This window comes from Schistocerca gregaria, chromosome X, assembly GCF_023897955.1.
Source record: "Schistocerca gregaria isolate iqSchGreg1 chromosome X, iqSchGreg1.2, whole genome shotgun sequence".
Taxonomy (NCBI): Eukaryota; Metazoa; Arthropoda; class Insecta; order Orthoptera; family Acrididae; genus Schistocerca; species Schistocerca gregaria.
Window position 1 is genome coordinate 284,394,399 of NC_064931.1, and position 144,179 is coordinate 284,538,577.

Consider the following 144,179-nt stretch of genomic DNA (forward strand, 5'->3'; position numbering starts at 1 on the left):
CACAGACTTATTCATTTTCCCACTAATCCCTAGGAAAAGGTGGTGGTCTGGTGACTTAGGTTAGTGGAAATGACCTTTCTTATAGGTCATTTTCTTAGGTTAGTAGACACAGCCCAGGTGGCCTTTCTTTACCTCCAACATTCGAATTTCCAGCCGATCCATAGGACAATGTGGCGGTCAGGTGACTTACATTAGTTGAGGTAGCCCAAGTGCCCATTCTTTCCCACCAATTTCTTAGTTTAGTAGAGATAGCCCGAGTGACCTTTCTTTACCACCAAATATAAACTTTCCACGAATCCCTAGGTGGAGGTGGCGGTCATGTTACTTATGTTAGTGGAAGTGACTTTTCTTTTCCGCCATTTCCTTATGTTGGTAGAAATACCCCTATTGATCTATCTTGACCCCAAAATTCAAATTTACCAGCAATCCCTAGGATGAGGTGGCGGTTGGATGACCTAGGTTAGTGGAGTTAGCTCAAGTGACCTATCTTCCCACCAAAATTCAAACTTCCAACCAAAACCCATCTTCGATTACGTAATGCACTTTTGCCAAGTCTACACGCCGCCATCTTGGATTACGTCATCGCCGCCATCTTGGATAAATCTGGCAACAATGCAGAGTAGGCCAGAACACCCCCTTGCCCCAATACTTATGTGGCACTATTATATATGTACACCTACACGTTCACGAATGCTATGGAGACCTTGGATCCACTATGACATTTTAGCATCTGCTCGAGGTCTTGTAATATCCATCATATGCACAGATGACGTCATCAATGACCCTGAATGCATGATACTTTCAAGATGACAGATGCTAGGAAATTTATAATATCGAAGATTGTGGTCGACACGAAATTTAAAAATATGCAGGATACACCCACTTTGATCTTCAAGCATCTGCTTTTTTAAGCGGCACTCCCCGTGTACAGAAGTCAGCATTGTGAATTTTTAATTCAATCCCGATGCAATTGCTGTGTTTCATCGTCAATGTGAAGGTCCAAGGGATACAGCAAACCTGCAGTGGTACATCGGAATCTAATACTGTTCTCCCAGGAAAGGTTCAAAGCACAGACTGTTTGAAGCGACACTCCCCGTGAAAAGAAGTCGACATTGTGCCTTTTGTATTCAATCTCGATGCAAGTTTTGATTTTCATCGTCAGTGTGATGGTCCAAGGGATACAGTAGACCTGTAGTGGTTCATAGGAAACTAATACTGTTCACAAAAAAACGTTTTAGAATACAGTCTGGTTGAAGCGTCACTCACCGTGTACAGAATTCGTCATTGTTCCTTTTGTATTCATTCAGGATGCAATATCTGTGTTTCATCGTCAATGTGAAGGTCCAAGGGACACAATAAATCTGCAGTCGTGCATGGGAATCTAATACTCTTTTCCCAGGAAAGGCTCAAATCACAGACTCTTTGAAGCGTCACCTATGACCTTGAACACATGATGTTTTCGAGACCGTTGATGGGGGTAATGTAAATCATCAAAATATGTGGAAATTTAAATACATGCAAGATGACGATAGTAGGAAATTCAAAAGTATGCAACATGGTGGAAAAGATTTTAGCCAGTCATGGCACTTTAAAAAGACGAAAGACAGCACTTGCAAGAAAAAAAATGTACAGCCAATGACAGCACAGTGTATACACCGGTGTGTCAGACCCACCATACTTGCTCCGGACGCTGCGAGAGGGCTGTACAAGCAATGATCACATGCACGGCACAGCGGACACACCAGGAACCGCGGTGTTGGCCGTCGAATGGCGCTAGCTGCGCAGCATTTGTGCACCGCCGCCGTCAGTGTCAGCCAGTTTGCCGTGGCATACGGAGCTCCATCGCAGCGTGGACGTGAACCGTATGTGCAGTTGACAGACTTTGAGCGAGGGCGTATAGTGGGCATGCGGGAGGCCGGATGGACGTACCGCCGAATTGCTCAACACATGGGGCCTGATGTCTCCACAGTACATCGATGTTGTCGCCAGTGGTCGGCGGAAGGTGCACGTGCCCGGGACCGGACCGCAGCGACGCACGGATGCACGCCAAGACCGTAGGATCCTACGCAGTGCCGTAGGGGACCGCACCGCCACTTCCCAGCAAATTAGGGACACTGTTTCTCCTGGGGTATCGGCGAGGACCATTCGCAACCGTCTCCATGAAGCTGGGCTACGGTCCGCATACCATTAGGCCGTCTTCCGCTCACGCCCCAACATCGTGCAGCCCGCCACCAGTGGTGTCGCGACAGGCGTGAATGGAGGGACGAATGGAGACGTGTCGTCTTCAGCGATGAGAGTCGCTTCTGCCTTGGTGCCAATGATGGTCGTATGCGTGTTTGGCGCCGTGCATGTGAGCGCCACAATCAGGACTGCATACGACCGAGGCACACAGGGCCAACACCCGGCATCATGGTGTGGGGAGCGATCTCCTACACTGGCCGTACACCTCTGGTGATCGTCGAGGGGACACTGAATAGTGCACGGTACATCCAAACCGTCATCGAACCCATCGTTCTACCATTCCTAGACCGGCAAGGGAACTTGCTGTTCCAACAGGACAATGCACGTCCTCATGTATCCCGTGCCACCCAACGTGCTCTAGAAGGTTTAAGTCAACTACCCTGGCCAGCAAGATCTCCGGATCTGTCCCTCATTGAGCATGTTTGGGACTGGATGAAGCGTCGTCTCACGCGGTCTGCACGTCCAGCACGAACGCTGGTCCAACTGAGGCGCCAGGTGGAAATGGTATGGCAAGCCGTTCCACAGGACTACATCCAGCATCTCTACGATCGTCTCCATGGGAGAATAGCAGCCTGCATTGCTGCAAAAGGTGGATATACACTGTACTAGTGCCGACATTGTGCATGCTCTGTTGCCTGTGTCTATGTGCCTGTGGTTCTGTCAGTGTGATCATGTGATGTATCTGACCCCAGGAATGTGTCAATAAAGTTTCCCCTTCCTGGGACAATGAATTCACGGTGTTCTTATTTCAATTTCCAGGAGTGTATTTTTGGCCAAGCCCACAATATTCAAAAGTATTGAACTATGTTATAGTATTTCCACAAACATCTTTGTGATTTCCCTAAATCACTCCAGGCAAATGCCGGGATGATTCCTCTGAAAGGGCATGGCCGACTTCCTTCCCCATCCTTCCCTAATACGATGACACCGATGACCACGCTGTCGGGCCTCCTTCCCCAACCATCCAACCAAAAACATCATCGGGCTCCATATTCAAAAGTACTCGATTATTTATCAAAATATTTAGCCCGCGCGCACAAACACACACACACACACACACACACACACACACACACACACATGCAGCTCCCCTTGCAATACCATACGGGTAGGACATTGTTTATTTCTGCTCCGTCACAAGGCTACAAGTATTGTTAAGTTTGTTATTTACATAACGTTTTGTTCTTTGTGTGTGCCCTACGTCGGCTTCGTCTTTGTGTTCTTTTAAGTGTGCTCTTGGTAGCGGCGTTATCCATGTTTTGTTTCCATGGCGTCCAAGTCTATTACACGTATAGGTACAGTGAGTTATTCTTTAGTTAAGTCGACCCCTCATGTGGAATCCAGTTCTCTGGAAATTCACAGTTGGTTGATAGTAACTTTTGGCCCGACTTCGCATCATGTAGACACAGCGTATTTAGATACCGAAATTTAAGCTTTCTTAGTCAAATTTGTGAATCCGTTCCAGGTCAAAAAACTACTGCTTAAATATAGTTCTCAGGTTCCTTTTCGTTACAGAGTCGACTTTCTTAAATATCTCCTTGCAAACGCTGACATTGAATACACGAATATTCGTGTGTCCAACCCGTCTCCCGAGGCAGGAGTAAAGTTTACCTTAAACACGTTTTGTTTAAGTAAGATGAGGTCAAACACATTCGCCTTGAACGATTGTTTAGCCAGAACACAGTTCAATGTTACAGCGAAGTTCGTTCTGTAGATGAAACAGAATTGCACGTCACATTTACAAGTATGTGGTTGTGGCTGCAATGCTTCTTGAGATGGCGTGAGATTATGAGATTAATTGCAAGTATATCGGCAATTATTAAATTGGCTGTCAGTTTCCTTGTTTCCCTAATGAACAGGCAGTGTTAAACCTGCAGTTGACCCGACCGAGGCTGGCATTAGGCTTCATCATGCCTAGCTGGAGTTACAGTATTTAGTTGATAACAGAAAGAGGCAACAGGGGGAACCGCAGATCAAGGAAAAACAGATATAGTGAAATGCTGCGTGTATTGTGTCGGAAGAACACATTAAATGAGAGGTAACCTGTTACTGCACACAAATTACGCCAAGAAACTGGTGGAACTAATCGTACTGCAGGTCAAGACACAAGAACAATTAAACAGGAAACAAGTTACAGACATTTTGATGAATAGACTGACCCCTGAATTAAGAGAGAGTATGCCAAGAAATATTTGAATACTAATAGTAATGATAGTTGAGAAGACCAGCCCGCGAAGGGTCAGTTTAGATTGCTATTCCGGAAACATGATACGGCCACTGTTCCTACAGAATGGAGCCCGCACTATTGCACTGCGCCAGAATTATTACTGATTAGTACGCGGGAACTGATTGCTGGCCATACTGTAGCGAGTCGTGCGAACAATGTCTGTCATCAGAGTGACAAGCATGCATACTCATGCACAATGGCAGTAGTTCGGTTGCTGACGCTGGTCACGATCCAGCTCCAAACAAGAATGGACTCCCACTGGAGCGTCGATGGCGACACTGTATATGCCCGCCAGCAAGAAGATGAACTCTGTGACCAGTCTAACACGTGCGCCTCTTGCGAATTTGTACTGTCCATTGAAGGCAGTGCCTGCGGCCCATAGGTTAGGAGACCTGGAATAGCGGGCCTTCTACGAAAAGGATGGGTGGATTGTGTCCCTCCGCCGCTGGTGAAGAGGACTGAAATTCAAACTAACGGCTACCTTAGTGTTCCAGAAATACGCCATACTATACAAATCCCATGTTAATTAAACCAGGCATCAGAAAACCATAATCTCTTCATGAACCGGGAGCCCTGTGGTTAGGTAATACTACATAGGTCCTTAATTGCAGGGGAAAATTCATTTGATATGATTTAATTGGCATCTAATTAAATTGACTTTTGAACTATTGTACCAATTAGCTGGTTTGTTTGGGAGAAGAGACCAAACAGCGAGGTCATCGGTCTCATCGGACTAGGGAAGGAAGTCGGCCGTGCCCTCTCAAAGGAACCATCCCGGCATTTGCGTGGAGCGGTTTAGGGAAATCACGGAAAACCTAAATCAGGATGGCCAGACGCGAGATTGAACCGTCGTCCTCCCGAATGCGTGTCCAGTGTGCTAACCACTGCGCCACCTCGCTCGGTACAATACCAATTAGCCTGCGACCTATATCAATCGACTCGTAATTTAAAGACAAATCTGAATCTGTAATCAGATGCATTAATTAATTCTTTTTGCGCTCTCTACCTTTGTCAGAGGGCTGGACTAGCTGCTACCGGGCTTCCACGTGCTTTGTGGCTAGGTAGGTTCCACAATCTTTAAGTGCTACTACACCCCCCCCCCCCCCCCCCCGTCTAGGAGGGTACTGAGGAGATGGCTACACCTCAATAAGTACTTATTATCTCTCAAGCAACAGTAAAAAAACAGTAGTAGCAACAACCATGATCCAATTAAAACAAATTCCTAACTCCGAAAACGTTAATGTGAAGAAACGAAAACAACAACAACAAAAAACATAATAACAAACAGAAAACACAGTACAATACATATAATATCACGAAAATTTCCCCACAGGCCTATCTCAAAACAAAACAAATTAACAAAAAAACTACAAATAATTTAAACAGAATTCAGGGACCAGACTCCCGCAGACTCCGTCTGATGAGGGTCTTCGCGCAGGTAGGTGGATTTATAAAGAAACTTAATGTTCTACAACCAGTTCTTATGATGACTGTCTAATCCTGAAGGGCCCTTAAAAAACAGCAAACACGGCACTGGCATCACTCGAACTGGAGAATGATTTCTTTCTGTTAAATTAAACCTGTTACCACACAGCTTCATGTGCCTTCACGTCAATTACTTAGTTATGGGTCCTGCTCCACAAACTACCCCGTCCACATCGCTTCCTCGCACTTTCTTTAACAGTTCACGAACGAAGGGCAGCAACAGCCTTTAAGCTCGGCAGGGAAGAGAAAGAGTGCGGGTGGTGGGGGGTTGGTCGGATGGCAGGAAAGCCTTCCTAAACAGCTTTCAATGTCCGAGCGAACAGTCTGATGATTACCTATAACCAGAGAAACTCCGCTAGGCAACCAACTATTTTCAGTCTGGGACCAGTGCAGTCAAAGCTAAAAACGACGGCATGGCTTAATATACGTTTTATATAGCAATGTATACTGAAAGTAACCTAAGTAGCAGTCATTCGCGTGGATACCACACCATTGCAGTGGCACCACTACTGTCAGCTGGAGCTCCTTCTCTGCTGACTTTATAATAACGTACATAAATATCAATTGCTTTTGTGTTTCCTTTCCTTTCCACACAATTAATAATAAACAGCTACTCAACAATGTTTTTAAAGCATTCCTTCACTCCGTCGCCAGCATTTCCTGAAGAGTCGCGCTTCTCCACTGCCAGCTTACTAGCGCAGATAACAGACAAAGTGCTTGAAGCTGTCAAGTAGGCTCCTTAGAAATCTGTTTTGTATTGTTCATGCACCGAAAGGTGCTAGTTGCTGAATGACTTGGCGACGAGAACCGGCAGTAACCTTCGGCACATCCGTAGTTGCGTTGTGTTGTGCATTACTGTGTTAAAATGTCTCACTGATCCCTGTGGTCTTTCTTAACTTTAGCTTTCATGTAAAACGATCCCGGTCTCATGCAGCTACTATGGTAGGTGCAGTGTCAGAGTATGAGTATGCGTTCATGTGTGCGCGTGTGTGCGTGTGTCGTCTGACAGCTCACGGAACCTATTTGGAACTTGTCTGATAGGCGAGGTGAGTGAAAGTCACGCGGTCGATACACAGATACGAACCGTCTGCGGCAAGTACTTGTGGGTGGAGTGGCTTCTGGTTTGCAGTTTATGCCGTTGCTCGGCAGGCACTACCCTAGTGTGCCTTGCCACAAGAGGGACATTCTCAAATCTGTCCCTCTCTTGGTAATTACCTCCCCCACGCGGGAATACAAGCCCGTACTACTGGCTTCCTCTCCCCTCTCTGACAGTCAATCACCCTCTACCGAACTCTACAGCTCTTCACTGACAATACTATTGCCATAGCGATTTGTAGACTGCCATTACCAGATCTCGATCAATTTACACATACCAGTAAATAATAAAACACAGATTACACACGAATAAAATGCTCATTAACTTATATCATACACTATACACATACACTCCTGGAAATGGAAAAAAGAACACATTGACACCGGTGTGTCAGACCCACCATACTCGCTCCGGACACTGCGAGAGGGCTGTACAAGCAATGATCACACGCACGGTACAGCGGACACACCAGGAACCGCGGTGTTGGCCGTCGAATGGCGCTAGCTGCGCAGCATTTGTGCACCGCCGCCGTCAGTGTCAGCCAGTTTGCCGTGGCATACGGAGCTCCATCGCAGTCTTTAACACTGGTAGCATGCCGCGACAGCGTGAACGTGAACCGTATGTGCAGTTGACGGACTTTGAGCGAGGGCGTATAGTGGGCATGCGGGAGGCCGGGTGGACGTACCGCCGAATTGCTCAACACGTGGGGCGTGAGGTCTCCACAGTACATCGATGTTGTCGCCAGTGGTCGGCGGAAGGTGCACGTGCCCGGGACCGGACCGCAGCGACGCACGGATGCACGCCAAGACCGTAGGATCCTACGCAGTGCCGTAGGGGACCGCACCGCCACTTCCCAGCAAATTAGGGACACTGTTGCTCCTGGGGTATCGGCGAGGACCATTCGCAGCCGTCTCCATGAAGCTGGGCTACGGTCCCGCACACCGTTAGGCCGTCTTCCGCTCACGCCCCAACATCGTGCAGCCCGCCTCCAGTGGCGTCGCGACAGGCGTGAATGGAGGGACGAATGGAGACGTGTCGTCTTCAGCGATGAGAGTCGCTTCTGCCTTGGTGCCAATGATGGTCGTATGGGTGTTTGGCACCGTCCAGGTGAGCGCCACAATCAGGACGGCATACGACCGAGGCACACAGGGCCAACACCCGGCATCATGGTGTGGGAAGCGATCTCCTACACTGGCCGTACACCTCTGGTGATCGTCGAGGGGACACTGAATAGTGCACGGTACATCCAAACCGTCATCGAACCCATCGTTCTACCATTCCTAGACCGGCAAGGGAACTTGCTGTTCCAACAGGACAATGCACGTCCGCATGTATCCCGTGCCACCCAACGTGCTCTAGAAGGTGTAGGTCAACTATCCTGGCCAGCAAGATCTCCGGATCTGTCCCCCATTGAGCATGTTTGGGACTGGATGAAGCGTCGTCCCACGCGGTCTGCACGTCCAGCACGAACGCTGGTCCAACTGAGGCGCCAGGTGGAAATGGCATGGCAAGCCGTTCCACAGGACTACATCCAGCATCTCTACGATCGTCACCATGGGAGAATAGCAGCCTGCATTGCTGCGAAAGGTGGATATACACTGTACTAGTGCCGACATTGTGCATGCTCTGTTGCCTGTGTCTATGTGCCTGTGGTTCTGTCAGTGTGATCATGTGATGTATCTGACCCCAGGAATGTGTCAATAAAGTTTCCCCTTCCTGGGACAATGAATTCACGGTGTTCTTATTTCAATTTCCCGTAGTGTAGATTCCCCAACACGGAAAAAGCTAAATACGACATTTCCCTGAACTACCCATGAGCTACCTTTCCTCTGGCTCTTAATTAAGCAAGCAAAATATTTAACACCAACAATCTGAAAACAACTTAATGAATAAAGAGCTTAATGATAGCTGTATTTTGAATTTCTTTTCCTGCGTTAGTTTCAAGGTCTACTATGATGTATGAGTGATCACCCCATACTTTCTTCACTTTGAGTGGATACGCATAGAGCAAATAAAACTTTGATATATTCTTATCTACGAAGTCAGATCGCACATGGTTGCGAACCAGAATAAGGTCTCCCTCCTCAATTACTGGAGTCCTGGAAGTGCCGCTATGCCGTTCCCATCTAAGCATCTTCTTCCTCCTGCCTCTGCGCAACGCAGTGGCTACTTTGACTTCCGAATCATTCACCGGAGGAGGCGGTAGTTTTGCTGTACTTCTAACAGGCCTAGCTACTGACTCTCCAGACATCATTTCCGCTGGGGAATAACCAATTATATCGTGGATTAATTTATTAGTTATCTCATCCAACTGAGGTAGGCACTCAATCTATTTAGTGGGTTTTTATGATCAGTGAATCTGAGCAAGTTGTCCCACGTCGAGAACACAACGCTTTACTCGTGAGAATTAGTTTTCCGAACTAAGCTCTGTTACCTCCTGAGGGGTATTCTTCCTCTCTGTTATGGCGAGACGCGCCGACAGTAATTAGATTTGTGTTTCCTCTCCCGCAAGTCTCCACCTGAACTGTTATTTCGCTGATGACGGCTTCCACCTTTGCCGTTCTGACTGTTGTTAGATCGCCAGGAGCGAACTTCATTAGTGCTTCTAGAATTTTGAGCGCTACACCCACGCCGGTTTTGCTCTCTGCAGATGGCAAGACGTCTGTTTCATTCTTCCTGAAACTCGTCCAGCGTAGCCAACGCATCGAACGTTTGCTCCAGGCGCACTATCGGAAAAGTTAGAAGTTGCCTTCTGGCCCACTTGGGCATGCGTTTGTAGATTATGGGTATGAGCTCTTCCGTGTCATGGGCGGGTCCAGGTGACTCCCTGAGTAAACTTCACACAAAAATAATTACCGCAATGTTCCTCCACTCGGACACCCCGCTTATGCTCTCTACTGTCCGGCCCGGTTCTAGTAACGTGCGAGAAACTCGTGGGGCTGTTGCTCAAAATCCGTACAACAGCGCTCTGTAATTATGCTACCACAGGATCGCTTCTGACGTTAAATGTTGTCCGAATATGATCAATAGCTGCTTATGAGTGATGCGCATTGTCTCTGTCCAGTCTCGAAAGTTTTGTAGAAAATCGACCTTGTGTATTCGGAAGTTTATACTGCTGATTTTTTCCCAAGTAGGCAGCGTAACCTGTGGAGAAAGGTACCAGGGGGGATACGTACAAACAGTAGAACATGGTGGGGCATCATCCCCAGAAGGTTGCGGGTTCGATCTCGTAGACAGAGCGAAACAACGCCGGCAGATTCCCTGATCGGTGTTCACTCAATAGGACAGGTTCGCAGGAGAGCTTCAGTAAAGTTTGGAAGGTAGGACACGAGTTACTGGCAGAAGTAAAGCTGTGAGGACGGGGCGTGAGTCGTGCTCGGGTAGCTCAGTTGGTAGAGCACTTGCTCGCGAAAGGCAAAGGTCCCGAGTTCGAGTCTCGGTCCGGCACACAGTTCTAATCTATCGGAAAGTTTCAGGACAGGCCATGCTCACCGATAGCGGGCCGAGACGTCGCACGGGGTAACGCTGGGGCCGTAGGCAGGGAAGAGGAGGGGGGGGGGGGGGGGGGGAACACCCCGGTGAATGGAGTTGCCTCACTGCGTCTGGTGCGCTGCTGGCTGGCGGGAACCCGTGTGTAGCAAGCAATTCTGAAATAGTTGAAGGCTTCGCAGACGTAACCGTGCCGTCCCCTCAGGCCCGCTGGTCCGTCGTGGAACGTAACGTGTCAGTTAAGTTTTGTTGCTTCCTCTAAAACTTAACGTTGTGCGGCAACTCTCTCTCGTATGCCGGTGCTAATTTCTTTGACTCTCTCGCAGCTGAATGAACCCGTGTCTCTGTAGCAGCAGCCATTTCAGTATGTCCCAGGATAACTGTTTGAGTCTCCGTCAGGTGTTCGTTGAGAGTTTCTAAAATGGCTAGCTGACAGTCTACTTTCTGAGCGACTGTAATTATTGGTCCTACTAATTAGGCGAGTTTGCTTACGACCTCACTTAACTGTTAGTCGATTTTAGATAAAGCCGCCTTGTTTTCCTCAAGTGCACCGTTTAGCCTCTCGCAGTGTTCAGTTAATCCGTAGCCTGTGTCTTAAGTTGCAATATAATTTCGTCATGGTGCACCTGTAAAGTTACCGTGAGTGAACCACTAACTGCTTCTAAATTTTCAGTATGATATTCTGACTGGGAATGTAACTCTACCTTCAACTCGAAAATTAGTCTCTCATTTTGAACTCTTAATTCATCCCTTTAACTTGCTTCTGATTCATCCAGTCGTGACAGAACGTACTCATTACGTCGTCTGGGACAACAGCTGCGCGGCTTCACCCGCCGGAGGTTCGAGCCATCCCTATGGCCATCCTTCGCGAAAGTTAATATAAGTTAGATTAAGTAGTGTATCAGCCTAGGGACCGATGACCTCAGCAATTTGGTCCCATAGCTGCTTGCGGTGCGGCACTTGCCTTGTTCCACTACTGGCCATTAAAATTGCTACACCACGAAGATGACGTACTGCAGACGCGAAATAACCGACAGGAAGAAAATGCTGTGATATGCAAATGATTATCTTTTCAGAGCATTCTCACACGGTTGGCGCCGGTGGCGATACCTATAACGTGATTGTTCTTATGCCTCGTATAAGGAGGAGAAATGCGCACCACACGTTTCCGAATTTGATAAAGGTCGGATTTTTGCCTGTCGCGATTGCGGTTGATCGTATCGCCACATTGCTGCTCGCGTTGGTCGAGATCCAATGACTGTAAGCAGAATACGGAATCGGTGGATTCAGGAGAGTAATACGGAACGCCATGCTGGATCCCAACGGCCTCGTATCACTAGCAGTCGAGATGACAGGCATCTTATCCGCATGGCTGTAACGGATCGTGCAGCCACGTCTCGATCCCTGAGTCAACAGATGGGGACGTTTGCAAGACTACAACCATCTGCACGAACAGTTCGACGACGTTTGCAGCAGCATGGACTGTTAGCTCAGAGATCATGGCCGCGGTTACACTTGACGCTACATCACAGACAGGAGCGCTTGCGATGGTGTACTAAACGATGAACCTGGGTGCACAAATGGCAAAACGTCATTTTTCGGATAAATCCAGGTTCTATTTACAGCATCATGATGGTCGCATCCGTGTTTGGCGATATCGCGGTGTACGCACATTGGAAGAGTGTATTCGTCATCGCCATACTGGCGTATCACAGGCGTGATGGTATGGGGTGCCATTGTTAACACGTCTCGGTCAAAAAAATGGCTCAAATGGCTCTGAACACCATGAGACTCAATATCTTAGGTCATAAGTCCCCTAGAACTTAGAACTACTTAAACCTAACTAACCTAAGGACATCACACACACCCATGCCCGAGGCAGGATTCGAACCTGCGACCGTAGCAGCCCCGAAGTTCCGGACTGCAGCGCCAGAACCGCACGGCCACCGCAGCCGGTACGTCTCGGTCACCTCTTGTTCGCATTAACGGCACTTTGAACAGTGGACGTTACATTTCAGATGTGTTACGACCCGTGGCTCTACCCTTCATTCGATCGCTGCGAAACCCTACATTTCAGCAGGATAATGCACGACCGCATGTTGCAGGTCCTGTACGGGCCTTTCTGGATACAGAAAATGTTCCACTGCTGCACTGGCCAGCACATTCTCCAGATCTCTCACCAATTGAAAACGTCTGGTCAATGGTGGCCGAACAACTGGCCCGTCACAATACGCCAGTCACTACTCTTGATGAACTGTGGTACCGTATTGGAGCTGCATGGGCAGCTGTACCTGTACACGCCATCCTAGCTCTGTTTGACTCAATGCCCAGGGGTATCAAGGCCGTTATTACGGCCAGAGGTGGTTGTTCTGGGTACTGATTTCTCACGATCTGTGCACCTAAATTGCGTGAAAATGTAATCACATGTCAGTTCTAGTATGATATATGTGTCCAATGAATACCCGTTTATCATCTCCATTTCTTCTAGTAGTAGCAATTTTAATGGCCAGTAGTGTATTACGGTCAGCGCCCGGCGTAGTTGAGTTTGATGCGTCACCTCCAGACCTGCAGTCGGTGGTGTCCACAGAGGCAGCGGCATCAGTGACGGCGTCAGCTGTGCTGGCGGCTGCGTCGTCCTGGCAGTCGCCCCCCGTCGCTCAGCCTGTTTGAGTTTGCAGTCGCAGGGTCAGCGCTGGGAGAGCCTTCGCTCGTCGCAACAATGGGCCGGGACGATCGGTCCCGTGGCGAGCCCGTAACGGTACCCGCTTCGAGACGGCCTCCTCGCTAGATATGGGCCGAACTGTTTATTTTGGAGTAAGCGTTATCATGGTTATAGCTATTTTTATAATCGTTATTTTTAACGGTTATAAATAACTTTCAGTTATTTTCCACTACCGAATACTCCGGACGGGGTTACAGTTATATTACGAAGTTGATGGAATCCATCAGTTTAGTTATCAGCATAATAATAATTGCGAGTAGTGCTAAGTGGCAGATTGCCGTATGAATCGTGCCATTACCTTAGCTAATTAATTGTCAGGTACATTTCACTTAATGTTTTGACGGTTATTGGTGTTTCATATTATACATATGTAGGTTATCGGTCACTATTAGAAATATTATCCTCGCACCTACAACAGAAAGTACGCGGAACTTGGCCACAGCATTGTTTAGGTGAAATGTTAAAAACATGCTTTTTTTTATTGTGAACTAACATGTAAGCTTAATACTGTAGGTAAAATTCGAAGATAAATTTCTTGTACTGTTCACTTAATAGAATAAGCAACGACCTTGTAATACAACACAAAAATATGCGTAACGTGATAGATTCGTTTACTCTTCTATGAGGTAGTCCATTTGAGGAAAGTGTGAGTACGCTAATCGAAGTTTTATGTGAGATTTGGAAAACTGCTCGACTTCTTCAGCTACCGTGAGGGCCTTGATGTTTTGGTGGGAGAATGACTAATTACCTTTCTTCAAGCCTTCGGTTTATTCAAAAAGATTCATGTGGTATTCACAAGAACTAGTGTATCTCTTACGTTTGGCATTGTTGTGCACAGAATTCCAATGGATGACTGGTTCTGTTACCCTCGTAAGGGTAACAGATTTAAACGCCTCAGACGTCATTACGACACCTTTTTACTCTGTTGATCTACTTCTTCTTCGGGTATTCAGATTGCGAGAGTATGATTTCATAGTAATGACGTGAGGAATACGAATTTGGAGTAAAATTTCAGAAATTTCTCAGTAACAGAATTTCCTGTCCTGAGGAATACTTTACCTGTGGATTCCAAGTTTTGCTTTTTTTCCCTTCTGTCTGAAGTTCAACATATAACAGAACCTCAAATTAGCAATGAGTGCACCTGACAAAGTTTTCAGTGTTGCTTAACATAATACAAAATGAACTGACTTTAACTCTTTGAAAACGAAAGAGCATATTTTATTCAAAAATTTTCATGTAGTATGCACAAGTACTAGTATGCCATAAAATAAGTAAATCTATACTTTTATTTAAATTCTACTGACAAAGGAGCGGTTCTAGGCGCTTCAGTCCAGAACCTCGCTGCTGCTGCTACGGTCGCAGGTTCGAATCCTGCTTCGGGCATGGAGGTGTGTGATGTCCGTAGGTTAGTTAGGTTTACGTAGTTCTAAGTTTAGGGGACTGATGACCTCACATGTTAAGTCCCATAGTACTTAGAGCCATTTGAACCATTTGAACTGACAAAGTATCTGACCTGATAATTGTAAGCATACCTAGTTTCATTCCAAATGTGCCTCCATCAAATGGGTAATTTGCCATTCATGTGTTTCAAGTGTAAATATTCCATTGTACAATTTGCGTGTATAAAACTGATATGCATAATACTATGTAGAAGATGTTTCAAAGTCAATAGCCAAAAACTAATTAAATAAAAAAGCCCATTTGTAATGAATTTGGAGCCATTTTGAATATTTTTCGATCGTGACTGTCTCAAGATATATGTAAAGGTTTTTTCAAAATTACCGCTACCAGTCACAAACTTTTCAACTATTGTATTATTTATTTATTTAGCGACATGTTTCGAGGGTTAAACCTCATCTTCAGGCTAAATGGTATTACAAAAACAACTTTACAATAAGGTAACGCTGATGTTACACAGGCTTTTCGTAAATGCTGTGGTCATCCTGTGGAAGAAGAGAAAACTTATAAACAGGCGATGTCACTTTGGAAGCTGGACTAATGTTTGCACGCAAATGTTTTGTAACAGTCATTCACTTTGTTCTTTTGCAATGGATATGTACAAATTGAGAAAACTCATTTTTGTCTCAGTAAATCCACAAAGCTCAGTTTCACCAAATTACACAAGGTTTTTGTACTCAAGTTGATAAGGTACACTTCAATAAGACTCATCTGCTACATCAACGGCACTCTTTCATCGTAATGATGCCACTAAACATTAGGAATGTGGTATGTTTTGAGAAGATACTCAACTATTTTCCATTTTTAGATCACCTACAATACTCAAATATTTCAGTAAGTGTAAAACCCCGAAAAATATTAATAAGTTGCATACTCTTAACAATATTTCATGCCGTTCCACAATATGTATAAGACTATTGCTAGTACTACTAGCCTGGTAGGACCAACACAAAGAAAAAGAAAAAGAAGAACACGAAACGAAAGTCAGTACCCTCTAACGCAACCAAAGGTCGGAAAGAGAGCGACACATACTGCGGAACTACAAGAAATGTGGAGATTAGAATCCCGTTATTTGTCGAATCTCTGGAACCCTCGATGGCCACCGGTTATTTCCTTATCACTATGAAAATATTTTGTTCACTCTAGTAAGTATCCTCTCTGGAAATATCACCGGGTTCTACGATTCTTAACTCGACTCAGGAACACAGCCTACCAACTTCCAGGTTACCTGTAGTGACAACCCGTTAACAGCCAGAGAACAAGAACTGTGAGCGAATACGATAACTGTCACAGATAAATACCGATCTCTGACAGTTATTTCCATAGTCGTCGGGATTCCTAATGGTAACTATTTGTACTACCGCTCCAAACTGAATTGAGAAACAGAGTCGTTACTCAAGGGAACGATTGTACCTGCGCAATGCCTTCATGGTCCGTCCTATCAGCCATCCCTCTGACATTAACTTCATTTAATTGTTTGTGCTGAAAGTAATGACAGCGCACCAAATAGTACACAGTTTTATCAACAGATGACAGTTATTTCCCAGACCTAAAGAACACCTTCCAGATGGTCTATCACTCTCCATCGTAGCCTGATCTCAGATGAGTTGACGCGAAAGCGTAGTACGATCCTCAGTAAACAGATAGCGAGAGACACTATTGGCAGTTATTGAAATAAATACTAATATCAGATGAGCGCTTATCACAGTTACTGCTACTTCTGAATAATCGGTTATTTCTATCAGTTACATTATTCTTTTGCCACCTCTACTCCTCTCACGCGGTGGAAGCCCGAAGGTCGTCTCCTGGAGCCGCAGCTCATTCAGGTTCCTCTTGCTGACCGCCTGCACCGCTTCTCAGTCCCTCTCTTACGATTAATGTTTTCAGCTGCGCCTAGCAACGACAATCATCCCTCTGTAAGCAATCCGAGTGCCACCTGCAACACCTAAATCGGGAAACACATATTGTTCCTGTCATCGCTAGCGCTCGGCCAGTGGTGGGTTACATAAAGAACGCTGAAGTAGTAATGGCTACACCCGAAACAAATTCGAGAGCGAGACAGTTTCATGAATTCTAAAATCAATTAAATCATACGCGTCCTGATGGGATACCAGTTCGATTTTACACAGAGTACGCGAAGGAACTTGCCCCCTTCTTGCAGCGGTGTACCGTAGGTCTCTAGAAGAGCGAAGCGTTCCAAGGAATTGGAAAAGGGCACAGGTCATCCCCGTTTTCAAGAAGGGACGTCGAACAGATGTGCAGAACTATAGACCTATATCTCTAACGTCGATCAGTTGTAGAATTTTGGAACACGTATTATGTTCGAGTATAATGTCTTTTCTGGAGACTAGAAATCTTCTCTATAGGAATCAGCATGGGTTTCGAAAAAGAAGGTCGTGTGAAACCCAGCTCGCGCTATTCGTCCACAAGACTCAAAGGGCCATAGAGACGGGTTCACAGGAAGATGCAGTGTTTCTTGACTTCCGCAAGGCGTTTCACACAGTTCCCCACAGTCGTTTAATGAACAAAGTAAGAGCATACGGACTATCAGACCGATTGTCTGATTGGATTGAGGAGTTCCTAGATTTCAGAACGCAGCATGTCATTCTCAATGGAGAGAAGTCTTCCGAAGTAAGAGTGATTTCAGGTGTGCCGCAGGGGAGTGTCATAGGACCGTTGCTATTCACAATATACATAAATGACCTTGTGGATGACATCGGAAGTTCACTGAGGCTTTTTGCAGATGATGCTGTGGTGTATCGAGAGGTTGCAACAATGGAAAATTGTACTGAAATGCAGGAGGATCTGCAGCGAATTGACGCATGGTGCACGGAATGGCAATTGAATCTCATTGTAGACAAGTGTAATGTGCTGCGAATACATAGAAAGATAGATCCCTTATCATTTAGCTGCAAAATAGCAGGTCAGCAACTGGAAGCAGTTAATTCCATAAATTATCTGTGCGTACGCATTAGGAGTGATTTAAAATGGAATGATCATATAAAGTTGGTCGTCGGTAAAGCAGATGCCAGACTGAGATTCATTGGAAGAATCCTAAGGAAATGCAATCCGAAAACAAAGGAAGTAGGTTACAGTACGCTTGTTCGCCCACTGCTTGAATACTGCTCAGCAGTGTGGGATCCGCACCAGATAGGGTTGATACAAGAGATAGAGAAGATCCAACGGAGAGCAGCGCGCTTCGTTACAGGATCATGTAGTAATCGCGAAAGCGTTACGGATATGATAGATGAACTCCAGTGGAAGACTCTGCAGGAGAGACGCTCAGTAGCCCTGTACGGGCTTTTGTTAAAGTTTCGAGAACATACCTTCACCGAAGAGTCAAGTAGTATTTTGCTCCCTCCAACATATATCTCGCGAAGAGACCATGAGGATAAAATCAGAGAGATTAAAGCCCATACAGAAGCATACCGACAATCCTTCTTTCCACGAACAATACGAGACTGGAATAGAAGGGAGAACCGATAGAGGTACTCAGGGTACCCTCCGCCACACACCGTCAGGTGGCTTGCGGAGTATGGATGTACATGTAGATACGCGTCTTGCCACTTCTATGGCTGCAGCGCTTCTTGAGATGGTGTGAAATAATGGGATTAATAGCAAGTACACTACTGGCCATTAAAATTGCTAACAGTAATCCTCGTTCAAGTGACAGACACGTGTGAGCGGTCGAGCGCCTGAAACGGCCATCGTTTGTCTCCGAGTGTAGCTTGATTACGAAGTTCGTTTCAGCCAGCGCTGACATACACTATTGACCATTAAAATTGCTACACCACGAAGATGAGGTGCTACAGACGCAAAATTTAACCAGCAGAAAGAAGATGTTGTGATATGCAAATGATTGGCTTTTCAGAGCATTCACACAAGGTTGGCGCCAGTGGCGACACCTACAACGTGCTGACATGAGGAAAGTTTCCAACCGGTTACTCATACACAAACAGCAGTTGACCGGCGTTGCCTTGTGAAACGTTGTTCTGATGCCTCATGTAAGGAGGAGAAATGCCTACCATCCCGTTTCCGACTTTGATAAAGTTCGTATTCTAGCCTATCACAATTGCGGTTTATCGTATCGCGACATTGCTATTCGCGTTGGTCGAGATCCAATGACTGTTGGCAGAATATGGAATCAGTGGTTTCAGGAGGGTAATACCAAACGCCGTGCTGGAACCCAACGGCCTCGTATCACTAGCAGTCGAGATGACAGGCATCTTATCCGCATGGCTGTAACGGATCGTGCAGCCACGTCTCGATCCCTGAGTCAACAGATGGGGACATTTGCAAGACAACAACCATATACACGAAGAGTTCGACGACGTTTGCAGCGGCATGGACTATCAGCTCGGAGACCATGGCTGCAGTTATCCTTGACGCTGCATCACAGACAGGAGCGCTTGCGATGGTGTACTCAACGATGAACCTGGGTGCACGAATGGCAAAACGTCATTTTTTCGGATGAATCCATGTTCTGTTTACAGCATCATGATGGTCACATCCGTGTTTGGCTACCTCGCGGTGAACGCACATTGGAAGCGTGTATTCGTCATCGCCATACTGGCGTATCACCCGGCATGAGGATGTGGGGTGCCATTGGTTACAGGTCTCGGTCACCTCTTGTTCGCATTGACGGCTCTTTGAACAGTGGACGTTACATTTCAGATGTGTTACGACCCGTGGCTCTACCCTTCATTCGATCCCTGCGAAACCCTACAGAAAGATAATGCACGACCGCATGTTGCAGGTCCTATACGGGCCTTTCTGGATACAGAAAATGTTCCACTGCTGCCCTGTCCAGCACATTCTCCAGATCTCTCACCAATTGAAAACGTCTGGTCAATGGTGGCCGAGCAACTGGCCCGTCACAATATGCCAGTCACTACTCTTGATGAACTGTGGTATCGTGTTGAAGCTGCATGGGCAGCTGTACCTGTACACGCCATCCAATCTCTGTTTGACTCAATGCCCAGGCGTATCAAGGCAGCTATTATGGCCAGAGGTGGTTGTTCTGAGTACTTATTTCTCAGGTTTTAATCACCCAAATTGCGTGAAAATGTAATCACATGTCTGTTCTAGTGTAACATTTGTCCAATGAATACCCGTTTATCATCTGCATTTCTTCTTGCTGCAGCAATTTTAATGGCCAGTAGTGTATATTAGCAATGATTAAATTGGCTGTCAGTTTACTCGTTGTTCTAATGAAAAGGCCTTGTTAAATCTCGTCTGCAGTGTTGCTGTTGTCCCTACCAAGGCCAGCATCAGGCTCCATCACATCTAGCTGGAGTTTCGGTATTCAGTTGATAATAAAAGCCGGCCGATGTGGTCGAGTGGTTCTAGGCGCTTCAGTCTGGAACCGTGTGACCGCAACGGTCGCAGGTTCGAATCCTGTCTCGGACATCGAAATGTGTGATGTCCTTAGGTTAGTTAGGTTTTAAGTAGTTATAAGTTCTAGGGGACTGATGACCTCAGATATTAAGTCCCACAGTACTCAGAGCCATTTGATAATAAAAAAAGACAAACAGGAAACAACAGACCAAGGAAAAACAGACACATCTGGTAAAATGTTGCGTATATTTTCTCAGAAGAACACGTTAAATAGAGTTAGCCTGTTACAAATACAGAACGTTTACTGCACACAAATTAAGCTAAGAAATTGGCGAGAACTAGTCTTGCAGCAGGTCAAAACATAAGAAAAATTAAACAGGAAACAATTACAGACGTTGAGTTGCATGGTCTGACTCCTGAATTAAGACAGAGTGTGCCGAGAGACACTTGATTGCTAATGTTCTCATGAGAATTGAGAAGACCAGCCCAAGCAGGGGTAGTTTACGTTGATGGTCCAGAAACGAAATACGATCACTGCTCGTACTATTTGGTGCATGCATAATTGCTTTACGTCGCAATTTTTACCAATCCCCACGTGGAAACTGATTGCTGACCATACTGTAGCGAGTCGCGCTATCAATGGTCGCTGTAGGTACAACAAGCATGCATCCTCGTGCATAATGCCTGTAGTTTTGCTGACAATGATCACGTACCAGCTCCGAACAAGATCTGCCTTTCACTGGAGCGTCGATGGCGGCTCTCGTCACTTTTGTGTACAAGGACCCAACGACACTGTATATGTTCACCAGCAAGAATAGGAGCACTGTGGCGGACCTAACAGGTGCGCCTCTTGCGAATTTGTTCTGGCCGGTGAAGGCAGTGCCAGCAGCAGCCCACAGATCAGGAGATCTCAAATAATGGGTTGGTTGGTTGGTTGGTTGCTTGGTTTGTGGGATTAAAGAGACCAGACTTCTATGGTCATCGGTCCCTTTTTCCAAAAAACTAAAACCACCCACAGAGAAAAAAAAACGAACAACAGAAAAGACGGCAGACGACACAGGACAAGAAATACTCAGACTGAGATCAGACAAAACAAACTAAAGTCACACAGAGTGTGACGGTGGTTGGCTGACCATAGTGGAAAAAGGAAAAGCCAACTACCGAGAAACATATTAAAAACTCAGGCTAAAACTGTAGGCCAGAAGCCAGACTCAATACTACATAAAAATAGACACTTAGAGCAAATGATAAAAGCCCCTGCCCGAATAAAACGCAAAACTAAGCCTGTCATGGCAGTGTCATCATGTAAAAGGGCAGGGAGCGTATCAGGCAGCGCAAATGTCTGCCTGACCACAGCTAAAAGGGGGGCGGGAAAACAAAATGTGGGCCACTGTCAAAGCCGCCCCGCAGCGACATAGAGGATGGTCTTCCCGGCACAGTAAGTAACTGTGCGTCAGCCGGGAGTGGCCAATGCGGAGCCGACATAGGACAACTGAGTCTCTGCGATTGGCTCGCATGGATGACCGCCACACAGTCGTCGTCTCTTTGATGGCATGGACTTTATTGGGTGCGGTCAGATTGCGCCATTTAGCGCCCCATAGCGCAAAAACTTTGCGGCGTAAGAAGGCTCGAAAATCAGTCTCCGGGAGGCCAACGGCCAGATATGGTTTACTGGTGGCCGCTTTTGCCAGGCGGTCAACATTTTCATTGACGGGTATCCCAACATGGGCACAGAGCGGCCGCAACGGGCAAGAGTATGCAGGGACTCCTGGATAGCCATCACCAGACGAGAACGAGGGAAACACTGGTCGACAGCTCGTAAACCGCTCAGGGCATCGCTACAGATAACGAAGGACTCACCTGAGCAGGAGCGGATATGCTATAGGGCAAGAAAGATGGCGACGAGGTCAGCAGTGTAAACGCTGCAGCCAGCCGGCAATGACCGTTGTTCGGAATGGTCCCCTAGAGTTACAGCATAACCGACACGACCAGCAACCATTGAAACGTCAGTGTAAAACACGCCAGAGCCCTGATACGTGGCTAGGATGAAATAAAAGCGTCGGCGAAAGGCCTCCGGAGGGACTGAGTCCTTTGGGCCCTCTGCCAATTCGAGCCGAAAGCAAGGGCGAGGCACACACCACGGGGGTGTGTGCTGAGGTGCCGGGAAAGGAGGTGGAACAGGGAAAACCCCAAGCCCGGAGAGAAGCTCTCGTACGCGGACGGCGATCATGCAACCCGACCGGGACCGACGTTCTGGGAGATGGACGACAGACTGCGGGAACAGGACACAATAATTTGGATGCCTTGGCAAGCTAAAAACATGGGCAGCATAAGCGGCCAGTAAATGTTGGCGCCGTAGCCGCAGTGGAGGGACACCTGCTTCCACAAGTATGCTGTCCACAGGGCTGGTCCGGAAGGCACCAGTGGCAAGTCGTATCCCCCTGTGTAGTATTGGATGCAGCACCGCAACGCAGATGGGGATGCTGAGCCATAAGCCAGACTCCCATAATCCGGACGGGATTGGATAACGCCTGGTAGAGCCGTAAGAGGGTAGATCGGTTGGCGCCCCAGCTTGTGTGGCTCAAGCATCGCAGAGCATTTAGATGCAGCTAACACATCTGTTTAAGCTGCCGAATATGAGGCAGCCAAGTCAACCGGGCATCAAAAACAATTCCCAAAAACCTATGTGTCTCCACCACAGCAAGACGTTCGCCGGTAAGATAAAGCCGCAGCTCAGGGTGGACTGTTCATCGCCGGCAGAAATGCATAACGCAGCTCTTGGCTGCCGAAAACTGAAAGCCATGCGCTACAGCCCAAGATTGCGCCTTGCGGATAGCGCCCTGCAGCTGACGTTTAGCACCTGCAATACCAATGGAGCTATAGTACAGGCAAAACTCGTCAGCATACAGCGAAGCTGAGGCAGATGTTCCCACCGATGCAGCGAGCCCATTTATTGCAATTAAAAAAAGGCAGACACTGAGGACAGATCCCTGTGGCACCCCGTTCTGCTGGACTCGGGAGGAACTATGGGAGGCCTCGAGTCGGCCGCGGTGGTCTCGCGGTTCTAGGCGCGCAGTCCGGAACCGTGCGACTGCTACGGTCGCAGGTTCGAATCCTGCCTCGGGCATGGATGTGTGTGATGTCCTTAGGTTAGTTAGGTTTAAGTAGTTCTAAGTTCTAGGGGACTTATGACCTAAGATGTTGAGTCCCATAGTGCTCAGTGCCATTTGAACCATTTTTTGGAGGCCACGACTTGCACGCGGAAGGTACGATACGACAGAAAATTTCGGATGAAGATCGGCAGTAGAACCCGAAGACCCCAATCATGAAGTGAAGAGAGGATGTGATGGCGCCACATCGTATCGTACGCCTTCCGCATGTCAAAAAAGACAAAGATGAGGTGCTGACAGCGGGCAAAGGCCGTACGGATGGCGGACTCCAGGCTCACCAGATTGTTGGCGACAGAACCACCCTGAGACAGCGCCAGAGGGCCCCGAGACTCCAGTACCCAACTCAATCGCTGGCTCACCATTCGTTCGAGAAACTTGCAAAGAACGTTGGTGAGGCTAATGAGGCGGTAGCTGTCCACCTCCAAAGGGTTCTTGCCAGGTTTCAAAACGGGGGTAGCAATGCTTTCCCACCATTGAGACGGAAACTCACCCTTGACCCAGAGACAGTTGTAAAGGGAAAGGAGGCGTCGCTTGCAGTCCACTGAAAGGTGTTTCAGCATCTGAAAGTGGATGCGATCTGGCCCAGGAGCGGTATCAGGGTAAGCAGCGAGGCCACTGTGAAATTCCCACTCACTGAATGGAACATTGAAGGATTCAGGATGGTGGGTGCGAAATGAAAGGTTCCGACGTTCCATCCGCTCCTTAGTGGAGCGGAAGGCCAGTAAGTAATTCGCAGAAGCGGAACTCAGAACAAAATGCTCTGCCAAGCGGTTGGCAATTACGTCGGAGTCAGTACTAACTGCTCCATTCAGTGAGAGCGCAGGGACGCTGACAGGGGTCCTAAAGCCATAGAGGCGTCTAATCTTGTCCCAGACCTGCGATGGAGAGACATGGAGGCCAATGGTGGACACATACCGCTCCCAGCGCTCCTGCTTACGTTGGCGGATAAGGCGGCGGGCCCGTGCACACAGCCGTTTGAAGGTGATGAGGTGGTCAATGGAGGGATGTCGCTTGTGACGCTGTAGCGCCCGCCGGCGATCTTTAATTGCCTCAGCGATCTCAGGCGACCACCAAGTCACAGTCCTCCGCCGAGGGGACCCAGAAAAACGGGGAATGGAAGATCCTGCGGCAGTAACGATGCCGGTGGTGACCGAGTGAACCACCGCATCAATGGCGTCATTAGAGAGAGGCTCGACAGCGGCAATGGAGAAGAACAAGTCCCAGGCAGCCTCATTCATAGCCCATCTGCTAGGGCGCCCAGAAGAGTGACGCTGTGGCAGTGACAAAAAGATCGGAAAGTGGTCACTACCACACAGTTCGTCATACACTCTCCATTGGACACAAGGTAAGAGGCTAGGGCAGAGTACGTGTCATGCACCACGCTTAAGTGTGTGAAGGCACCATCATTTGAAATGGAAAGATCGAACTGTGCCAATAAATGCTCAATGGTGGCGCCTAGACCTGTTACCACTGACCCACCCCATAGAGGGTTATGGGCGTTAAAGTCGCCCAGTAACAAGAAAGGTGGCAGCAATTGGGCTATCAGCGCAGCCAGGACATGCTGCGTGGCATCACCATCCTGTGGGAGATAAAGACTGCAGACGGTAACAGCCTGTGGGGTCCACACCCGAACAGCGACAGCCTCTAAAGGTGTTTGTAGAGGGACAGACTCGCTGTGAAGAGAGTGAAGGACATAGATGCAGACGCCACCAGACACCCTTTCATAAGCTGCCCGGTTCTTATAATAACCCCAATAGCCACGGAGGCCATGGGTTCACATTGCTGGAAACCAAGTTTCCTGAAGACGAATGCAGAACAAGGGGTGAAGGCTGATAAGTTGACGGAGCTCAGCTAGATGGTGGAAGAAACCGCTGCTTTTCCACTGGAGGATGATATTGTCCATGGCTGAGAAAGGCATGAAGGGACTGGGAAGGCAGATTATGATGCTGGGTCAACTGCTGCCTCCCATTGAGCATCTGTGCCAGTGCTATCCATGGTGTCTGAGGGACCGACGAGATCGAGGTCCTCAGTGGACGCCAGTATCTCCACCTCGTCCTCAGACATAGAGCTGGCAGGAAGCGGTGGGACAGGTGCCACCGCAATGTCGTTATTCTTGGGGACTTTCTTCTTTTTCTGCTTCTCTCGCTGTGCCTTCGGTGGTTCAGGCTTGGAGGACTTCACTGGGTCAGTCTCAGGGACAGACAACGACCATGAGGCCCTACGACCAGGGACTGGTGGTTGTTTCAGCCACTTGCGGCTGTCCGCTTTTCCGCTGGTCGGAACTTTTTGCGAAGCGAGGTCCCCAAGGGACCCCTTCCTGGCGAGAGTAGCCAAAGAAGTCTTACTCTTCTCCGGCTGGGAAGGGGGAACTGATGACCCCGATGGTTGGAGGGTGTTGCTCCTGAAGTATATGGTGCAGGAGCAACAGGGAGGGAAGTGCCCCCCACAACCAAGGGGGCCAGTTGAGTCTGACCGATCTTAGAGCCAACCATACGTGACGATGGAAGAACTGCTGTTGCAGCGGCGGCGTAAGTCGACGTCATTGCGAAAGGATGGAGCCTCTCATATTTCCGTTTAGCCTCAGTGTAGGTCAGGTGGTCCAGGGTCCTATATTCCATTTTCTTTCGTTCTTTCTGGAATATCCCACAGTGTGGTGAGCAGGGGGAATGGTGTTCTCCGCAGTTAACACAGATGGGAGGCGGGGCACATCGAGTATTGGGATGTGATGGGAGTCCGTAATCTCGACATGTGAGGCTGGAAGTGCAGCGGGAAGACATATGGCCAATCTTCCAGCACTTAAAGCACTGCATCGGGGGAGGGATATAGGGCTTGAGATCACATCACTAAGTCATCACCTCGTCCTTTTCGGTTAAGACATCACCCTCGAAGGCCAAAATGAAGGCACTGGTGGCTACCTGATTATCCATCAGACCACGATGGACGCGCCGGACGATGTGAACACTTCGTCGTTCTATGTTGGCGCGTTGTTCATTGTTCGACTGCAGAAGAAGATCCCTGTGGAATATAATACCCTGGACCTGTTTAAACTCTTATGGGGCGTGATGCTAACTGAAACATCCCCTAACTTATCGCAAGCGAGTAACCTCCATAACCGTGCAGAGGATGCTTTCTTGATAAGAACTGACATAGAACGCATTTTGGACAAGCCCTCCACCTCCCCGAACTTGTCCTCTAAATGCTCCACAAAAAACTGAGGCTTGGTTGGCATAAAAGATTCACCATCAACCCTCGTACAGACAAGGTACCAGGGTGAATAATCGCCACTGGTGTCTTTAGCCATGCGTTCCTCTCATGGAGTGGCCAGCGAAGGAAATGATTTCCGATCATAGTTCTTCCCATTGAGGTTAGACCTCGATCGCTTAGAGACTGCTGGTGGAGGCCCATCAGCGAGAGATGATGTACCGCGCTTCATTGCTGGTCATCCACCCTGATGCCCCCCACTCCGACCAGGGGCTCTCCCCATGGGCGCCACCCAGTTGCAGCAAAGACCACCTGGCAGGATGGCCTTTGCCGGGACTCCTCATGCCCCAAAGGGATAGGCATCTACTCCTCGGCATATGTGGGGAGGTAGCAGCTCAGGCATCAGCAGTGCAATCCCTGTGTGAGTCAGGGGGCTACCACCAAGAGGGTACATGACGACCCCACCACAACGGACTGGTTACCGTGCTGGATGTTGGGTGTCGAAATATCCATGTACATCACGAGGGCAAAGATGGAAGTGCACGATGGAGGGAATGTATGCTACCCGGAACACACTGCAGCGGATGTGGCCGGAAGCTCGATGTAAGTCCAACTCCATGACAATATCGGGTGTGCCAGATCTTAGGGCAAGATCTATTGAAGATGCACCACGTAAGGCGTCCTTCCCCAAATGGTACGCACTAACAGGAAATTTGGAAAGGTAGTGGTCAAACCTCTTAGGGGACCATCACATTAAAAGCCGAAACAGTTGAGACTCGTTTTAATCGCCTCTTACTACAAGCAGGAATACCGCGGGCCTATTCTTACCCCTGAACCTGGAGGGGAGCAAATAATGGGTTTTCAGTGAAAAGGGTGTATCCTTCTGGTGAAGAAGGTCTGTAACGCTACCTTGGCCTTCCAGAAATACCCCATACCAACCAAATTCTGTATTAATTACACCATGCCTCAGAAAATCAAAAACACTTCACGAGCCAGGATTCCTGTGGTTAGGCAAGCCTATGGAGGTCCCTAGTTGCTGGGAAAAATTCATTTGATATGATTCAATTGTCATTTAGTTACTCTGATTTTTAAGCTACTGGACCGATTAACCTGTGGTCTGTATCAGTCGTTTCATCATTTAAAGACAAATCTGAATCTCCAGTCAGAAGTATTAATTAAATTTTATTTTGGAACTCTCCCTTTGTCAGAGGTCTGGACTGGCTGCTACCGTAATTCCACGTGCTTTGTGGCTAGGTAGGACATATAGCAGTGCTACATTGTTACTGTCTACACATTCCATACAGTGAGTAGGTGAGAACGTGGTTTTTTTTGTAACGGGAGTGGTCACCTTCGTACCAGTTGTCTGAGATGGGTTTTTTGTTTCGCGATCTGCTCCTGAAAAGTGGTGTTGACGTTGGCTGATCTCGTCCCCATTAGAAATGAATCAGAGGCTGGGCAACCTTCAGCTAATGACACGAACTAGACGGATTCGAATTTGCTGTGGGTGATTCCCCGGCGTTACGACCGAAAATGGGTTCTGGTGCGACTGCCCTCGCACAGATGCTCAAGTGATCCAAAATAAGAGCTGCCCTACAAAGGATGCAAGGGATACTGCTAATGTCGTTCGCCCTGTTCTGACGCCCACCGCACCCCCCCTCCTTCCCCACCCGCTGTCACGTTGTCCACCAAACCACGTGCGCCTGCTGAGTTTCTAGACGGTAGAGATAGACTCGGGACTACTGAGCAGTCGGAACACTTGGTGTCGATTCTCTCGTCGCCTGTTCCGTTCATTCCACCCGTTGAGCCACAGCACTCTCCTGTTCTCTTCTCTAACACTCCCGCAACAGCTCTATTTCCTCGCATACAGAGAAACCGGACTCCGGTGCAGCTTCACATGATTTAGCTCTCGTCACGCCCGGTCTGCCATCCGTCTGTCTTGTTGATGTGAGTCGATCGCTTTCGTCAGGGGTTTCCCCTGTGCAGGCAGCTTCCGATCAGGCCCGTCAGTGATTGTCTTGAACATGGTGAAAGATCGTCCCATCTCAAAGATAGCATAGGATAGCTTGCCACGTGGCAAGCATAAACAGTGCATCTAGCCGGATCGTGCTGTTGCAAAGAAAAAATAGATGCATAAAGGATCGGCAGGATATGGTAATAGCTCTCCTTCCTCAGATTCGTCTATGGATACAGCGATAGATTTGGACGGCCGACGGACAGAATAAGTTTTTTTTTCGTTTTCACCTGTTTCATATTTTAACTGATGGTTCAAGCTTACACTTTTATTGCACTAAATGTTGATAGAACTGAATCACATTTATGTTTGTCTTTGTTATGTAATTTTATTTATGACTCCTGTGCTGATTTTTCGCTTTTACAAGAAGTTTTGCTCTCCCTGGATTCCTGATTGTTTTTAATGCAGCTCCTAAATATGCGACAGGTATCGTCCTCTTCTTTCGTGAAGGTATACCCACTGCTGATATTGAAATACTTGATCCAGGTAGGTTGATACGGTGTAGTCTTTTTGACCTCACCATGGCTGTTTTATACACATTGTCTAGTTCGGGCCATACAGCGGTGCGTTTTCACAAAGAGGAATTGATTTATCTTTTGCACAAGAGTCCCAGTGTCTAATGCTAGATGGCGATTTAACTGTGCTTTACGTCCTAGTGACCAGTCCACACACTATAATTTTTGACGTGAATTAAGTGAATTGGCGCGTTCTATGTGTTTGCGTGGTGTGTGAGAGCATAAGTGTCTTTCTTTGGTTAGATACACGTATTTTTACCACCAGCTTTTGTAGCCATATAGACAGGTTTTACTGATCTGATTGTTTAAGTGATAGGATTTTGTGGTTGACGTTATATCCGTCTCTTTTTCTGACCTCTGTGCAGTGGCGGCTGCCGTAAACCTTGAACAGCAACTTGCGAAACTGTTTCGTCCACAATGGATGCTGGATGTCTCCTCCTCAAGGATAGTGTGCTGGATGATGTGACTAGCCACGTGTGGGAGCATTGTCTCCGCTCCGCTGTGCGATACTCTTCGCTGTCGGAATGGTGGACAGATTTAGTGAAGCCGAAACTTTATCAGTACTTAATATCATACTGTGCTGCTCAAGCGAGGGCCATTAGGAAAACTTACGGATTTTATTATTCTCTTTTGTACTGTATGAATGAGCGTATAACGCCCTTTACGAAACCAAGACGTTCGCCGAATTAAAGCAAAGCTGCTGCAGCTCAAGTGACATCAGATGCAGGGTTTACGGGGCAAATCTGAACCTCGGTCACTTGTTGAAGGGGGCTGACGTCATGTATCACCTGCTTTACCATCAGTCGCGACGTCGTCACTCCTTCATTACGTCTCTCGCAGTTGCTACAGGCCGCCAGATGACTGAGTAAGGTGATGTTGTTATTGCTCTCAACCAATAATACGCAGAACTATATGCAGTGGGTAAAAATGTGAGACCCTTTGCCCATTATACCCTTGGAGCTATAAGTTGGAGGAAGACACCTGCTCAGAATGTTGAATTTTTGGCCGCCTTTCAGGCAGATGAGGTGTGTGGCTCTTGCTGCTGCTTCTCTGTCTCTCGTGAATCATCTGGTTCGAATCGTCTCCCTAAGGAGTTTTATATCGGCTTTTGGCCACTCTTCGGTGCGACGTTTACGCCGATGTTAAATAAGGTTGTGCAGGGGAGAACTCTGCGTAAAAACCTTAGGCTGGGTAAAATACTATTAACACAGAAACAATCTAGCTGTGTCAGTGTGGATCCTTTTCGTCCTCTCACTTTGCTTGATTCTCATTATACAACTGTTGTGATGGCAATTAATAGCAGGTTATCTCCTCTGCTGGCGAACGTAATTGGGGAGCATCACAGTTGCCTTCCTAGATGGGATGAGTCTCATTGCATGCTGGTATAGCCACGCGTGACGTCATTATGTCGTGTACACCCTGTATCGAAGACGACACAGGCAGAGTATCGACTTTTGTAATCTTTCGAGACGCTAAACGGTGTCAGCGATTTTTGCAGACGAATTAAAGGAGCAGCTCGCTATATCCTCAATTGGTAAATTCACTGCAATTTTGGAAGCTGTTCATGTCCTCTTTTTTCTTTGAACATATGAACCTACCAACTTTTGGCAAAAAATAAAATGACACTAGGCCCTGTAAATGACATACTTGGCTGTCAGAGAATCAACGATACAGTTAGTTACTGTAAGTTATGCTGTGACACAGGTCACATGTTCAAATCTACATAGAGTCTATTTCTTTAAAAAAACATGCGGAAATTGCCGCCAAGTAACAGTGTGCACCATGATATGCGGTCCAAGTTAAACTCTATGCAAGTACGGAATTGCCGTCAGAAATGATTCAGCTGTTAAAATTAAAGCCTTAAATGTCTAAAACCAAAGCATATCTTCCATACTGTCGACTAGTTGCACATATCATATCAGTTAAATGCAAACTCTTGTTAACATTACTCATCAAAATCATAAGAGCTAAGGGCATGATTAACGACAAAGCATATAAAAAAAGTAGTCTATCCTGACTCATGAAACATAGATGTAGAAGGGCATAGCATGACAGATTATTTTTACAGATATTTTAATATCTTCATCGCATTGTACTCGACAATAGAATTGGTCAATGAAGTATTCATCATCATTTGGAAACTGCAATGGAAGTACTCCCGCAAATTTTAAAATGTACTGAAGGTAAGTGTCAAATGAGTAATGCTAATAACACTTCGCTTTTTATTGAGATAAAGAACCGTTTGCAAATATTACCAGCTCAGTACAGTTTCTTGAAACTGGTATTTGGGACGAAAGCTCTTAGGTCAACTACTTTCAACAAAAATGGTGTACCTATCATGTGCACAGAAACGAAATGAGAAGTTATATTCAGCATTAGATGTGACTAACGACTTCCCTAATGTCTCACGGCAAAAAAGTCAGCCGCACCAGTCTCTCTCCTTGTTGAGATTGAAAATCTCGAAAGTGTGTTTGGAGGTCAGATTCAATAATCCTTACTAATAAATTAACGACACTGAGGCAACTTCAGACACACTGATATAGTTTTTCTATGATATATGTAACTGGTTGATAATACGGAGGACATACACTTTGGTGTTCGACATTTCAAGCTTCAATTTTAACAACCGAATCATTTCTGAAGATAATACCCTACTAGAGACGAATTTAACGTGGACTCCGTACCAAGCTGCTGCTTGGAGGAAATTTTCTAATTTAAAAAATTAGACTACTGCAGTTTCGAAAATTGGATCTCCGCCACCGTATAACCACTACTAAATAGCTTTATTCCACAGACTGAGCCACTGGGACGTCAAATCTTCAATTCCCAAATTTAGTTTACAAATCATATTTTGAGCTCTTTTTTCCAAAAGTTGATAGGTTCACATCTTCAAAGAAAATAAAGACATCAGTACCTACCCAAATTACAGCGAATATGCCAGTTGAAGATATAACGAGCTGCTCCTTTAATTCGTCTGCAAAAATGGTTATCGGATTTAACGTCTCGAACGATCACGTAAGTCGATATGCGGCCTCTGTCGTCTTCGATACAGCGTGTAACGTCATAATAACGACAGGCACTACCTTAATCATCGTGCGAAAGCCTTACGCCTCTAGTCGTTCGATTCTGGCTCCAATAGCGAAGAACCGGAATGTACGAGGGTAATGCAAAAAGTAAGGTATCTATTTTTTTATAAGTACAGAACTCTGTATGTGTGACAGATGCTCACACTGTTATGAAGAGTGCTTCACGCGCTGTGCGTAAACATGAGCACGCCGTGCCGAGGCGCTCAGTCTAGACTTGGCAGAGAATGGAGCTCCCGTTGGATGTTACCGCAAAGTGCGAATAGAGCGCAGTTATTCGGGTTTTGAACGCAAAGGGCACTGCGCCGACTGAACTCCATCGCCAATTGACGGAAGTGTATGGTGAGTTGTGCATGGATGTCAAAACTGTTCGTAAGTGGTGTAGAGAGTTTGCAGCTGGTCGGATCGAAATTCACGACGAACAAAGGAACGGGAGACCGTCAATTTCTGAGGAGACAGTGTTGAATGTTGAGCAAAGCATGCGTGAAGATCGGCGGATCACCCTGGACGATCTCTGCACGTTGGTTCCTGAGGTTTCCCGAACCACCGCTCACAGAATTTTAACGGAAACATTGAACTACAGGAACGTGTGCGCAAGAGGGGTGCCACGCATGCTGACTGAGGACCACATGTGGCAACGAGTTCGTGCTTCCCGCGCATTTCTTCACCGCCTTGCAGCCGATCAGAACAGCTTTCTGGACTCAATTGTCACGGGTGTCGAAACCTGGGCATACCACTTTACACCTGACACCAAGCAACAATCACGCCAGTGGCGGCAACCTTCTTCACCAAAGCCGCGGAAATTCAAACAAACACAGTCTGCCAGTAAAGTCATGAGAACCGTTTTTTGGGATCGGAAATGGGTATTGTTGGTCGACTTATGTACACTGGGACCACAATTAACGCTGACAGTTACTGTGAAACTCTGAAAAAACTCAAACAGGCAGTTCAGTACCGGAGAAGAGGAATGTTGAACAAGGGCGTACACATTCTCCATGACAACGCTCTCCCACACATCGCTCGGCAAACTGTCGCTCTCCTGCAACAGTTTCAGTGGAACATAATCACCGACCCACCCTATAGTTCTGAATTGGCGCCCCGTGACTATCACCTGTTCCCTATGTTAAAAGAACATTTCGCCGGAAAGCGATTCAACTCCGACGACGAGGTGAAAGAAGAGGTTCATACCTTTCTGAACAGCATGGCGGCGAGCTGGTATGAGATGTGCACACAAAAACTGCCACAGCGTCTACAAAAATGCATCGACAGAAATGGTGACTATGTCGAAAAGTAGCTAAATGTTCAGGCTGTAAACTGATGTAAACCACTGCAGAAACAAACAGGTCTATGTAGTTATAAAAAATAGGAGACCTTACTTTTGGGATTACCCTCGTAATTTCAGTTGCTGCAGTCACTCCTGTTCACTGTGATTTTGCTTTTCGATTTTAAAAAGGCATTTGACCATGTTTCTCATAGTTATTTGGCGTGTGCTCTGAAGATAATTGGTTTTACCTCTGAGGCTCGTATAGTCCTATCCCAAATGATTCAGGGCATCGCGGCGTAGATACTTGTTAATGTCCAGCTGAAGCTGCTGATCGATATTAGTTGGGGTGTGACCCAGAGCAGCACTCTTTCGAGTTGCTGCTTCGTCGTCTCTCACTTCAGTTAACAGGAATGATCTTTTCTGATGCGACCCACACGGCTCGCGTATTTGCCAACGACGTGGTGGTTGTTCTCCCCTGTAGTGAGGAGAATTCTTTGTTAAAGTGGAGTTACGTGATTATTGTCGAGTCTCGGGAGCACGGATAAATGATGGCAAAAATAAAATCCTCACAATTTAGGACTGCGACGATGTTGCTGTTCCGCCGGCCGCGGTGGCCGAGCGGTTCTAGGCGCTTCAGTCTTGAACCACGTGGCTGCTACGGTCGCAGGTTCAAACCCTGCCTCGGGCATGGATATGTGTGATTTCCTTAGGTTAGTTAGGTTTAAGTCGTTCTAAGTCTAGGGGACTAATGACCTCAGACGTTAAGTCGCATAGTGCTTAGAGCCATTTGAACCATTTTTTTGCTGCTGTACCGTTGGCTAATGTTGTAGACCGGCTTACTTCATTGGGAATCATCGTCGATTGTTGCCCTCTTAAAACGGCAGTATTTAACTGGAATACTGTAACAGATATAGTCCTTGGGGCCATACTGGAACACGAGTGGCACCAAATTATGATTCTCCATTTTGGATACATATGTGTTGTGAAAGGCATTTTATATCCCCTAATAAGATACATGACTCTTTTTCTGGAACTCGTCTTAAATGGTCATAATATCATTTTACGGTCATAATATGCTTTTTTTCCCTCTTCAATTTCAGTATTCTTCCGTAAACACGGAAATGAAATCCAAATAATTTGAAAGCCCGCTAAAACGCTCCATTTCAGTCATGCGATGCCTATGACGTCACTGGTTAGCTCGGTGCTTCCTACTGTCGTAAAGCTAACTCACAGTGATGTCTTGTTTTGGAATTTGCGTTTCGGACAAAGATTTTCGAATGTTTTGTAGTAGCACACTAAACAAATACATCCATAAAACTCCTGAAAATTTGTTTTTGAGTGTTCCAAAAAATACGAATTTGCATAAAAAGAGGTTGCACGGTACATGCAGAATGCCATCATGTCGATGCCCAAGTTCCCTTACTTAATTAAAACTGTCTTGGACCCTAAAGTTAAGATTAATTTACATCTGAGATACGCTTTCCCACTGTTTCAAAGGAGGATAGCACCAGTCAACGACTTTATATTCTTAGTAAAAATTATCGTTATATCTGCTTCGTTGCACATAATTTGGTAGCTCGGTCGGTAGAGCGGTGGACTATTGCATATTTCAAGATGATATCCATAATTATAGTGTCGTTTCGAGCGCTGAGCGGGAAGGCTCTGGCTCTGAGCACTATGGGACTTAACATCTGAGACCATGAGTCCCCTAGAACTTAGAACTACATAAACCTAACTAACCTAAGGATATCACACACATCCATGCCCGAAGCAGGATTCCAACCTGCGACCGTAGTGTTCGCGCGGTTCCAGGCTGAAGCACCTAGAACCGCACGGCCACACCAGAGCGGGAAGGTTCCTGTGTATCTCACTTGTCGCAGCGTCGCTTGTGGTAAGTTTTCCTCGTGAGTGCTGTTCTATCTGCCGCGTGAGTCGTAGCGCCTCTGCTCCGCATTACTGTTTGTTTGTGTTCGTGTAGTTGCAGTGGCGTCATCCGTTCCGTTAGGGCTACCATGGTTTCCATGTCTACTCCAGGAAAAGATACTGTGAGCTTTACTTTCGATAAAACAACGTAACACGTGCAGCCTGGTCTCCAGAAATCCACGATTGGCTTGTCGGTAAAATTCATGTGAACTCTGATCCGGTCCAGTTTGACGCAGATCAGTACGCGTGTTACGTGAAGTTTATGGATCGCCTTCACGTTGAAAGATTACTTGTCGCGACATGGTTCTCAAGTCCCGTTCAAGCATCACGATAATTCCGTTAGTACGGTGTCACTCACAAACACTGAAATTGACTATACCAATGTTCGAGTTTCCAACCTCCTATCGGAGGTAAATGAGAGCTTTCTGAAGGACATGTGTACTCCTACTGTAACGTGAGAAACGTTCGTCGTGAACGCTGGTCTGCTCAACACAGATTACAATGTTACATGTTACGTGGAAATATACGTCGAACGCAATTCTCCATCACATTTGAAGGGCTTATTTCAATAGTGATACAAGTCCATTTTTGTTCATTGCGAGATACGGAGTCCTAAAGTTAAATGAGCGCTGAAAAATCTGCAGTTGAGATACCATAAATATTCAAGCATATGACTTCTTGCTTAGAGAGCAACCTTTCTTTCTGTTTGTTTGGATCATTCATTTCAGAAGCATTATAGGCAGAAAAGTGGAGGTAATGGACTTGTACCACTATTGAAATAAGGCCTTCATTTCAAGTGTGTGGTTGCCGCGTTCGTGTCATGTATACTGATCAAGAAGGAATCTGCTTCCTATGCTATGAAAGTGGATACGCTCGGTCTAATTTCCCGCGGAGGGTGTTTGTATCAAAGCCGTCATTAGTGCAGCGTCGCTAACTAACGGTTCCTGATCTTGTCCCTTCTACTCCCGCAGTCGGACGTACCTCTGCTTCAGATCATAACGAACGAAAAGACGATTCTGATAATTGTGAAATCAGTTTACGCCTTTACTTCCGCGACAGGATCCGAATCCAGTTGCCCCTCAGGATAGAACCTGCAACAGTGACAAACAAGTGACGTCGCACTCAAGACGGTGAGGGTGAGGATTTGGCTATGCTTTTTTCCGCCCCAACCTCCTCCTTATCAATTTTGTCCATTGTTGCTCTCGATGATATCATACCCCCCCCCCCCCCTCCCACCTCCGGTCCGTGGTCCGGTGAGTGGCGAAGAAGTTATCTCCAGCATTCCTCCTTCCCGCTACGTGGCTCCTACTGAGCTGCCTGTGTGTGGAGAGGGAGGGGGGTCCTCCGCCCCCTCCCTCACGCCTCCGTCTTTGTGTTCCCCGTTACGGTCTGAGACGTGGCAATGTCCTCCTGTTCCTTCGTCTTCAGCCGCCGACGGTTTCCTGAAATTGCCGCCTGCAGCAACTCCAGAGGCAAATAAAATTAACGAAGAACTATCACCTGTTGCATTAGTGGTTCCAAAGATTACTTCCGCCATGGTGGATGGACCTGCATTACATGTTCCTTGTTTCGAGGGGCAGTAAGCTGTGCCCGGAAGCTCTCAAACACCTCGATATGCAGAAGCCGCTATTCCATGAAGCAGACAGAAACAGCGTATACAACCAGACAGTGCGATGGCACGTGAGAAATGTTTAAAAAAAAAAAAAAGCGGTCAGTTCCGTACATCCCCGTATAGCTGTCGTCAATGAGCGAAGCCTACACGTTCCTTTCCTTAAATGTTAATCCTGTGGAATCAGAATTACGATAGTCTTCGCTGCGTCAGTTCATTTACGATTCATGTGCGGACACAGCATTCTTACAGGCATTTCTCCTTCCCTGGTTTTCAAATGATTTTTAATACAGCACCTGAATGTTCTAAGGGGATAGCCTTATTCTTTCGCAAAGGCATTCCTATTCGTGAAGTGGAAACGTTAGGTTCTGACAGGGGCATATTTTGTCAGCTTTTTAATCTTATCTTGGTTCTTTCATATTCCCCGTCTGGCGTTGGTCGCACAGTGGATCGTTCGCGTTTTTATAAAGAGGAAATTGTTTATCTTTTGCATAAGAGTCCTCCGAATATTCTATTGGTTGGTGATTTTAACTGTGTTTTACGTCCTGCAGATCAATCTCCAAATATTTCTCTTGTGAATTACATGAACTAGTTCGCCTCTTAAGCCTGAATGACGTCTGGGTATGGAAATACCTGACGTTAGGTACAGTTACTCACTATACTGCAACTTCTAGTCGCAGATTAGATAGGGATTACTTATCAGACTACCTGCGTGATAGTATTCTTAATATTGAAGTCATTCCTGCTTTCTTTATGGATCACTGCGCTGCGACTACAGCTCTTAATCTTGAACGGCAACCAACCAGATCGTTTAGCACTCTGTGGATGTCTAATGTCGCTCACCTAGCTGACCCCTCTCTCGATGACGTGATGCGAGCCATGTGGGAGCGTCCTCTACGGTCCACTGGGAAGTACCGTTCCATCCTTGCCTGGTGGACACAAATGTCAAAGCCGAGGCTCGGGCAAGCTTAGATACCTTTTTGTGCTGCCAAATCCCTAGACTTTCGGAGAACTTATGAGTATTACTATTCCATCCCTCGTGAACTTCATGGTGCTGCGGATCACGCTCCTCTGCAAATTGAGGATCTTAGGCGTGTAAAGGCAAAACTGTTGACCTTGAAGAGGATACAGATGGAAGGTTTAAAAATGCGATCCAAGCACATACATTGGTGACGAAAGAACTGACTTCCTTACATTGTTTTTTCTTTAGCATCAAAGCCGTCGCCGGTGCGCTTGTATTCATTCTCTCAAGAGAAATGATGGACGTATCATACTGGCGCAATATGATACAGTGCGTCTCTTACACCAATACTATGCAGACATCTTCGACAATGGTGAGGCCAGTGATACCTTTTACAACTCACTAGTCAACACCTTGGATACGACAGCCAGACCTGAACATGATGAAACGCTCTTAGCTGCCTTTCACCTCCCCAAAAGTCCCCGGGTCTCAATGGACTTCCCAAGGAATTTTACGTGCGCTTTTGGACGCTGTTGTGTGCTACCTTTACGTCCCTTTTGAATGAAGTGTTACAGGACGGAGTAGTGCCGACCTCGTTTAGAGGGGTAAAAATTGTTTTAATCCTGAAATGCCCTGGACCGGCTTCCCCTGATAGCTTTTGCCCAATTGCTCTGAAAACCTTAATTTATAAGACTGTGGCGCGGGCACTTAATAATAGGATGTCTATTCTGATGGAGACGATTGTTGCAAAACATCAAAGCAGCAGACCTGGTCGAACCATCCTTATCCCTTTAGTCGAGTGCCGTGACGTGATTTCGGTCGCTGCTGTGAAGTCTGTCGCATGTGCCCATGCTTTTCTCGACTTTGATAAGGCATTTGACCAGTAAATGGTGACTTTTTGTTTCGGATCCTGGAAACAACTGGCTTTACAGTTGACACACGGCGGGTGCTCTCAGGTCTGCTCACGGGTGTTCCAGCTTCGGTGGTTTTTAATGGCCAACTGACGCCCGCGATAAATATCCGTCGGGGAGTGCCTCAAGGAATCCCGCTGTCAATGATTTTGTTGTCTCTAGAGCCTCTACTTCGGATTCTGGCATCCCAGCTGAAAGGTTGGACGCTTTCCGGTGCGACAATAGTTGTTCGTGCGTGACGTGATTGTTCTACTCCGCGATCCTGCGGAAAATCCTCCACTAAAGGCTGTAATCGATTACTTTTGTCGGAGTACATGTGCACTACTTAATGTAGTTAAATGCAGGCTTCTTAGTTTGCAAGGTTTTGATGACGCGGTTGTTCCTTGGGCTACTACAGTAGATGGGCATACGTCTTTTGTTTATTATTTATTTACACGTCCAGTTCCTTAGGACCAAATCTCCAAGGTCATGTAACGTGTCAGCACATGAAACTACAAACTAAAAATAATAACAGATAAAAATAAAATGTTTATGAACAGAAATAAAGTCAAGCCATAAGTTTAAGAAAATACAATCAACAACATAACATAAGAAACAGCTTAATTTATCAAGAAACACCCCAAAAAAATAGGAGTGACCCATGAGGAAACTCTTCAGTTTCGATTTGAAAGCGCGTAGATTACTGCTACGATTTTTGAATTCTTGTGGTAGCTTATTGAAAATGGATGCAGAAATATACTCCACACCTTTTTGCACAAGAGCTGAGGAAATGCGTTGCAAATGCAGGTTGGATTTCTACCGACTATCAACTGAGTGAAAGCTCACAATTCTTCGGAATAGGCTGATATTGTTAACAAGAAACGACAGTAAAGAATATATATATTGAGAGGCCAATGTCAAAATACCCAGACTAGTTAACATCGGTCGCGAATATAAACCGCTTATTGCCCGAACTGATCGTTTATGAGCCAAAAATATCCTTTTAGAATGGGAAGAGTTGCCCCAAAATAATACCATACGACGTAAGCGAATGGAAATAAACAAAGTAGACAAATTTTGCTGTCTAACTCTCACTTTCTTCAGATACCGTTCGAATAGTAAAAATGGCAGCATTAAGTCTTTGAACAAGATCCTGAACGTGGGCTTCCCACGACAGTTTACTATCTGTCTGAACACCTAGAAATTTGAATTCTTCAGTTTCACTAATCATATGCCCATTCTGTGAAATTAAAATGTCAGGCTTTGTTGAACTGTGTGTTATAAACTGTAAAAACTGAGTCTCACTGTATTTGGCGTCAGTTTATTTTCTAGATGTCATAAACTTATGTCATGAACTGCACTATTTGAAACAGAGCCAATGTTGCACACAGCATCCTTTACTGCCAAGCTAGTGCTATCAACAAACAGAAATATTTTAGAATTACCCGTTATACTAGAGGGCATATCACGTATATAAGTAAAGAGCAGGAGTGGCCCCAACACTGATGCCTGGGGCACCCCCGATTTGACCGTACCCCACTCAGACCCCACATCACAGCCATTCTCAACACTGTGAATAATGACATTTTGCTGTCTGTTGTTAAAGTAAGGGGTGAACCAATTGTGAGTTACTCCCGGTATTCCGCTGTGATCTAACTTCTGGAGCAATTTTTTTTTTTTGTTATCAGCACAATGAAACGCCTTAGTTCAATCAAAAAAAGATGCCTAGCGTTCGAAACATTTTCTTTAATCTATCCAGTACCTCACGGAGAAAAGAGAATACACCATTTTCAGTTGTTAAACGACTTCTAAACCTGAACTGCACATTTGATAGCAAATTATGTGAATATAATGATTAATTGTCCTTACATACACAGCCTTTTCAATAACTTAAGCGGCATAGGAATAGGTCTAAAATTGTGTACATTATCTGTTTCTCCCTTTTTATATAACTGCTTTACTACCGAATACTTTAATCGTTCAGGAAACTGTCCATTCTCAAAGGAAAAATTACAAATATGGCTAAGTACAAGGCTAACATGTGCAGCGCAGTACTTTAATATTCTGCTAGGCACTCCATCAAATCCATGAGAGTGCTTAGTATTGAGTGATTATTGACTCAGCTATAGGTTTCCCTGTAGAAAATAAATTTTTATTTAATTCACCAGAAATGCTCAGAAAATGATGGTTAAATACTTCTTATCAGTAACAGAAACATTTTTACAACTAGCTGACTTTATATAGTCGACTTTGTGCTTCTGACCAGACACTTCCTTCACAACTGACTACACAGTTTTAATTTTATCCTGTGAATTAGCTATTCTATTTGAGTACCATGTACTCCTTGCTTTCCTAATAACATTTTTGAGCACCTTACAATACTATTTGTGATGGACTACAGTAGCTTAATTGTGACTACTTCTAACATTTTAATATTATTCCCGCTGTGTTTGTCTCTCGGTATCATCATTGATCGTTGTCCACTCAGAATGGCGACGCTGAACTGGACGTCTGTCATGGAAAAAATTAGGGGAGCGATACTAGAACATGAAAGACGTTCTCTTACTCTGCTCCAGAAAGTCGGAACACTGGATACATGTAATCAGCTCTTGGTCGTGCGGTAGCGTTCAATCTTCCTGCGCCCGGGTTCCCGCGTTCGATTCCCGGCGGGGTCTGGGATTTTCTCTGCCGCGTGATGACTGGGTGTTGTTTGATGTCCTTACGTTAGTTAAGTATAAGTAGTTCTAAGTTGTAGGGGACTGATGACAGTAGATGTTGAATCCCTTAGTGCTCAGAACCATTTGAACTGGATACATATGTCTTATGCAATGCTTATTATATGGCTCAAGTTTATCCTCTTCCCTCGTTGATGGCGAAGAAATTGCAACAGTTGTCTGGTCGTTTCTTATGGAAGCGACATATCTATCGCTTACGGTATGAGGTTGTGACGAAGTATCGTTCCTTTGGATGGTTGGGCCTGGCTGGTATTCGAAGGAAGACTCTGATGCTACATGGGCAGCATAATTTTTCGATTTTAACTCAGGAAACTCACAAATTCAAGTCTCGGTTATTTGTCTGTGTTCGTCCTGCTAGTCCTGAACCCCTAATTAATGTTGGACGCAAAAATTATAAGTTAAAACACATTCGTGACTTCTATTTTGCCCTTAGAGGTTGACATTTTATGGAGACTTATCCTCACCATGAAATTCCTAAAGACTCGTTGTCAAGGACTCCCTTTCCCAAATCTCGCTGAACGAGAGTCACCGCAAACAACCTGGACGACAGTTTGGTTCAATACCAGTCTTCCGACTTTGCCGATGCACGTAGCTTTGTCGTGGTATGAGGTCGTAAACTGGTTGATTCCAACGAACGAGTGTCTTTTCCGTATTGGGCTTAGCGACACGGATTTGTGCAGTCGTTGTACGTCTACAGAGACGATACGACATCGTTTAACTTGCAGAGAGCATATGGAAAACTGTTTTTGGATCAGGACACAATTGGCCTTCTTTATTCGTTCTTCTGAGACTGTATACACTACAGACATTATATTGCGCCAAGATTCTTCCTTCCTTCCACAGTCGAAAATCCATACAGTAATATGGTTGCTGCGGACCCGCCAGGGTAGCCAAGCGCTAATGCGCTGCTTCCTGGACTCGGGTAGGCTCGCCGGCCACGGATCGAATCTGCTCGGCGGATTAACGACGAGGGCCAGTGTGCTGGCCAGCCTGAATGTGGTTTTTAGGCGGTTTTCCACATCTCGCTAGGTGAATACCGGGCTGGTCCCCACGTTCCGCCTCAGTTACACTCGTCGCAGACATTTGTAACACGTCCGCACTATTTCACGATTTACACTAGATGCAGACAGTTGAGGTACACTGATTCCGTCCAGGGGGCTACGGGGTGGCGGCAGGAAGGGCATCTGGCCATCCCTAACACTAACACTGCCACTGCCAAATCCGTTGTAACCACGCCGATCTTGCGATCGCTGCGGGACAATGGCGTAAGCGAAAGAAATAAAGAAAGAAAGAACATGGTTGCTGCTACACTTCGTTCATTATGTCGTAGAAGGCGACGGGCAAGATCACATGGCCTACAGAGAGTATATAGTCACGGTTTATTGGACATGTTTGCGATTGCCTCGATAGCGAGACCTCTTCACCAACATGTTGAATCTTGTTTCTCGTCAGCAAGATGTTGATAAATGTCATTTTCCTGACGATAGATGTTTCCATTGTTATGTATGTTCCCATCTGTTTTGCTTCGGTCTTTTTTCTCTCCTAGTTTTCCCTGCTCGTTTTATTTTGCGTTCTGCCTCAGTATCGCTCCAGTTCTGTTGTATAATGTGTACAGATGGTTCTGAGCGCTGTGGGACGTAACATCTGAGGTCATCAGTCCCCTAGAACTTAGAACTAATTAAACCTAACTAACCAAAGGACATCACACACACATCCATGCCCGAGCCAGGATTTGAACCTGCGACCGTAGCAGCAGCGCGGTTCCACACTGAAGCGCCTAGAACCGCTCGGCCACACCGGCCGGCATGATGTGTACAGATGAAGTATATGTACACATGACAGTACATAAATCCTTGCAATCAAATTTGAATTTTTCTCTAGACAGAAGGCTTTGTTTGCGATTAGAATATAAATTGGTTTCGTTGTTCTCCTGCTTTTAGATTCTATATAAAAATATTTAAAAAATATATAAAAAATACAAAATAAATAACTTTTTTAAAAAATTTGTACAGTATAGAAAACTAAATAAAAATTGATACATAGCATGAGAGCTTGGTAGTTGTCTGTTGGGTATGTTCTCGTGTTTTTTTCTTTTCTCTTTTTATTCATTATTCTGTTATCATAACTTATTTTCTCTCATTTTCAGCTTTATTTGACTATGGTCTATTGAAGTTTCATGATAGTATCAAGTCAAAAAAAAAAAAGGTCGCTGCTCTGAATCCTATCAGCAAAAATAATTTAACTTATTTTTAAGACAAATCGACAGCCCTTACAAATGAAAACCATATCACAATTACAAAACTTTACCTTACCGATTAGAAACAGAGTATTACTGCGTTTTCTTTGGCGTTTGCATGCACTTACATTTGCAGTTGCTGTCCAAGCACATAACGTTCAACAAGATATATTGTATTTAGTGTGACCACATACTTCTTACTTTTCTTCGAAACAATCTTTTTCGTCATAGCACTGTCCAGCTAGGATCCTTATTGTTTACGCTTTTGAAGTTTCATCATCTTACATAAGACGAAGTTAAACCTGCTTCATACACTAACGTTAGTTTACACTCACAAACAGGGCAGCCCTTACGTTTGCGTTACCTGTTTGACGTACATGATTTATATCTCTCCGGATATAAAACCTCATCGTCCTACACTTTGTTGTACTGTGGGAGTATGGTGATATTTCCACTTCTATTCTTTCCACAAAAGGTATTCACAGTTGCCCATTTCTCATACCAACACTAATGCGAAGCTATAAACAGTCCACCATCGAAACAACTGCTATAATGAGTTATTGCTAACGCTGTTTTCATGTTTAGTGTAAAACTTTTGAAAGTATGACCCTTACAGGATCTGAACCTGTGTTGTTCTTACTTGTAGTCACGTGCGCTATACAGGGTGTTTCCGTAAGGACATGCAAAAATGTAACAGGACATACAGAATGCTCCACTGAACAATTTGAGGTAGGAAACCTGCGATCGGAGAATCCATCTTAAGGAGATATGAAAGTAAACTTGTCTACCGCTTTGTCTAGCATTACTGTTTCCAGATTATTTACAAGTAACGTAAGTACAAGTTTACACGTACTGTGCTGTTTATGCACATGTACATTCTTTATTTCGTACAAGGAAACAAGGACGACTAGCCTGATTTCTAGCAAGTCATGATTAAGGTTTTGTTTACTTTGCTTCGGCATAAGCTGGTTCTGTTGTATCGTATTTACATTGTCCCATGACAGAACGTGCTATGAATGATCGACAGACCTATTCATTACTCTGTGCTGTTCATAGACGTACAGTACATTATGATGTAGCAGTACCCATACAGTTTCGCAGAACTCACTGACATGCACCTTGTTTATGGGGAAGTACGATGCAGTGCTCTAGCTGCTGAAAGGCTGTACACGGAACGATTTCCTAAAAGGCATCATCCGTCATGGCGAGTGTTTATTTCTCTCGATCGACGAATGCGGGAGACTGGTTCATTGGAAAGAAGAAACGACGAACCTGGTAACACGAGGATCACTTGCACACCCGATTTTAAAGAGGAAGTGCTCGAATGTGTTGCAGTGGACCCCTACAAAAAGTAATCGTCGTAATGCACGTGAAATGGGCGTTGCACATACTAGCGTGTGGCGAGTACTCCACGAACAACAGTTACACCCTTATCACCCACGACGAGTCCATGCTGAGCTTGTGACTGACTTTGCACCAAAGGTCGCTTGTGCCAGTGGTTGCTCCAGCAATGGATTGATCCACGAGATCATGCTCTTTACTGACGAGGCCTCATTTGATGGTGATGGTATTTCGGACAGCAGGAAGAGCCATGTGTGGAATGAGGAAGGCCCTCACGCTGTAGTAGAGTCACGCCATCAAGTAGGTTTTGCTGTGAATATATGGCCGGCATTGTAGGCGACAATCTCATTGAGTCATACCTTCCACCCGGCCGACTGAACGGCCACCTGTACTTGAGATTCGTGTAAAGAGTTCACCATGAATTGTTGGAGTACGTACGCTTGGCTGTTCGTGAGAGGATGTGGATACAACATTTCCTATTCCATGGTCTGTGAGTTCACCTGACCTGAATCCCCTTGATTGTTTCCTATGGGGATATCTAAAGTCACTTGTGTATGAGAACCCAATGGATACGGAGATGATGATGATGTTTAGCTTGTGGGGCGCTACACTGCGCAGTCATCAGCGCCCGGATACGGAGATGGAATTAGTTGCCAGAATTGCAGCTGGCTGTAAAGCGATTCGAAACACACCAGTGATATTCGTCAGGGTGCGTCAGAACGTTGTTCGCCAACGTCATACTTGCATTGAGGATAATGGCCGTCTGTTTCAGGACATTTTGTAAGATACAGAACAAGTAGTACGGTACGTTCATTGTGTCAGTGATGGTATTTGCAATTAACTGGAACTAAAGTAAAAAATAATAAAGTACAGAGTAACGTGATTTTATTCCTATTATCTCTTTTAGCTGCCTTCTTCCACCCCAGGTTCCCTACCTCAAATTGCTCAGTGGGGCATCCTCTATGTCCTGTTAAATTTTTGCACACCCTTACAAACACACTATGTATGCTGCGCCACATACAGCCTGTTACAGGCGTCGCATCTGTTGAGTGTCTTGCATAGCGGGAATCAGCTGTAAGGTTTGCCAAGAATAATTTTATTGTGCTTTGCGTTGTAGTTCATGACTGATAGTAAACATCTAGATGATATTCGATAATCTAGATATAAGACACGTACCCACTTACAAAAGTTCTACAATTCCTTAGTTTTAAGCGAGTTTAGTGATGTTGCAGGGAGCAGGGAAAAGAATGTCCGTCCTTGCACATATCGCCGCTGTAAATGCATAAACGCATCAACTTTCGTAAGATTTCCACTATCAGCGTTAACAAAATTTCTTTCTATTGTTACTTGAAAGTTATAAATGCGTTAGCGTTTCCCATCAGTAAATAGCTAAACTATTTGCAGAAAAAGTACGTAAAAAGCTAGTAACTTCGGCTAACACTCTTGTAACAAACATATAATTTCGAATTACTCCTAGTCAGTGACGACGCTAGAGCTTCGGCCTATAACAGAGCGTTTTCGATCAAGTGACCAAAGCTTGATATTTAATGGTTGTTAAGCGCTAATTACATAAAAATAAGAGATATATTTTGAGAATATTGAGCGTAAATGCGAGTTGAATGTCATAACCACTCAGAATAACAACAGACTGAACCATATTTTTAATATAGGTTCAAAGGGCTCTGAGCACTATGGGACTTAACATCTGAGGTCATCAGTCCCCTCGACTTAGAACTACTTAAACCTAACTAACCTAAGGACATTACACACATCGATGCCCGAGACAGGATTCGAGCCTGCGACCGTAGCAGCAGCGCGGTTCCGGACTGTAGCGCCTAGAACCGCTCGGCCACCGCGGCCGGCTTTAATATAGGAAAATAATGTCTTATTCCGCTTCCCTGCAATGATGAAAAAAGTATTGTGGCAATTATTTGAACTTTTTTTTATGGAAACGTTGCATTTTTAGGTTGCGCTGTGTGATTGCAACTTATTATGGGGGGTTTGGGCTTATCTGATATTAAGACTAAGGATGTGCTTTAATTCATTTGGCGCACGGTTTTATTTATTTCCCAGGAGTCACATACTTTCACAGCTCACCTGGTCACACTTGCGTGACCACTGAGTCTTGCTCCACCTTTTGTTAGAGACTTTCATCTTGCCACGACATGTTTGGATTATGATGTTCTGCAGCGGCCGGTGCCTACGACCCCGGCCTTTTGCTCGTTCACTGGGAGCAGTAATCCCCTGGAAGATGGTGTGAAAAAATATTCGTCTCCCAGTTCAATCAATGGCAGTGACCTCTTCTTGGTACAGAGTCACAAACAATTACTGTTTGCATCGGATTACTGTCAATGGCACGGACAGGTGTACTCAGCATGTTGTTATAGACACCACCCAGCATAGATTTACCTGCTGTGGACATTTAGAGAACTAGTATTGGCTCTGGAAACAGGTGGCTTGCGTTACCAGATCTGTTTGCACAGCCGACACAACTGACATTTTTCTACGGCCTGCGACTTCGTTTTTCTGAAAACGAAAAACAACACAACAATGTGGCTGCGTAGTAATTTTATACACTTCGTTGTAGGCGATGGCGGACATGATCACGTGGCGTCTCGCCAGTATATACATTCTGCATACTTGTGCAGCTGGCAGTTGCCCCGCTTTCAGGACTCCTTTGCCAACATGCTCCCCCTTACGTTTTACCGATAGGGCATTAGTTGAGGTCAGATGTGGGTGCCAGAGGCATGTGATGGAATGCTGTGTAGCAAACTGCATCAAAACATACATGTGAGAGACTTAAAGTACTGGCTGATGGGTAGTTGACACTTCTCAGTACAGATGTGTACTGTACAAAAGAAAGTGATAAAGCGGATACCTAAAAACTGACAGGTCCTATAAAGAAAAAGGTGGTAAAGCGCGTCTGTGAACAGAGAGGTTAAAAAAAGTAGTAAAGCACGTGGGGGGCCTGGGTACGACAGACTGAAATTTTGGAACAGAGGTGCACGTTCCGTGAGCGTTGCCGTGAAAAAAAGGGGGTAAAGCGCTCGAATGTGAACCGAAGTGCTATGGGAGCGGGTCTCAGTGCGGTCATTTTTTCGTTTCGCTCTGCCCCTTGAGCTAGCATAAACAAGTGGTAAAACGTGCAGCTAGGAACCGAAAGGTTGTAGGATCTACTCCCAACTGTGTGTCACAATCCTTTTCTCACTCCGTCTTTAACCTAACATTAAAAAAGAGGCGGTAAACTGCTTGCATGGAAACACAGACGTCATGGGATTTAATCGTGGCCAGACTCCGCACATTTCCAGTCTGCTATAATCTTGCCCTTTCCTCTCAACAATGTGAAGAGTCAGTCGCTAGGAACAACGCATGGCCCGGATTCCACGTAAAATTGTATGTCCCCTTTCATGTGTCGGATAGCTGGGTTTGATTAGAGACACACAAGTCGCCAAAGTGGCGTCCATTTGGAAGACCTACACCCGACCATTGAGCAACATGAAATTATTATCATTATTGTCATTATTACTATTATTATTATTATTATTATTATTATTAAGTGATGCAGGATTATATGAGTAGGATTGCTGTGGGGGCCTTTGATCGAGTTTGACCTTCTAGCGTCTGCTCATGGTCTTGATAGGTCCATCACGTACACAAATGACATCACAAATGATCTTGAATGCATGCTGTCATCAAGATGGTTGATGGTGGGAAATATAAAAAATCAAAGACAAAGTTAAGCTGGAAGTTAAAAAGCGCAAGATGATGATAGTGGGAAATTTAAAAATATGCAAGATGGTAGAAAATGTTTTAGCCAGGCTCATCCAAGAATTGCGTCCGGCGGGCGCGCTCGCGCCCTGCGGACGCCAGGCAGCGTGTCGCTAGTGTCGGCATAGGAGCGAGTGAGACCGCACATCACTACTCTGCGGTGGACTATCACGCGATCAGACCCAACGCAAACAAAAGAACAGAGGAAGCGCACCTCTGTAAAAGAGGCCGATGAGCGGTAAAACAAGCAAACAATTTACCGTTTAGGTAACAACTAGAGTTCGTGTGGCAGAATTACTACCTAAAGCTTTAGACAACAATATCCAAAACAAGAATCGTAGAGCATCTTAGTTGTTTCCTGGCCCACAGGTTCATTCTATTAGGACTGCACATGCACACTCGTCATATGTACAATAGGCGTCTTCTGAAAAATATATCAGTTTCTTAAATGAACTAGAGTCATAAATATTCTATTTTATAAATAACATTATGTAAGGGATATAGAGTCTCATTCTTACTGTTAGCAGTTACAAGTAAATATTTTTTGTTATACGTCGGGCTACATCTCTTTCTATCCCTTTTCAGAGTTTAGAAATCGTATCCTTAGTTGGCTGTTTTGGACGTAATAATTTTAACCGACCAAGTTTGAAAACTAATTAAAAAATAGGATTAAGGTTATAAAGCTCTTTAATTCTTACAGTCAACAATGTTAAAGAAGACAATTAACATTTTACACGTTTTTCTTTCTCGTGGAAACGGTTTCGTCAATGTTTGGCACAATATCCCCCTGAGACTGATAACCTCAAAGAATTAGCCAAAATTTAATCGCCAAGTAATGAACGGTTCTTAGTTTTAGCAAGCTTTAAAAGAGAGAAAAAGACCTCATATCGCACTGCAGGTCAATCAGCTCTAATTGAAGCACTTGTGAGACGTGTTATGCCGATGGGAAAACGGGCGAACAAATATATCTAAGGCCAATTGAAGCTCACTTATCTCCAAAAATCTGTTTTCAAACCTTTCTTCTAAATCGCAAATAATTGCAACATAATCTGAAAAATCCACATCTTCTTTAACGCTGTCTAGTGCAGGAAAGTGTCCACCATTCTTTTTTTCCCACAAAATAAGTTTCTTTTTTCTTCGAAATGCTTGAATCGTCTGCACTGAATCAACGACATAGTGATTTCCGCGTTGGAGTCAAATGTTGAAAGTATTTAAATGACCAGTAAGGTCACTCAAAAAAGCCAAATTCGCCATCCACTTATGATCACAAAGTAATTCTTCTGGACGTCCTTTCAATTCCAAAAAGGTGTTTATTTCGCCCCTCAAGGAGAAACACCGATGAAGCACCTTTCCTCTGCTCATCCATCTTACTTCGGTGTGGTAGGGGATGTCCGGGTATTGGGCCTCGATATCAGCCAGAAATTCTTTAAATTGACGATGTGTGAGTCCATGCTAGCGAAGATAATTAACCGTTCGAAGAACTGTGTCCATAACATTTTTTATGTTGACAATCTTCGCACCAAGTGCCTCCTGGTGTATCAGACAATGGACTGATGCTAATAAGGAACAGCCAACTTCAGCCATTTTTGACCTCACGTAACTCAGAAATCCAGTGCGTATCCCTCGTAGCGCAGGGGCTCCATCCCTTGTTACAGTGGTCTGGCGTTCCCGTTTTAAACCCATTGACTCAAACACGTTTTCCACTGCTAGAAAAATATCCAAACCCGTGGTTGTGTCTTTTAACGGTATAAGATAGAGAAATCCTTCGGTGACACGCAGATTGTCGTCGACACCTCGAATGAACATGACGAACTTAGATATGTCCGCAACGTCAGCGGACTTTTCAAGAGCGATAGAAAGTGAAATGAAGTTTGCCGCTCTCTCCATTAATTGCTGCTCCATATCTGAGACCATATCTTAGACTCTGTGAGCAACAGTTTGAGGCGAAAGAGCTATTTTTTCAAATTTTTCCGTGAGGTCTGGTGGACAAATACAAGCCGCCGAGTCGACCAGGCAATCCTTGATGAGATTCCCAGCAGCAAAGGGTTTCCCTGCTTCCCCAATTCTCAGCAACCATTTGTAACCTGCGCACAAACTTTGACACCCTGTTTCCTGCTCGTACCACGCCAAAAAAAAACATACAATTAACTTTGTACAATCCTGTTTTTAAAACACTTTTATCACTTTAACAATTAATTGTTTCATTCAGTGAAACTCAAATAAAAAAACTAACAAAAAACATTGGTTTTAGATGCGTTTTCCCTCGGTTACACTGAAAAGGACAGCGATGTGTGGTCGCAAAATAAATTTTTATCTACTGCAATATTTGCATACAGCGGCATGGCGAGGCTCGGCGGGCGGTCTGCACTGCCAGCTAAGCGACACGGCTCGGCCACTGCGACAACATACGAATTCGCCCGGGGCGCTGGCCGCGGGCGATCGCTGGCACTAGCGCCCCAGGGGCACAGTTTGGACGACCCTGCTTTTAGCCAATCACAGCACTTTAAAACATATAAGATAATAGTAGAGGCAGGATATTTTTTATTATTTATTTATTTATTTATGCAGCCAGTGATAGCGAAGTGTATATTTTATGCTAAACACAAACACAAATTCTGCGGACACCACATTCGACATTAAACGAATATGAATAAATAATTGTTCTCTGTTTTTATACCTAACGGCTCAAATGCCTCTAAGCACTATGGGACTTAACATCCGACGTCATCAGTCGTGGCCTCCAAAAAATGGTTCAAATGGCTCTGAGCACTATGGGACTCAACATCTTAGGTCATAAATCCCCTAGAACTTAGAACTACTTAAACCTAACTAACCTAAGGACATCACACACATCCATGTCCGAGGCAGGATTCGGACCTGCGACTGTAACAGCATCGCGATTCCAGACCAAAGCGCCTAGAACCACTCGGCCACATCGGCTGGCTTACACTTACCTAATATTTAAGTCAAATCTACATCTACTTCTACATATACGTCTACGGCGTTACGCTGCAATTCACAATAAAGTGCCTGGCAGAGGGTTCAATGAACCACGTTCAAGCAGTCTACCGTTCCACTCCCGAACGGCGCGCGGGAAAAACGAGCACTTAGTTTTTTCTGTGCGAGTCGTGATCTTTCGCCGGCCGGTGTGGCCGAGCGGTTCTAGGCGCTTCAGTCCGGAACCGCGCCACTGCTACGGCCGCAGGTTCGAATCCTACCTCGGGCATGGATTTGTGTGATGTCCTTAGGTTAGTTAGGTTTAAGTAGTTCTAAGTTCTAGGGGACTGATGACCTCAGAAGCTAAGTCCCTTAGTGCTCAGAGCCATTTGAACTATTTGAACCTGATTTCTCTTATTTTATAGTGATGATCATTACTCCCTATGTAGGTTGGCGCCAACAGAATGTTTTCGCAATCGGAGGAGAAAAATGGTGATTGAAATTTCTTGAGAAGATCACGTGGCAATGAAAAACGCCTGTGTTATAATGATTGTCACTCCAATTCATGTATTATGTCTGTGGCACTATCTCCCTTATTTCGCCACAATACAAAATGAGCTACATACATACTCCGCAATCCACCAAACGGTGCGTGGCGGAGGGCACCTCGTACCACAACTAACATCTTCTCAACCTGTTCCACTCCCAAACAGATCGAGGGAAAAATGACTGCCAATACGCCTCTGTACGAGCCCTAATCACTCTTATCTTATCTTTGTGGTCTTTCTGCGAAATATAAGTTGGTGGCAGTAAAATTGTACTGCAGTCAGCTTCAAATGCTTGTTTTCTAAATTTGCTCAGTAGCGATTCACGAAAAGAACGCCACCTTTCCTCCAGAGACTCCCACCCGAGTTCTTCAAGCATTTCCGTAACACTCGCGTGATGATCAAACCCACCAGTAACAAATCTAGCAGCCCGCCTCTGAATTGTTTCTATGTCCTCCCTCAATCCGACCTGATAGGGATCCCAAACGCTCGAGCAGTACTCAAGAATAGGTCGTATTAGTGTTTTATAAGCTGTCTCCCTTACAGATAAACTACATCTTCCCAAAATTCTACAAATGAACCGAAGACGACTATCCGCCTTCCCCACAGCTGCCATTACATGCATGCCCCACTTCATATCGCTCTGCAATGTAACGCCCAAACATTTAATCGACGTGACTGTGTCAAGCGTTATACTACTAATGGAGTATTCAAACATTACAGGATTCTTTTTCCTATTCATCTGCATTAATTTACATTTATCTAAATTCAGAGTCACCTGCCATTTTTTGCACGAATCACAAATCCTGTCCAAGTCATCTTGTATCCTCCAACAGTCACTCAAAGACAACACCTTCCCCTACACCACAGCATCATCAGCTAACAGCCGCACATTGCTCTCCACCCTATCCAAAAGATCATTTATGTAGATAGAAAACAACAGCGGACCTACGACACTTCCCTGGGGCACTCCAGATGATACCCTCATCTAAGATGAACACTCACCATCGAGGACAACGTACTAGGTTCTATTACTTAAGAAGTCTTCGAGCCACTCACATACTTGGGAACCAATCCCACATGCTCGTACCTTAGTTCGGAGTCTGCAGTGGGGCACCGAGTCAAACGCTTTCCGGAAGTCAAGGAATATGGCATCCGTCTGATACACTTCATCCATGGTCCGCAATATATCATGTGAAAAAAGGGCGAGTTGCGTTTCGCAGGAGCGATGCTTTCTAAAGCCGTGCTGCTGCATGGACAGCAACTTCTCTGTCTCAAGGAAATTCATTATATTCGAACTGAGAATATGTTCGAGAATCCTGCAACAAACCGATGTTAAAAGGATATTGGTATGTAATTTTGAGGATCCGTCCTTCTACCCTTCTTATTATACAGGCGTCACCTGCGCTTTTCTCCAGTCGCTCGGGACTTTACGTTTGGCAAAAGATTCGCGATAAATGCAAGCTAAGTAAGGAGCAAATGCAGTAGAGTACTCTCTGTAAAACCGAATTGGAATCCCATCAGGACCTGGCGATTTATTTATTTTCAACCCATTCAGCTGCTTCACAACCCCAGGGATGTCTATCACTATGTCCTCCATACGGGAATCTGTACGAGACTCAAACGGCGGTATGTCTGTACGATCCTCCTGCGTGGAAGATTTCTCAAATGCTAAATTTAAAATTTCCGCTTTCCGCTTTCTGTCTTCCATTGCCAGGCCAGACTGATCAGTGAGTGACTGTATGGAAGCCTTCGACCCGCTTACCGATTTTACGTAAGACCAGAATTTCCTTCGGTTCTCAGCAGGATCTTTTGCTAAGGTATGGCGGTGGTAGTGGTTGAATGCTTCCCGCATCGTTCTTTTTACAGCAGCACGAATCTCTACTAAATTTGGCCTGTCCTCATTCTCCCAATCTTTCTTGTACCGCGAATGCAGCTGCCTTTGCTTCGTGGGAATTCTGCGAATTGCGCTTTTAAACCACGGTGGGTCTTTTCCGCCCGTGACCCACTTTTTCGGCACATACTTGTCCAATGCGTGATTTACAATGTGTTTAAAATTTGCCCATAATTCTTCCACGTCCATCGTACAGGAAGAAAATGAAATCGATTAATTTACTAAGTGGGATGCTAACAACTGCTTATCTGCTCTTTCTAGTATGAATACTCTCCCAGCCTTCTTGACCGACTTTTTAACTTTCGTAACCATAGTTGTGATGACATCATGGTCACTAATCCGTGTCTCAACACTGACACCGTCGATGAGGTCTGGTCTGTTCGTGGCTACCAGATCTAAAATGTTTCTATTACTCATTGGCTGTCGATTTAGCTGCTCAAGACAGTTTTCGGATAATGTGTTCAAAAGTAATTCACACGACGACTTGTCTGTACCACCTGTAATGAATCCATAGACATCCCAGTCTATACTAGGTAGATCGAAGTCGCCTCCGACTAATATAGCATGATCCAGGTACTTCAGCGATACGCAATGTAGACTCCCTTTGAATGATTCTAGAACTGTCACGGTGGAACCTGGTGGCCGGTAATAACACCCCACAATTAACTTTATTTCCCCTAGCCCTGTTAAACGTGTCCAGATAACGTCACAATCACACTCCACTTCGACCTCAGTAGACACAATATTTTTGTCAACTGCAATGAAGACACCACCTCCTACGGTGTCTAATCTGTCTTTCCGATACACGTTCCAACCCTCACTAAATATTTCAGAACTTCCTATCTCAGGGTTCAGCCAGGTCTCAGTCCCGAGAATAATTTCCGCCCCACAGGCTTCCTGGAGAGCAGTAAATTCAGGAACTTTATTCCGAACACTCTGAAAATTTACTGCTAATATCTTGATAGCTGAAGTGTCTTTACACTGAGCACATCCTGATTTCCCTGCCTGCATGTCGACTGGTGAGTGTTCTTCAGGACACCTCGCACTTCTGCCTAGCCTAAAAAAAACCATGTGCACGCCACAAGTACTGTGCTATCCGAGTAGCCGCTGCCCTTCTTAATATTTTTTCGATGTCATCCGTCAGTTCCACCTGATGCTGATCCCACACTGCACAGCCATAATATGACGGATAAGCGTGGTGTAAGCAGCCTCTTTAGTAGACCTGTTGCACCTTCTAAGTGTTCTGCCAATGAATCGCGGTCTTTGGTTTGCTATACAAATAACATTATCGGTGTGATCGTTCCAATTTAAATTATTTGTAATTGTTATCCCTAAGTATTCAGTCGAATTTACAGCTTTCATACTTGTGTGACTTATCACGTAATAAAAATTTAGCGGATTTCTTTTAATATTCATGTGAATAACTTCACACGTTTCTTTATTCAGGGCCAATTGTCTCTTTTCGCACCACACAGATAGCTTGTCTAATTCATTTTGCAATTCGTTTTCGTCATCTGATGGCTTTAGAAGACGGCAGATCACAGCATCATCTGCAAACTATCTAAGAGGGCTACGCAGATTGTCTCCTTTGTCGGTAATATGGATCAGTAACAACAGAACGCCGGATCTTTCTTTTGTTCTACTCGATTACTTTCCGTCTATTACTGCGAACTGTGACCTTTCTGACAGGAAATCACGAATCCAGTCGCACAACTGAGGAGATATTCCATAGGCACGCAGTTTGGTTAGAAGACGCGAAGAACGGTGTCGAAAGCCTTCTGGAAATCTAAAAATATGGAATCAATTTGATAACCTCTTTCGATGGCTCTCATTACTTCATGAGTATAAAGAGCTAGTTGTGCTTCGCAAGAACGATATTTTCTGAATCTGTGCTGACTATGTGTCAATAAATCGTATCCTTCAAGGTACTTCATAATATTCAAATACAATATATGTTCCAAAACCCTACAGCAAATCGACGTTAGTGAGATGGGCCTGTAATTCAGCGGATTACTCCTACTTCCCTTTTTGGGTATTGGTGTGCCTTGAGCAATTTTCTAGTCTTTAGGTACGTATCTTTTTGTGAGCGAGCGGTTGTATATAATTTCTATATATGGACCTATTATATCAGCATACTCTGAGAGTAACCTGACCGGTATACAATCTGGACTGGACGTCTTGGCTTTATGAAGTGATTTAAGCTGTTTTATTATACCGATGATATCTACTTCTATGTTTCTCATCTTGGCAGTTGTTCATGATTGGAATTCAGGAATATTTACTTCGTCTGCTGTGGTGAAGGAGTTTCGAAAAACTGTGTTTTAGTAACTGCGCTTTAGTGGCATCAGTATCTTCACCGTTGTTATCGTGCAGTGAAGGTATTGATTGCGTCTTGCCACTAGTGTGCACAATGTATGTATGTCCGGAATCTCTTTGGGTTTTCTGCCCGATTTCGAGACAGAATTTTGTTGTGGAAATTATTTAACACATCTCGCTTTGAGTGCGCGCTATATTTCGAACTTCTGTAAACATTTGCCAATCTTGGGGGTTTGGCATTCTTTTAAATTTGGCATGCTTCGCTGCTTCTGCATCAGCGATCTGACCTGCTTTGTGCACCATGGTGGATCAGTACCATCAGTTATTACTTTATGTGGTATATATCTCTCAATTGCTGTCGATAATATCTCTTTGAAATCATTTCACAACTTTTCTACGCTTACATGATCATACCGGAAGGAGTGTAGGTTGTCTCTTAAAAAGGCGTTAAGAGCATTTTTTATCCGCTTTTTTAAATATATATACTTTGCGTTTCTTTTGATGGTTGTAGGTGTATGTTATAGGTATTCAGCCTGACAACAACTGTGGTCGCTAACCCCTGTATTTCTCATGATATTCAGTATTTATCCAGGATTATTTATTTTGATAAGAGGTCAAGTATGATTTCGCAACCATTTACGCTTTTAGCGGGCTCATGAAGTAATTGTTCAAAATAATTTTCTGAGAAAGCATTCAGTACAATTTCTGATGACGTTTTATGCCTGCCGCCGGCTTTAAACGTATAATTTTTCCAGCATATCGAGGGTAGATTGAAGTCGCCACCGACAATAATTGTATGAGTGGAGTACTTATTTGAAATGAGACTCAACTGTTCAGCAACTACATCTCCTGAGTCGGTGAAACGATCCAACTTTTTTTAATAGTTTAGTCCGATTGTCAGGTATAACCTCTACCCATACTATTTCGCAGGAACTATCTACTTCAATTTCACTACAAGGCAGACTACTTCTTACAGCAATAAATACCCCACGGCCTACTGTATTTATTCTATCCTTTCTGAACACTGTTAGATCGTTTGAAAAAATTTCGGCTGAAGTTATTTTCTGCTTTAATCAGCTTTCTGTACCTGTAACTATGTGAGGTTCAGCGCTTTCTAGTAGGGCTTGCGGCTCTGGTTCTATCCAAACACAGCTACGACAGTTTACAACTACAATACCGAGCGTTTCTACAGCTACCTTACAGTATATTACCTGCCCCCTTTTAGACGGACGCCCTTTCTGTGGTTCCCTGAGACCCACTAACCTAAAAAACCTCCCATTCCCTTCCACACAGCCCCCGCTACCCGTGTAGCCGCCTCCTGTGTGTAGTGGACTCCTGACCTATTAACCCGGTAACCCACCACCCGATGGCACAAGTCAAGGAATCTGCAGCGTACACGGTCACAGAACCACCTTAGCATCTGTTTCAGAGCCGGCAGGAGTGGCCGTGCGGTTCTAGGCGCTGCAGTCTCGAACCTAGCGACCGCTACGGTCGCAGGTTCGAATCCTGCCTCGGGCATGGATGTGTGTGATGCCCTTAGGTTAGTTAGGTTTAATTAGTTCTACGTTCTAGGTGACTGATGACCTCAGAAGTTAAGTCTCATAGTGCTCAGAGCCATTTCATCTGATTCAGACCCTCCACTCGGCTCTGTACCAAAGGACCACAGTCAGTGCTATCGATGCTGCAGATGGTGAGCTCCGCCTTAATCTTGGAAGCAAGACTGGCAGTTTTTCCCATTTACGCTAGCCCCCGCGAAACCAGAGAAACTCTCCTCCGATCCAAAGCGACACACGTCATTGGTACCGACATGAGTCATCACCTGCAGTTGGCTGCACCCTGTAATCTTCATGGCATCCAGAAGTACCCTTTCCACATCCGGAATCACTCCCCCCGGTATGCACACAGAGTGTGCGTAATGGGGTCACTTAGGAACATGGCTGCCAGGGAGGGGAAGGAAGCTGTTGATTTTTGGAACACAACCTATGACCAGCTCAGAGACAGAAGTGATGACACTTTCTGCAAGACCTGACCATCATTTTGCAGGACAATGCACAAGCATGTACAGTGCTGTTACTGATTTGTTTGACTGATGGGTCTGCTAAGTGCTATACCACCTATTGCACTCTCCTGACTTAAGACCTCGTAAGTTCAACTCGATTTCTAAACTGAAGATGTATCTATTTTATAAGAGCTGTAAATAAATAGTTAGCACTATTAAAGTTCCAACCCTCCTATTTTTACGAGCTTCAAACAGGAGTGACTCCAGTAATGGATAGGTACTGTGATTGCTGTGTACAGATGGGAGCTGAGTTGGCGATCCTTCACTCACAGCTCCAGGCTGCATTGGCTTCTATCACACAGCTTGAGGCTGCAGCAAAGTGTATTCACTGTGGGGGGTCGGATGCAGGGATGCGAGGGACGTCGAGCACGTCCCACATGTCCCCCAATCGGTCCACTGCTGTGGCTGCCCCAGGTACTGCCTGCACTGAGGTTGACCCCTCACCCGTGGTGATCATTCCAAAGTCTGGGAGGCAGCGAAAAACTTTACGATGGGCCGATCGTAGGACCTCCTTGGTTCATTTGACAAACAGCTTTCGGGCGTTATCTGTGGCTGACGATGTGTCTCTAAGCCGTATGCAGTCGTCCACCCTGTTCCAAAGGAAGCTTCTCGACCTGCAAGGCCTGGGCATTCAGAGAGGATGGGTTTGCTGGTAGTTGAGAGCTCCAACGTTAGGTACGTAATGGGGCCCCTTAGGAACATGGCTGCCATGGAGTGGAAGGAAGCTGTTCATTTTTGGCACACAACGTGCGACAAGCTTAGAGACAACATCATTTTGCAGGACAATGCTCAAGCACGTACAGTGCCAGCTGTTACTGATTTGTCTGACTGATGGGGCTGCTAAGTGCTATACCACCTACTGCACTCCCCTGACTTAAGCCCTCGTAAGTTCAACTCGATTTCTAAACTGAAGGAAACACTTCACGGCATTCGCTTCAGTACTGCTATAAATTCGTCGGGCAATATAGACCGCACTGCTTGAACTGTCAACACAACAGGCAACGCTAAGAGTATCCTACGAATTCCACATCGCTGGCAACAGGCTATACACAATACTGGTGACTACTTTGAAGGTCAGCAAAACTTTGAAATACGTATCTATTTTGTACGAGCTGTAAATAAATAGTTGCCACTATTAAAGTTCCAACCGACGTATGTAATAAATGAACGGTGTACTCGGCTTATTAATAGCAGGAATTCGAAGTGCTCGCCCACTGGCAGTCTATCCGACACTAACCAAAGCAAACAAAAGCCTGTACAAAACGAGGGTCGATAAAAATGACGGCACTGTACGCTATGCTGTTATTAGAATAAATATGAAAGGTTCTGCCTAGTAAGCATTCAAACAAGCAAGAAACTACAAAAACAGTCTAGTAATCACACAGATATCTATAGACAAGTCGCTCCTCTTGGAAGCTCGTAAAAATATATCGCAAACGAACGGTGAAGTCGCCATATTAGCAGCAGGAACACGAGGTGCACTGTCTCTATCCGACACTAAGCTGTTCTAACCCGCACTGTTTTGCCAGTAAGTTTCATGTCACGTCTGCCTCATCAGTAAGATTCATGTCTCTCTGTTTATATCAAATACTGTACCATCTTACGAGTGAAATTCATTCCCTTCTTTGTAACCTATTACAGAGGGAAAGGGAAAGAAAACCTCAACCATAAACACTGCAGATACAAGGTTTATCATAAGAAAGTTAACATACCAAAGAAAGTCAGATGCACTCTCAGTTAACTGTACGTATTTATATACATCCTATCTAGGACAAGGTATACTCAGAGTTTAAAACGTACAATGTCTTTTTATGCTCAATCCTTTACATGTTCAATTCATACACAATACGTGCTGCAGATATAAAAAAGATTACATTTCAAAGAACTTTAGATGCAGACTTGATTGACTACACACCGTACAAGCTACTCTTAATGAAGCATAGTTAGATACATCATTTAGTGTACCCTATTTCATATACTCTATCTACAATGATGAATATTCGGTATTTCAATTGTAGAACGTCCTCACATTCAATGTTTCTACATTTGTCACATATATACAACAACACTCCCCCCCCCCCCCCCCCCTGAACCATGGACCCGCCGTTGGTGGGGAGGCTTGCGTGCCTCAGCGATACCGATAGCCGTACCGTAGGTGCAACCACAACGGAGGGGTATCTGTTGAGAGGTCAGACAAACGTGTGGTTCCTGAAGAGGTGCAGCAACCTCTTCAGTAGTTGCAAGGGCAACAGTCTGGATGATTGACTGATCTGGTCTTGTAACACTAACCAAAACGGCCTTGCTGTGCTGGTACTGCGAAAGGCTGAAAGCGAGGGAAAACTACGGCCGTAATTTTTCCCGAGGGCATGTAACTTTACTGTATGGTTAAATGATGATGGCGTCCTCTTGGGTAAAATATTCCGGGGGTAAAATAGTCACCCATTCGGATCTCCGGGCGGGGACTACTCAAGAGGAATTTGTTATTGGGAGAAAGAAAACTGGCGTTCTACAGATGGGAGCGTGGGTTTGCGGGTAAGCTACTACAAACAGCATAGTGAACGCATTGTTGTGGCCAAGATAGACACGAAGCCCAGGTCTAATACAGTAGTAGAAGTTTATATGCCAACTAGCTCTGCAGATGATGAAGAAATTGAAGAAATGTATGATGAGATAAAAGAAATTATTCAGTTAGTGAAGGGAGACGAAAATTTAATAGTAATGGGTGACTGGAATTCGAGAGTAGGAAAACGGAGAGAAGGAAACATAGTAGGTGAATATGGACTGGGGCTAAGAAATGAAAGAGGAAGTCGCCTGGTAGAGTTATGCACAGAGCATAACTTAATCATAGCTAACACTTGGCTCAAGAATCATGAACGAAGGTTATATACATGGAAGTATCCTGGAGATACTAGAAGGTATCAAATAGATTATATAATGGTAAGACAGAGATTTAGGAACCAGGTTTTAAATTCTAAGACATTTCCCGGGGCAGATGTGGGCCCTGACCACAAGCTATTGGTTATGACCTGTAGATCAAAACTGAAGAAACTGCAAAAAGGTAGGAATTTTAGGAGATGGGACCTGGATAAACTGAAAGAACCAGAGGTAGTACAGAGTTTCAGGGAGAGCATAAGGGAACAATTGACAGGAATGGAGGAGAGAAATACAGTAGAAGAAGAATGGGTAGCTTTGAGGGATGAAGTAGTGAAGGCAGCAGAGTATCAAGTAGGTAAAAAGACGAGGGCTAGTAGAAATCCTTGAGTAACAGAAGATATATTGAATTTAATTGATGAATGGAGAAAATATAAAAATGCAGTAAATGAAGCAGGCAAAAAGGAATACAAGCGTCTCAAAAATGAGATCGACAGGAAGTGCAAAATGGCTAACCAGGGATGGCTAGAGGACAAATGTAAGGATGTAGAGGCTTATCTCACTAGGGGTAAGATAGATACTGCCTACAGGAAAATTAAACAGACCTTTGGAGATAAGAGAACCACTTGCATGAACATCATGAGCTCAGATGGAAACCCAGTTCTAAGCAAAGAAGGGAAAGCAGAAAGGTGGAAGGAGTATATAGAGGGTCTACACAAGGGCGATGTACTTCAGGACAATATTATGGAAATGGAAGAGGATGTAGATGAAGATGAAATGGGAGATACGATACTGCGTGAAGAGTTTGACAGAGCACTGAAAGACCTGAGTCGAAACAAGGCCCCCGGAGTAGACAACATTCCATTGGAACTACTGACGGCCTTGGGAGAGACAGTCCTGACAAAACTGTACCATCTGGTGAGCAAGATATATGAGACAGGCGAAATACCCTCAGACTTCAAGAAGAATATAATAATTCCAATCCCAAAGAAATCAGGTGTTGACAGATGTGAAAATTACCGAACAATCAGTTTAATAAGCCACAGCTGCAAAATACTAACTCGAATTCTTTACAGACGAATGGAAAAACTTGTAGAAGCCGACCTCGGGGAAGATCAGTTTGGGTTCCGTTGAAATACTGGAACACGTGAGGCAATACTGACCTCACGACTTATATTAAAAGAAAGATTAAGGAAAGACAAACCTACGTTTCTAGCATTTGTAGACTTATAGAAAGCTTTTGACAATGTTGACTGGAATACTCTCTTTCAAATTCTGAAGGTGGCAGGGGTAAAATACAGGGAGCGAAAGGCTATTTACAATTTGTACAGAAACCAGATGGCATTATTAGAATCGAGGGGCATGAAAGGGAAGCTGTGGTTGGGAAGAGAGTGAGACAGTGTTATAGCCTATCCCCAATGTTATTCAATCTGTATATTGAGCAGGCAGTGAAGGAAACAAAAGAAAAATTTGGAGTAGGTATTAAAATCCATGGAGAAGAAATAAAACTTTGAGGTTCGCTGATGAGATTGTAATTCTGTCAGAGACAGCAAAGGACTTGGAAGAGCAGTTGAACGGAATGGATAGTGTCTTGAAAGGAGGATATAAGATGTACATCAATAAAAGCAAAACGACGATAATGGAATGTAGTCGAGTTAAGTCGGGTGATGCTGAGGGAATTAGATTGGGAAATGAGACACTTAAGGTAGTAAAGGAGTTTTGCTATTTGGGGAGCAAAATAACTGATGATGGTCGAAGTAGAGAGGATATAAAATGTAGACTGGCAATGGCAAGGAAAGTATTTCTGAAGAAGAAAAATTTGTTAACATCGAGTATAGATTTAAGTGTCAGGAAGTCATTTCTGGAAGTATTTGTGTGGAGTGTAGCCATGTACGGAAGTGAAACATGGACGATAAATAGTTTTGACAAGAAGAGAATAGAAGCTTTTAAAATGTGGTGCTACAGAAGAATTCTGAAGATTAGATGGGTAGATCAAATAACTAATGAGGAAGTACTGAATAGGATTGGGGAGAAGAGAAGTTTGTGGCACAACTTGACTAGAAGAAGGGATCGGTTGGTAGGACATGTTCTGAGACATCAAGGGATCACCAATTTAGTATTGGAGGACAGCGTGGAGAATAAAAATCGTAGAGGGAGACCAAGAGATGAATATACTAAGCAGTTCAGAAGGTTGTTGGTTGCGGTAGGTACTGGGAGATGAAGAGGCTTGCACAGGATAGAGTAGCATGGAGAGTTGCATCAAACCAGTCTCAGGACTGAAGACCACAACAACAACAACAACAACAAAACCGCATTTTTATTTCATACACTATAAAATCAGTCCTCGTCATGTTTTTACTCTTTCACACAAACACAATAAAAACAGCCACCTTCATAGCCAAACAGTTAGGGACAGTGCAACTGACGCAACGTGATACGCTATGTGACCCGCGGTACTACGCAGAAGCAACCAGCATCGGTGGAGTGCGTAGAAACATAATGGAAACATCTTGATTGGTTCACACTAGGACGACACTAATACAACACCGATATGTATCTCTATCGAATTTCTTTTATATAGATGAAGGAAAACTACATCTGTCTTATTTTCTCAGTAAAACTTTTATATTTCATATAAAAAAATAAAACTCACAGTTTTGGGATTCGCTCGTGTTCCCCGTTATGCAGTCTTTCTCATTCAGTTTTGAGGAAAATATTCGGTAGGAAAACAATTATTGTTTCGCATCTCATAACTACACATCGCCGCTTAATAATGATCTTGTTTCGTTTTCGTTATTGCTGATAGATACTGTGATACTTCAAAGTAGAGTACACCATCGTGCGTATTTTGTAAAGCTTACACTAAAAAATGTAATCGCTGGCCAGTCTATGTTTGGTGCGTTTGACGTCATACCTTGCTGCATACGAATTTTTGAAGGAGAGTCATAGCTCTTTCCATTCTCGTGAAAGTATTAGATATATGTCGGAGATTATAAGCGGTTAGGTTGCTGCCTGCTATGGCTTGCTAAGTAAAGTGCGCAGCTCCTTGTATTTATCCTCTTCGTATGGTGCCCATACAAACTGTAGCTAGAAATGAAAAACTTATTGAAGTGAAAAGATTACGGGATCCAGCTGATGATTCTGATCTTCATATATTTTTCTAGTTGTGCTCCCCGGTTTCAGTAACCTTTGCGACAGGCTTAAGAGAGCTATGAAAGCTAAATTTCTGTTACTTCTTAGTAAGCAGCTGGATGAAGCCGAGAAGAACATGTCGGGATTTTTCTTATCATTAAAGATTCCTTCTGTTTCTTAAAATACATTGTCTACCCTTACGCAGAGTTCACCACCCACTACTACACCGTCGATGGTGACTAATATATCTTCAAATCCACCAACGTTTCTCCTCAGTACTTCTTAAGGTGAATTATACACTACTTTGTGAAACTGAACCGTTGTAGAAATACTACACTAGCTTTAAATTTGTAACAATTATCTATATATGTATCGTATTGAACAGCGTGCCATACTAGGTGGCCTTACTAAAAATAAACTTTTCGTAGTAGCATTTTTAAAGTCACTCAAACTCTTACACCAACTTACCTCTTGTATTGAGTAGTAAGTCTAAAAGTTGTGGCCTGCTTTGTCAGAGTAGCTGATACTGGTTGCTCCAAAAAGTGAAAACTGTCTCCACTCGTTCTGTAGAAATCGTGGAATTCATGTTCGCGTTGGGAGAGATCACGAGAAACCAAAGCTGGACCATGTTTGATATTTATAGCTGTATACAGGTGCAATCTTCCGGGTTCCTTACCACTGCTTTTTCCAAATTACTGCATCCTTCATCACTGACAAGGGGGAGATTGAGTCAATATTTTTATCATTGAAGACTAAGGACTCTGATGAATATGATGGAGTGCCCATCAGAATATTAAAGTACTGTGATGCGCTTGTTAGCCTTGTACTTAGCCTTATTTGTAATTTTTCCTTTAAGAATGGTCAGTTTCCTGAACGATTCAAGCACTCGGTAGTAAAGCCGCTTTGTAAAAAAAGGGAGAAAGATATAATGTAGACAACTTTAGACCTATTTCTATGCCATCAGTGTTTGTTACAGTTACTGAAACGGCTGTGTGTGTAGGGATAATTAACAACTTTCTATCACATAATTTGCTATCAAATGTACAGTTCGGCTTTAAAGGTTGTTCAGCAATTGTAAATGCTATATTATCTTTTCTCTGTGAGGTACTGGATGGATTAAAGAAAAGCTTTCGAAAGATGGGCATCTTTTTTTATTTAACTACGGCGTTTGGTTGTGTTGACATAAAATATTGCTCCAGAAGCTGAACCATTATGGAATAAGAGGAGTAGCTCACAGTTCGTTCACCCCTTACTTTAACAACAGACACTAAAAGGTCATTACTCACAGTGTTGAGAATGGCTGTGATGTGGGGTCTGAGTGGGGCACGGTTAAAATGGTAGTGCCCCAGGCCACTCCAGTTCCTTATTTATATAAATGATATGCCCTCTAGTATTATGGGGGTGATCTTAAAATATTTCTGTTTGTTGATGATACTTGCTTGGTAGTAAAATATGTTGTATGTAAAATTGGCTCTGTTTCAAATAGTGCAGTTCGTGACATAACTTCATGGCATCTAGAAAACAAACTAACGCTAAATCACAGTATAAATTTTTACAGTTTCTAACACACAATTCAACGAAACCCGACGTTTTAATTTCACAGAATGGGCATATGATTAGTGAAACTGAACAGTTCAAATTCCTAGGTGCCCAGATACATAGTAAACTGTCGTGGAAAGCCCATGTTCAGGATTTTGTTCAAAGACTTAACCTGAAGTAAGTGACAGGCAGCAAAAGTAGGCTACTTTGCTTATTTTTATTGGTTTGTCACGTATGGTATTATTTTTTGGGGTAACTCTTCCCATTCTCAAAGGCTATATTTGGCTCAGAAACGGGCAGTTTGGGCAATAAGTCGTGTAAGTTCGCCAACCTCTTGTCGAACCCCGTTCACTAGTCTGAGTACCCTGACATTGGCTTCTTAATATACATATTCTTTACTCACGTTTCAACAATATTTCAACAATATCAGATTATTCCCAAGAATTAGCAGCTACCACAATAATTGAAAAATCTTAGCAGTAATCCACGCACTTTCAAATCGATACTGAAGAGTTTCCTCGTGGGTCACTCCTCCTATTCTGTCGACGAGTTATTTGAAAAGTTAAGCTGGTTCCTTTGTAACACTGTTGATTGTGTTTACTTAAATTTATGGTTTGACTTTTTGGGTTCATAATCATTTTATTTTATCTTTTATTACTTTATGTTGTAATTTCATGTACTGACACGTTCCACGACCTTGAAGATTTTCTCCTCAATTTGTTCCTTGGAACTAGACGTGGTAATAAATATATCACATAATCTTCTGCTCCAGGGCTATCTGTTGTCGAGTATTGTAGAAAATCAGGGAAAATTAGTGGCACTGCATCGCGTTTCAGCCGTAGATAACATCTTACAAATGTCTTTACTTCTCCATCAACTATAAACTGTTTTCACTATGCGCTCTTCACTAAATGCTTTGTGCATATTACAGGCTTCTTTAACTTTGAGAAGTTGGCGGAAATTTTCCTCATTAGTTCATCATCACTCGGTAAAGAAAATGTGCAAACTGATTCATTTTGTTATCTGTAATTACATTTACATTCAGCCTCATCACAACATTAAAATCAGCAAAAAGTACGTCAATATGGCTATTGGAATCCAAATATACTCAATTTTCAGACAAGTTTGTTTTATTTAGTTAATTTATACACTTAATTTATACATAACTTCGAGCAAAATCTGAGAGATCCTTCAAAATACTCAACGACCGTTAAGAAATTACAGTAATAACTTAGTTTAGCAGGTAAGAAATTGTTACCATTATCAGAACATCTGCAGTTTAATAGCGGATAATAATCCACCACTCATTGCTAATGTTAATAATTTCTAAACCACACACTCGAACCAGTTGGTCCATCTACATGCAACCGATGTTCCCACAACCGAGTAAATATGACCGAGGCTCTCCTTTACTTATGCCACAAACAGGATAACTTCCACCTGCCCATGCCAAAACCTTCAGTCGGTCGTAACAGAGGTCTGTGACGGCAAAGTTGCACTCACGTGAGGAGCTTGTAGTGGGGAGGAGTTGGTGCTGTTTGCTTTATTTACTACGAAAGCCTTTAGCTTATGTAATTTCAATCCCTCTTAGTTCCGTTAAAGTTACTTTTGCGCTTTTGAACTTCTGTAGCCTCTTTATACATTCTAGCATAGTAATATGCCCCTGAATGAAAGTCACATTGAGCCACGTTTTATCTTTAAAGGAAATACAGTCTATGGTGCTTGTAAAACTAATAATAATAATAATAATAATAATAATAATAATAATGTAGCTAAAAGAGTTCGGGTATTCATGATACCTAGTGTCTTTTCAAACCATAGCTGAAATACATATTATTAAATGTAATTACTTAGGTACAGAAAATTTGATTTGCCATGTTAGGTTCAGTGGCAGATAGTAATGCAGTAAATTGAAAATCTTATGAGGTAATCCTAATGATGTCATGCAGCCTTGTAGTGGACATCCGGCTGACAGTACTAGAAAATTATTCCTAATTTTTGACACTCTACAAATACAGAAATGAATCTTTAAAAATTGTGTTTGTAAACCTGAGTGAGTGTTGAAATTTCTTAAGTTTGATCATTTCGATTATAGAGTTATCGCAGCTTTTGCGTATTTAGAGTTGATTTTCAAGGGTGAAAAGTGCTCGTAAGTAAAATGCAGTCATTTGATGTCATTTAAGGCCGTATTTAATGCCAATATTTGGAAGCAAGATGTTAATCTAACAGTCAAGGTTACTAATGAAAGAACTCGGCTGCATTAAACGTCTTAGCTTTCAGGAACACAGACTTTTCAGGGTTTGAACATACAGCATCATTCACACAAATAATTTGTAATAGTGGCAAACTGTGAATGTAAGAAGTCGGTGTGAAGGTGTATAAATTTCACCATCAGCACAGGCAACCTATTAGAGTAAATAGTTCCGTACAGTTACAGTTTTTAAGGGAAACGTCACTGCTGTTGAAAAACTGGAGGGAGAGTGTTCCTAGCGCCCAGTTTTTACGCCCTCAGACCTTTCCGTCATTTGTCAGTACCGAAACGCCGTCACTAAATTTTGGGTGTTACCAAATTGAAGCAGCAACATATCAGCCGTGTATGTGGCAAGCAGGCAGGCACATAGGCGTCTGATATATAAATTCACAAACGATCCAGTTTTTACAACGCGAGGCAGTCGGATTAAGCAGCGCAATCATGGTGACATCGCAAAAAGGCTTTGCAACGAAGGACCAGCTTATGGTAACACCGAAGTGTTGATATGCACCTGAGTGGAAGCAGCATAACGGCACAACAAGAGAGCTAGTAATCGCTATAAACACCCTCTGATTCTAGCACAGTTATGCGCAACCATCAGCATCCTACGGGACATCAGGTCCACGTTAGTTTCCTGCACGCAATGGGCCTGCTAGCAGCCAACGCCAGTCTGATCAGCCTGCTGCACCAGACCAGCTCACATTTCTAATTCCATCAGCACGAAACTAGGCTTCAGTGGGGAGTCATCCCTCAGGGGCCACAACAGCAGCGAACTTCTGCCTCGGAGGGCAGCGGTTCGCAGCCAGAATGGTACTGTCGCCATCACTCCACGCCACGGTGAGCTCCTAACCCAGCAGTCGTAGCCGCCTACACGTGAATTCAGCGGACATACGTGTCGCTGGCACTGCTCATCGGGGCTACATTGTGCTAACTCTGACACGTGCTGCTGAGAGGTAAACAGTGTTAGCGAAGCAGGAAGCTGAGATCAATCAGCCATCACACCGCCACTGCTGTCTGACGTCATCGGCATTGCCCGCGGACCACACGACTGCTGAGGGCTTATCCCTGTTCCACAGCCCTCCGACGTTGTAATCCAAGACCAATAAAATATGTTTTTTCTTGAAGCGGTGTTTTCCTATCTACTCACGACCAGCATTTCTGCCACATGCCACCTACGTCTTTTTCTGCTAATGTAAGTTTACATCCTCTCAACGCTTTCTTTAATTTGCGTTATATTTGTTCGTTGGGTCCCGTTCTACACTTTTAATTATTATTTTGTTAGGAAAAGTAAAGTAGTTTTCTGGTTTAATCTTTTTCTGACCTAATTGTTGATGTATTTCCCTTACTTGATATTAGAGTAATGTAATTAGTTTAGTGGGGTTCCTGCCTAGCGGGTAAATTAGCTGATAATTTCATTAACACTCTAGCAGGAAAAATTTTAACAAGTTCACACAAATAACGGCAAAACTCCTTTATTACTATAGATCTGTCGATGACATTTTAATCCTATTCGATTACACAACAGAGGAGAGTAACGACATGCATCCTCAATTCAGCAGAGTACACGAAAAAATTTCCACTGTGGAAAGAGAGAAAAATAAGAGCATAACCTTTTGAATTTAAAAATTTCGAATGAGAAATCTGAACACACATTCGTTATTTTTCGTAAACCAACGAAGACAGACTTAATTATCCGTACCAATCATGCAACTCGAGAGCACACAAGCTCGCATATTTTCATTCTATGATGCACAGACTGATCAACTTACCACTGGGAAAGAAAGAAATTGAAAAAGAACCAATGTTTCCGACAAAATTAGTCGATGTTCAAAGAATACTAAATTATGCACTAGCTACTGGAGCACTAATAATCTACAACGATTATTGAGGCGTAAGCCAGTAAAATCAGAGCTTTTACCGCAATCAGGAATTTACGGAATAAACTGTAAAGAACACGCAACATTTTATATTGGGCAAACATGAAAGAAAGTTAGCACACGATTTAAGGAACACACGACAATAAGCGACGATAGCCCATCCACCTTCGCTGCACATTTAAGACACTTGCCATAAAAAATGTATCACCACAAATATTATGTAAGTTATAGAAAGGTAAAATCATGGAAATGACGAGGAAAAATTGAAATTCGCATCTATCTTAAAGACTAATAAGACAGTTTTAAATGAACAATAAGACCTGCAAAATAGAAATTACCTAGACAACTTTCTTACCACTTCTGCGACGAATCATCACAAAAGCATAGAATGGAAAATTATCGTTATACTCATTAACAAATCTGACAAATAACGAAGAACTGCTTCTAATTTATTTTCTCTCTATCTGTCTCTCTCTCTCTCTCTCTCCCTCTGTGTGTGTGTGTGTGTGTGTGTGTGTGTGGATTCCTGGGACCAAACTGCTGAGGTCATTAGTCCCTAGACTTACACACTACTTAAACTGACTTATGCTAAGAACAACACACACAACTATGCCCGAGGGAGGACTCGAACCTCTGGCGGGAGGGGCCGCGCAATTCGTGACATGGTGCCTCAAACCCCACGGCCACACAGCACGATATTGTATTTATTTTGTGAAAATTACATGCTGTCGTAGGAGCAAGAACTATATGGAATAACAAGACTATACCATTAAAGAATCCTTCACAAAGTAAATTACAATCCATCTAGTATATCTTGAGAAATTACTTGGTCCTATTTTAAAATCGTAAGTGATACTAATGCAGCCAATGTATAATGCTTGAAAATGGCCTAAGGCCGAAGTTGTACAATTATACATTAAAAAAGAGAATGGCAGCTGAAGGCACCACGAAATCATTCAAAAGATTCGTCGCAGCTGCAGACCTTACAGCAATAAAGATTATACAATACAGTAGTTATTTTGGCTCGTGAGACATCATCCCTGCTGTGTGATGATCTAAGAGTTTACATGATGGTATTTAATGGTGCTATAATATTTTGTGGCACATTTTTGCACCGCTACGTGAAACGTTTGTGTAGAATTGTTGCTGCATCCTCTTAATTTCGTCCGAACAGTCTGCGCGTCTTTATTTCAATCTTTTTCCTTATGTTAAGCTTCTGCACACAAATTTTCTATTTCCATGATTAATTTTTATGTTTCGTTTATATAATATACTAAACAAATCTATGATAACACCTCAACCATATACTGCTGTACAAGCCTGTCGGGAAGAGATATCAGCAATGCTCATGGAAAGGATGGATTGACTAATAACCAGAGTATCATATGAACTGAAACAGTTATCTTGCCTTAGCATTACACGGAACAAAAATAAAAGACGAAACACATAATTCACAAATGCCTTTAAGTTTTAGTACATAATGTTATGCAGTAAAATTCTAATGTTTGTGTTTGATTGCGAGAAATCATATCTTCGCTTACGGTATCTACCAAACGTTTTCCATGTGACGTATTAAATACAGTATTTGTATCTTTTGGTGGAACGACTAAGTTTAGTACCTAACACAACAATTGTGTGCCAAATATTTTTGTGCCCAACGTTTTCGAAGTTCACTCAACATCCGTCTGCACGCATTGTGTGTGACGTCGGGCTACCCTGCTAAGGGTAGATGGAGTAATTAACGTGCATCAACAGCACGTTCGAATTTTCTGTGGGAAGGAATCTGTAGAGAGAACGGAGTGATTTTACCGGAGCATGGTTGCAGGGGCCTACAGTTCAGGTATTACGTTATATTTATATCGAAGTTTTAGTTCGTGTCCATACCCACAAATCGTTATTACCGAGAGATCAGTTCAGGAAAATATTGAAAACAATCAGATAGACATTTTCCTATAAAAAGGTTTTTTTTCAAGTCTTCTGATTATTTTGATGTTGCTTGCTACGAATTCCTTTCCTGTGCCAACCTCTCTGTTCGGTGTATTCCAGTCTCTGGCTACCACTGTAGTTGTTAACGTCTACAGCTTCTTCAAGCAGAATGGAAGTTATTCCTTTCTTCTTCACACACGTCCTGTCATCCTCTCTATTCTTATTGTCGATGTTTTCTACATGTTCGTCTCCTCGCTGCTTCTACGGAGAATCTCCTCATTTCTTACTAGTTCACCTAATTTTCAACATTCTTCTAAACTAACACATCTCAAACGCTTCGATTCTCTTCTTTTCCGGTCACCCACAGTCCATGATTCAGTTCAATAGAATTCGATAATCCAAATGCACATTCTCAGAAATTTCTTTCTCAAAGTAGGTCCACGTTCGATACCGATATACTTCTTTTGGCCATGAATGCCCTCCTTGTTTGTGCCTGTCTACTTTTTATGCCCTGTTTGAGTCGTCTGTCACTTTTTTCTTTTTTTTTCTTCCCAGGTAGGAGAATTACTTCAGATCGTCTATTCGTGGTCCCCAAGTTTGATGTAAAGTTTACCACAAGTCTTATTTCAATTACTACTCATTACTTTAGTGTTTCTCTGGTTTATTCTCGATCCATAGTGGTTGCTTATGACGTTCAACAGATCCTGCAACATTTCTACACTTCCACTGAGGATAGAGCTGTCACGAGTGAATCTCATCGTTAATATCGTTTTATTACCCCTTCTGAGCCTTTCACTTACTTCCGTCACTGCGTATTTGATTACAGGGTAAACAGTGCAAGTGGAAGACTACAACTGGATTGTTTCCTGGGTCTCCTGCAACGCCGCCAACCCGCAACGTAGCACCGCTATGCGGACCGTCGCTCCAGCTCCGCAGGCGAACCGCCCGAAGTCAGCCAGACCTGAAAGAAGCAGCTAGTTCAGAGAGCACGCGCAAAAGCAGTAGAGGTTGCCATATCTGCGGACCTCTTGCTGCATCTGCAGCGCCGTTTTCCTCAGCCTTTCTGAGCCCACATCTCTAGACCAGCAGCTGTCTGGTAGTCATCCACCACGCGGGTGTAAGTGCCCTCGCCTGGCGAACAGCAGGCAGTTCCCTAGCCTCCAGTAGGATTAGAAGATCGCCAGCACGACGCCGCCGCCCGAAGTCGACGTCGCCCTCGCCACTGGGACCACAGCGCATCTCGACCCGCTGCTCCGGCCGTGGACTCTGAAGCTAGAGGTGTTTGTACTGTTCGTGAGAACTACATCTAAATGGATACTCTGCAAATTACACTTTAGTTCGTGGAAGAAGATTCATCAAACAACCTTCATAATATTTCAGTATTATTCCAATCTCTAAATGCGCGGGAACTCCTGTATCTTCCCGTGCGGATTATGATTTTCCTTATTTTATGATGATGATTGTTTCTCCCTATCTAGATCGGCGTCAAAAAATAGTGTAGTATTCGGAGGAGAAAACTGGTGATTAAGATTTAATGAGAATATTCCGCCGCATAATGTTTTAATAATGTCAGCTCCAAATCCTGTATCATGTCAGTGACAGTCTCTCCCCTATTTCAGGATAAGACAAAACTTCCTGCTCTCCTTTCAACTTTCTCGATATACTCCGTTAATCCTATCTGATAAGGATCCCAGACCGCGCAGCAGTACTCCGAACGAGGACGGACAAGCGTAGTTAGGCAGTCTCTTTAGTAGATCTGTTTCATTTTCTGAGTGTTATGCCAATAAAACGCAGGCTTTGGTTTGCTTCCCCACAACATTCTCTATGTGTTCTTTCCAATTTAAGGTGTTCGTAATTTAATTCCTAGGTATTTACACTGAAGAATCAAAGAAACTGGTACACCTGCCTAATGTCGTGTAGGGCCCTCACGAGCACGCAGAAGTGCCGCAATACACCGTGGCACGGCCTCGTTTAATGTCTGACACAGTGCTGGACGGAATCGATACCATGAATCCTGCAGAACTGTCCATAAATCGGTGAGAGCACGTGGCGGTGGAGATCTATTATGAGGGCATCACAGGTATCCTCAGTACTGTTCATGTCTGGGAAGTTTGTAGGCCAGCGGATGTGTTTAAACTCAGAAGAGTGTTCCTGGAGTCAATCTGTAGCAATTCTAGACGTGTGGGATGTCCCATTGTCCTGCTGTAATTGCCCAAGTCCGTTGAAAGGCACAACGGGCATGAATGGATGCAGGTGATCAGAGGAGGCTTACGTACGTGTCACCTGTCAGGGTCGCATCTAGAGATATCAGGAGCCCCATATCATTCCAACTGCACATACCCCACGCCATTACAAATCCTGCACCAGCTTGAACAGTCCCTTGCTGAAACGCAGGGTCCATTGATTCATGAGGTTGTCTCCGTACTTGTACACGACCACCCGCTCGAAACAAGTAGAAACGAGACTTGTCGGACCAGGCAACATGTTTCCAGTCATCAACAGTTCAATGTCTCTGTTGACGGACCCAGGCGAGGCGGAAAGCTTTGTGTCATGCAGTCATCAAGGGTACATGAGTGGGCCTTCGGCTCCGAAAGCCCATATCGATTATGTTTCGTTGAATGGTTCGCAGGCTGACACTTGTTGATGACCCAGCATTGAAATCTCCAGCACTCGTGAAATGGTCGCACGGGAAAATCTCCACTTCATCGTTACCTCGGAGATGCTCTGTCCCACCGCTTGTGCGCCGATTGTAGCAGCACGGTCAAACTCACGTAAATCGGTTTCTGCTGAGAAACTGGCAGGTTATGAAGATATAACAACTGCACCAGACACTTCTTGGGTTATATCTGCGTTGTCGACCGTAGCACTGTATTCTGCCTGTTTATATATATCTCTGTATTTGAATTGCATGCATGTACGAGTTTCTTCGGCGCTTCAGTGTAGTTGAACTTACGGCCTTCAGATTTGAGTGATTTATCGTGTAACCGAAGTTTAACGGGTTCCTGTTAGCACTCATGTGGATGACCTCACAGTTTTCGTTATTTAGGGCCAATTGCCACTTTTTTCACCATACAGATATCTTTTCTAAATTGTTTTGCAGTTTGTTTTGATTTTCTGATGACTTCACTAGACGATAAATGACACCATCATCTGCAAACAACCTAAGACGTCTACTCAGATTGTCTCCTAAATTGTTTATATAGATGAGGAACGGCAGTAGGCCTGTAACACTACCTTGGGGAATGCCAGAAATCTCTTCTGTTTTACTCGATGACTTTCCGTTACTACGAAATGTGACAAGAAATTACGAATGCGGTCGCATAACTGAGACGATGTTCCATAAGCACGCAGTTTCACTACAAGCCGCTTGTGTGGTACAGTGTGAAAAGCCTTCAGAAATCGAGAAATTCGTAGTCAGTTTAAAATCCCTTGTCAATAGCATTCACCACTCCGTGTGAATAAAGATCTAGCTGGGTTTCACAAGAAGGATATTTCTAAATTCGTGTTGACTCTGTCAATAGACCGTTCTCTTCGAGGTAATTCGTAATGTTTGAACAGAATATATGTTCCAAAATGCTGCTTCGTATTGACGTTAATGCTATGGGCCTGTAATTCAGTGGACTGCCGCTATTGCCTTTCATGAATATTGGTGTGACCCTCTGCAACTTTCTAATCTTTGGGTACGGATCTTCAGTCTACCTAGCGGTTTTTTATTATTGTTAACTATGGACCTACTGTGTCAGCATACTCTGAAAAGAACCTAATTGGTCTGCATTCTGGACCAGAAGACTTGCTTTTATTAAGTGATTTAAGTTGCTTCACTACTCCGAGGATGTCTGCTTTTAAGTTACTCATGGTGGCAGCTGTTCTTAATTCGAATTCTGGAATATTTACTTCGTCTTCTTTGGTGAAGGAATTTCCTTAGCACACTGTCGTCGATAGTATTTTCATTGCCATCAAGCAGAGAAGGCATAGACTGTGTCTTGCCACTAGCATATTTTACATATGACCAGTCTCTCTTCGGACTTTCTGCCAGGTTGCGAGACGAAGTTTGGTTGTGGAAAATATTATAAGTACATCGCACTGAAGGCCGCGCTAAATTTCGAGCTTCTGTACAAGATCACCAGTCTTGGAGATTTTGCGTTACTTTAAATTCGGCATGTTTTTTTCGTTCTTTCTGCAACAGCGTTCCGACCATTTTGTGTACCAAGGGGGATAAGGTCCGTCGTGTTTTTTATTTATTTGGTATAAATCTCTCAGCTGCTGTCGATACTATTTCCTTGAATTCAAGCCACATCTGGTCTACACCTATATTGTTAATTTGGAAGGAGTAAAGATTGTCTCTAAGGAAGGCGTCAAGTGAGTTTTTATCTGCTTTTTCGTTTATTTTTGGAGAATTTGGGGGTTACAATATTCAGCTCGCTATGAGAACCGTGTGTTCACTAATTCCTGGATCCGTTTTGATGCTCGCTGTTAGCTCAGAATTATTTGTCGGTAAGAGGTAAACCGTTTTCTACTCGCGTGGGCTCATGAACTAATTGCTCGAAAGAATGTTCAGAGAATGCGTTGATGTTTTATGCTTACCTCCGCATTTAAACATGTATTTTCGCCAACATATCGAGGGTAGATTAAAGTCACCACCAACTGTAATTGTATGAGTCGGGTGCGTTTTTGAAATTATACTCAAGTTTTCATTGTGCCTTTCAGCGATTGTATCATCTGAGCTGGGAGGACAGTAACAGGATTAAATTATTATTTTATTCCAGTTGCTAAGTATGACCTCTGCCCATAGAAACTCACAGGAACTACCCTGGTGTCCGAAATTAAAGGAACAAACCGCTACTTCCCCGTCCTCTGTCTAATTCACGACATATTCATGCGAGCTATCAATAGATGTCCGTAGGATCGTGTTCTGCATGGAAGACGGCATTTCGCCAACAGTGATGTCGGGGTACCTATCAAACGGGTTAGTGGTTGCTGGGTAGTCCCACATCCACAATCGCTATGTACACCGTCACAGAGAAGACGCCTACCAGTAACTCTGCTGTGGAGGACAGCGAGAAGAATGGAAGCATGACAATCGCAAACTGATGCGACTCGATGGCTTAAGTGAATCTTTCTGTTGTTTCTAGAATGTTACGACAGTTTATAAAGATCGAAAGTGTATCCCGAATACGATGGTGGTGACGATCACGTGTAACATCAGAGAGAGGGAGGACCGTTATTTGGCTGTAAGGAACGACATAGCGCCTTAGTACTGCACTGCAACTGGCATCTGACCTCGCAGCACCCACTGCACGTGTTGTATCGAGGCAAACGGTGTACAAACGGCTTCGGCAAAGTGGTCTTTACTATCGGAGCCCTGCGGAATGTCTACCTCAGAGGCGTCTTCACAGAAGGGAACGTCTAGAGTGGAGTTGACAACATGCCAACTGGGCGGTAGAACACGCTTTTTACAGATGAGTCCCGGTTTGGTTCTAGACGCATTCGCTTTGCAGGGCATGTGAAACACAAATTCTGGATCCACACATCGTGGAAAAAGACCGATATCGAGGAGGATATCAAATGTTGTGTTCACGGATTGTGTTAACCACTCTAACACCTCTACTTCGGGTGAATCGGCAAGGTTTAACTGCTATCAGGTAACGTAACGAGATCTTGGGACTTCACGTATAGTTGTTGCGAGTTGCTGTGGTCACAGACTTCGTATTCAAGGTCGAAATGCTCGATCTCATAGAGCATGGGTGGTTGATGTTTTCTTATTAAAAAAAGATATTAGACGCCTGGCGTGGCCTGCTCACTTTCCCGATTTGATTTCCATAGAGCATGTCTGAGATGCACGATGGAGACGAGTTGCTTCAAATCACCATCCACCAACTACTCTCTAAGACTTGGGAGCAGCTCTGCAGGGAGAATGGGCTTTATTGCCTCAACTTGAGATTGATGACATCATTCACAGCATGCCCTGTCATTTTCAGGCACGTATTGCTACCAGACGTGGCCACACCCCACACTGAACACATTAATCAGTTGTCAGAATGTGTGTGCAAACCCGTTAAGTTGGAAAAAACATTTTTGTCTGCCGTTATTCTTGTTGTAGCTGTTTATCGTCTGTATTCTACACATTGTTCCTACTTTACCATCACTTGTTTTAGAGTTTTATGGCAAAATAAAGCCAATCTTGCCAAATTTCCGTTTGTTGCTTTATTTTGGACACAAGTATATCTACTTCAATTTCGCTACAAGATAAACTACTTCTAACAGGAACAAACACGCCAGCACCAACTGTGTTTAGCCTATCATTTCTGAACACCGTTAGGTTCTTCGAAAAAATTTCGGCTGAACTTATCTCCCGCTTTAGCCAGCTTTCAATGGCTATAACAATTTGAGCACCAGTGCTTTCATTTAGCGCTTGGAGCTCTGGTACTTTCCCAACACAGCTACGACAGCTTACAACTGTTATACCGATGGTTCCTGGATGTACAGTACGTTATTCCTGTGATCCACCTGCACCCTTTGAGACTGAAGCCCTTCTTGCGTTACCCCGAGACCCACTAACCTAAAAAGCCTCCCAGTCCCTGCCACACAGTCTCTGCTACCCGCGCAACCGCCCCCTGCGTGTAGTTGAATCCTAACCTAATCAGCGGAACCCGAAACCCAACCACCTTGTGGCGCAAGTCGAATCTGCAGCCTACACGGTCGCAGAACCGTCTGATCCTCTGATTCAGTACCTCCATTCGGCTGTGTATCACAGGTCCGCAAGCGGTCGTGTGGACTATGCTGCAAACGGTGAGCCCTGCTTTCAACTCGCAAGCAAGACTGGCAGCCCTTACCCCCTTTGTTAGCCGTTCGAAACCAGAGAGAATCTCTTCCGATCCAAAGCGACACGTCATTGGTAACGACTTGAGCCACCACCTGCAGTTGGCTGCACCCTGGGCTCTTCATGGCATCCAGAAGGATCCGTTCCACGTCTGGAATGACTCTACTTTCAATTTATTTCTACTCTTTATGTCTAAGAAGACAGTCTGTTTCGTGTGTAAGATAACTTTTCAAAAGATAGTCTCACACACAGATTTACTTGTCTTGTTTTCTCCAAGGACTTTAAGTTGTCAAAGAAGTCATTACTTTATTTTCAAGAAGGACTATTTTTTAACTGCTATTGGATCCCAGAACCTATATTTGTGAACATAAACTGATTGTGTCAATAAATTGATTTTTAGTTTAACCAGCTGACTCCCAGTGAAAGAATCCCAAGCATCCCTGCTTTATAGCCCTTCTAATACGAGCAGTTGGTTCTTCGTCTTCTATTCTTATTTTTCCTCCTTTATTCTTTTACACACTGAGTCTGTTCAGAAAACAACAGAACGTTTTGAATTACTTGCCAACACAGATATTTAGCAATATACGGTTGCCAGCAGTGCCTTGTTCATTACCTCCTTTGTAAGCGAGTGTTTTTGGAGTGTTTATATCTCATTTAGTGTTCGTGATATTGTTATTTAAGTGCAATGTGTTTAAGTGTTAGTGGCGATTTTTGAAATGTACCATTTGCTGGAGCAACGATGCAACTTACAATTTTGCGTGAAACTGGGAAAACATTTACAGAAACGGGTCAACTTGTGAAACAAACTTAAGGAGATGATGCTCTAGATCGTACCCAATGTGACAAATGGTTTTCACCGTTTAAAAGTGGTCTTCATTCAGCTGAAGATGATTCTCGACCAGGAAAGCCCTCCACTTCAACTCATGAATCACACGTTCCCAAAATGTGAAAAAGTGAACAATGTCTGCTGGCAAGGCGTTTCGCAACGGTAGCGTGAAAGAATCTGCAAAAAGAGACCAGAGCTGCGGTGAGGCAATTCGTGCTTCTTGCACCACGGCAGTGCGCCCACACACTTAGATTTGTGAATTCTTCTGTTTTGTGCCAAAAGTCAGATGACTGTTATCCTGCAGCCTTCTTACTCGCTACACCTGGCTCCTTGCGTTTTTTTCTTATTTCCTAAATTAAAATCAGTACTGAAAGGAAACCGTTTTCAGAGTATTGATGACATCAAAGAAAATTCGCCATAGGACTTAAAGGCCATCTCCAATTTATCGATCTAGCACTGCTCTGTGAAATAGAAACACTCTGGGGAAAGTCTGTGAATAGGGGATGGTAATACTTTGAATGAGGCAAAGACCAATAATCCGTAAAATTAATAATAAAGTTCGATTATTTTCTGAACAGACTTCATATAGTACGAGTATTGCCCGTATTTCCCAATAGCTCATACCTATTTTCCTACAAATTTCGAACATTTTGCACATTTTTACAACGCTGAAACTGTCTTTCTACTGTGACAGATCCTATGAACGTCTCTTGATTTTTCTTGGGTCTGGTTGCCAGGGTCAAGTAACGGCAAAACTTGCGCATTTACCTTTACTAAAGCTAAACTGATAGTCATGTAATAGATCCTTGCCAGCAACTTGAATGCAGTGTTAAGCGGGTTGTGCGATAGTCCTTGCACTTACGTGAGTGTGCTCTCTTCAGGAGTGCCTGGATGACATTTTTTCGAAATTATAAATCAGGGCCGGTCACAGCGTGCCAAACTTAACACGTGCAGCGTGAGCGGGCCACGGGCAGACCAAGGCGTGTCCTGTCACTCGGCTCTGGTCGGTCCTTCTCGGATGTACTCGGAACAGCGCAACATTTCATTTGGCATTGCGATGCGGCATCTTGCGATCGGCACTACTTTCTGAGTTCAGCAGAATCGTGCTGTCAGCGCTATTTACCCTTCGCTGTTCGTTCCTTGTATGAAGGATGTTCGCAGATCCTGTGACTGCACAAAACAGGCAATCTAGCGATCTATCATCACAATCCTTTAAAACGAATTGGAATGACAAACGAGAGGGATGAGAATTTTCAATTCCCATTAGCGACTGGTACTGCTTATTTGCTACGAAAGGACATTATAGTACCATGCAGAAAGGATTTAAACTTTCAGATGAGAATGAAAGAGCAAAAAATTACAACGATTGACAAACGGGAGTCATTGTTCTACACATCAAGGGACACTTTGTGCTAAATCTGTAGACATAATGCATTTGATGAAACTGTTGGTACGACCAGTAAAATTTATGAAGAGACAGTCATTATTCCATTTTCAGTTGCAAGAATTTTCAGTGGAAATGAACGAACAGTATGGAGACTTCTCATATTGTATTACTGCTAAGTAGGTCGGTTAGTTTCCAGAGGAAATGAACGAAGAGTATGGAGACTTTATATACTGTATTATTGCTAAGTACGTTGGTTAAGTCAAGGTGCATGCCTGGAAAGATTTTTCGACTTAAATCTCGCTATTGTTGCATTTATGGAGGAAAACAATTAGAGCATCTGGAATGGATTGCAGACTTCGCATTTTAAGTAGACTTGTCTGCACACTGTACACAGTAAGACATAGCAAGACTACATCTTTCTGATTTGATGAGGATGCATTTAAAAAGAAAATCGAGTTATAGAAGGGACACATTCTGTGAAAGACAGTCCAGTTCCCTAGGCTCTGTGTCGTTAAGGAAAGCGCGAGAATTCATTATGACCTTAAAAAGAATTAAATCGGTAGTTTCATATAGCTTTTTGAGGACACTGTCAATCTCACATCTGTTTTCGAGCGGTCTTCTAGACCGTTTACCGTTTCCGTGGAAAGTGCCCCTATGCATGTGAGGAGTTAGCTGACTGACCTGCAAGGTGATTCCAGTTTTAGTTACAAACCTTCTTCCGTTAGAACTGTCCAGGACGTCTACATTTTTTTTCTAAGGTAGATTCGCTATGTCTCCATAAAGGGCTTATAAAAGTGCTCCAATATTTCGATCCGGTGGCAACTTAACTGCGCAGCTCTGTGAAATTGTCTGCATCTCTCCATATGCCGACAGTTTGTACCAGATAAAAATTATATTACACTATATGATCAAAAGTATCCGGACACCTGGCTGAAAATGATTTACAAGTTCGTGGCGCCATCCATCGGTAATGCTGTAGTTCAATATGGTGTTGGCCCAGCTTCCATTCTCGAAGGTATACGTTCAATCAGGTGCTAAAAGCTTTCTTGGGGAATGGCGGCCCATTCTTCACTAAGTGCTCCACTGAGGAGAGGTATCGATGTTGGTCGGTGAGGCCTGGCACTAAGTCGGCGTTCCAAAACATCCCAATGGTGTTCTATAGGATTCAGGTCAGAGCTCTGTACAGGTCAGTCCATTACAGGGATGCTATTGTCGTGTAACCACTCCGCCACTGACCGTGCATTATGAACAGGTGCTCGATCGTATTGAAAGATGCAAACGCCATCCCCGAATTGCTCTTCAACAGTGGGAAGCAAGAAGGTGCTTAAACCATCAATGTAGGCCTGTTCTGTGATAGTGCCACGCAGAACAACAAAGGGTGCAAGCCCCCTCCATGATAAACACGACCACACCATAACACCACGGCCTCCGAATTTTACTGTTGGCATTACACACAGTGGCAGATGACGTTCACCGGGCATTCACCACACCCACAACGTGCCATCGGATCGCCACAATGTGTATCGTGATTCGCCACTGCACACAACGTTTTTCCACTTTTCAGTCGTCCAATGTTTACGCCAAACGACGCGTCGTTTCGCATTTACCCACTTACCAGCGTAATGTGTGGCTCATGAGCAGCCGATCGCCCATGAAATCCAAGTTTACTCACCCCCCCCCCCCTCCCCCGCCTAACTGCCATAGTACTTGCAGTGGATCCTGATGCAGTTTTGAATTCCTGTGAGATGGTCTGGATAGATGTCTGCCTATTACACATTACGGCCCTCTTCAACTGTCGGCGGCCTCTGTCAGTCAACAGACGAGGTCGGACTGTACGCTTTTGTGCTGTACGTGTCCCTTCATTTTCACTTCACTGTCACATCGGAAACAGTGGACCTAGGGCTGTTGAGGAGAGTGGAAATCTCGCGTACAGACTTATGACACAAGTGACAACCCATTACCTGATCACGTTCGAAGTCTGTGAATTTCGCGGAGCGATCCATTCAGCTCTCTCACAATATCTAATGATTACTGAGGTCACTGATATGGAGTACTTGGCAGTAGGTGGCAGCACAATGCACCTAATATGAAAAACGTATGTTTTAGGGTATGTCCGGATACTTTTGATTACAAAGTGTATGTGTTCAGTTCAAATGGCTCTGAGCACTATGGGACTTAACATCTATGTTCATCAGTCCCCTAGAACTTAGAACTACTTAAACCTAACTAACCTAAGGACATCACACAACGCCCAGCCATCACGAGGCAGAGAAAATCCCTGACCCCGTCGGGAATAGAACCAGGGAACCCGGGCTCGGGAAGCGAGAACGCTACCGCACGACCACGAGATGCGGGCTATGTCTTCAGTGAGACAAAAATAATTAATGAATGCTGAAAACTTGTTTTGTCTCTGATCTAAGTTGTAGAGAAACGTGAAAAAGAAACCAAGTCATATGCAGTATGACTGTATCGTCATTTAAATGAGCCGCAGCCGGCCGCTGTGGCCGAGCGGTTCTAGACGCTTCAGTCCGCTACTGTGCTGCTGCTACGGTCGCAGGTTCGAATCCTGCCTCGGGCATGGATTTGTGTGATGTCCTTAGGTTAGTTAGGTTTAAGTAGTTCTAAGTCTAGGGGACTGATGACGTCAGATATTACGTCCTATAGTGCTCAGAGCCATTTGAACCATTGACCCAAATAAGCCGCGTTCAGTGTTTTCCCCTCTTCCCCCTCCACGCGGTCAGACAGCGCGGCGTGGCGATGGGAGAAATGTGAAAGAGGTTGAGCGCTTTGGCACTCTTGGCCAGGCATGACCTGTGAGCCGAAATCTTGGCAATTTCCGGTCTAAATGTATATCTACAGACTAGTAGATTCATAATAAAGCATTTAATAAGCAAAAAGAACATTAAGAGAACGGTGGCTATTATAAGCCACTTCGGCCAAAATTGCTATAAAAGTTTTGTTGTTGTTTTGAAGCTAGGCATAACTGCAAAAAGATTTATTAGAACATTTGTTTTGCCGTAAATTGTGACTAGAAGATCTCTAATCGAAACGACAGAGAGCAAAAAATATTTTCTAAGACTTATAATTTGTAATGTTAAAAAAAAGTGTTGGGGAGTAAAGGTCATAAATTAAAGTTTTCAGAAAAAAGTGGCTTTGTGGTTCACAAACAAATGTAATCTGTTCATACTCACTGCACACTATAAGGCGAAGAAGGTTTGAGGAAGAGTTGGGAGCAAAACTTGGGGTCACCTTGTATCACACTGGCTGCTGGGCCACGCCCCTCATCCCTCTCCCGGAGCAGCCAGTTTGCAGCTGTATAATAGAAATGAACATGAAGTTTGTTAATGCGTAATAGAAGTGGCACGAAGGTTGATTGCGGGCCACTAGAAGGACCAGGTGCAGCCTCTTCGCTCATTTTCCTGAAAAATTGTAATAACCACTACATGCACCACTGCATGCGACACAACTCTGTTTTCACAATGGCTATTTTGCTGCTACATCGTACAATATTGTTACGTGGATAACTTTGGCACCGAGCGAGGCATTTCTCTGTAGCCCGAATCCAGCCGAATTTTGCCGATCAGAGAAGTGCGACCATAAAGTTTCCGTTTAGTATATACAAAATAAAATGTAAATAAAAAATTTAAAGTGAAAACTTGTAAGAGAAACGTAAGTTTTATTATACAAAATAATATTTTTGTTCTTCCACATGCTGCAAGTTATCAAAATAATACTGTCTAATTTAAAGAGTAAAAAATCTGTACTAAGTGTTAATCTAGTTCATTATTTTTTTCATTAAATCCTGTTTTCCTCAAAACATACCCTACAAAAAATTGCAGTCTGTCTGTCATTATAAGTGCCCATTATTGGATATTGTCTCCATAAGCTTGATGTTGTCAAATTTTTTTCTTTCTTTTTTATTTGATTTTCTTCATTTCAACGCTTTACTACTTCTCTTATAGTTTCCCAAATTTTAGCAATTTTCTCAATCCTTTAAAACCTTTTTTCTGGAGTCTCAAATATTTCCTTTGTATTAATAGTTGTTTAATGGGCATTGAAGTTTGTATTTCACTTTTCTCATATTTCTCTTCGGCTTTTTAATCTCTTCAGCGTAACGTAACAAAGAGGAAATCTCTTTCAAAGCACTTGAAAATGTTGGTTAACTTTCTGTCAAGGGTATACACTGAAGCTCCAAAGAAACTTGTATATGCATGCGTATTCAAATACGTGTGTGTGTGTGTGTGTGTGTGTGTGTGTGTGTGTGTGTGTGTGTGTGTGTGTGTGTATGCGTGTGTGTGTGAATTTCTAAGACACCAAACTGCTGATGTCATCAGTCCCTAGACTTACACATTACATAAACTAACTTATGCTAACAATAACACACACACCCATGCCCGAGGAAGGACTCGAACCTTTGGCGGGAGGGGCCACGCAATCCGTGACATGGCTCGTCGAACCACGCGGCATATTAAAAAACAGAGACATATAAACAGGCAGAATACGGCGCTGCGGTAGACAACAAGCCAACAAGCGTCTGGCGCAGTTGTTGCCGCTGCTTACAATGGCAGGTCATCAAGGTTTGAGAGAGTTTGAACGTGGTGTTATAGTCGGCGCACGATCGATAGGACACAGTATCTCCGAGGTAGCGATGAAGTGTGGATTTTCCCGAACCACCACTTCACGAGTGTACCGTGAATATTAGAAATCTGATATAACATCAGATCTATGACGCTGATGCAGCCGGAAAAAGATCCTGCAAGAACGGGACCAACGACGACTGAAGATACTCGTTAAACGTGACGGAAGTGCAACCCTTCCGCAAATTGCTGCAGATTTCAATGCTTGGCCATCAACAAGTGTCAGCTTTCGAACCATTCAACGAAACATCATCGATACGGGCTTTCGGAGCCGAAGGCCCACTCATGTATCATTGATGACTGCATGACACAAAGCTTTACGCCTCACCTGAGCTCGTCAACACCGACACTGGACTGTTGATGACTGGAAACATGTTGCCTAGTTGGACGAGTCGCATTTCAAATTATATCGAATGGATGTACGTGTATGGGTATGGAAACAACCTTATAAAATCCATGGACCTTGCATGGCAGCAGGGTACTGTTTAAGCTGGTGGAGGTACTGTTTAAGCTGGTGGAGGCTCTGTAACGGTGTGGAGTGTGTGCAATTGCAGTGATATGGGACCCCTCACATGTCTAGATACGATTTGCAACCTTGGACTGGTTTTTCGTTCAACCGATTAACGGAAGTTGCTGGCCCAAGCTACTCCAGCATGCTGGACGTTTGTGAATTAGTGTTGTTTGATGATGAAGCTAGGCCTACTAAATTTCCAAAAGGGGTTCTAGGTGTAAGGACATCAGCAGCTTCATCAACTTTATCATGAGGTTGTGGATGTCCTACGTTGGTAAGACCATTTCCCATAAAATCCAAGCCAGTGAAAATTGGTGAACTGAATTGGTGGATCTCAGTTTATTTCAAGCAATATTCAGCTATGTCCAGGAGATACACTTTCTTGTGGGCTTCATTCAGTAACTTCGAATGTTTTATTCATAGACTGGAGCACAAGGGTTTGCCATTATCCATAAAATGCAACTATAATTATATTGGCCTTTGAAATGTTTCATAAATGACCTATCAGCGTCTGCTGTTTGCGTAAGTTTCTTGGGGAGGAAAACTCTGCATTTGGTGTGTTTGCGCGTACAAAGTGACGTCATGCTGCTTGTGAGTACCAAGGTCATCGAGGATGAGAAGAACAGGATATTCTTGTGAAGAATTAGTAAACCTTTTTTTACCTTCTTATCTTCGTAAATGCTCAAGCCATCTCAGGAATGCCTCAGTTTTCATCCTTCATCTACAAGTTGGGGAAGCACAAGTCTGCACAAGAGTTTCCATTCACATTCATACAAAATATAAGTATGACACTACGCCCTGTCTCTCCTGGCGTCATTTTTCCTCCTTCAGCTGTCCCTGTGATAACCCAGTCATTTTAATGAACAAATGAAACTCCTGTTTCATCGCGATTTTATAGGCTGAAGCGAAATTCGTGCACTCGGGCTTTGCAGTGCGACTCCTCACTAGCCAGTGATAAAAAAAATGTCTGTCACAAAATTGCGTCCGGCGAGTACATCCGGCACAAAAAGGACGTTAAAGAGTGACAATATGGCAACACTGTAACCACATGTATGGTGACTACCTCTGTCTGCAGATCCCAGCTGTGCTGCACAGTTCGTGCAGTGGAAAGAGTTTTAGGTTAACATGCAGGAGGTCGATGGTTCGATCCTGGGTTGAGGCATATGCTTTTTATTTGGTAAATGTAGTCCAGTTAGTATGGTATCTGGCATCTTAATCGTCAACACTGATTGCAGCGGGTCCTCTAGAAAACATTTGCACTTACAAACTACAATTGTAGAAATGAAAGATTGGTCAGCCCCAAAAGAAGCCCCATCCACGTCGTGGGCGTGAATTTATTTGCACCACTTCGTCTACTAGATGGAAATGGAAATTCCGTGTGGCTAGGGCCTACCATCGAGTAGACTGTTCGCCTGGTGCAAGTATTTCGAGTTGACGCCACTTCGGCGACTTGCGTGTCGATGGGTATGAAATGGTGATAAGGACAACACAACACCCAGTCCCTGAGGGCACAAAATCTCCGACCCAGCCGGGAATCGAATCCGGGACGTTAGGTATGACATTCCATCGAGCTGACCACTCAGCTAACAGGGGCGGACGTCTACTAGTTATGAAACCTGATTTCTTTGCATTCCCCTCCAATGGTCCCATAGATTAGTACCAAGTATTATTCTTGCCTAGTTCAAATCCAGTACACTTCGTTAGGGCCTTAAGTTACCATCAGGACTAGCAACGTGCTTTGCGAATAATGTCCAAACTCGGTTACTATTTGTATGTGTTATCACCATGGCCCCACTAATTATGCCTTCCAACACTGAGTCTGGTAACCGTATGCTGTTTAGTACATACCTCAATGCAGCATTATTATTAGTTCAAATGGCTCTGAGCACTATGGGACTTAACTTCTGAGGTCATCGGTCCCCTAGAACTTAGAACTACTTAAACCTAATTAACCTAAGGACATCACACAAATCCATGCCCGAGGCAGGATTCGAACCTGCTACCGTAGCGGTCGCGCGGTTCCAAACAGTGGCGCCTAGAACCGCTCGGCCACCGCCGCCGGCCCAGCATTATTGTTATTATCATTGCTGTCATTATTCTATCGATGGAAGTGTGGAAACATAACGTCTACTATCATTAGGGAAACAGTGTAATTCTCAACTGAAAATTTCAGTTAGCGGTGTCAGGATGAATCATGCAGAACAATATCTATCAGAGGGACAATGCGAGTTATGTGGAATACTGTGTAGGACTGATGGCGTTTTTATACTGTATGCGCTGCCCATCACACAGGGACTAGTTGCGAACGGAGTAACGCACCCGAGACAAACACCAATGTACAGTCGTGCTCAAAAGTATCCGAACGACCTGAATTGCATTTCGCCTGATTCGCATGTAACCCACATCACGCAGCTGTCTAGCAGGTCCTCTAATCGCTCCTTGGTACAGTTGTTTGACTATTGAAAATGGTTCCAACAAGTCACCACTAGAAAACACTGCTCTGTATCGCAATAACTCAAGATGTAAACTAATGCCACGATACTAGAAATATCAGGGAAAACCTTATCACAGATAAGACGGTCCTTAAGGCTTGTAAGCTCACATTTATTGCAATAAATGACATACCTGAAATGTTACCACTCTTATTATTACGTCAGATAGGTAATGCACGTAGTACGTTCGACGTATTCATGATTTCCTCTTCAAAGTAACAGACCGTACTTGTTATTTAACACAAAATGACATTAAAAAATCAACTTATTCATTAGCAGCTACTTGAGAATATGTATGAACTTCAAATGACACGATGAACCGTCTCGTTGTGCATACGGATTCAAACCCAGGTCATGCAGACTAAGATTTAGTGACTGACGGAAACTAACAGTCATTTCTGACTAGACATACAGAGTGTGATATACCTATATTTGAGAAAGTATCAGTTAGCATATATCAACTTTAGCCCACGGTGTGCCGTGCGGTTCTAGGCGCTTCAGTCTGGAACCGCGTGACCGCTACGGTCGCAGGTTCGAATCCTGCCTCGGGCATGGATGTGTGTGATGTCGTCAGGTTAGTGAGGTTTAAGTAGTTCTAAGTTCTAGGGGACTAATGACCACAGATGTTAAGTCCCATAGTGATCAGAGCCATTTTTGAATATCAACTTTAAATTACATAACGTAAACATTTTTAACGGACGAGAAATCCTAACCGCATCTATTGTCCCTGTTAACGAACTACGAGAGATGTTAAATATTGCTTCTTCACAAGTAAATTACTAGAAATGTGTTGGACAGGGATTCGAACCCAGAACCTAATCGGATTGTTATCGAAGAAAAATCAACTGTGACATATCGGATTTTCTCGGCAGTAGCTAGATGTTTTAACTGAAGTAACGAGACGAAACATGTATTTTTTCCTTCCCAGGAATTCAACCCGGCATTCATCGCAGTTATATTATAGAGAAAACGAACGTTAAATGTGGGTATGTTACACCAGCAGCGACATGTGAGCATGTTTGAACTAGAAATAATATGACGAAGAGTTCAGTGCTGACTGGGAATCGAATACCACACATATCGTTTTTGACTACACACAACAGACGTCAGCTACCGAATTCTTCTCCACCAGTAGCTCGGAATAACATCCTTGAATTTACAGTGATCTCGCAAATACACTCCTGGAAATGGAAAAAAGAACACATTGACACCTGTGTGTCAGACCCACCATACTTGCTCCGGACACTACGAGAGGGCTGTACAAACAATGATCACACGCACGGCACAACGGACACACCAGGAACCGCGGTGTTGGCCGTCGAATGGCGCTAGCTGCGCAGCATTTGTGCACCGCCGCCGTCAGTGTCAGCCAGTTTGCCGTGGCATACGGAGCTCCATCGCAGTCTTTAACACTGGTAGCATACCGCGTCAGCGTGGACGTGAACCGTATGTGCAGTTGACGGACTTTGAGCGAGGGCGTATAGTGGGCATGCGGGAGGCCAGGTGGACGTACCGCCGAATTGCTCAACACATGGGGCGTGTGGTCTCCACAGTACATCGATGTTGTCGCCAGTTGTCGGCGGAAGGTGCACGTGCCCGTCGACCTGGGACCGGACCGCAGCGACGCACGGATGCACGCCAAGACTGTAGGATCCTACGCAGTGCCGTAGGGGACCGCACCGCCACTTCCCAGCAAATTAGGGACACTGTTGCTCCTGGGGTATCGGCGAGGACCATTCGCAACCGTCTCCATGAAGCTGGGCTACGGTCCCGCACACCGTTAGGCCGTCTTCCGCTCACGCCCCAACATCGTGCAGCCCGCCTCCAGTGGTGTCGCGACAGGCGTGAATGGAGCGACGAATGGAGACGTGTCGTCTTCAGTGATGAGAGTCGCTTCTGCCTTGGTGCCAATGATGGTCGTATGCGTGTTTGGCGCCGTGCAGGTGAGCGCCACAATCAGGACTGCATACGACCGAGGAACACAGGGCCCACACCCGGCATCATGGTGTGGGGAGCGATCTCCTACACTGGCCGTACACCTCTGGTGATCGTCGAGGGGACACTGAATAGTGCACGGTACATCCAAACCGTCATCGAACCCATCGTTCTACCATTCCTAGACCGGCAAGGGAACTTGCTGTTCCAACAGGACAATGCACGTCCGCATGTATCCCGTGCCACCCAACGTGCTCTAGAAGGTGTAGGTCAACTACCCTGGCCAGCAAGATATCCGGATCTGTCCCCCATTGAGCATGTTTGGGACTGGATGAAGCGTCGTCTCACGCGGTCTGCACGTCCAGCACTAAATATGGTCCAACTGAAGCGCCAGGTGGAAATGGCATGGCAAGCCGTTCCACAGGACTACATCCAGCATCTCTACGATCGTCTCCATGGGAGAATAGCAGCCTGCATTGCTGCGAAAGGTGGATATACACTGTACTAGTGCCGACAATGTGCATGCTCTGTTGCCTGTGTCTATGTGCCTGTGGTTCTGTCAGTGTGATCATGTGATGTATCTGACCCCAGGAATGTGTCAATAAAGTTTCCCCTTCCTGGGACAATGAATTCACGGTGTTCTTATTTCAATTTCCAGGAGTGTAGTTATATGTCTCACTGAAAGTCAAAAACGTTAGATATCGTTAGTGTTGACAACGAATGAAAATTCATTAAAAATCAAAATTATTATCCATCAGCAGATAGGTGTTCTTATGCTAGAGCTTGATAATTCATAATGAAAACCTTAGTGCCGGGCCAGGATTCGAACCCATTCACGCGCAATATCTGGAGATGTTGAGGAATCTGCAGTTCTAAACAAACAACAAATTGTAGTCGAGCTGTATTGTCACAAAGGGATCAAATTCCGCGTTAAGGGCGGTCTGAGTTGCACTCCCAGTTCAGAACCAATTTTATCGCCATACAGATGCTCAAATAAAAGATGGAATAAATGTCCTGTGACCCTATATAGCGTTTGTTTCGTCGCTAGTAATAAATAACTAGTATAAGAAAGAATACTGGTGATAGAGTTTCTACGTGTCGCCACTCCTGTCTCTCTTGTGGTTCAACCTAACGTCTACTTGGTAGAGAAGGAATATCATGTTTAATGTGAATTTCAGACCACAATGCAATTATACCTTCTTCACTTGGCATAACCAGAAGCGAATAGAATCAGTCTCTCCCTATCAAAACGCATCGGCAGAAGTTGGAATCGAACCTAGACCGTCAGTATATGAACCTATCAGCAATCTTTTTTTTTTTCTTTTTACAGTGTAAATTTGTGTCGGACCAGGAGTCGAACTCCCATGTCCCACTTATCGCGGGCGGTCGCCTTACCATTTTTTGAACACATACTTTAAACCAGGATCGAACCATCGACTTCCTGCACGCTGAACCAAAACTGTGTCCACTGCACCATCTTTTTTTTTCGACACAGGAAACACACCGAAATTGTACACTCAAATGGCAGTGTATTCCTTCAAAAGACGAAAATATTGACTCTTTTTTTTTCAAAGTACTTATTGAAGGCAATCAATTAAAATACAACAAAAGAAGTCACTTCGACAAAAACAAAGCGGTGAAATCAGAAAAATGGATAGGAAGGAATGGGGCGTCAGTTTTAAAGTGCCGACACATTCTTTCTTCCTTCACTTCTACATGGTGGAACATCTAAATCCATAGAAATGTCCACAAAATAAAAAAATAAAAATTAAAAAAAGGGGTGGTGGGCATGGGAACTCATCCAGCGCCTTGTCGATGAAACACAAGATACAACATATTAGAAAAAAATTGACGATAACGGGAAATCCTGAGCCACGTACAGTCGTGGACAAAACGAGCGAGACCACTCGCCTTTTCGTTATGCTGATCTGCACAGCTTTAAAGACTGCTACACAGCATAACAGGCAAGGAGACCAAGTGCTACTAACATACTATGCACAGGCGTGAAATTGAAAAACTATACGAAATTTGTCAGACTGTTTTCAATCGTATGTAAGACTTTATTAACGCTGATTTGTGTGTTAACCACAACACCTAAATGTAAGATATAAATGAAAGAAGAAACGCTGATTAGTATGAACTGTACTAATAAAAATGAACTTCAGTTTATGGAGATAACATAACTGTTTTAGTAAGACAAAGTACCCCAGATCGTTACGAATTAGCCAAGTTTTTGCGCATTCGGCGGCGAAGTGGTCTGTGTCAATGTTCATACCAGTCATACTGGGTTATTGTTGCTAACCTACCATGAAAGTGTGCAAATTTAGCAATGCGTGAAGATTCATAACGAAATTCAGTTAAAAATCATTCAGTGCCACACTTAAGTCAATTCAATTACTGACAGAAGCGGAAAAAGAAGGCAGTAACAAGTATGACATTCTACAAGAGTTTCATATCGACATCCACAGGGCTCCGGTGCAGAATCAAGGTAGCAATAAAATGTATTGGGGGCGCGAGAATTTCTTAAAAGTTCCTTACTGATAGTCTATCTGCCACCATCGAGATTAGAACGAAAAACAAACCAGACCTACCTTGCAGAGAAAACACCTTTCACTACGCTAGCAGACAACCCAGGCAAACAGCCCTCTATTCTTATCCCACACATGAATAAGCCGTCAATTTTGATATTAAAATGGCAAAATGATCTGCAGTTTCTGTTGCATAGAGCTTTCTAGACTAAAAAACATGAATTTCTACCTTTATGTCACCGTTTATGTAACAATCATTCGGGATGTTTATCGAAATAACAAAAAACAGTTATTAGCGAGTAAGTTTAGCAGAATAATTCTGCAACACCCCAGGAAATAAACGGCGACGTAGCTGCCAAACGCATCCTACAATGTTTCTAACTCTCCATTAGACGTGCCACAGCCAGAAAACGTCCTTTAGCCGAAGTGATCATTAAGGTAGCTAGCAATGGGAATGCTCGCACATCTAAAATGCGGCGACATTAATAGTGGAATCTGAATTACCACGTGTATAGGCAAATGAATTTTATTTGCATTCTTGTAGACGTGATTTGAATCGAAAGCGTAGCTACCATTAATATGCTGATGTATCGACTGCAACTGGAACATTTCGAATAAAGGGTAGGGGGAATTATTATGCGGCCCTCATCTTCAGTAACTGTGATAGCTATTTTCGTTGTTAGGATTTCGTCACGTAAGTCGGTAAAAATGGAACCCTACTAGTCTGACATACTTGATCGTCTGTCTGTCTACCCAACCCGTAAAACCCGTTTACCTCGAGTACGGGTGAACATAATAAGCGGAAATGTATCGCACTTCCTGCGGTATCGGTCCCTTGGTACTGTAAAAAAGTGAGCTATGTCAACGCAATCTAAAGATATGCCCGTTTATGTAAAGAAAATTTACGCGAGAGGTCAAAAAATGGGTCTAAGAACTATGCCACCAAACTGCTTAAGTCATGTCCCCTAGATATAGAACTACTTAAACCTACATAATCTAACACACATCCACGCCCGGGGAAGGGTTCGAACTGACGCCGCGAGGAGCCGCGCGGTCCGCGATATGACGCCGTTGAGCGCCCGGCTAACCCTCGCCGGCAAGCTGTTAATATCACCTGGTGTTACTAAAATGCTATTCCCTTTTTTCCTGCGCAGTTCATTTAAGAAAAAATAACTAAAATACATTTGATGTTACGGAAGAGGAAGGACGCCTAATTCATTTCCCCTTATCTTTATTCATGATGTTAGATTCGCAATCTGAGCGTACGTACTATCCATAACCACACTTTAGATCCAAGTGATAGCCACATATATGGGAATACAACATAATGGATTATACATGAGGTATTTCGTTTCCCACGAAGTGGTGGCAGACGATGCTGTGGCGTCTTCGAAGCTCGAGTTTTTCCAGTGCTAGCTGTCTCAGCACATCAGCTGAGCGAAACTGCATATTATGTTGGTAGCACTTCGTCGCCTTGCCTGTTACGCTGTGTAGCAGACTTTAAAGCTGTGCGGACCAGCATAACGAAAAGGCGGGGGGTCTCGCTCGTTTTGTCCACGACTGTACAATGTGCGGTGGCCATTATTGGGAAAAGGCACACGGATCTGCGTCATACCCACTCACCATCACGTAGTGGACATAATGGCCAACAAGCCACATTATGGTGTTGTTCTTCGATCGAGGAAAGAAGGTTGAATCGGGACGCACGAGAATCTCCCCCGAGATAGCCGCCTCCGACGTCTTGAGGAGAAAAGCCAGTTGTCGGCGAAGCCATCTCCAATGGTCATGACCGCAGGAAATCAACCGATGAGATAATGTATCAGTTTCATGGCAACGATTGCAACTATTCGTTACACTGAGGCCAATACGAAAAAGTCGCACGTTGGTAGGTACAATATCATGAACAACTTGGTACCACGAGGACGCCACTTCCATCGGGAAAACCGGGAGGCTGTTAGACCTATCAATCTTCCAGTTCGTTTCTGGCGACAGGGTTCCACAGAGGGAAGACTATAAAGAACTGGCCAGCGCTTAACAGCATTTTTAGGGAACGATTCGCTTGGGGAAGGATATTTACTCCTAAATAACTGACCTCAAGAAAAATTCCTTGACGTGCCGTAATTTATAACTAATCCTACAAATATCTACTGACACTGTGCGACGGATGACTAAGGCAGAAGCCTTTACCCGAATGTCAGGGAGGCCCAAACCTCCCTGCAAACGGGGCCGCGCCATGACCCCATAGCGCACTCGAAAGACAGAGTGGCGCCATGTAAACCTGCCATTTAAACTTTGCAACTTGCAGGACATCATCACAGGGAGTGGAAAGATTTGTGCAATAAAATAAGCCTTACTTAACGCATACGTTTCCATGGCCCGAACCTTATGAAGAAGTGAGAGAGAGCGACACTAGTGTCCAATGATTGCACACTGAATCTTATCCGTGAGAGACTACCAGTTTATCGTTCCCATCTTTAGCGGACGACTGTCAATTATGACACCCAACGATCGATATCGGGTGACCCTCGAAGCCCATGGAATTTCAACAGCGTCAAATCCTCGCAAATTGAGTAAACGACGTTTCTGGTCATTAACCCGCGCTCCCGTAAGACGAAAAAAGACATCCATAACTTCCTTCAGCAGTGGTATATCATCATGGGTACGGAGAAGAACCATAACGTCATCAGCATATGCACGAACGGTAAACCTTTCTCCCAGCAGCGACCAGCCACTCAAACGAGCAGCTATATTTCTCAATAATGGTTCCAGAAACAGCACATAGAGAGAGATATTGATAATGGACTCCCTTAAAGGACGCCCTCACACACAGCGATGGGGGAAGTAAGACAGCCAGTTACGTCAATGGACGCCCGAAAACCAGTGATGAGAGAGCTAAACAGCCGTCGTGCAGCAGTGTTAAAACCAACAGTCGTCAATACTCGCATAAGGAATCCATGATTGACGCGGTCGAACGCTTGGTGAAAATCAATGAAATGGAAAGCGCTTGGCACTGGAATGGTGGAAGCAATCGAAATTAAATCACGACATTCAGCAACGTGAGTCAGGAGAGTACGACCCGGAAGACAAATTTGACGGCTTGCAATGATGGTAGTCAACAATAACGATAGTCGTCTATTGACCGCTCGCACCACTATTTTATAATCATAGTTGAAGAGGGTTATCGGGCGGACCTGATCCACACGCAAACGTCCCGGCTTTTTGGGAATCAGGACTATTTTATCAACCTTAAAGCTGGGCGGGAGAAGGCCTCCGTGGAACACTTCATTCAACATGGAAGTTATCGTATCTCCTATTAGGGGCCAAAATCGAATATAAAATTCTTTGGGGGGGAGAACGAGCCACAATATCAAGTATATCATTGCGATGGAATACAGAGAAAAACTATTCCTGGAGAGCTGGTGTAACAACAAGATCAAGGAGGGAGGTGAAATCAACAGATGAATCCACTTCAGTATAAAGCTCGAAATAGTACTGGTAAAGTTCACGCATGATATCAGATTGGGATGACCACTCACACCCATCTAGAGAACGAATGGTAGAAAGACATGTCCTATGAGATCGCTTGTGAAGCCGAAGAAGATGATAGAGAGAGGTCAGCTCATCCTGTACGATTGAACGAAGCTGGGAACGCAGTCGGACCCCAACCATTTGCCTACGTTTGAGTTGGAGGAGTTTTGCCTTCATGCGGTGGACGTCGACGACCCTCAAGGGGCATCACGAGCATTATCGTAAAGGTTGTGAAGGACTGCATAATAAAATTCCCTAGTGCGCCTTATTTCAGCCGCTTTTTCAGCGCTAAAATGCTTGAGTGTATTTCGAATCCAGGGTTTAGCAAAGGTAACCCACCATTCGAGAAGTGAGGAATAACGCGTCTGGGACTGGGTTGTCCGCCACCATACGTCTGCGATGATGTCTACCAGAGAGGGGTCCGTGAGATGTAGAGTGTTTAGCTTCCATAAAGGGCGCGGAAGATGGACCCGTTGCGGGACGTGGTTAAAAGTCATGGAAACAGCACAGCGATCAGTGAAACTGATCAGTCGATAGAAGCTGATTACATATGGGGGCAGATAAATAAAAGCGGTCCAATCGGCCACTTGAAGTAGCTGTAAAAACGGTAAACAGCATCAATGTAGGATAACTGCAAACTCAAGCATCCTGGATATGCCAGGACGTCACCATATCATTACGTTCACGACAAAATGTATAATTGGGGGTCTGATCAACACGGCATAATACAGTTAAAATCGCCCCCTAATAAAACCTTGCGCGGGTAAATAACCAACTTCTTCCTTATAAAACCGCGCGATCGGATTAACGACCTCATCCAGACGGAGCGTAAAGAAAAATTAAGGTGAGGTCATAAAAACTACAGCCTATACAGCGACCATCATCTAGCGTTTCGAAGTCCGTCAGCGGGATTCCATCTCGATAAAGCAAAGCCATACAGGTAGAACTTTCAGGCGCCACATTGAAAAACATAGAATACCCAGGAAGAGAAAACACATCAAATAATACTTCTGGTAAACACACGATATCAGCTTGGGAATCGAAAATAAACTGGCGCAACGCAGCAAACCGTGATTGGGAAAGTATCCTATTAACACTGAGGGTTAGAAATGTATACACCTACAACCGTTAACACATGTGAGGTCAATGAAACAACATTAAGGAAAAAGCACTATCACGTCCGTCTCTCCCCAACGTTCGGAGGTGCGGAAGAGAAGGTATAATGCTAATCCTCCCCACCTAACGCCGAAGAATCCTCGCTTTTCTTTTTACGACGCGCCGCGGCGCGGGCAGGTTGAAAACACTGTTTCACACCACTCCGTGAAAACATACACTCTTGATGTGGAGGGGTTGGGGGCACGTCAAGCTCCGATTTGACAGAGGAGCCATCGTCACCGCACTTATCGGAAATCGGGGAACTAAACTCAGAACGACCAACAGCAACATCAGGTACAGAAGAGACAGGTAATGCAGTACCGGTGTCGGGTGCCATCTCCTGAACACGAGGAAGAGAACCCATAGAATCCTGTTGCTCGACGGTCTCAGCGTGGAGGAGGGGTGATATTGCACGAGAACACTGAAAGGCTGGCGAGCAGGCGACGTCTCTGCGGGAACAACGGAACCCACAGTAACCGTCACGTCGACGGGTGAAGTGGGGGACGCAGATTGAACGCACATTTCAACATCGACGGAAGCAGCTACATCCTCTCTGGTAATACTAGATTCACAATTAACATCAGTAGACAACGTATTTCCGCCAGAAGGTGCACCCTCTGTCAACGCCGTGTCAGAAGAACGATACTGTAGTGGGGCGTCCTCGAAATCTGTACCGTCCTCAGTCCGCCGGCGTTTGACGTGCGCTGCAGGAGCCGTCGTCTCCTCGTCGACAGAGGACGCACTTGTACGCGTCGGTAACGGTCGATGGAAATTCGCGAGGAGTAGGTGGTAATATAGCCCCTACATCGCTTAAAGCGGGAGACTGACAGCTGACTGTGAAGTTACTATGTCTGCTAACGTTAAAGGAAGACGTTTTTGATAAGACGACGTCAGAACAGTAGTACGGTGCGGGCAATCAGATCTGAGATGGCCGCTTTCGTTACATCTACATGACTACTCTGCAATTCACATTTAAGTGCTTGGCAGAGGGTTCATCGAATCACAATCATACTATCTCTCTACTATTCCACTCCCGAACAGCGAGCGGGAAAAACGAACACCTAAACCTTTCTGTTCGAGCTCTGATTTCTCTTATTTTATTTTGATGATCATTCCTACCTATGTAGGTTGGGCTCAACAAAATATTTTCGCATTCGGAAGAGAAAGTTGGTGACTGAAATTTCGTAAAAAGGTCTCGCCGCGACGAAAAACGTCTATGCTGTAATGACTTCCATCCCAACTCGTGTATCATATCTGCCACACTCTCTCCCCTATAACGTGATAACACAAAACGAGCTGCCCTTCTTTGCACCCTTTCGATGTCCTCCGTCAATCCCACCTGGTAAGGGTCCCACACCGCGCAGCAATATTCTAACAGAGGACGAACGAGTGTAGTGTAAGCTGTCTCTTTAGTGGACGTGTTGCATCTTCTAAGTGTCCTGCCAATGAAACGCAACCTTTGGCTCGCCTTCCCGACAATATTATCTATGTGGTCCTTCCAACTGAAGTTGTTCGTAATTTTAACACCCAGCTACTTAGTTGAATTGACAGCCTTGAGAATTGTACTATTTATCGAGTAATCGAATTCCAACGGATTTCTTTTGGAACTCATGTGGATCATCTCACTCTTTTCGTTATTTAGCGTCAACTGCCACCTGACACACCATACAGCAATCTTTTCTAAATCGCTTTGCAACTGATACTGGTCTTCGGATGACCTTACTAGACGGTAAATTACAGCATCATCTGCGAACAGTCTAAGAGAACTGCACAGATTGTCACCCAGGTCATTTATATAGATCAGGAACAGTAGAGGTCCCAGGACGCTTCCCTGGGGAACACCTGATATCACTTCAGTTTTACTCGATGATTTGCCGTCTATTACTACGAACTGCGACCTTCCTGACAGGAAATCACGAATCCAGTCGCACAACTGAGACGATACCCCATAGCTCCGCAGCTTGATTAGAAGTCGCTTGTGAGGAACGGTGTCAAAAGCTTTCCGGAAATCTAGAAATACGGAATCAACTTGAGATCCCCTGTCGATAGCGGCCATTACTTCGTGCAAATAAAGAGCTAGCTGCGTTGCACAAGAGCGATGTTTTCTGAAGCCATGCTGATTACGTGTCAATAGATCGTTCCCTTCGAGGTGATTCATAATGTTTGAATACAGTATATGCTCCAAAACCCTAGTGCAAACCGACGTCAATGATATAGGTCTGTAGTTAAATGGATTACTCCTACTACCCTTCTTGAACACTGGTGCGACCTGCGCAATTTTCCAATCTGCAGGTACAGATCTATCGGTGAGCGAGCGGTTGTATATGAGTGCTAAGTAGGGAGCTATAGTATCAGCGTAATCTGAAAGGAACCTAATCGGTATACAATCTGGACCTGAAGACTTGCCCGTATCAAGCGATTTGAGTTGCTTCGCAACCCCTAAGGTATCTACTTCTAAGAGACTCATGCTAGCAGATGTTCGTGTTTCAAATTCTGGAATATTCCATTCGTCTTCCCTGGTGAAGGAATTTCGGAAAACTGCGTTCAATAACTCGGCTTTAGCGGCACAGTCGTCGATAACAGTAGCATCGGCACTGCGCAGCGAAGGTATTGACTGCGTCTTGCCGCTTGTGTACTTTACATACGACCAGAATTTCTTCGGATTTTCTACCAAATTTCGAGACAATGTTTCGTTGTGGAACCTATTAAAGGCATCTCGCATCGAAGTACATGCCAAATTTCGCGCGTCTGTAAATTTTAGCCTATCTTCGGGATTTCGCGTTCTTCTGAACTTCGCATGCTTTTTCCGTTGCCTCTGCAACAGCGTTCGGACCTTTTTTGTGTACCACGGGGGATCCGTTCCATCTCTTACCAATTTATGAGGTATGAATATCTCAATTGCTGTTGCTACTATATCTTTGAATTTGAGCCACATCTCGTCTACATTCGCATAGTCAGTTCGGAAGGAATGGAAATTGTCTTTTAGGATGGCTTTTAGTGGCACTTTATCCGCTTTTTTTAAATAAAATTATTTTGCGTTTGTTTCTGATGGATTTGGAAGAAATGGTATTGAGCCTAGCTACAATGACCTTGTGATCACTAATTCCTGTATTAGTCATGATGCTCTCTATCAGCTCTGGATTGTTTGTGGCTAAGAGGTCAAGTGTGTTTTCGCAACCATTTACAATTCGCGTGGGTTCGTGGACTAACTGCTCGAAATAATTTTCGGAGAAAACAAGTTCCTTCTTGCCCTGTATACGTAACATGGATTCGGTAACCACAAACAGTTCAGTGGGAAGGAATATTCTTTTTAACGCACATGTCCACAGTCCGGATACCATTATAAGACTGGAAGCGATGCTGTGCTGACCAGCGTTCCCATCGGATATGCCGTACGACTCCGAACGGAAGCAACGCTGTTTTAAGAAATGAATCGTCCACTTCATGAGGAAGATTATACATTCTAACCGGTGTATAATCGGGTGCCGCATTTACAAGTAGGACTTGACTAACGGAACTATCGCGATGCGTAAACAACACTTTAGAACCAACCCAAGAAAGAAGTCTTTCTACTTGAACGGGATCATAAAAGTTCACAAAGAATGCACACAAATCAGAATCAAAGTAAGCAGTATCTACCTGATCAGGTGTAACACGGATAACATCAGCCAACCAATCGTGAATTTCTAAGGAGCCAGGTTGAACACGACGCGTACTCTTGTCAAAACTGAAACGAACAGTAGCTCGACGAGGGAGAGATGTAGAAGACTCGGCAGACTCCATGGTGCGGACAGAAAACACCGCCGCCAAGAGGAAAACAACAACGAAATCCGCTACGCAACTACGATGTGACTCCAGCCGATACAGCAACAGCACTGAATAGCTTCAATACAAACGTCGCTGCGGCACAGGCGGAAGTTAGCGACAACCTGCTTGCTCGAAGACCAAGACGACACTCAACCAATAGATCACCAACAATCCACCAAATCCACTTCTATGTGACTCATTTTTCTATCATTACACCGATGCGGCACACTCGATGAGAATTCTGACACACAGGCTCCCTGCAGTGGTTTGCAGCATGTTCACTACATTCATTTACTTGGTTGACCGAATCGCCATGAACAAGCTGCATACATTCGACTCTATTTTGTAATCAATGAAATTAAATAACGTAACTGCCACCTACACATAACTGCCAACAGTGTAGGATATCAGAAATTTAAATAGGAAGTGTTCCTTTCCGTTTGAGCTACTCTATTGCGCTATCTGTTTGTTGAAACTGTCGTGCAGTGCAAAAGAAAAGCTGTAACTCTCAGAAGCCTACATCCGGCCATATGCATTATCTCACAGCACTGTGGAATGCGGAAGTTCTGGAGGAACTGTTGTTGACGTCTGGAGGTGCTGTAGCTACATGGCAGTTAGTAGCGTAACGGTAAGTGTCGCGCACTGTAGATAAGAAATCGCGAGTTATATTACATTCGCTGCTACATTTTTGAAAACGCAGTTCTGATGTCTGCTGAGGTTATCAATTTAACGGAACTTTGAACATAATTCCCTTCACTTCTCAACCCAAAATAGTCGCATGTGGAAAAAGGGCTAACTTCTGCGACATTTTGTTCTTTTCCGGTTTAATAGACGGCCAGGCAGCAGATGCATCTCGAAGCTTTTGTATATGTATGGGGAGAGCGCATAGTGCCAAAATAGTCAGAAAAGTATTTTCTAGATTAGCTGTCGTCTGGTAGTGGCATTTTATTCTTTTTTCAAAGCTTGTTTGACAGCTATAACTCAGAACAAGTTTTCTACATGCATGTAATCAATAAACTGCACGTGCATTGTCAGACTGTTAAAGATAACATCAGAGAATTCGGAAAAATCATTGATGATTAATTTCTCTCTCATGTCTAGTATTGTTTTAACAATACTAAAAGAAACCTTACGAAAACTGTGCACTGTTTTACAAGAAATGAAATAAAACTACCCTCGATGACCTTACAACGAAAGTCTGTTTTAATAAAACAGAGTATCTGTACACAAGCATGCCTGTATCAGCACGAATTAGTAAAAGAGATTTCGATTGGGTCTGTGTTTAATTGGTATGCTGTGTCATTCTCAACAGGCATGCAAATGTGGCATTTCATAACTAAAGTTATGTATTCCTAGAAACCCAAAATTTGCTTGTCAGCAGCTGAAAGGGGCGTTACCTGTTGTGCAGCATTATAAGTTTTTCACCATTGCACTATGAGCTGAAAGTATTTTCTTGCGATTTGCTTATCAATTAATTCCCTTTATACTTGTCACCCTAGCATGTGAGTCTAAGTGAAGAACAATATTGAATTTCGTATCACTGACGGCCGGTTCGAATTTCTTCAGAGACGCTTGCATTGTGAAGCAGCTTGGCAGTCAGAAAGCAGAGATCTATGACCATTAACACAACTTACTGAGTCGAGCTGCTAAGAAGATTTGATGTGTGAAGTTTTTCTTCTGATTTCACTACAGAATTTATTCTGGAAAATGGCGCTCCATAAAATAAACAAAAAAAAGCTCGCACGCCGTGGCCCCTAACACAGTTAGAACTAACGACTCCTTGAACCGTTGCAACACCACGGGGCTATGGGCACACTGCTGCTGGCACGCCACTATCATCATGGTATTGGTCGCTCAGCGTCATAACGCATCGTGAAAGATAATAAAAGTTGTCACGTATGTGAAGAATAGCCAAAAATTGAATTTTCTGTCTCAGTGTCTTAGTTTACATGAGGATTATATAGCACGAGTCATTCAATTGGAAAGGGAATATCAAGTGAATTTAGCGAGTCAATTCACCACCATACGCGGAAAACTGATTGCATTGTCCCAGTTTTGCCAAATGTTTGTGACGATGTTGCCAATTGTCAGCTGTGCTCGGAACAGCTCTGTAGCGTTATAGGAGGTTGGTTGGTTATTTTGGGGGAAGAGACCAAACAGCGAGGTCATCTGTCTCATCAGGTTAGGAAAGGAAGTTGGCCGTGCCCTTTCAAAGTAACCATCCGGTCATTTGCCTGGAGTGATTTAGGGAAATCACGGAAAACCTAAATCTGGATGGCCGGACGATGGATTGAACCGTTGTCCTCCCGAATGCGAGTCCAGTGTGTTATAGGAGGAGAATCCCGTGCTCGTGTGATAGGAGGATACAGAGAGGAGGCGTGGGGTTCGGTTAATATGCAGCGTTTTGTGCTTCCAGTTGTGTAAAACGTTCATATATATATATATATATATATATATATATATATATATATATATATATATATATATATATATATAACACTTACCTAGTTACTTTGTGATAAAAGATTATTTCAGTACAATAAAAAGTCTTTGGAAATTAGCTTTGCCCACCTGTCACGAAAAGTAAGAAACAAACACTTTGCATCTCGAAATCGATTGCACCTACGTGCAGTCTTGTGATCATACAAGTATAATTTCATGAACTGAACGAGATTGTAGAAAAATGGGAGCTGTAAGAAACACAGTTAAATAATTATTCTGTACCACGTAATAATCAATTCATTTGAAAATTCAGAAGAGAAGAAACTAAAAATTATGCTCATTACGACAGAAACTGAAGTGCAGATACGGGCACTGTGCAGATGTGCGCTTTTTCATCTTCAGATCTATACAAATAATGTATACTAACCAGCGTATTCATTGCATTGTTTAGTCTTCTAATGGTGAACTGCATCCACACCAATGATCCTGAATGTTTCTTTATATACGTGCATCTACTATCTTTGTGCATTATTGTTCGGTGTTCAAAAAGCAAAATATAATGCCTGCTCCCACGAGGTATTAAAAGTGGTCGCAAGAAGGCTAACGAATCATAATCAAAATACAGTGGGACGCCAATTTGTCTGTCGTCATAGTGATAAGTCGACAGAAATAGTTGGGTGTTATTGCCTGCATCACCGGCATCCCGTTGTCGTCCTCTCTTATTGAGATTTTCGTATTACCCTGAACACAAGACGCCGAGATAAATGTGTATATTCTCCGTGACGAAACATCCCACATCCCATTTTCTTCCTTATTCACAACGTGTTCAAATGGCTCAAATGGCTCTGAGCACTATGGGACTTAATATCTGAGGTCATCAGTTATTGTTTGTTTGGTTGGGTTAGGGTTGTTTTGGGGAAGGAGACCAGACAGCGAGGTCATCGGTCTCATCGGATTAGGGAAGGACGGGGAAGGAAGTAGGCCATGTCCTTTGAAAGAAACCATCCCGGGATTTGCCTGGAGTGATTTAGGGAAATCACGGAAAACCTAAATCAGGATGGCCGGACGTGGAAGTGAACCATCGTCCTCCCGAAAGCGAGTCCAGTGTGCTAGCCACTGCGCCACCTTGTTCGATGGCCCGTTTAGGTCAGTCAAATTGTATACAGAGGTGGAAGAGAGAGCACCACTAAATTCTACTATCCGTATGCATTGCATACACACAGAAATTACTGTTACAGTGTAGTTATGGAGCCCAATGAGTGAATTGCGGATTTTCCGTTGAGATAGAGCACTGGCAACCAGTCTTCGCTACATTAGGTTACTTAAACTGGTGTCACTCTGAGCTAGAATTTATGTTCAGCGACTAAGTGTAAGGACAATGAGTCCAATGCACGTTTTGCAACTGTGAAATACTTTCCTACATTACAGAAGCGAATATTAAATTTGAACTAATGTTGTGAAAATTTTAAACTTGAATAGCTTAGAATGAAAATCTTTCTGTTTATTCTGAAGGAAAGCAATTGACTTTCTAAAACACTCTCTGTCATACACAACTTGAAATAAGTCACGTCGACCATATCGTATGGAAGAACTGACAGCGAGCGACGTATATCGGAAGGCAGTAAGATCTCTTGGCTTTTGGTATGGTAGTATTCGACAGACATTTCTAGATACAAGTAAATGAAGAAAGGCAGCATCTTTTTTATTATCAAGTAACGTCTTCATCAATTACTTTAGTTTTAATGTGATCTACGATTAATTGCTGATGTTTGATATTAACATGAAAAGGATTCCGTAGACACGGAAAAAACCTGTTCTTGGGCAGCTGCTTCTATAAGGACCAAAAGGCCTTAAATAATCTTCAAGCACATGTGTTCCAGCAGAGGTATGAAGAAAATGATAGTAATAATGACGGTAATAATCGAACTATCCGGTAACTTCACAGTGGATTTTCTCAAACTAAGAATTTTCCTGAATTAGTGAAAATTTTAAAATGGCTTCACATAGAGGCTATGATGCCTAAAAGAGTCTTTACATCCTGCTGACATGATAATAGCATAATCTTCACGTCAGAAGCTTGCTTCTACTTAACCATTTGACAGACTCGCATTTTTTCCACCGTGACTAATTTTGTTGGGTTGGGTTGTTTGGGGGAGGAGACCAGACAGCGAGGTCATCGGTCTCATCGGATTAGGGAAGGACGGGGAAGGAAGTCGGCCGTGCCCTTTCAAAGGAACCATCCCGGCATTTGCCTGGAGCGATTTAGGGAAATCACGGAAAACCTAAATCAGGATGGCCAAACGCGGGATTCAACCGTCGCCCTCCCGAATGCGAGTCCAGTGTGCTAGCCACTGCGCCACCTCGCTCAGTGACTAATTTTGTAAGCTAAGCACTTCATCCGTTACAGCACACTCCTTGGGCTGGGAAATGTGGCCACAATGGTCTGGTGGAACAACCTATCACAAGTGCAATGCGTGGGTTCAGGCATTTACTTTTAAGAGGCACAAACAGATTTACTTTACCTCTGGTAACCTCAAGAGAAAGACGTTATAATTCAGAATCCGCATTAAAAATCACGTTTCTTCATTACCAAATGCGCAGAGCCGGTTTACTGGGAAATGACATAGGTGGAGGTCATTGTAAACATAAATACTGTCGCCAGTAAACTTACTTACATTAGAAAATTTTATTTTGATTGATGAACCGATAGCCATTTAAAGGAACAGGCCTCTTATTTTACTTGTACTTTATTGAACTAGAGACGTTGAAAAATTTGGTGCTGGAGTGTGGTTCGAATTCGTATCTCCTCTTTCGAGGATCTGAATCTCTCGGAACAGTATAGTTCAATCATTTCGTTCCTTTTCCCAAGACTGCAATCTTCTCTAGGTCTCCTCCAAAGGTAAGTATGTAGGTCCGAACCTGATCCAGTACAAAAATATTCAAAATTTCATTTCAAGTACTATCACGTGCACACCGGCCTGCTAGTGAAAATTAACGTGCATTTTTAATGTCTGTTCAGGTGTTGCCAACAATTTCTGGTCAAACACGCACACATCTTACTGTTGGTGAGTAAGCAATTGATACTTAAGCTATATTCGTGGACGATAAAGAAGAACGATTGTCGCTCAGGCACAAAAATTTGTATCCTTATTTTAGATTCAAACACCTGGCAGCTGGTAAGAAAAACAGATACGTAACATTTTATTTTACCTAGTTAACAATCTGATTACGTGTTGGATTCGTATCTCTGTCACAGAACTTTACATCGTTGGCTTCATCCTTAAATACATACACACTTAGTAACTTCTGAATTGAGGTATATCAGACGTCTATCGTGATTAGTTAACAGGGATGAAAGGGTATTGATAGGAGTCCCCGTTTATTACAAAAACTGTCGTCTTTTTATTTTGAAGTTTAGATTTGGTTACTGATATTGGCGAAAATTTCGGTAATTCATGACCCTTCATGGCTAGTCAGCATTATGATATGATTAGATTTAAAAAAATGGCTCTGAGCACTATGCGACTTAACATCTGTGGTCATCAGTCGCTTAAGAACTTTGAACTAATTAAACCTAACTAACCTAAGGACATCACACACATCCATGCCCGAGGCAGGATTCGAACCTGCGACCGTAGCAGTTTCGCGGTTCCGGACTGAGCGCCTAGAGCCGCGAGACCACCACGGCCGGCTATGATTAGATTAGATAGATTAATACTTGTTCTATAGATCATGAATACTACATTTCGTAATGATGTGGAACGTGTCATTTTAATGAAAGATTTCCTCACATACCAGTATTCAATTTCTTTACAACAATTTTTTACCCTCTCTCTCATTCTTTTTTATTTTTATCTCTCTCTCTCTCTCTCTCTCTCTCTCTCTCTCTCTCTCTCCCTCTCTCTCTCTCATACACATACAATTACACACGCACACACACACACACACACACACACACACACACACACACACACATTATCTTTTTATTTTTATTCGTTTGTTGTGCGAGGCACGACAACGTCCGTGAATGAGTTTCTTAGTTTTGAGTACAGCTACGAAAGAAATATAAAAACAGCTATGAGAGTTACTGATTTATCATGCTTAGTTAGCAGTCAGTTCTGTATATTATTAGCAACTACGCTCCAGTCCCTAAACCTTGTTACAGAAATGCGAATCAGACACATTACGTATTCCAGGTCGTAGCAGCCGCGTCTTTGAGACGCCAGTTATGATCACTTCCCAGCCCTCTGAAGGATCACATCGGTTCGTCTTCTTCCTGCTTTCACTGTAACTGAGATTTGGCAACAAGGCAAGGTATGTTTGGCAACACTGTGATCGGCGAGTTACTTCCTGGTGTGCAAGGAATTAAGCCTCAAAGTTCACTTGATTTTCCTATCATTTCCGTTGAATAATCTGAGTTATTATCACTTGAGGTGTAACAGAAGATTGTAAATTTACGGTTTTCAGCCCAGGAAATCGCAACTAATTTTTTGCGAGTTCTAGCCACTTGTGTTGTGCGTACTGTAAGACATTCGGTACATACACCATAAGATTATTTGACTTGTCGCTCTAACGAAGTAGGCGAGTGTCAGCAATATGTCTCGTGGTCTTCCCGTGGCGTGTTTATCTTCTGCCGTTAAGTCAGACGATAGAAATGCCATTTCGACGCTTAGAGTAGCATATTGACGGAGACCAACTTTAAACATAACTTGATTAATTTTCACACACATTTATTAAAATAATCACAAGCATAAAAATTACTTGGTTCTGGATGTTATTTACAATTGACAATCTGAAGTTCCTTTGGTATTGGTACGTTAATCTTATTCTCAGATATATCTCTGATACTTGACAAAAGTGTCTATACATTTATCTTTATGGTTATGTACAGGAATATGGTAATCTTATTAGGCGCAGAGTGAAACTTGACTATAGACTGGTACAGACAAATGTAGAACTCGTACAGACTAATGCAGTCTGGTACAGACTAATGCAGACTGACCAATCAGAGGTCTGTACACTCGTTGTAATACCTCGCGCGTTCATGTATCACTGCACGAGAGTGATCCGCGAGGAGAAAAGGTTCCACGTTAGCACCAATCTCATTGGCTGCGTTACATATTAATACGCGGATCGGCGGAAGCAGAATTTGGACCGTCTCTATGACAGCGCCATCTCGTGCAGAGACAAACGAGCGCTGCGCCTGCGCTGTTGTGCTTAGTGGGGCCCGCTCTAGTGGGAGAGCTGTGTACGCGCTGACTATGCGGAACTATGTACACAACGCCACTACTGCCCTTGTAAGAGGAAGACGTGACACATCCCTCTTTGCTAGCCCTGTGGTGACGTGCTGACCTATGGAAAAGCGTTCCACTTTTGCTGACTGTAAGGTTTTTATCCCTTCTCTGAAAGAGTTACAAGCAGTCAGATCAAAAATCGATAAGTAAATCGTAAAAAAATACTTTTAGCTCATAGTGCAATGGTGAAAAACTTATAATGCTGCAAAAAAGGTAACGCCTCTTTCCACTGCTGGCACGCAAATTTTGGGTTTCTAGGAATACATGACTTTATTTATGAAATGCCACATTTGCATACCTGTTAAGTATGACACAACATACCAATTAAACAGACCCAATCGAAATCTAAGTGAGTAGTATTTGACTAACTCGTGCCGAAAGAGGCACGCTTGTCTACAGATACTCAGTTCTATTAAAACAGACTTTCGTCGTAAGGTTATCGTGGGTAGTTTTATTTCACTTCTTGTAAAACAGTGCACAGTTTTCGCAAGGTTTCTTTGAGAGAGAAATTAATCATCAATGATTTTCCGAACTCTCTGATGTTATCTATAACAGTCTGACAATGCACATGCAGTTTATTGATTACATGCATGTAGAAAACTTGTTCTGAGTTAAAGCTGTCAAACAAGGTTTGAAAAAAGAATAAAATGCCACTACCAGACGACAGCTAATCTAGAAAATACTTTTCTGACTATTTTGGCACTATGCGCTCTCCCCATACATATACAAAAGCTTCGAGATGCATCTGCTGCCTGGCCGTCTATTAAATCTGCAAAGAACAAAATGTCGCAGAAGTTAGCCCTTTTTCCACATGTGATTGTTGTGGGTTGAAAAGCGAAGGGAATAATGTCCAAAGTTCCGTTAAATTGATAACTTCAGCAGACATCAGAATTGCGTTTTCAAAAATGTAGCAGCGAATGTAATAGAACTCGCGATTTCTTATCTACAGTGCGCGACACTTACCGTTACGCTACTAACTGCCATGTAGCTACAGCACCTCCAGACGTCAACAACAGTTCCTCCAGAATTTCCGCATTCCACAGTGCTGTGAGATAATGCATATAGCCTGATGTACGCTTCTGAGAGTTACAGCTTTTCTTTTGCACTGCACGACGGTTTCAACAAAGAGATAGCGCAATAGAGTAACTCAATTGGAAAGAAACCTTTCCTATTTAAATTTCTGATGTCCTACACTGTTGGCAGTTATGTGTAGGTGGCAGTTACGTTATTTTATTTCGGTGATTACAAAATAGAGTCGAATGTATGCACTGGACAGCCGAGGCAGCTAGTTCATGGTGATATGGTCAACTAAGTAAATGAATGTACTTAACATGCTGCAAACTACTATAGGGAGCCTGTGTACCAGAATTCTCATTGAGTGAGCCTCATCGGTGTTACGATAGAAAAATGAGTCACAGAAAAGAGGATTTGGTGGTCTGTTGGTGGTCTATAGGATTGCTGATAGGTCTAGGTTCGATTCCAACTTCTGCTGATGCATTTTGATAGGGAGAGACTGATTCTATTCGCTTCTGGCTACGCCAAGTGAAGAAGGTATAATGGTATTGTGGTCTGAAATTCACATTAAACATGATATTCCTTCTCTACCAAATAGACGTTAGGTTGAACCACAATAAAGTCAGGAGTGGCGACACACAACCAGTATCCTTTATTACACTAGTTATTTATTTCTAGTGAAGAAAAAAGCGCTATGTAGTGTTACAGGACACTTATTCCATCTTTTATTTGAGCTTCTGTATGCCGATAAAATTGGTTCTGAACTTGGAGTGCAACTCAGACCGCCCTTAACGCGGAATTTGATCCCTTTGTGACAATACAGCTCGACTACAATTTGTTGTTTGTTCAGAACTGCAGGTTCCTCAACATCTCCACATATTGCGCGTGAATGGGTTCGAATCCTGGCCCGGCACTAAGGTTTTCATTATGAATTATCAAGCTCTAGCATGAGAACACCTATCTGCTGATGGATAATAATTTTGATTTTTAATGAATTTTCATTCGTTGTCAACACTAACGATATCTAACGTTTTTGACTTCCAGTGAGACATATAACTATTTGCGAGATCACTGTAAGTTCAAGTATGTTATTCCGAGCTGCTGAGGGAAAAAATTCGGTAGCTGACGTCTGGTTGTGTGTAGTCAAAAACGATATGTGTGGGGTTCGATTCCCAGTCAGCACTGAACTCTTCGTCATATTATTTCTAGTTCAAACATGCTCACATGTCGCTGTTGGTTTAACAAACCCACATTTAACGTTCGTTTTCTCTACAATATAACTGCGATAGGTCCCGGTTGGAGTCCTGCGAAGGAAAATATTAATATTTCGTATCGTCACTTCAGTTAAAACATCTTGCTACTGTCGAGAAAATCCAATATGTCACAGTTGATTGTGCTTCGATAACAATCCGATTAGGTTCTGGGTTCGAATCCCTGTCCAACACAAAGCTTTACCTCACGGCATTTCTAGTAAGCTACTTGTGAAGAAGCAATATTTAATGTCTCTCGTAGTTCGTTAACAGGGACAATAGATGTTGGGTAGGAATTCGCGTCCGTTAAAAATGTTTACTTTGTGTAATTTAAAGTTGATATATGCTAACTGATACTGTCTCAAATAGAGGTATATCACACTCTGTATGTCTAGTCAGAAATGACTGTTAGTTTCCGTCAGTCACTAAATCTTAGTCTGCATGACCTGGGTTTGAATCCGTATGCACAACGAGACGGTTCATCGTGTCATTTGAAGTTCGTACATATTCTCAACTAGCTGCTCGTGAATAAATTATTTTTTTAATCTCATTTTGTGTTAAATAACAAGTACGGTATGTTACTTTGGAGGGGAAATCATGAATACGGCGAACTTAATACGTGCATTACCTATCTGACGTAATAATGAGAGTGTTAACATTTCAGGTATGTCATTTATTGCAATAAATGTGAGCTTACAAGCCTTAAGGACCGTCTTATCTGTGATAAGGTTTTCCCTGACATTTCTAGTATCGTGGCATTACTTTACATCTTGAGTTATTGCGATACAGAGCAGTGTTTTCTAGTGGTGACTTGTTGGAACCATTTTCAATAGTCAAACGACTGTACCAAGGGGCGATTAGAGGACCTACTAGACAGCTGCGTGATGTGGGTTACATGAGAATCAGGCGAAATGCAATTCAGGTTTTTCGGATACTTTTGAGCGTGATTGTACATGCGTAAACGTATCGAATTTTCTCATTGAAAGCCTCTAAACCAATGTGGCAGACGTATGGCATACACAAATGATGTATATGTGGATATGCTTCTGATGCTTGGTGCATTTGATTACCGGGCTGGTGTTGCCGTTCGTGAATATGCTGCTAGATATCCTCGTCGACGCCATCCAGATGAAAATGTGTTCCGTCGTCTGAAGCTGAGCCTTCAGGAGTCAGGTTCTCTACTTCCACCATTGCGTGACAGAGGTCGTCCACGGACTTGCAATACTCCAGCTACTAAGGAAGCTGTTGTGGAGGTCATACACCAAGAACCTCAGCGAAGTACACATAGCATAGCGAGGCAATTGCGTGTCTTGCAATGCTTGTTCATTAACATGCTGCACGAACATGGGCTACACCCTTATCATTATGCTTTCAGGCAACACCTGCATCCTGCAGATTGCCATCAGCGGATGCAATCCTGTGAATGGTTCCAACAACAGTAAGCCAAGAATGACTTTGTGAACACTGTAATATGGTCAGATAAAGCAGCATTCACTCGTGAGGGTGTCTACAATATGCATAATGCCCACCATTGTTGTGAGGTTGACCCACACGTCACCCACGACCGTGGATATCAAGTTCGCTATGGTATCAATGCCTGGGCCGGAATATTGGGTGACAGGTATTTGGGCCGCTACATGTTGCCTGACGAGTTGACTGCACGAAGGTATGCATCCCTCTAAAACTATCTGCCTGATGCGCTGAAAGATGTTCCACTACAAGTTCGCCAGAGGATATGGTTCCAACAAGATGGTGCACCTCCACACTCTAGGATTAATGTGCGACAGTATCTGGACAGAAAATGTCCAGGGAAATGCCTTGGACATGGAGGACCAGTTGTATGGCCACTGCATTTACGTGACATAAGACCCCCCCCCCCCCCCCCCCCCACACACACACACACACACCAGATTTCTTCCTGTGGAGACACCTGAAGGAGCATGTGTACTCCACTCCACTGACGAATGTGGAAGAATTGGTAGCGCGTGTTCATGCATCTTTGCTGCGAAGGGTCCAGAGCTGTATGATTCAGCGGGTTGCGCTATGTCTGGACGTGCAGGGAGGTCGCTTTGAGCATATGTTGTTCTGAGGACAACGTATTCTTTTCTGAAAGCCGTGCAGTCAGTGATATGGACAATTATTATTGTCACTGGTTGCTAATGTGCAACATCTGAGGGTTCATATTATATGTAATAAAAATGACAAGTAGATGTTGTGTTATTATACTGTACTATCATCTTTAGAATCTCGAAATTGATATTTTTTTGTAGTTACTCTGTCCTATGCAAAGGCATATGTTTCAACTGCCTATTTCTTATTTGTCGGCGGTACAAAATGTTGTAAATTTAGGAAACATGTGACCTAAGAAACGGTGTGTATTACAGTACGAAGTGTCAGAAAGAAATTAGCAAATAAAAGAATGCGCCCCAACGCAGAATCGAACCATCGACCTCCTGCGAACTGTACAGCGTAACTAATATGTGCTGACAGAGGTACTTATCGTACATATGGTTACAGTGTTGCCAGACTGCCACTCTTTAATGTTCTTTTTCTGCCAGATGTACTCGCCGGCATGTGAGGAGTCGCGCTGCGAAGTCCGACTGCACAAATTTCGCTTCACCTTGTATATTCTGGATGGACGAAAGACGTGGTTGTCAATTTGAAGAATTTCAATTGGTTAAAATACCGCCCAGCTTGCTTGTTGTTGACTGAACCCAACGCAACGAATTAAACTTGTGAACTGAGGTTTACCCTAAGATACTTCTGGGGCTTCTTCATAAATTTTTGACAGGAATCTTTAAAGATATTATTTTCTCTCTTAAATCTGCGAGGCAGTTTTAAATTTTCGACCAAATCGTGAGGCAACTTTTGAAATTTAGTATTGGCTAGCGATATTAACATTGACTCTAAATCTCTCATGTGTGCTACAAGCATTTCTTCGAAATTTTCATCAAATGATGGCTCGAAAAACCCCATCAGAGGTGTTTCAGATGTCTACAGATTCCCTACAACTGATTTTTCCCCTTTGCAATGTAGCGCTAGAAACACGATTGGCTTAGCCCTTTCGGTCATTTCACCTTCCGCAACACTTGGAACCACTGATTTCATTGCAGTCTCAGACTAGTCCCCTCGACCTTCTCTGGCAGCCTTCTTCTTGAACCTTGGCGTATTGCCCTAAAAACAAAACAAAACAATAAATTTCTGTACTATCCAGCTTTTTTATGACCCATACTATCTGACTGACATTTCTCACCGAAACGTGGTGGAAGCTGAAACCGGGTTGAGAGAGCGGGAATTCATTTTTAGAATACAATCTAAATTAGACTACTTAAATATTAATATTAGTATGACAATATTACTTCTTACCTTCAAAACCGGTAACTGATGTTGAAAATTACAATGTTCATAAGCTTTCACAAGCAGAAACAAATACAGCGTACTTGTGACACAAATCAACATTTACATCACTGAAGTTCCAACAAATGCCCGATATCTGCACTTTGTGCCAACCACTGCATGCGCCCGCTATCTAGCGGCAAAGCCGAGAAACACCTAGTAGCCCCTACTTCCCGCCGGTCCATATTACCGTTGAATCGCCACGTGCAAAACGGACCTTAAGTCATTCCCACCACATTTCGAGAAAACTAATAAAAACGTAATTACACTTTAACCATTGTTTCTAGCGAAATAAATATCAGTAGTGCATAATATTTGTGTAAATATTAGTCTTTGTTTCACAAGGTGAAAAAATAAAAATTGTGCACATAAAATAAACTTAGGCTTCGATGACAGAGGTCCTTTTACCACGTTTCGGAGTTTCGTATAGTAGATACTGTCTTTTTTTTCCTAACAAATACGTTCAACAGTGGCTTTAATAATAACCAGTAATTACGAATTTCTGCCACAATAAGTATTTAATCTTCGCTAGAATTTATAATGAGCTACGAACCTCTCATGTTTTCAAAGAGCTCTTTTGATTATGATGAAATCCCTGTCACACGGGAGAAAGGAATGCTTCCTGACAGGGTAATAGTGTTAAATTTTCTAAGACAGGTTACAGCCAGCTCCAATAACGCCCGGTCTGGACAAACGTGATTTATGTTCTGTCCTCGCAAGTTCTCGGACTATAAGTGTAATTCAGTGCCTGATGAAGGAACACTTTACAGGAACTTACAGAGAATAGTATATACTTCATTGGGAGCTTGTTTTCCAGTGTCTTCATGGTATTCTTACATATGTGCATTATTTTTTGATGTCATGAATACAAAATATATCAGCTGTCATCTGCCGGAGACAAAATGTATTCTGGACGGAGTTCTGTAAATTTTAACATTATGCATATAGGAAAAACTAATAGTAGATTCATGGGGCTCGTCTGTTCTTTTCGCTTCTTCTGTAAGCTTAGTACAAAATTTTTGGGCCCGTCTTTTGAGCTAGCTCTCGAGTTAAGGTGAGGGCTTCTCAATTTCACGTTCACCTCCTCACATATGCTATACCAGTCTGTTTGAGGATGTCTGGAGTGCAAATTGAAACAATCCATGAAAAATTATGCATAAGCTCACATTTACCCCGGAATGTTTCTCCTTAAAGAACTTACGCATCTCTAGAATGTTAAGTCTTCCATCTAAATATTCTATGTAATTGCCAGCGTAATGACTTTCTTTGACCGGAAAACTTTCAATGTGTTGTCAGGTAGATTCTCTTGTTTTTAATGGAAGAGCTCCCTTGACACACTAGAAGAGCTTGAGTAACTGATTGAACTCCTTATACTACAGTAACCAAGCATCTGAGTGAGGGCCTTCTAGCATTAAAGGATGCAGCTACCCTTCAGCAACATGTCAGTGTGCTTAACTCCGTTTCGGATATTTCCTGACTGAGGCCCCGTTAGCATGTGGCGATTCAGTTGGAGTCACGAACAACGACGATCGAGTGTAAGCTTGTTCCGTGCGACGTCACACGTTCTCCGGCAGCCAATGAACCTACAGTAGTGTTCTGAGTTCTCTGCTATGAATGTCGTAGCCAATGTGAGCATTAAACGTGATCGTAGGGAGTTATAATTAGGTATTCTGTAAATATAATTAGCCTCCTTTCCAGGATGACTTGGCCTTAGCGACTTGATAATAGGCGCAGTATGCACTGAATTCCATACAGTGAAACGAGAGCCACATCTTGGACGACATATCACCACTTTCCTGGAACAAGGAGTCACGACTGACTGGCACAAGGTTGCCGTGTCGAGCAGCACGCTGGGAGTAAGCGCTTGCTAAAATCATTCGGTCACTAACCTATACGAGTTTAATAAGCACGGCACGTGTCTCCATTCTTCTCGTATCTGCGCCTGGCCATCCAGATTTAGGTTGTCCGTGATTTCCCTAAGTCGCTCAAGGCAATTGGCAGGATGTTTTCCTTGAAGGGGCACGGCAGATTTCCTTCCCCATCCCTGAAACAATCCGAGCTTGTGCTCCACCTGTAATTACCACGATGTTGACGGGACGTTAAACCCTAATATTCCTTCGTTCGATCATTCGTTCTTTCGTTCGTCCCCACCTTCCTTCCTCCCTCCCACTAAAAGGGGTAATACACTGAATAGCCAAAGAGACTGGTACACCTGCCTAATATCGTGTAGGGGCCCCACGAGCAGGCACAAGTGCCACAACACGACGTGGCATGGACTCGACTATTTTCTAAAGTAGTGCTGGAGGGAATTGACACCATGAATCCTGCAGGACTGTCTACAAATCTGTAAGAAAACGAGGGGGTGGAGATCTCTTCTGAACAGCACGTTGCAAGGCATCCCAAATATGCTCAACAATGTTCATGTCCTGGAAGTTCGGTGGCCAGCGGAAGTGTGTAACTCAAAAGAGTGTTCCTGGGGCCACTCTGTAGCAATTCTGGACCTGTGGGGTGTCGCATTGTTCTGCTGAAATTGCCGAAGTCCGTCGGAATGCACAATGAACACGAATGGATGTAGGTGATAAGACAGGATGCTTACGTATGCGTCACCTGTCAGAGTCGTATCTAGACATATCAGGGGTCCCATATCATTCCAGCTGCTCACTCCTCAAATCATTACAGAGCCTCCACCAGCTTCAACAGTCCCCTGATATGACATGCTGGTCCATGGATTTATGATGTTGTCTCTATACCCGTACACGTCTATCCGTTCGATATAACTTGAAACGAGAATCGTCCAACCAGGCAACATGTTTCCAGTTATCGACAGTCCACTTTCGATGTTCACGGGCCCAGGCGAGGCGTAGAACTTTGTGCCATTCAGTCATCAAAGGTACACCAGTAAGCGTTCGGCTCCGAAAGCCCATATCGATGACGTTTCGTTGAATGGCTCGAACGCTGACATTTGTTGATGGCCCAGCATTGAAATTTACAGCAATTTACTGAAAGGTTTCACTTCTGTCACGTGGAACGATTCTCTTCAGTCGCCGTTGGCCCCGTTCTTCCAGGATCTTTTTCCAGCCGCTGCGATGTTAGGGATTTGATGTTTTACCAGATTCCTGATATTCACGGTACACTCATAAAATGGTCGTTCGGGAAAATCCTCACTTTATCGCTACCTCGGAGATGCTGTGTCCCATCGCTCCTGTTCCGACTATAACACCACGTTCAAACACGCTTAAATCTTTAAAACCTGTCATTGTAGCAGCAGTAAGCGATCTAAAAACTGCACCAGACACTTTTTGTCTTATATAGGCGTTGCTTATCGCATTCTGCCTGCTTACGTCTCTCTGTATTGAATACGCACGCCTATACTAGTTTCTTTGGCGTCTAGGTGTAAAAGCCAGGGCCTCCCGCTCTCCAATTCCCATGAGTGCCAAAAATGGCGCTCTTCTTGTGATTCAGCTGGACTGTTTGGTTCATCCGCCAACTGTGTGTATCGTATTGTAATTATTGCTGTTCTGACTTGCCATTGTTCTTGGTGAGTCCTCCTTCTTACCTCTCACCATCAATATTTTCATGAAGTTTTCTAAATGTCCACGAATCATTCGACTCCGCACAGGCATCTGCTGCGGCTACTCGAACGCTACCTCTTGCCGGTTAGCCTTTCAGGTAATCCGTTGCTTCCATCTGGTAAAGGCTCGTGATTGTGTTCCTATTGCCATAATTTGCCAGGAGCTAGGGGTTCGATCCTTGAATTTGCGAGTCCTGTTGCCCTGGTCGTCACTTCTGTGGCCTCTTCGGAGATGCTCCTTAAGAGCACTCCTGAGTTTGTGGGTCGCCAGTGAAAGACCTACCGGTGTGGTATTGCTCACAACCACAGCGATGGTGGCGCTTCGGTTACTTGAATATCCTTATTAATTGCTGGTTTACAGTAATCTTGATTGCAGATGGTCGACTGTGTAGAGGGGATTCTTGGTCATATGCCGTGGCGCCCAGGACACGGGGGCGTTCACTGCAAGTGGTTTAAAGACGGCTTCACCTAGGTCGATTTACACGACTGTTGCGTTGAGACCATTAGTGCTGATGCATGAAAAATGACATCAGGTATCAATGACAAAATTTAAAATAATAGCAGACTCCCTGCATTGTGGCAGGAGTTTACGTTTATATATATATATATATATATATATATATATATATATATATATATATATATATATATATATATATACTCCTGGAAATTGAAATAAGAACACCGTGAATTCATTGTCCCAGGAAGGGGAAACTTTATTGACACATTCCAGGGGTCAGATGCATCACATGATTACACTGACAGAACCACAGGCACATAGACACAGGCAACAGAGCATGCACAATGTCGGCACTAGTACAGTGTATATCCACCTTTCGCAGCAATGCAGGCTGCTATTCTCCCATGGAGACGATCGTAGATATGCTGGATGTAGTCCTGTGGAACGGCTTGCCATGCCATTTCCACCTGGCGCCTCAGTTGGACCAGCGTTCGTGCTGGACGTGCAGACCGCGTGAGACGACGCTTCATCCAGTCCCAAACATGCTCAATGGGGGACAGATCCGGAGATCTTGCTGACCAGGGTAGTTGACTTACACCTTATAGGGCACGTTGGGTGGCACGGGATACATTCGGACGTGCATTGTCCTGTTGGAACAGCAAGTTCCCTGGCCGGTCTAGGAATGGTAGAACGATGGGTTCGATGATGGTTTGAATGTACCGTGCAGCATTCAGTGTCCCCTCGACGATCACCAGAGGTGTACGGCCAGTGTAGGAGATCGCTCCCCACACCATGATGCCGGGTGTTGGCCCTGTGTGCCTCGGTCGTATGCAGTCCTGATTGTTGCGCTCACCTGCACGGTGCCAAACACGCATACGACCATCATTGGCACCAAGGCAGAAGCGACTCTCATCGCTGAAGACGACACGTCTCCATTCGTCCCTCCATTCACGCCTGTCGCGACACCACTGGAGGCGGGCTGCACGATGTTGGGGCGTGAGCGGAAGACGGCCTAACGGTGTGCGGGACCGTAGCCCAGCTTCATGGAGACGGTTGCGAATGGTCCTCGCCGATACCCCAGGAGCAACAGTGTCCCTAATTTGCTGGGAAGTGGCGGTGCGGTCCCCTACGGCACTGCTTAGGATCCTACGGTCTTGGCGTGCATCCGTGGGTCGCTGCGGTCCGGTCCCAGGTCGACGGGCACGTGCACATTCCGCCGACCACTGGCGACAACATCGATTTACTGTGGAGACCTCACGCCCCACGTGTTGAGCAATTCGGCGGTACGTCCATCCGGCCTCCCGCTTGCCCACTATACGCCCTCGCTCAAAGTCCGTCAACTGCACATACGGTTCACGTCCACGCTGTCGTGGCATGCTAGCGCCATTTGACGGCCAACACCGCGGTTTCTGGTGTGTCCGCTGTGCCGTGTGTGTGATCATTGCTTGTACAGCCCTCTCGCAGTGTCCGGAGCAAGTATGGCGGGTCTGACACACCGGTGTCAATATGTTCTTTTTTCCATACAAATATATTTTCAGGGTATTCAGAGGAAAAGTCAGATTGATGCACCACAATGGTGTGCTGAAAGAACCGTTATGAAGCTTACGGAATACCTGTGGAACGATATGTAGGGTCGGTTTGGTGCTGCTCAAAAACCAGGCACAATACTATAGGATGAATGAAAACAGATATAGCTGTTATGGTACCATAAAAGAATAAAAAGCCTTTCCCGTAGCTTAAATGTTGTAACAGTTTCAGAAGAAAGTCACGTAAGTTGTTAATTACATTGCTGGAGTCGGACTGAACACCATTGGATGTCTGGCGACTCATTACCACGGCGTTATCTCTCTCTGTAGACGCCGGAAAGACTCGGCAGAAAGAGCCATCGCTAATTTCTTCCTTAGATCTCTTCAAGACGGACTAGTTTGCAGATTAATTAGTTTTACGGTAGCGAACGCTAAACCAGCAACGCCTAAGTCTGTAATTATCTGGGGTAGAAATGTCGGGCTTAGCGGCCGTATTGGCGAATCCCTCGCCTGCGAACACATAAAAGCAGAGGTCGCGGCAGTATTTTTCACGAGGCGACCGGCACGCCTTGTTTCTCGAGCGAAGAGGCGCTCTGAATGCAGTTCGTGATGTTTGGTTAGTAACGGAGTGCTCGCTGATCCTGCTTTCTGCGGCGAGCGCGCAGTTGTTTGTTGGCGGATCTGGCGAGGCGCGTGCAAGGTCAAGGATGCGGTTGGACCGGCGACACGTGTCTCCCAGGGCCCTTCGGTTTCAAATACAGCCTGCACAGCGCAGAATACAGGACATCAGTGCACGCTCTTTTACTCTACTCAAGGCATAGTAAACGAGTGCAGAAATAGCAATTAACAGGAAGAACCGGTTGTTTAGCGCAGACACAAACCAAATAATGTTAATAAATGAAATTAATACTTATTAAACACACAGTCTAACAGGGTTCGTAGTTGTTTTATAACAAGATTCATGCTGAAATTAAAGCAACCGCTCACGTATAATACGTTGATTCCTTTGCGATGCGTTGCAATACTTATAACTTACGTATTCATACGTTTTGTTGATTATCTTTGAAGAATGAGAAAGTTCAGCATCGGAAATATGGGAATCATTATGTTAATTACCGTATGTCACATATTTAGATAGCAAGCTGGAGTTGTCACAGAGTTTCCTTATTCGGGCGAAGAATTTCGTAAGACAATATTTTGACATATTTCTTTGTGACTACTGTCTTCACAAGTGAGTCTATGCCCATAAACTAGAATGGAGACCCAATCTTTAATCGCCACTTTATTATTGCCGAAAATTTTTATTGTTATTACCATTTTTGTTATTTAATACGAAAATGGGTTTGTCACAGTGGTTCAGATTCATATTTCTAGTTTCTTGGTCCTACTGTCGACGTTTAGAGTTTTGCTAAGGTGTCTCATGTTATGACTGAACATTGTATTATTTCAATCTATAATACGATATGTCAAATAGGCCTGCAGTGCATATTTTGCGCATATGGAAAACCTTGCCATCTCAATAACGCCTCTGATTCTGTAGTTAGAACGAAGTCTCTGCTAATCCTTCTCCCCACTCCCCCCCCCCCCCCACCCCCAAGAATGCTAGACCTAGAGCCTCACCGAATAGTGGAAGAGCCTCTAGGGGATTTGAAAAGTATAGAGAAGGACTAGTAGGCATATTGAAGCTTCAGTTCTCGGGTGGCGCAATTGGTAGAGTACTCTCTACGAAAAGATATTTCGACAGGACAAAGTGATGCAATTACTTGATTTTATACATAGCAACCTCCAACACTATGAACTGCAGCAAGTGGACGTAACGCTGACTCAACGAATGGACGATAAACAGAGAAATATTGAGCTATACAGTTTTAAAAGTTACCCACAACTTCTCATTGTTCATGAACGATAAGGCACGAATCATTTCACCACGTCCAAAAACTGTTCGAATGTTTCCGTGTCAAGTAGAATAAAGCCTCAAACTTTGTGCAATTAATTCCAACTTAATTATCAGAAGCATCAGCTTACAGTATTAAAACGACTATGATCTCATGTCAGTTTCGCCAAATAGTTTACTTACGACTGAGGGTCACTAGCAGAGCCACTGGTCACATTAGGTCCAAGGCGTTAATGACGGCATGGTAACTCTTTCTCTCTTATACTTATTGCTTCATTCTCTCTTCAGCGGTCTCAGTGGTTGTAAGTAAGAAACATAATTTTCTTGTGCACAAACAGTATATTGTGCCAAATCGAAAGCTACCGTGCTCCAAATTTTTCTTCTTCCGATGTAATTGGATCGAGCACCATTTATTGACAAAGTGGGAGTCACATTTAAAATCTCATCCTTATGACGAAAGCTGGCAGACCGGAAGTAGACTAGTAGGTACCAAAGGCAACCACCAGATGGATTTCCCAGACAACTTCGACAGGAGCAAGTTTCAAATTTCCAAACGTCTCTCCTGATTTAGATGTTTGGCTGCTTCATCAAATTCCTCTTGAATTGCTGGTCGGTTCTTATGAGAAGGCTAAGCTATCTTCAAAAATGGTTCAAATAGCTCTGAACGCTATGGGACTTAACAGCTATCGTCATCAGTCCCCTAGAACTTAGAATTACTTAAACCTAACTAACCTAAGGACATCACACAACACCCAGTCATCACGAGGCAGAGAAAATCCCTGACCCCGCCGGGAATCGAACCCGGGCGCGGGAAGCGAGATCGCTACTGCACGACCACCAGCTGCGGACTAAGCTATCTTATCCTTGTAAAATTCGACCAACTGCTCTGTCTCTAATGACCTAGTGATCAGCGAAACTTAAACTATAACGCCCCTTTTTCGCTTCCTTTATTCTTGCTGTTCTAATCGAGGAGTCACTATCCAGAGGATGAAATCTAGTTTGAAAAATTTTACTCTACATCTTCAATTTCCTGTTGCCTCCATTGGTAATAAAAACTTCAGTTTTATACTAGCCGTATTAGAAACGAAAATACTGACAACTGACGACGAAAGGCAAATTAGTCCCGTCTCCAGACGAAACTCCTGTCCCGAAATTCATAGTTTCGATACTGTTGAGCATCGAAGTATGAGACGACGGCGTCACTCTGTGTTCGGATTGGGTTTGCAGCCCAATTACTTGTGCAACCTACGAGTACTCGTCGTTAGTATAAAATAGATTCACGGAATAACACTCTTGCCCAAGCGCTGCATCTTCCCGTGGTGATTTGTTCTTGTCAAATTTTTTGTTCTTTTATGTACCTGTGGAGTAACTTTGTTGACAGCATAATGGCATATATTCCCTTTGCTGATAACAGCAATGTTGAATCCACTGAGGAAATAAGAGAGCTCCTTACAAAGAAATCAGATGTACCCTCAATGAAGTTTACAACTGAAGACATGCCCGGAAAAATGGGCTAACCCTCAAATGTAAAAGTTTTTCCATCTGTTGCTTGGTACGGGGACTATCAGAATTGACATTGTTCTCACCCATAAATATCACATTAGGATATTTAAGGAGGAGATCAATGTTAATTTTGATAGTTCACGTACCCAGCAACAGATGGCAGCATTTATCTATAAGTTTTTACATTAAAGGATAGTCCGTTTTTCCGCGCATGTCTTCAATTGGACAGTACATTCAGATCATTATCATGGAATTGTTTTCTGCGATCAAGTGCATAAAATATAAACACAGTCTTAAAACTAGAAAAAAGGGCCATAAGAAAATTAACCAAAAATAGTTATCAGGCTAACTGCAAAGATCTGTTGGAAACGCTGGAGATGTTAACTACACTCTGTGAGTACATTTAGCAATTAGTTGGTCATATCAAAAGAAACATTGATAATTACTGCATAAACAGCTCTATCGAAAACCAGGAATCAAGATCTAGAGTGAACTTATATTTACCAAGAAAGAATAAACACAAAACTCAAAACAGTGTTTTCTACTAAAAAATAAAACTTTACAATAAATTGTCCAAGGATATTAAAGAGTTTCCCTTAAGCAATACATTCTCTCCTGTGAAGGATTACTTACATAATACACAGCAAGGTGCTCCGACCGGGCGAAACTACTTTTCGTCCGGTCATAACTGTGGGGTCATTGATAGCTCTGGGAGAAGGCTCATCAAACTAGAACACAAGAAATACTAGTTCACTTTATTACATAAATGAATAAGAGATTTACTTAACTTTGCCACACTTCTGTGCCACAGGAGTGCTGGATAATTTACAACTGTCATTGACTGTGAAAGTTTCAATTGATGCACTAAGTAATACACTGTTCTCTTTAGGTACAATGTTCTCATTTACAGCAATAAAAGTTCATCTGAAACTTCAGCAACTCGTTGGTCCTACACTATGATACTGACTCCTACAGATGAGGTCAGAAACTAGCTGAGCTCTTGCATGCTCGACACTGTGTTGACCTCAGTGTCAGGGCGCTGCTGTCTGAGAGAGACGCGTAATTTTCTGGAGTGCCTCCAAACGGTTGTTGTCGATTGCAGCAAACTCTCACTAATGTCTGCGGTATCTATTCGCCTTCCCGACTTCTGTGTGGCACTGTAATCTCTGGACAATAATACGAAACAAGGGTTTTCTAACAATGTAATAGAAGTAAATAATAATAATAAAGCATGGATCTCATTTCATACCACTCTATGTTCCTTTCTGGTGAGCAGTAGACCAAAGTTCCGCAGTGGACATTAATAGCATCTGATCCTTTTTCTGAACTCTAGTTTTCTCTGATTATGGAGGGAACATGAGTGTTTCCAAGCAAGCAAATGGGAAGTTGCTGTACAGAACATGGAAACCAAGCCTTGTCGCTATAGCCCTGCAGTCAGCTTATAGTCTTAGTAGTACTAGGTTATGTAATAAAGCGTGTATGCTGTGTATAATGTGTATGACAATTGGTACTGAGATATAAATGAACAGTGTAGCACAATATTTTTGAATTACTAATTAACTTCTTTGCAAAACAAATTGTACATTTGGGATACGCCGAATGTTGCGCTATTGTATACAGACTGAGTTTTATTCAGGAGGATGGAACCTGCAATCTCCATCTAGCCACCCTAATTTGGTTTTCTGTGGTTTTCCTAAATTACTTCAGGTAGATGTTGGGGTGATTTTTACTATAAGGCCCCAATAGACTTCCTGTCACATCCTAGTAAAACTAACTTGTAAATATATAAAACCTCTACATATCAATTATGGTTGCTTTTGTTCTTAAACTGTAATGCCAAGGCATCTCAAATACTCTTCTAAAAGTAATCCACGGATGAATATAACTTCTATTACTACCACTGTTATTACCACCAGTACACAAGTAACTAAAGTATCAATATCCTGCTTGCTTCTGGCAAAGTTGGCAATTCCACACCTGCTGCACGATTGTATGCATAAGTTTCCCAAAAGAGATCTTGCTCGATATTCGACGTCCGCAACAAATGAGACATCATTACGAGACACATAAAAGCAAATAGGTGCTGTATTTTCCATCTAAAGTATTCCAGAAATTGTAGTGTGTGCGTACAACACAGGGCATTTTTGTCCTTGTTACGTTTCCTTGCACGTATAGCACGTATATCTTGAGAAATTTACTGTATCTATGGTACACCTTCTGAAGTCTCTCTATTTACATATCGGTCTTGATCACATAATTTTTTTCCTTTACATTTCACTATGATCGGTTTCGGCTACTACCATTTTCAGATCTGACACAAAAACTAAAACAGTGTGTAACCAACTAAATTTGCTTGCTGACGCTAAAAGTCCTGGTGCTACATAAGAAAGATAAAATGTTTACATGATTAACAGCTATGTATATCAGCCATACATACCACAAAATATTCTGATGTAGTATCAACGTCAAACCAAGCATGTAGGTGCGTAGTATGTGCTGGTGATGATCAGAATGCGTCTGGCATTTATTCAAGGAAACTTGAGGCCAGCAGAGGGCACTATAGCAAGGCTACATGATTAACCAGTCTCGCAATTGTAATGGTTAAAATGTGGTACGCATAGTCATTAATTACATCTACATCTACATCCATACTCCGCAAGCCACCTGACGGTGTGTGGCGGAGGGTACCCTGAGTACCCCTATCGGTTATCCCTTCTATTCCAGTCTCGTAATGTTCGTGGAAGGAAGGATTGTCGATATGCTTCTGTGTGGGCTCTAATCTCTCTGATTTTATCCTCATGGTCTCTTCGCGAGATATACGTAGGCGGGAGCAATATACTGCTTGACTCTTCGGTGAAGGTATGTTCTCGAAACTTTAACAAAAGCCCGTACCGAGCTACTGAGCGTCTCTCCTGCAGAGTCTTCCACTGGAGTTTATCTATCATCTCGGTAACGCTTTCGCGATTACTAAATGATCCTGTAACGAAGCGCGCTGCTCTCCGTTGGATCTTCTCTATCTCTTCTATCAACCCTATCTGGTACGGATCCCACACTGTTGAGCAGTATTCAAACAGTGGGCGAACAAGCGTACTGTAACTTACTTCCTTTGTTTTCGGATTGCATTTCCTTAGGATTCTTCCAATGAATCTCAGTCTGGCATCTGCTTTACCGACGACCAACTTTATACAATCATTCCATTTTAAATCACTCCTAATGCGTACACCCAGATAATTTATGGAATTAACTGCTTCCAGTTGCTGACCTGCTATTTTGTAGCTAAATGATAAGAGATCTATCTTTCTATGTATTCGCAGTACATTACACTTGTCTACATTGAGATTCAATTGCCATTCCGTGCACCATGCGTCAATTCGCTGCAGATCCTCCTGCATTTCAGTACAATTTTTCATTGTTGCAACCTCTCGATACACCACAGTATCATCTTCAAAGAGCCTCAGTGAACTTCCGATGTCACCCACCAGGTCATTTATGTAATTGTGAATAGCAACGGTCCTATGACACTCCCCTGTGGCACGCCTGAAATCACTCTTACTTCGGAAGACTTCTCTCCATTGAGAATGACATGCTGCGTTCTGTTATCTAGGAACTCCTCAATCCAACCACACAATTGGTCTGATAGTCCGTATGCTCTTACTTTGTTCATTAAACGACTGTGGGGAACTGTGTCAAACGCCTTGCGGAAGTCAAGAAACACGGCATCTACCTGTGAACCGTGTCTGTGGCCTTCTGAGTCTCGCGAGCTGGGTTTCACACGACCGTCTTTTTCGAAACCCATGCTGATTCCTACAGAGTAGATTTCTAGTCTCCAGAAAAGTCATTATACTCTAACATAATACGAGTTCCAAAATTCTACAACTGATCGACGTTAGAGATATAGGTCTATAATTCTGCACATATGTTCGACGTCCCTTCTTGAAAACGGGGATGACCTGTGCTCTTTTCCAATCCTTTGGAACTCTTCGCTCTTTTAGAGACCTACGGTACACCGCTGCAAGAAGGGGGGCAAGTTCCTTCGCGTACTCTGTGTAAAATCGAACTGGTATCCCATCAGGTCCAGCAGCCTTTCCTCTTTTGAGCGATTTTAATTGTTTCTCTATCCCTCTGTCGTCTATTTCGATATCTACCATTTTGTCATCTGTGCGACAATCTAGAGAAGGAACTACAGTGCAGTCCTCCTCTGTGAAACAGCTTTGGAAGAAGACATTTAGTATTTCGGCCTTTAGTTTTGATCCACCTACCGCTTTGACATAGGACCAAAATTTCTTAGGATTTTCTGCCAAGTCAGTACATAGAACTTTACTTTCGAATTCATTGAACGCCTCTCGCATAGCCCTCCTCACACTACATTTCGCTTCGCGTAATTTTTGTTTGTCTGCAAGGCTTTGGCTATGTTTATGTTTGCTGTGAAGTTCCCTTTGCTTCTGCAGCAGTTTTCTAACTCGGTTGTTGTACCACGGTGGCTCTTTTCCATCTCTTACGATCTTGCTTGGCACATACTCATCTAAATTACTTCACATGAAAAAACGAGCGTCTGACAATAAAACGTGTACTGGCATACTTCACGTGGAACTAGATCCATACTTAAAATTCACATAAAAAGTGCAATGTGCGAAAAAGTGTAATGTGAAGCTTAGAGCATGGTAAGGTAAAACATACAGTTGTATAAAAGCCAGTATAAAAAATATAAGATTAAAAACGCCTATAAAATAAAACCTTCCAGCCTGACATATCAATTAGCGTAAACGTAATTGTAAGGTAATTAACGAAACAGTGACCATTAACTAAAAATTAAAAAATCGATAGTCGATAATACATCAGGTGTGTGGTCTCAATGGCGGCAAGTCGTGGCTTCTCTGTATGACGTCCTTGTTTTCCTGCGGTGGAACTTGGGGAGGAAGGGGAAGTCTCCTGGTCGCCGGCGGGCGGCGCACACGACCGCACGCCAAGCCACTGGGGCATCGAAAGCGCTCTTACTTTGGTTATATGTATGCTCTCTAAAACGAGTCTTTAAATTTCTTCCTGTCTGACCGACATAAAACCTGTTACAGTCTTGGCAGTTGATCTTACAAACACCAGATACCAAATATTTCTTGCTGTTGTTGCCAACTTTGTGGCGTAGACTACAACCACCTGTACTCTTCCTTTGAAATAAAATTTTTATTTTCGTTTTTTTGAAATCCTGCTCAATTCTGTCGGAAAATGCACCATTACTTGACATAGCAACAAATTTCTTGCCCTCTGGTTCTATTGTCTCCTTATCACATACTTTTTATTTTAGTTTATTATTAAGTTTCACTGCGTCACGATCCTTATATCCGTTTACCTTGCTACTTGTCTAATCACACTTAATTCTTCCACCTCGTCATTAGGGGCGAGTAGCAGTTTTAGCATCCTGCTGATCATAGGTCTGAAGTATGCCTGTTTATGCTCCTTAGGGTGACAATGTTTCGCATTTATATTCGTGTCAGTGGCCGTCGTCTTCCTAAATATGCAAATTGTATGCCTTCCACCCCTTTTAGTCCACCTAAGATCCAAAAAACTTATGTTTCCTTCTTCCAGTTCCACTGTGAATTTAATTTTTTCGTGCATTCCACCTACTCTTTCTGCTACCTCGAGTATTTCACTTTGGTCACCTTTGTACAGTAATATGATGTCGTCTACATAACTTCTGTAATAGACAATTTTTTCGCAGATGTCAGGATTTTGTTCAAAAACTTATTTTCTTGCTCATTTAAAAATATCTGAGCTAAAGTACCAGACAACTGTTACCCATTGCGAGCCCGTCCTTCTGATAAAAAATCTTATCGTTCAACTTAAAATAATTAAAAGACAACACAAGTTCTAAAACTTCCAAATGTTCCGCTTTTCGCCCTGACTAATCTTCTTATACGTTAGCAATTTATTTATATTATATTATATCTCCAACGTATCGTTTACTGGGACGTTGGTACAAAAGCTCATAATTTCGAAAGAAGCCAACGTAGCTCCAGCCGGGATTGGTACATCCTTTATCTCATTCGCAAATTCATAACTATTCTTGACATTGAATGATTTTTTATAAGTATATGCTGCTTTTAGTTTCTTGTTGCATTCCCGGTTCAATTTGTAATTGGGACATAACATATTAATAATCGGCCGAATCGGTCCCTTCTCTTGTGTAACTTAATTTGCGAACGAAGCGCAGGAATGGATGGATTCATCATTTTTAATCTACGTTTCTTTTTTTCATCAGGAAACAAAAAAATACTGTTCTCAGTTTTTTTTCCTTACATCTGACTAAAACTTGTTCACAGCATTTTTCTTGACTACAACTATGTTATTATCTGCAAGAAATTTTTGTGTTTTGGATGTAATCGCAATCATAAGTTACGACAACCGAATGCCCTTTGTCAGCCCTCGTAACTAACGCCCTCTCCATTTCCAATTACTGATTTAGACATTTAAGTGCTTCTAAATGTTTTGATTTTTTATGTTCGTAGCGACCTCCTTTGGATATACATTTGTTAGTTTTTACTGCTATGTTCATTCGATCAAATTTGCTGAGTTTAACCACGTCACAAGCAACGCTTACTTCCGCAATAGCATTTTTGATTACGGTTGGGCTCAATTTCTGAGTGATGCTAAAATGTATACCCTTATTCACGAGATCCATATCATTATCAGTCATTTTTATGTTCGTGAGATTAACCACCCTGTTCGCAAATTGTTTGCCTTCCCGCTTTTCGTCTAATCTTACATTATTCTTCGTCTGTAAACTAGAGATTTTCTTCCTATGTCTCATTGCGATCTTTTTCTGTCCATTGTCCACTGCGTTACTAACACCTTTGAACATACATGAGAAGTGCAATGGCAATAGTAACTTGCCTAAAAGTAACTGCATTTTGATGCTTCCAAATTACAGTTTTTCTTTATTCTTGTATGCTTCCCTGATCCCAGGCCTTCTCCATAGAACTTCACTTTTGAGTTTCACACGTTTCGCTGCTGTAGAATTATTATTAATCCTTATATTAACATATTTAGGAACAATCTCGTCACCCAAACAGAATTTCTTAAACCTTACTTTCATTATATCTTTCACAATGCTTTTATGTTTTAAGGAACAGTTTCACCTCATTCTTGACCTGACTTGGCACAAATTTATCAACTGAAGACATAAAGTCTGAAAATGAGTCCATGATCATATTTTTCACTATAATCGGTTTCGGTTACTGCCATCTTCAGATCTGTTACAAAAACTAAAACAGTGTGTAACCAACTAAATTTGTTTGCTGACGCTAAAAGTCCTGGTGCTACATAATAAAGATAAAATGTTTACATGATTAACAGTCATGTATACCAGCCGTACATACCATAAAATATTCTGATGTAGTATCAACGTCAAACTAAACATGTAGCTACATAGTAAGTGCTGGTCATGATCAGAATGCTTCTAGTATTTATGCAAGGAAACTGAGGCTAGCAGAGGGCACTATAGCTAGGCTACATGATCAACCAGTATCGCAATTGTAATGGTTAAAATGTGGTACGCATAGTCATTAATTAAAATTACTTCACATGAAAAAACGAGCGTCTGACAATAAAATATGTACTGACATACTCCACGTAAAATTGGATCCATACTTACAATCCACATAAGAAGTGCAAATATTAATTATGTCAAGATTCTAGACTACCAAGGTAAAACATACAGTATAAACCCAGCATAAAAAGTATAAGAGTAAAAACACCTATAAAATAAAACCTTACAGCCTGACAGATCAATTACCGTAAACGTAATTGTGAGGTAATTAACGAAGCAGACTATTAATTAAAAATTAAAAAATCGATAGTCGATAGTACATTCGGAGTGTGGTCTCAATGGCGTCACGTCGTGGGTTCTCTGGCCTGCATAAATACCAGGCGCATTCTGATCACCAGCACTTACTATGTACCTACATGTTTAGTTTGACGTTGATACTACATCAGAATATTTTATGGTATGTATGGCTGGTATATATGGCTGTTAATCTTGTAAACATTTTATCTTTATTATGTAGCACCAGGACTTTTATAGACTTAACGCCGCAAACTAATTTAGTTGGTCACACACTGTTTTTGTTTTTGTGACAGATCTGAAGATGGCAGTAGCCGAAACCGATCATAGTGAAATGAAAAAAATTGTGATCAAACCGGACCTGTAAAATAAAGTGCCAAAAATATGATTACTGATTCCTGTTGAGACTTTGTCTTCAATTGATACCTTCTGAAGTCTATCAGTTATTCTGCATATCTGTTTTGTATTAACTGCCAAAACTGGATGGCGACCAACAAATCTCAGTTCGAAAAATAGTGATGTGGTACTCACATCGCTATTCCGGCCGCAATTCCCGAATTTATTGGTATTTGCCAATGAATGTATGTTCATTCGAGACGGTATTGGGGACGTGCATATCTTTCATATTAGAGCTGACGAAAACCCTAGTGCGGCAGTGGTTATAACTATCTGACATAGTAAGTTTAGTGTTAATGTATGGGCTGTGATAGTTTATCAGATCAATGGGCCACATCTGATGTGAGCGAGAATTAACACGAATGATCCACCTTATATTCCTAGGAGATGTTCTTCGGACGCTACTGGATGAAGTGCCACCACTAGTTCGTGAATTTGACTGTAAAACGGTGGAGCTGCAGCTCATTTTGATGCACATCTGTGGCACCTGCATAACGCCACATAGTCAAATCTACGGGCTGGTGGAGAGGGACCTCTTCCATGGACAACTAGTATGTTAGCAGATGTTACACATTTTACTGTGCTCTGTAGGGCGCTAAGAAGATCACGGTGTATATTTTTTCCTGTAATGTCATGGGAACATCTTATCGCACGAATTCATGCTTCGACTCAAATACTATAGGCACTACCACTACTTCACCATTTGCCGTTAGTCTTTACATCACCAGCATGTGATCTAGCTCACACAGTCACTGTCGACGGCGTCTTGTAACTTCACTCAGTAAGAAAATACAAAATGTAACACACAGTTAGAAAATCGACACAGTGTGTGTAAAAACATGTCAGAAACTTTAAGGGCTTATTCTTTTCATAAAAAAAGTTGATATGAACATGAATAGAAAATTGTTCGTTAGAGCAGTATGAAAGGAATTCTCTGCAGTGGCTCCTGGTTGTGTAATGTATCTCAAATTTGCATTTCTACTCACATTATTGTTTACAGTTGGTCATGGCATTTGTTTTTTCTCATTGTTATTTGTTCTACTTTAGGGCAACTTCCATCACAGCACAACACAACGATGTATTCAATGTCTGAAATGACGCATATTTCTACATCTACATCGAAGCTTGTGTATGGCGAATGATACCATGTACTATTACTTGTCATTTCGTTTCCTATTCCACTCACAAATGGAAAGACGGAGAAAGGACTATCTATATGCCTCCCTTACTAGCACTTATTTCTCTATCTCGTCTTACCTTTGAAACCATTGTGCAAAATGTACGTTGGCGGCAGTAGAAGCGTTCTGCAGTCAGCTACAGATGGCTGTTGTCTACATTTTCTCAATACTACTTGGCGAAATAACGTTTTCTTCCCTCCAGGGATTCCCATCTGAGTTCAACAATCATATCCGTAACACTGGCGTGTTGATCGAATCTATCGGTAACAAATCTAGCAATACACGCCAGAGTTGCTTCGATGTCTTTTCTCTAACCCGACATCGTGAGGAACCGAAACACTATAGCAGTACGAGTCGCAGAAATTTTCTAGAGCGGTCTCCTTTTTAAAACGAGTTGCACTTTCCTTAAAGTCTCCCAATAAACCAAAGTCGACCATTCGTCTTCCTCACTATCGCCCTTGCGCGCTCGTTCCATTTTGTATCACTTTGCAACGCTACGGCTAGATATTTAATAGACATTGCTGTCTAGAGCAGCACACAGCTAATAATGTATTCGAACACTGTAGAACTGTTTTTGCTACTCACCTACATTAACTTATATTTTCTTATGTTTAGAGCAAGCTGCCATTCATCACACCAAATAGTCATCCTGCATCCTTTTACAGTCAGTCAATGACGATACCTTCACGTATACAACAGCACTATCAAAAACAGGCATAGACTGCTGCTCACCCTATTCATCAAATCACTTATGTACACTGAGTTGACAAAAGTCCTCTTAATATCGAGTCTGACCGCCTGGAATGTCTCCTGCAGAAATATTGGGCTATGCTGCCCCTATAGCCGTCCATAATTGCGAAAGTGTTGCCGATGCAGAATTTTGTACACAAACTCACCTCTCGATTACGTCCCATAAATGTTGGATACTATTCATGTCGGGTAATCTGGGACTTAAAAATTCCATTGTTGTTTGGGGACACGAAGTCCATGAATGGCTGCAAATGGTCTCCATGTAGCCGAACACCCAGAGGACCCAGTCCATTTCATGTAAACAGACCATACCATTATGGAGTGGCTCTGTGCACTATGAGACTTAACTTCTGAGGTCATCAGTCCCCTAGACTTAGAACTACTTAAATCTAACTAACCTAAGGACATCTCACACATCCATGCCCGAGACAGGATTCGAACCTGCGACCGTAGCGGTCGCGCGGTTCCTGACTGTAGGGCCTAGAACCGCTCGGCCACTCCGGCTGGCCCATTATGGAGTCATCACCAGCTTACTCAGTGCGTTGTTGACTTCTTGGGTCAATGGCTTCGTAGCGTCTGTGTCACACTCGAACCCTACTATCAGCTCTTACCAACTGGAAACGGTACACATCTGACCAAGTTACGGTTTTACAGTCGTCTACTGTCCAACCGACATGGCCACGAACCTAGAAGAGGTGCTGCAGGCGATATCGTGCTGTTAGCAACGGCACTCGCGTTTTCGTCTGCTGCCACAGCTTATTAACGCCAAATTTTGCTACTCTGTCCTAACTGAGACGTTCGCCGTACATCTCGCTTTGATTTCTGCGATTATTTCACACAGTGTTGCTCGTGTGTTACCATTGACTATTCTACGCTCTTGGTCGTTAAGCGAAGACCGTCGTCCACTGCGTTGTGCGTGATGAGAGGTACTGCTTAAAATATGGTATTCTCAGCACAGTCTTGACACTGTGGATCGCAGAATATTGAATTCCCTAACGATTTCCGAGATGGAATATCCAATGCGTCTAGCTCCACGTACAGAGTCTGTTCATTCACGTCCTGCGGCCATAATCACGACAGAAACCTTTTCATGTGAATCACCTGACTACAATGACAGCTTCACCAATGAACTGCTATTTTATGCCTTGTGTACGCGATACTACCACCATCTGTATATGTGCAAATGGCTGTCCCGTACTTTTATCACCGTAGTTTACACTCTGAGACAAAAACTAAGATACACAAAGACGTTATCCGATTGGAATGCAAATCGGGAGATATGATGTACATGTACAGGCAAAAAAATGATTACGACTTCAGAAAACGGTGATGATTTATTTAACAGAAAGATCTTCACAAACTCAGAAAGTCAATGATGCATTAGACCGTTTCTGACCCTAATTACAAACAATTATTCGGCTTGGCACTGATTGATAGTTATTGGAAATCGTCCTGCGGGCTACTGTGCCAAATTCTGTCCAAATGGCGTATTAGATCTACAAAATCCCAAGAGGATCTAAGTTGGGGAGAGGTATTGCGACCTTGATGGCTAAGGTAGGGCTTAGCAAACACTAAGACAGACAGTAGGAACTCTCGCCATTTGCAGGCAGGTATTATCTTCCTGAAACGTAAGCTCGGGATGTCTTGCCATGAGGAGCAACAAAACGGGCTATGGAATATTGTAGACATACCGCTGTGCTGTAAGGGTGCTGTGGCTGACAACCAAAGGGGTCCTCCTACGAAAAGAAATTGCTCCCCGAACCAACACTCCTGGTTTTCAGGCTGTATGGCTCGCAATAGTCAGGTTGGTATCCCACCACGGTCTGGGGCATCTCCAGGCGTGTCTTCGCTGGTCAGTGGGCTTCAGATCGAAACAGGACCCATCAATTAACACAAGTCTATTCCCATCAATGAGAATCCTGGCCAAAGGCGTGTCTGAAGACGCCACAGACAACAGTTGGATACCACCAATATGACTGTCGCCTACTGTACAGCCCGAGAACCAGGAGTGCTGGTCTGGGATGCCTTTTCTTTTCATGGCAGTACCCCTCCAGTTGTCACACTTACAGCACTGCGCCCCACTGCAGGTCGGGGGGTTAGAATAGGCCCGAGGTATTCCTGCCCGTCGTAAGAGGCGACGTAAAGGAATCTCACAAGTTTCGGCCTTTATGTGATGGTCCCTTGTCGGGTTTGACATCCATCTTTCTAAATTTTCCCGAACAGAGAGCCAATTGAGGAAGGGCGCCTTACATGGTGCATTGTGTCCATTGTGCATTGAGATCTTTAGCCCACTTTCGCGTCATTGCATTGCAGTCCCGATCTTTCTCCATCTCTTGATCGAGGACACCTTCCTGGGTGCGTTTTCCAGCATGCACAACACAGTTCCGTTTTCTCCGCCGACAATGACCATGGACTTCTTAGCACCTTATATCCAGCACAGTAGCCAATCCGTTGTGGTAGGGCTGGCATGTAGCCTGTTGGTTGTAGCTTCCTGACAACACAGGGATCACTCTACTGATGCCTGCGCCGCTATCACGCCATGTGTGCCATGGAGTAGATGACCATGTCCCTGGGGCATCGGAACTCCTGGCAATGGCCAACCTGCCAAGTGGCCCCTGCTGAGACTAGGTGGCGCCCATGGGGAGGGCCCCTGGTGGGAGTGGGTGGCATCAGATGACACGCCATGAAGTGTAGTATGTCATCTCTTGCCGGTAGCCCGCCACCAGCAATCTCTAAGTGGGCAAAGTCTAGCTTCGATGATAAGAAATATGGCCCCAAATCGTTCCCCTTCCTGGCCACACCATGGGAGGAATGCAAGGCTAAGGATGGTAGTGAAGCTTATTTGCCCCAATACCTCATATGTACGAGAGTTGATAGGGAATATTTCATGTCAATGAAGCCTCAGTTTTTTGTGGAGCATTTAGAACCACGTTTGTGGAGGTGGAAGGCTTGTCCAAAATGCGCTCTGGGTCAGTCTTGATAAAAAGAGCATCCTCTGCCCATTCACAGGCATTAATCGCTTGTGAAATGTTGAGGGATGTTTCTGTTACCATCACACCCCATAAGAGCTTAAATATGGTCCAGGGTATTACATTCCACAGGGACCATCTTTTGTCGTCTGACGACGAGCTGCGCGCCAATTTAGAGGGGCAAGGTGTTCATTACATCCAGCGTGTTCATTGGGGTCTGGGGGATAATCTGGTTGTCACCAGTGCTTTCATCTTAGCCTTCAAGGGTGACATTTTGCCCGAGAAGGTCAAGGGGATGGTCTACCGCTGTAACATCAAGTTATATATCCCACCCCCCATTGCGGTGCTTTAAGTGCTGGAATTTCGATCATATGTCTTCGCGCTGTACTTCCAGTGTCACAGTTCGAGATTGTGGACATCAGTCACATTCCAATACCCCATGTGTCCTGCCTCCCATCTGTGCCAACTGCAGAGAGCATCATCCACCTTGCTCGCCAGACTTCAGCATTTTACTGAAAGAGAGGAAAATCGTGGACTATAAGACCCTGGGCTGACTGACGTACACTGAGGCTATGAAGAAATTTGAGCACTTACATCCTGTCGCTTCGACTTTCTCTTAGGCTGCAGTATGAGAACAGTTGTCACCCCATCAGTTCCTTGCATTCCTGTCACCTCTCAGAACCAGAAGGCTACACCTGCTCCCTAGATGGCGGGGGGAGGTACTTCCCTCCCTGTTTGTCCTGCACCACCTACTTTGGGAGCCACACCTCCCCCCCTCCCCCCCGTCCAAGCATAGGGGATATCAGTCCCCACTTCTGAGCCAGAGAAGCGTAAGTCTTCTTCAGCTCCTCTCGCTAGGAAGGGGTCCCTTGGGCCACTCCCTTCCCAGGTTTCCCTCTAATGAGAAAGATGACACCTGCTAGTGGCTGAAGAGCCCAAAAGGAGGTAGTCAGAGGACTTCACGCTCATCCTAAGTCCTGGAGACTGAATCAGTGAAGTCCTCCCAACCAAGGAAACCCAAGGAGCAGCGAGAGAAATCCAAAAAGAAGGTCCCCAAGACCAAGGGAATTGCCGTGGTACCCACGCCACAAATGCCTATAAGCTCTGCATCTGTGGATGAAGTGGAGATTCTGGCGTCTGCTGAGGACCTAGATCTCACTGGACCCTCAGACTCAATAGATATAGACTGCTCAGTCAAAAAGTCGGTGGCAGCAGGTGACCCTGAGGCATGAACTGCCTCACTGAATGTTCCATGCCTTTCTAGTCTTCACAATTATGTCATCCTCCAGTGGAATTGTGGTGGTTTTTTCCACCACCTAGCTGAGCTACAGCAACTGTTAAACTTTACACCTGCTTTCTGCATAGCCCTCCCGGAAACCTGGTTCCCGGCAATGTGGACCCCGTCCCTCTGCAGCTATAAGGGATACTACAGGAACCATAGTGACTATAATCGAGTGTAAGGTGGAGTTTGCGTTTATGTCCTGAACTCAGTCTGTAGTGAACCTGTGCCCCTTCAGACCCTTCTTGAAGCTGTGGCTGTCAGAGTAAGGATAATGTAGGAAGTAACTGTCTGCAATGTATATCTTCCTCCAGATGGTGCAGTACCTCTGAATGTATTAACTGCTCAAATTGACCAACTCTTTAAACCTCTCCTGCTTTTGAGAGATTTTAACGTCCATAACCCCTTGTGGGGTGGCACTGTGCTTACTGGCCAAGGCAGAGATGTCGAAACTTTACTGTCTCAGTTCGACCTACACCTCTTAAATAATGGGACCGCGACACACTTCAGTGTGACTCATGGTAGTTATTCGGCCATTGATTCATCAATTTGCAGCCCAGGACTTCTTCCATCTAACCATTGAGAGCACATGACGACCAGTGTGGTAGTGACCACTTCCTGATTTTCCTGTCACTGACCCAGCGTCAGGCCCATGGACGCCTGCCCAGATGGGCTTTAAACAAGGCAGACTGGGGAACTTCCACCTCTCTGTCACCATTGAATCTCCCCCACATGCTAACATCGACGTGATGGGTGAGCAGGTGACTGAAACAATTGTTTCTGCGGCAAAAAAAAAAAAAAGAAACACGATCCCTCGCTCTTTAGGGTGCCCCTGGCGAAAGGCAGTCCCTTGGTGGTCGCTGGAAGTTGCTGAAGCAATTAAGGAGTGTTGGCGAGCTCTACAGTGGCATATGCAGCACCCTTCCCTGGAAAACCTCATAGCCTTTAAACGGCTCTATGCCCGCGTTCACCAACTTATCAAACGATGGAAGCAGTAATGTTGGAAGAGATATGTCTCTACCATTGGGTGCCATACATCACCTTCTCAAGTCTGGACCAAGATCAAACGTGTTTTCAGGTACCAGACTCCAACAGGTGTTCCCACTGTTACATAAATGGCGTGTTATCTAGCGATGCAAACGCTATTGTCCAGCACTTCGCTGAGCACCATGCTCGAGCCTCTGTGTCAGACAATTACCCCCCAGCCTTTAGCATTCTCAAACTTCGGCTGGAAGGGAAAGTCCTCTCGGTCACAACACGCCACAGTGAATCCTATAACGCCCCATTTACAGAATGAGAGCTCCTCAGTGCCCTTGCACATTGCCCTGACACTGCTCCTGGGCCAGATAGGGTCCATAGTCTAATGAATAAACATCTCTCATCTGACTACAAGTGATATCTCCTTGTCATCTTCAAAAGGATCTGGTGTGATGGCGTCTTTCCATCGCAATGGCGGGAGAAAACAATCATTCTGGTGATCAAACCAGGTAAAAACCCGCTTGATGTGGATAGCTATCGGTCCATCAGCATCACCAACGTTCTTTGTAAGCTGCTGGAACGTATGGTGTCAGCATTTGGGTTGGGTCCTGGAGTCACGTGGCCTACTGCCTCCATGTCAGGGCGGCTCCCACCAGGGTCGCTCTACCACTGATAATCTTGTGTCCCTCGAGTCTGCCATCTGGACAGCCTTTACCAGACGCCTACAACTGGTTGCCATCTTCTTTGATTTACAAAAAGCATATGACACGGCCTGGCGACATCATATCCTTGCCACATTATACGAGTGAGGCCCCTGAGGCCCACTCCAGTTTTTTATCCAAAAATTTCCTGTCGCTTCGTGCTTTCCATGTCCAAGTTAGTGCCTCCCAGAGTTCCCCCCATATCCAGGAAAATGGGGTCCTGCAGGGCTTTGTATTGAGTGTCTCTCTATTTTTAGTGCAATTAATGGTCTAGCAGCAGCTGTAGGGCTGTCTGTCTCACCTTCTCTATAGGCAGACAACTTCTGCATTTCATACTGCTCCACCAGTACTAGTTTTGCTGAGCAGCGCCTACAGGGAACCATCCACAAGGCACTGTCATGGGCTATAGCCCACAGTTTCCAGTTTTTTTATGCACTTCTGTCAGTGTCATACTGTTCATCCACAACCAGAACTTTACCTTAATGACGATCCACTCACTATAGTGGAGACATACCAATTCTTAGGATTGGTTTTCGACGCCCTCACCTTTGCCATCTTAAGCGGAAGTGCTGGCACCACCTCAATGCCCCCCACTGCCTGAGCAACACCAACTGTGGTGGAGATCGCTCTTCACTGCTGCAGCTCTACAGAGCCCTTTTTCAATCCCGTCTTAACTATGGGAGTCTTTTTTATGGTTTGGCGGCGCCCTCAGCAATGAGTTTACTCGACCCAGTGCACCACTGTGGCGTTCGTCTAGTGTCAGGAGCTTTTAGGACGAGTCCAGTGACGAGCGTCCTTGTGGAGGCTGGAGTTCCTCCATTGCAGGTTAAGTGTGCACAACTGCTGGCCAGTTATGTTGCACATGTTTGTAGTTCCCCTGCACATCTGAATCATCATCTCCTTTTACCACCCACAGCGATTCATCTCCCACATCGGTTAGGGCTTCCTATTGCAATTCTTACTGAACTAGAGTCCTTACCTTTACTACGTATACTTGAGGTCCATTCACGTACACCTCCATGGTGTACACCTAGGCCGCAACTTGATTCTTGACATGTTAGGAGGCCAAGAAGTGGTTTACATCAATGGCTCATTGGCTGATGGTCACGTCGGCTTGGCATATGTGCAACACTCATTGTCTGATGGCTGCAGTGTTTTCACTGCAGAGCTGGTGGCTATATCTCGTGCTCTTGAGCACATATTTTCATACCCTGGGGAGTCGTTTCTTCTGTCTACTGACCCCTTGAGCAGTCTACAAGGTATCTACCAGTGCTACGCTTGTCATCCTTTGGTAGCGACCATCCAGGAGTCCATCTATGCCCTGGAATGGTCCAGTCATTCACTGGTGTTTGACTGGACCCCAGGTCACATCGGAATCCCAGGCAACGAACTTGCTGACAGGCTGGCCAAGCAGCCTATGTGGAAACTGCTTATGGAGATCGGATTCTCTACAACTGACCTGCATTCACTACTATGACGCAAGGTTTTGCGGCTTCGGGAGACAAAATGGCATGACCTCAGCATGCACAACAAACGTGCCATTAAGGAGACTACGAATGTGTGGCAGTCCTCCATGCAGACCTCTCACAGGGACTCTGTGGTTCTCTGCTGGCTCTGCATTGGCTACACTTGGGTAACACACAGCTACTGCCTGCGACGTGATGACCCACCTCAGTGTTGGTGCAGCGCCCAGCTGACAGTGGCCCGTATCTTGGTGAGTTGTCTTTCTTTGGTTCCCCTGCGACGGACTCTTCAGATACCGGACTCGTTACCATTAATTTTTGCTGACAACACCTCATCGGATAATTTAATTTTACGTGTTATACATGACGGTGGGTTTTATCATTCTATATAAGTTTTAGCGCATGTCCTTTGTCCTCTTGTGTTCTCCACTCTAATGCTTTTAGGGTGGATGTTTTAATGTGTCACAAAGTTGTTAGCTTTTTCCTTTTTATTCTCATGGTCAGCCAGCTGTGGTCATCTGCTCTCTTGTGTTTACACCTTCTACCTAGCCCCCTGCGGGTTCGGGGGTACGAATAGGCCCGCGGTATTCCTGCCTGTCATAAGAGGCGACTAAAAGGAGTCTTCAAAGTTTCGGCCTTATGTGATGGTCCCCACTTGGGTTTGACCTGCCATTTTCAAAATTTCCGTTGTTAGTGCGTGCCATTTGGGGAAGGACGCCTTACGTGGTGTTTTTCTATTGGTCCATCATGCACCTCCATATTGCATGCTATCTATTGTCGTGTGGAGGGATTTACACCCCATGTCTTCTGGGTTGCCTCCTCGTCTTGTGCGCAATCCCCTTCTTAGCGCCCACGGCAATTGTGGACCCTTTCAACACCTAAAATCCAGCACGGTAGCCAGTCCGTTGTGGTGGGGTCGTCATGTACCCTCTTGGTGATAGCCCCCTGACCACGCAGGGATCGCACTACAGATGCCAGAGCTGTTTCCTCCCCATGCATGCCAAGGAGTATGTGCCCATCTTGTCTGGGGCACGGGGACTCCGGGCAATGGGATATCGGCCAGGTACCCGTTGCTTTGGCTGGGTGGCGCCCTTGGGGAGAGCCCTCGTTCGGAGTAGGTGGCATCTGGGCGGATGTGGCGCAATGAAGCGCAATAAATCTCACCAAGCTGGTGGTCGCACTGCCACCAGCGTCTCTAAGCGAGGCAAAATTGAATTCGATGCTGCACAATATGATCCTCAGTCGTTCCCCTCGTTGGCTGCGCCATGGGAGGGACGCAGATCTAGTGCCAAGCAGGAGCCTTATGTACCACAATACCTTGTCTGCAGCAGGACTGATGGTGACTCCTTTCTTTCGACAAAGCCTATGTTTTTTGTGGAACACCTGGAGGATAAGTTTGGGGAAGTGGCGGGTTTGTCTAAAATGAGGAATGGGTCCATCCTCCTCAAGACGGCCTCCCCAGCCCAGTCACGGGCGTTGCTCTTGTGTGATAAGCTGGGAGACGTCCCTGTTACCGTCACTCCCCACAGTAGCTTAAATATGGTCCAGGGGATTATTTACCATCGCGACCTCTTGTTACAGTCCGATGACGAGCTGAGAGCTGACTTGGAACGACGTGGTGTGCATTTTGTCCGTCGTGTGCACAGAGGACCCAAGACCAACAGGGTGGCCACCGGTGCCTTTATCTTGGCCTTCGAGGGTGCTGTATTGCCTGAGAAGGTCAAGGTAATGGTTTACCATTGTGACGTCAAGCCATACGTCCCTCCCCCGATGCGGTGCTTCCAGTGCTGGAAGTTTGGGCATATGTCCTCCCGTTGCCCATCCAGTGCCACATGTCGAGATTGCGGACGCCCCTCCCATCCCGATTCTCCATGTGCGCCTCCGCCTGTCTGTGTCAACTGTGGGGAACACCACTCTCCATGCTCGCCGGACTGCCCCGTTCTTCATAAGGAGCGGAAGATTATGGAATTTAAGACCCTGGACCGGCTTACTTATCGCGAGGCAAAACTGAAATTTGAAAGGTTGCATCCTGTCCCTCTTCAAACTTCTTATGCTGCAGCTACGTTATCGTCGCCCTCGCGGGCGGCAGTTGTCGCCTCCTCTGTGCCGCCTTCAGTTGGCCCTCGGGGCCGTCCATCTCTGTCTGCCCCCCTTGTGTCTGGGGGCAAGCCTTCCTCTGTTGCCCCCTTAGCAGTTGGGGGCAAACCCCCTTCTGTCACTCCCCCCGCACATGCTTCAGGAGTGACATCTGCTCCAAAACCAGGGGGCTCGATCCCTCCCCCTCCCCCTTCTCTGCCGGCGTCGTCTCCGCCGGCGTCGTCTCTGCGGGCTCCTCTCTCGCGGAAGGGGTCCCTCGGGGCCCTCCCTTCTTCCGTTTCTTCTGCTACCCCGCCGGATGTCAGCCAGTGGCTGAAGGTTCATCCACCTGCTGGTCGTAGGGCTTCTGCGTCGTCGTCAGCCTCCGACGCTCCTTCAGAGAAACTCTCCCAGCCCTCTAAGCCAAAGGACAGACGCGAGAAGAAGGACCGGAACGTGTCCAAGAAGAA